General features: G+C 58.9%; 15 protein-coding genes across 25 annotated transcripts in view; 9 read left to right on the top strand and 6 right to left on the bottom strand.

Moving 5' to 3' along the window:
• Positions 1-3,099: 3,099 nt before the first annotated feature.
• On the bottom strand, positions 3,100-7,025 carry PAFAH2 (platelet activating factor acetylhydrolase 2). 2 transcript variants are annotated; one of them, XM_027740255.2, is made up of 10 exons: positions 6,942-7,025; positions 6,640-6,787; positions 6,261-6,357; positions 6,091-6,159; positions 5,860-5,974; positions 4,438-4,551; positions 3,995-4,086; positions 3,726-3,896; positions 3,484-3,632; positions 3,100-3,278 (listed from the first exon to the last, which is right to left on the bottom strand). In XM_027740255.2, exons 1-10 carry the CDS (start codon positions 7,023-7,025, stop codon positions 3,184-3,186), a joined length of 1,134 nt encoding a protein of 377 aa, XP_027596056.2. In that variant the 3' UTR covers positions 3,100-3,183. The 2 variants fall into 2 exon arrangements, with proteins under 2 accessions (XP_027596056.2, XP_039237196.1); XM_039381262.1 differs by lacking the exon at positions 3,100-3,278 and having other exon boundaries at positions 3,305-3,632.
• A 3,289-nt stretch (positions 7,026-10,314) lies between these two features.
• Positions 10,315-17,980, top strand: EXTL1 (exostosin like glycosyltransferase 1). The gene is made up of 12 exons (XM_027740360.2): positions 10,315-10,926; positions 11,124-12,356; positions 15,252-15,345; positions 15,428-15,535; positions 15,938-16,057; positions 16,141-16,273; positions 16,358-16,476; positions 16,735-16,830; positions 16,932-17,018; positions 17,177-17,337; positions 17,412-17,583; positions 17,666-17,980. The coding sequence occupies exons 2-12, from the start codon at positions 11,422-11,424 to the stop codon at positions 17,849-17,851; spliced, it is 2,211 nt and encodes a 736-aa protein (XP_027596161.2). The 5' UTR covers positions 10,315-10,926; positions 11,124-11,421; the 3' UTR covers positions 17,852-17,980.
• Positions 17,981-18,477: 497 nt separating this feature from the next.
• Positions 18,478-20,777, bottom strand: SLC30A2 (solute carrier family 30 member 2). The gene is made up of 8 exons (XM_027740281.2): positions 20,709-20,777; positions 20,336-20,535; positions 19,954-20,100; positions 19,608-19,761; positions 19,360-19,516; positions 18,992-19,097; positions 18,762-18,896; positions 18,478-18,637 (listed from the first exon to the last, which is right to left on the bottom strand). Exons 1-8 carry the CDS (start codon positions 20,756-20,758, stop codon positions 18,492-18,494), a joined length of 1,095 nt encoding a protein of 364 aa, XP_027596082.2. The 5' UTR covers positions 20,759-20,777; the 3' UTR covers positions 18,478-18,491.
• A 1,163-nt stretch (positions 20,778-21,940) lies between these two features.
• Positions 21,941-25,349, bottom strand: TRIM63 (tripartite motif containing 63). The gene is made up of 9 exons (XM_027740237.2): positions 25,176-25,349; positions 24,898-25,064; positions 23,549-23,717; positions 23,165-23,260; positions 22,767-23,000; positions 22,599-22,621; positions 22,301-22,425; positions 22,114-22,191; positions 21,941-22,016 (listed from the first exon to the last, which is right to left on the bottom strand). Exons 1-9 carry the CDS (start codon positions 25,332-25,334, stop codon positions 22,006-22,008), a joined length of 1,062 nt encoding a protein of 353 aa, XP_027596038.1. The 5' UTR covers positions 25,335-25,349; the 3' UTR covers positions 21,941-22,005.
• A 2,872-nt stretch (positions 25,350-28,221) lies between these two features.
• Positions 28,222-36,388, top strand: PDIK1L (PDLIM1 interacting kinase 1 like). Of its 4 annotated transcripts, XM_039381260.1 has the most exons (4): positions 28,241-28,305; positions 29,032-29,858; positions 30,116-30,417; positions 33,158-36,388. In XM_039381260.1, the coding sequence occupies exons 3-4, from the start codon at positions 30,133-30,135 to the stop codon at positions 33,896-33,898; spliced, it is 1,026 nt and encodes a 341-aa protein (XP_039237194.1). In that variant the 5' UTR covers positions 28,241-28,305; positions 29,032-29,858; positions 30,116-30,132; the 3' UTR covers positions 33,899-36,388. The 4 variants fall into 4 exon arrangements, with proteins under 4 accessions (XP_027596046.1, XP_039237194.1, XP_027596045.1 ...); XM_027740245.2 differs by having other exon boundaries at positions 28,222-28,305; positions 29,035-30,417; XM_027740244.2 differs by having other exon boundaries at positions 29,032-30,417.
• Positions 36,389-40,308: 3,920 nt separating this feature from the next.
• On the top strand, positions 40,309-43,290 carry FAM110D (family with sequence similarity 110 member D). 2 transcript variants are annotated; one of them, XM_027740241.2, is made up of 2 exons: positions 40,309-40,463; positions 41,643-43,290. In XM_027740241.2, the coding sequence occupies exon 2, from the start codon at positions 41,755-41,757 to the stop codon at positions 42,796-42,798; it is 1,044 nt and encodes a 347-aa protein (XP_027596042.1). In that variant the 5' UTR covers positions 40,309-40,463; positions 41,643-41,754; the 3' UTR covers positions 42,799-43,290. The 2 variants fall into 2 exon arrangements, with proteins under 2 accessions (XP_027596042.1, XP_027596041.1); XM_027740240.2 differs by lacking the exon at positions 40,309-40,463 and adding an exon at positions 40,648-40,734.
• A 288-nt stretch (positions 43,291-43,578) lies between these two features.
• Positions 43,579-44,608, bottom strand: CUNH1orf232 (chromosome unknown C1orf232 homolog). Its single transcript, XM_027740248.2, has 4 exons — positions 44,442-44,608; positions 44,256-44,342; positions 44,076-44,173; positions 43,579-43,841 (listed from the first exon to the last, which is right to left on the bottom strand). Exons 1-4 carry the CDS (start codon positions 44,526-44,528, stop codon positions 43,583-43,585), a joined length of 531 nt encoding a protein of 176 aa, XP_027596049.1. The 5' UTR covers positions 44,529-44,608; the 3' UTR covers positions 43,579-43,582.
• A 770-nt stretch (positions 44,609-45,378) lies between these two features.
• Positions 45,379-46,702, top strand: ZNF593 (zinc finger protein 593). Its single transcript, XM_027740250.2, has 3 exons — positions 45,379-45,597; positions 46,061-46,123; positions 46,235-46,702. The coding sequence occupies exons 1-3, from the start codon at positions 45,401-45,403 to the stop codon at positions 46,374-46,376; spliced, it is 402 nt and encodes a 133-aa protein (XP_027596051.1). The 5' UTR covers positions 45,379-45,400; the 3' UTR covers positions 46,377-46,702.
• A 2,768-nt stretch (positions 46,703-49,470) lies between these two features.
• CNKSR1 (connector enhancer of kinase suppressor of Ras 1) lies at positions 49,471-55,670 on the top strand. The gene is given in 20 exon segments (XM_039381259.1): positions 49,471-49,522; positions 49,839-49,996; positions 50,459-50,686; positions 50,688-50,717; positions 50,719-50,811; positions 50,993-51,034; positions 51,118-51,429; positions 51,432-51,548; positions 51,933-52,001; positions 52,381-52,500; positions 52,662-52,747; positions 53,243-53,394; positions 53,397-53,647; positions 53,920-53,950; positions 54,061-54,233; positions 54,337-54,410; positions 54,898-54,969; positions 55,070-55,143; positions 55,416-55,540; positions 55,542-55,670. Coding segments are annotated over 20 exon segments (2,388 nt in total).
• Positions 55,671-57,602: 1,932 nt separating this feature from the next.
• Positions 57,603-70,185, top strand: CEP85 (centrosomal protein 85). 4 transcript variants are annotated; one of them, XM_027740230.2, is made up of 14 exons: positions 57,603-57,625; positions 59,289-59,360; positions 59,941-60,093; positions 62,148-62,866; positions 63,515-63,648; positions 64,087-64,204; positions 64,573-64,758; positions 65,124-65,276; positions 65,366-65,520; positions 66,027-66,147; positions 66,582-66,632; positions 66,719-66,826; positions 67,420-67,648; positions 67,913-70,185. In XM_027740230.2, exons 2-14 carry the CDS (start codon positions 59,297-59,299, stop codon positions 68,074-68,076), a joined length of 2,355 nt encoding a protein of 784 aa, XP_027596031.1. In that variant the 5' UTR covers positions 57,603-57,625; positions 59,289-59,296; the 3' UTR covers positions 68,077-70,185. The 4 variants fall into 4 exon arrangements, with proteins under 4 accessions (XP_027596031.1, XP_039237190.1, XP_039237189.1 ...); XM_039381256.1 differs by lacking the exon at positions 57,603-57,625 and adding an exon at positions 57,668-57,891; XM_039381255.1 differs by lacking the exon at positions 57,603-57,625 and adding an exon at positions 57,668-58,029.
• Positions 70,186-70,397: 212 nt separating this feature from the next.
• On the top strand, positions 70,398-72,446 carry SH3BGRL3 (SH3 domain binding glutamate rich protein like 3). The gene is given in 4 exon segments (XM_027740249.2): positions 70,398-70,577; positions 70,580-70,672; positions 70,997-71,164; positions 71,522-72,446. Coding segments are annotated over 4 exon segments (435 nt in total). The 5' UTR covers positions 70,398-70,469; the 3' UTR covers positions 71,588-72,446.
• A 2-nt stretch (positions 72,447-72,448) lies between these two features.
• UBXN11 (UBX domain protein 11) lies at positions 72,449-83,938 on the bottom strand. 3 transcript variants are annotated; one of them, XM_027740234.2, is made up of 13 exons: positions 83,914-83,938; positions 82,939-83,030; positions 82,587-82,708; positions 81,793-81,847; positions 80,699-80,775; positions 80,101-80,215; positions 78,612-78,829; positions 78,231-78,308; positions 77,245-77,365; positions 76,039-76,142; positions 75,734-75,807; positions 74,878-75,024; positions 72,449-74,153 (listed from the first exon to the last, which is right to left on the bottom strand). In XM_027740234.2, exons 2-13 carry the CDS (start codon positions 82,943-82,945, stop codon positions 73,937-73,939), a joined length of 1,335 nt encoding a protein of 444 aa, XP_027596035.1. In that variant the 5' UTR covers positions 82,946-83,030; positions 83,914-83,938; the 3' UTR covers positions 72,449-73,936. The 3 variants fall into 3 exon arrangements, with proteins under 3 accessions (XP_027596035.1, XP_027596036.1, XP_039237191.1); XM_027740235.2 differs by having other exon boundaries at positions 75,740-75,807; XM_039381257.1 differs by lacking the exon at positions 83,914-83,938 and having other exon boundaries at positions 82,939-83,046.
• Positions 83,939-88,768: 4,830 nt separating this feature from the next.
• On the bottom strand, positions 88,769-96,513 carry CRYBG2 (crystallin beta-gamma domain containing 2). Its single transcript, XM_027740226.2, has 19 exons — positions 94,522-96,513; positions 93,966-94,013; positions 93,764-93,882; positions 93,328-93,484; positions 93,113-93,252; positions 92,907-93,033; positions 92,568-92,603; positions 92,363-92,490; positions 92,059-92,185; positions 91,635-91,777; positions 91,427-91,553; positions 91,276-91,308; positions 91,047-91,159; positions 90,753-90,882; positions 90,423-90,562; positions 90,207-90,330; positions 89,564-89,722; positions 89,026-89,185; positions 88,769-88,904 (listed from the first exon to the last, which is right to left on the bottom strand). Exons 1-19 carry the CDS (start codon positions 96,511-96,513, stop codon positions 88,816-88,818), a joined length of 4,092 nt encoding a protein of 1,363 aa, XP_027596027.2. The 3' UTR covers positions 88,769-88,815.
• Positions 96,514-105,631: 9,118 nt separating this feature from the next.
• On the top strand, positions 105,632-117,272 carry LIN28A (lin-28 homolog A). Its single transcript, XM_027740322.1, has 4 exons — positions 105,632-105,770; positions 106,584-106,762; positions 115,771-115,955; positions 116,997-117,272. The coding sequence occupies exons 1-4, from the start codon at positions 105,740-105,742 to the stop codon at positions 117,208-117,210; spliced, it is 609 nt and encodes a 202-aa protein (XP_027596123.1). The 5' UTR covers positions 105,632-105,739; the 3' UTR covers positions 117,211-117,272.
• Positions 117,273-121,489: 4,217 nt separating this feature from the next.
• The window catches only part of DHDDS (dehydrodolichyl diphosphate synthase subunit), an 11,596-nt gene continuing 11,189 nt past the window's right edge, over positions 121,490-121,896 (top strand). Inside the window, exon 1 of the mRNA XM_027740256.2 lies at positions 121,490-121,573. The gene's annotated coding sequence lies outside the window, so the exon portion shown is untranslated. The remainder of the gene's footprint in view (positions 121,574-121,896) is intronic.

The raw sequence follows: 121,896 nt of genomic DNA, 5'->3' as shown, positions 1-121,896 counted from the left end.
AGCTGGTGCTGGAGAGGTGCAGTGGCAGATCAGATCCTGGGATAGCCCTTAACTCCTGCTTTTTTTGCCAGAAAACCTCCCAGTGTGGCACAGGCAAGCCTGGAGCAGCCTGGGACACCCCAAAGAGTGGAGGGCTGTCCCCTCTGGTCGCTGGCCCGGGCAAGTGGCAGGGACTGATGGTCAGTCTCTGCCTGTGGCCAGCCTGGGAAGCACCAACAGAGCTGTCCCAGCCCCTTCCTTCCCAACCTCTCAGGGCCAGCAGAGCAATCCCAGCAAGCTGGGACTAGGGGATGTGCCGGTTGTGGCCGGGGTAGAGTTGATTTCCTCCACAGTAGCTGGCCTGGGGCTGTGTTTGGGTTTGTGCTGAACACAGGGTTGATAACTCAGGGATGTTTTGTTGTTGTTGAGCAGCTCTTGAACAACATCAAGGCCTTTTCTGCTCCTCGTATTACCCCCAGTGATCAGGCTGGGGGTGCACGGGAAGTTTGGAGGGGACACAGGTGGGACAGCTGACCCTGACTGACCCCAGGGATATCCCAGCCCATACAGCCCATCCTCAGTGTATAAAGCAGGAGGAAAGAGGAGGCAGGGGGGACACTGGCAGCGATGGCATTTGCCTTCCCAAGTCACCCTTAGGCAGTGGCTGAACCCCTGCCTGCCCATGGGAAGTGGGGAACGAATTCCTGGTTTTCCTTTGCTTGCACACACACAGCTTTAGCTTTCCCTATTAAACTGTCTTTATCTCAACCCACGAGTTTCCTCACTGCTCCCATTCTCTCCCCCATCCCCACTGGAAGGGTGGGAGCAAGTGGCTGCGTGGGGCTTGGATGCCAGCTGGGATTAAACCACGTCAGGGAAAACACCTTCCTGGTGTGCTCTGCTGGGATTTGTGCCACATCTTTCACACACATAATGGAGATCTGGAGCAAAGCACTGCTTGGGAGGGAGCCTGGCTGAAGAGATGGCTTCAGGCTGGATTTTAAAGCAGATGCAATAAGTCAGTGAATTAGGAAAACGCCTGGAGAGAGGGCTCCTGCACCATCACATCCCACAGAGAGCAGAGAGAGGCCGATAGAGCAGAGGGAGGAGGGTGTCTGCCCTGCCCAAGTGACCCCAGGGATTTTTCGAACTCTTTCTGGCAGGATTTTCCTCCAGAGGCACAAAAATAATTGGGAAAGTGGTTCTGTTTGGCTCTGGAGTGGGGGGCAAAGGGATGAAGGGCCAGGCAGAAGGATATCTGCCTGCTTCCCTGCTCCCCCAGCCCCCCGGGTACTGGGGATGGGAATGAGCAGCTTCCCATGAACCGAAGGGTTAATGGATGTCAGACACCCTCCGAGAAGAGTCTGTTTCTGCCACCCCCTTCTGAAAGCCTTTACATAAGAGTCTTGCAGAATTTATAGCCTGTCTCAGCTGTGCCACCACTGGGCTGCTCCCCTGTGGCTGCCAGAGCAGATCCCCGGCCCTGCTAATTCCGGAGGAAAATGGGATTTGATTTCTGCACCAGTCACTGTCTCTCACTGTTAAAAGGGGACCTGACGGGCTCTGTCCTTCCCCCCCGGGCTCAGCCACACGATTCCTCACACACATCGACCTTGAATGTCCCCCACCCACCCCCAGCATCACAGCAGAGGATTGTCTCCATGGGCTGTCACACCCCAGCCTGAACCCAGGGCTGGAAACAGTGTAAAACATTTTAAAATAAATGTCTGGAAGCCTTAAAAGCAGCAGGGCCTTGTGGTCCAGTTCACATCAGTCCTTTGTGTGTCACTGGGGAAAGGAGGAGACACTGAGTGATGTCCTCCCTGCTGCTGCACGGTGCTGTGCCTTCCCCTGAGGCCATCCTGGATCATCCTGGAGCATCTTCAGCCCCAGGGCTTGCCCTTGGCTGAGAGTGGCTGTGACACAAACAACCCAGGCACCAGAGGAGTGAAATTCTGCTTTTCCGTTCCCTTTCTTCCCCTGGAAAAGGGCTTTGCTGGTACCCGCGTCACCAGGAGAGGATCAGCACCACCCGTCTCCTCCAGCCTCTCCTCCTTCCTTCCCCCAGGAAATCCTGCCTCCGTGTAGCCCCAGGCGCTGTCTGTGCAGCTTCTCTCCGGGATGGCAGGGGATGGAGCAGAGCCGGAGCCGCCGCCGTCCCCCCCGGGTGTGTCCCAGCTGGAATCCCGCGCCGCGGCGGGGACAATGCGAAAGCAGATGGTGTGTCAGGAGCCGGGATGCTCCCGGCAGCTGCCGAGCCGGCGTGTCCAGGATCCCTGCTGCCTCTCCCACCTCAGTGCCAGCCAGGACCCTGGGGAGGGGCTCCGAAGGGGTAAATCCGTGCGGCTCCACCAGCTTCAGCCCTTCCTCGGGCTGGAAGTGTCACTTTTCATGCTGCACAGCCAGGCTGGGTTGTTTTCCTTCCATCCCTGAGGCCAATCCCAGTCCCCATTTCACATCCCTGTCCTGCTGAGGTGTTCAGAGGCACCTCCTTCCAGCCAGCTTGCTCTTTCTTTTTCCCCCCCTCCAGATTCTCCTCTTTCTTTCCCCCTCCAGATTTTAGGCATGAAGGCAGCCATCTGGCCAGCTTTCCAGGACTATGAAAGGATTTTCCTTACTTCTGTGCTTGGAGCCCTGATGCTGCATCTCTCCATTCTTTTGGCTGTGGCTGAACTACCCCCAACCCACAGCAAACAACTCCCCTCCCTGCTCCTGCCAGATGTGCCCCAGCTGCAGCAGATCCAGTGAGGGATCACTGCCCACCCACCCCATGTGCAGGAAGGATCTCACCTCGTGCCCAGGTGAGGCCCTGGCACAGGTTGCCCAGAGAAGCTGTGGCTGCCCCTGGAATCCCTGGAAGTGTCCAAGACCAGGTTGGACAGGGCTTGGAGCAACCTGGGCTAGTGGAAGGTGTCCCTGCCCATGGCAGGGGGTGGAATGAGGTGATCCTTAAGATCCCTTCCAACCCAAACCAGTCTGTGACTCTACGACAGCCAACCCAGTCTTTATCCCTGTGGATTTTATTCCCTTTGCCCCACAGCCCTCACTGCAGGCACATGAGCAGGGAGGGCTCCCCTGGCATGTTCCATGACATCCTGTGAGCACAGTCCCCAGCTCCTGCTCTCTCCATGGGCCCTCCTGCCCTTCCTGGGTCCTGCACGGATCGTTCTGGGTGAGAAGGAGCGAGCTCTGACCTCGGAGCAGCTACAGGTTGGACCGGCAGAACGGTGCTTCTGGAACAACCGAGTCTCCCACGCCTTCCAGGAGGTCATCCCACTGATCAAACTCCTCTTCCAGGTCTGCACAGGGCACAGATGGTTGGGAGGTTACTACAGCCTCATCAGCCCGACTCCAGGGGTCACAGAGGAGCAGCCACTCAACCCCTTTGCTGTGGGAAGCACCGATCCCAAGCCCAGCGAGGCAGTGGCCACCCCGCAGCCCCCCACAAGCTGGGGAGCTCTCCTGCCCTCCCCAGCCCCTGAGCAACCTGCCCTCCACCCGTACTGAGGTGCCTCTGCAGGAAGGCCAGAGCTGCCTGGCTGGTGATGGCCAGAGCCTTGTTGGGGTCGAGGGTCCCCCTCGCGCCGAAGATGCGGCTGATGAGCTTCCCGGGGAGAAAGGCAAAGTCAGTCTGGCTCTCGTGCACGGTTCCCCTGGACAGGGAAGGGATGTGCTTCAGTGGGAGCTGGGGAGAGGTTCTCCTGCTGGCACACAGCCCGTAGGTGCTCCCTCCAGCCCCAGCTCACAGGACGGTGATAATCTTCGTCTGGCTGTTCCTGGAGCTCAACCTCTTCATTTTGGCAACGCTTTCTGGAGTCTGGAACTTCTCGGTGTTGATGAAGAGCACGGGCTTGGACACCTCTGGGTACAGCACGTTCTCCAGGGGGAACATCCAGGCGTCGAGAGCCACCGCGCACCTGCAGCAGGATGGACACCCAGCACGGCTTCCCTTCCCACCGGGATGAGCCACGTGTCCCTGGAGCTTCTGCAGCTCCTCATCCCTGCCGTGGCTTACCTGAAGCTGGGCTCTTTCACCAAGGCCAGCACCGCTGTCACCCCACCAAAGGAGTGCCCCATGACGGCCACTTTGGCCAGATCAACGTTGCCCTGCGAAAAGGAGAAGGCTGTGCCCAAACCTCGCTGCAGGAGGTCCCTAATTAGGGAAGAAAAAGCCAAGGGAGGATCAGCAAAGTCCCGCTGAGAGGGGGGAAAATGTTGTGTCTCATTTCCACTGCTGGTGTGACAGGACCTGGCTTCCCAGCATCCACGGGGGAGGGAAGGGGAAGAGAGGCTCCAGGAACCCGAGAGGTGGAAAGCTGTGGCTCTGCACGGACCCTGCCTTTCCCAGGAGGAAAAGTCTCAGGCAGCAAGGACTGATCCTGCCCCCAAAGGAAACCTGGACCCCCCGTCCCCACCCGACCTCCCAGCAGGTCCTTCAGCACAGACAGACCCAGGTACCTTGAGCACGGAGAGATCCAAGTCCTGGTGAAGGATGTTCAGGACGGATTTTCCGCCGGCGATGTCCTCGAAGAGCCGGAGCGCTCGCACACACTCCTCTGCTCTCTGATGAACCTGGCAGCCAGAGCCACCCCTCCCCTGGTTAGCCCAGCTCCTCCAACCCCCAAATTTGGGGTCAGATCCTCCCCTCAGTGCCCACCCACGCTTGTCCCTCCAGTGCTTGGACCCGACAGGGCTTTCCCTGAATTACAGCAAACGTGAAAGCAAGTGAGAGGCTGCAGCTCCCACAGGGATGCAGTGGATTTATTGGAGTGGTTTCCTTTTGTTGTTTGCTTTTAATTTGCTTAATCTGATAGCAGAGACGGCTGGAGATGAGCAAAAGCCTCTGCTCTGGGGAGGAAGAAGGGAAGGGAGAACCCAGGATCCTCCTCAGCTGCCCCCTGGCCGAGCCTGCTGAAGCCACCCACCAGTCCAAACCTCTGTGGGGAGCTCAGACCCCCCCACCTCAGCCCAGCTGCCAGGGGCAAATCTGGGCATCCCCCTAAAGCCCAGCTCAGGGGCTCCACCCAGGAGCAGCTCAAATGCCCAAACAACTCAAGGAGAGGACGCCCTGACCTGGGGCCACTTTGGGACCCTGTCCTCTTCCTCTCCTAAGGACACCAGCACTGTTGGCTGTGCACATTTAAGGTGACAAGTGACAAAAAAACTCCAGTGAAAAGCTCTCTCCTGCTCCCTCTAACACAGATGCCACAACGGAGGTCGACCTGGCAACTATTTCCTTCTGTTTATCATTTATTTCTCACTCACCCTCAACATTTACGCTCACAGGTTCATCTTAATAAGAAAACTGTTTCCCTTGTCTGTGCAATGGGCCGTGAGACAGAGCACACACAAAAATAACAGGCTGGGAGGTGATTTACGGCTGCCAAAAGCACCTCCAACCACCGCGGTTCCTAGAGAGTTTTTCTACGACTAATCTTCACTCGCTGTTGTCTTTTTAAACGAGGCAGAAACAAACAGAGGGGGGGAACTTGGCTCAGCAGGAAACCTTCCTGCTCCCCAGCAAGCAGCTGTCCGGGATAATCCCGGAGAGACAAAAATCCAAGCGTGAACAAACCCAGCAGCCGGTGCGGAGCTGGGCTGGGCACAGAGCCCGGCTCTCCCCGGGGCACAGGGGACATTATCCAGGGACATGGCAAAGCCCAGCCTGGCTCCTGCCAGGGTCAGCTGGAGCCGGACAGACAGACCCCATGAATGCAGAGAGAAAGAGGTTGAACAGATTTTTCTCATCTCCAAGGAGAAAGCTCAGCCCTGGCATCACAGTGATACGGGATTGGGAAGGGCATGAGATGAAGACCCCAGAGATGCAGGAGGGATTTCACACCTCCCCATTGCCCACCCTGAATCCCCTCACCCTGGTACCTGCTTGTTTCTGAAATAAAACTCCTTCTGCCCCTGGGGCACCTGTTGGAAGGGGATCCACTCCTCTCTCCCAGCCTCTGCAGTGCAGAAATAGGTGGTGGCAGCAGAGTGGTCCCTGCAGTGGTGGGAGGGAAGGTGGCCATGTCATGGGGGTACCAGCAACTCCCCAGAGCACAATATCCCCCTAGCCCTGGCACAGTAGCCGAATTTGGTGGGGACCAGGGCACTCACCTGTGCTCCAGTGCTGCCACCACAAAGCCCCAGGATGCCAGTTCTGTGCAGACAGAGGAGTACAGGGTCCTGCAAGGGAGACCAGGAGAGTCAGGGCAGGTCTGAGCAGGGCCAAGGGCAGCCCTGGACACTCAAATCCCCATCCCATCCCTGCTCAAGACTCATCCTACCGAAAGGCTCTCAGGCCGTGGGAGAAGATGATCAGGGGGTACCCACTGCTGCAGGGTTTGAAAGGCCCATTCCAGCTCACTGGAACTCTGCAGGAGCCTGTGGGGAGGAGAAACCCCCAGGAAAGGGGGGACACGGGCAGGAGAAACACCCAGAAAATGGGGGACACAGGCAGTGGGGTGTTGTTGCTGCAGCAGGTCCCTGCTCAGCTCCAGCCCTGCCTGTAGCATCCAGCCAAGCACAGGGGATGGGCTTGAGCTCTGCTCAGGGAGTGGATCCCTAAGGAACCCATATCAGGGAGTGGATCCCTAAGGAACCCATATCAGGGAGTGGGTCCCTAAGGAACAGGGAGCACCCAGGGCAGGGAATGACCCCCCTCACCGATGGTGATGCTGAGCAGGGCTGAGCACCAGCGGCGCCGGAGGGTGAAGTCGGCCAGCCCGGAGCAGTACTCGGAGCGTGGGATCCAGAGCGGCTCCGTGGCCCCTGCCTGGAGCAGGCAAGGGTAGAAGAGGCGGAGGAAGAGGCCCTGGGGGAGAGAGGGGAAAGGGGGACACACTGGGGACAGCACAGAGCGTGGTGGCCGTGTCCTCAGCGAAACCAGCTGGCTGTAGCCACGCATGGAAGCCTGTCCCCGTTCCCATCCCCATCCCTGTCCCCATCTCCACCCCTGTCCCCCGTACCTGCCGCGTGTGGCCCACCATGACATCCGTGCAGCCCACGTGGTGAGGTCCCTTCCCCCGGGGCAGTGCCAGCATCCCCCCCATGCCGCCACGGCCGAGCCTGGGCAGAGACATGGGGTCAGGGTCTGTCCCCTCCCAGGGGGACCCCGACTCGCTCCCTCCTCCTTCCCTCAGCCCTCTCCATTGCCCAGAGCCTGGGCAGCCCCCCAGCACCGTGCCAGCAAAACCTGCTGGCAGCAAGTGAAGAATGAGGCTCCCAATTTCCCTCCTCTCCTCGAATTCCCACGGGCACAGCCTCTCCGGGCTGCTTAGGGATGAAACCCCCCAGTTCCTCTCCCAGGGGCTGCCAGAGCAGGACGGTGGGGCAGACCCTGCCCCAAGCCCACCCTGCTGAGGGTCCCCGTCCCCAGTCGGGGACAGCAGGGCTGGAGGAGGCAGAGCTGGGGTGACACCGAGGTCAGTGCAGGGGTGACACCCATGGGAGCCACTGGGCATCCCGAGAGGACGGGGCTCTGCACTCCCCCCCGCCCTCCCCAGTGCAGAACTACAGCTTCCAGCAGCGCCCGGGGCTGGGGAACCACAACTCCCAGCATAGTCCTGGCCAAGGACCACAGCTCCCAGTATGCGCTGGGTCCTCGGACTACAGCTCCCAGTATGCGCAGCTGAACTACAGATCCCAGTGCTTCCCAGTGCCCTTCTCCCAGAACCCTTCCTGCAGCTCCCAGTGCTCCCCCCAGCGCCCCCAGTTACCATCGCAGCTCCCAGTAGTTCCCCAGCGGCCAGTGCCCTCTAGCTTCCAGTGTCCCCCAGCTCCCAGTGCTTCCTGCAGCTTCCAGTGTCCCCCAGCTCCACCCCAACTCCCAGTGCTTCCTGCAGCTTCCAGTGTCCCCCAGCTCCACCCCGGCTCCCAGTGCCCTCACCCCCGCAGCTCCCAGTGCTCCCCAAGAGCTCCCAGCGCCCCTAACCCGAGCTCCCTCTGCAGCTCCCAGCGCCCCTCCCAAGCCCTCAGGGCTCCCCCAGCTCCAAGTTTCCTTCTGTGCCCCCCCCTCCCAATTCCCAGCAACAACTCCTCCAGCCCCCAGTATCCTCCAGCCCCCCTTTCCCAGTCCCTCCCCGCACTCACCAGTACAGCGGGTCACAGCTCCCACCACGCCCCAGTGAACTCTGCACTACAGCTCCCAGTGCCCCCGTGCACGTGGACTACAGCTCCCAGTGACAGGAGTCCCCTCCCAGTGCTCTCAGTGCAAAATCACAGCTCCCAGTACCATACAGGACACAGCCCCCAGTGCCACCAGTGCAAAACCACAGCTCCCAGTGCTCTCAGTGCAAAATCACAGCTCCCAGTACCAGACAGGACAGAGCCCCCAGTGCCACCAGTGCAAAACCACAGCTCCCAGTGCTCTCAGTGCAAAATCACAGCTCTCAGTGCCTCCAGTTCCAGGGCACAATCCCAGTCCCCCATCACAGGCACAGCCCCTCCGTGGGGAGCTGGAGAGGGCCATGCCCGTGGGCAGCACCCCAGTCCCAGGGCTGCCATGTCCCTGTCTGCACCCAGCCGGGTTCCTGCCCCCAGGATTGCCCCTGTGTCCTCCCCAGAGCCCAGAGGTGTTCTGGGGCTCCCACTGCCCATCCCCGTGTTCCTGTCCTTCTCTTAATCCGCTTTCTGGAGCTAAAGCGGCCCCAGGGCCCCATTAATCCCCTCTGCGGCCAGGGATTAATTCCCTCTGGGCCTAGCGGGCCAGGCCAGCAAATAAATATCCTAAGATTTGGTAAAAAATATCCCTACCAAGGTCCCACACACAGTCCCACTCCAGGCTCCCCATCCCGGTCCCCTGCACGCCTGGGGAAACTGGGGCGCGGGCTGGGAGCTGGATGGGGCCCTGGGCACTGTCACTGTGTGTGTCCCCTGGGTCCCACCTGGCTGCTGGGGCAGGGAGAGGGGACCCCAGCCCGTTCCCCCCAGCACAGCCCCCTCAGAGGCCGATCCAGCCACAGGCTGAGGCTGGCCGGGTCGTTACACCCATGGATGGGATCCAGAGCTCCGTCGCGTCCCAGCTTGCCCGGCCGGCGGGGAGGGCGGCTGGAGCGGCCGGGAATGCCAGGACAGGGTGGGAAAGGCGAGCCCCGACGTGCCCCTGCTGCCCGCCCCAGCCCACGCCTGGCTTCCCGAAATGGGGCTCAGCCCCCTGGCAGCACCCCCCCATTGCCCTGGGAGAGGGTCCTGGGTGGAGGTGGTGGGCGTTGAGTGGGTTGCTCAGGACCATCTTGCTCTTGCCTCCAGTCGAGCCCAGCAGGACTGTGGGGGTCCCACCAGTGAATCCTTGGGGTCTCTGTGATGTGGGTGTCACTGGGGACCCCCACACTGGGCTCACACAGTGTTCACAAGGACTTTCTTCAAAGGGATTAACTCAGCCCATGGCCCCCGCTCGGCTCCTCTTCCAGTCACCCCACCAGGAGTTCCCCCTCTGATTTGGGGGGGTCAGGCCAGGCTGGGACCCCCATCTCTGCCCCCTAAGAAGGTGAACCCCACAGTCCACCCCCAGCGTTGTGCCATGGGTGCTGGGCGTGGCTGGGTTGGGGGCTGGCAGTGAGGATGCAGAGGGACTCATCCCTCCTGCCCCTGCCTGGGGGTCACCTGGGTGTGTCACTGCAACCTGGGGGTGTCATCGGAACGGCGGGGGTCGGCGGAACCCGGGGGTGCCCTTGGAGTCCCGGGGTATTCTTGGAGACGGGGATTGCTGGAGCCTGGGGGTGACATCGAAACCCTGAGGTGTCACTGGTGGAGGTGGCCCCAGCTGTGTTCCTGCCCCTGCTCCCCCTCGTGACCCCATTGCTGCCCTACAACCGCCCCGTCCCTTTGGGGGTCCCCCGGGGGGCTCCGGGGGCAGAGAGACCAGCGGGAGGGGCCGCTCCCCTCGGGGGTCTCACCGGCCCCGGGTGACACGGGGACACGGGTCGTGGGTCGGTCCCCGCGGGGGTGACACTGCGGGGGGGGGGGGAGGCACAAGGACCCTGCGGACCCCCCCGGGGCACCCCCCGGCGCGCGCGGGGATCCCCGTCCCACGTGGGCGCGGCCAATGGGAACGCGCGGGCGGGGCGTGGCTCTCCAGACCACGCCCACCTGGCCGAAACGGCAGCCAATGGAAGGCGGGTGGGCGTGCCCGAGTGCGGCGATGTGGGCGGGGCGAGGGCGCGGGGAAACAGATGCGGGCGGGGGGGGGGCACGTGGAGCGCGGGGGTGACGATGGACCACCGGGACCGGCCGGGAAACGGGGCCGGGAACTGACCGCGGAGGGACGGACAGCCCGCGACACAGACAGGCGGACAGGGGACAGCCAGCCCGGAGGGGGACAGGGGACAGCCAGCCCAGAGGGGGACAAACGGACAGGGGACGGTCAGCGCCGGGGGGAGGAAGGGGGACAGCCAGACCGCGGCGGGACAGACAGACTGACAGGGCACAACCAGCCTCGGGGGGAACGGGGACAGCCAGACGGACAGGGGGAAGCCAGCCTCGGGTGGGGACAGACAGACTGACAGGGCACAGCCAGCCCCGGGGATAGAAAGGGGACAACCATCCCAAAGCATGACAGACAGACGAACAGAGGACAGCCAGCCCAGAGCAGAATAGACAGACGTACAGGGGACAGCCAACCCCGGGACGGGGGACAGTAGGACAGGCAGCCACGAGGGGTGCAGGCAGCCGGGGTCTTGCACAGGCAGCCTGTTGGACACGGGGACAGAGAGGGACAGACGGACAAGGTGACAAGGGGGCGCACACCCCCGGCCCTCCCGGCCCCGGGGCTGCGCGGAGCCTCCCGCGGCAGCTCCTCCGTGCGACCGCGCACCGGGAGCCCGGCGGGGCGGCACGGCGGCCGCTCCGCCGCCTTCCCCGGCCAGGGATGCAGCCCGGAGCCGCGGGCAGCCGGGGATCGGGACTGCGGGGCACGGCGGCCCGACACCCACCCGCGGCTGCGTGTCCCCGAAGGTAACGGGGGGACCGAGCGGGGAAGGAGCAGTTGGAGATAGGGGGGCTCCGGTGGCAGCGGGAGGGTTTATTCCCAGGTTTTTATTCCCAGGGGGTTGGGGAGGGGGGGGTCCTGCCGCAGGGATGTGTGGGGCTGCTTGCGGCGACACGGTTGGCGGCGACAGGACGGTGACGGCGCGACCTCTCCCCTTCTCCAGGGATTTGAAGCTGAGCCAAGCGATGGAAATGTCATTGTCGCGGCACGGGAGCCCGGAGAAGTGAGCGGCCGGGACACCTCTGCTCCGCGGCTGGAGAGCCGGACGGTCCCGAAAAACCAGCACAGCCCTGGGCAGAGGGGGCAGCAAGTGGGGTTTGTCACAGACTGCAAGGGCACAGGACAACACCTGGGGGCCGGGAGCTGTCCCACCACCCACCTGGGGTTTGGGACATCGGCCTTTCCACCGGACTCTGGCACCCCTCTGAGCCCGATGAGGAGCCGGGGCTGTGTGTGAACCTATGCAGACCAGGAAGAAATACATTTTCCTGACTTTCCTTGCCTCTTGGCTCCTGCTTTTCTTCTTTGGAGGAGACCAACTGCGCCGTCTCTCTTTCTTTTCTGGGAGGAAAGCCGAAGCCCGGAGGAACTGGCCCCGCTGGACGGATCGGTCCCTCCTCAAAAACTTTGCGGACCCCGAGGAGCTCCAGAGGGATGGGGACCCCTCCCTGCTGTCCCCCCGGGAGCGGCGGGCGGCGTGGCTGAGCGTCTACAAGAGCAGCAGATGCCGGATGGAAACCTGCTTCGACTTCTCCAGGTGCGAGAGGAACGGCTTCAAGGTGTTCACCTACCCCCGGGAGAGGGACCAGCCCACCTCGGAGAGCTACGGCAAAATCCTCGCCTCCATCGAGCGCTCCCGCTACTACACCCCGAAGCCCGAGGAAGCCTGCCTCTTCATCCTCGGCATCGACACGCTGGACCGCGACCACCTCTCGGCTCAGTACGTCCGGGATGTCGATGAGAAAATCCGCGGCTTCCCGCTCTGGAATGGCGGCCGGAACCACCTCATCTTCAACCTCTACTCGGGCACCTGGCCCAACTACACCGGGGACCTGGGCTTCGACATCGGCCAGGCCATCCTGGCCAAGGCCAGCTTTGACACCGAGAACTTCCGGCCCGGCTTTGACGTCTCCATCCCTCTCTTCTCCAAGGACCACCCGCAGCGCGGCGGGGAGAGGGGGTGGTTGTATCAGGACTCGGTCCCCCCGAAAAAGAAGTACTTGCTGGTGTTCAAGGGGAAGCGGTACCTGACCGGCATCGGCTCCGGCACCCGGAACGCGCTGCACCACATCCACAACGGGAAGGACATCATCTCCCTCACCACCTGCAAGCACGGCAAGGACTGGGAGAAGCACAAGGACACGCGCTGCGACAAGGATAACGTCGACTACGAAAAGTGAGTTGGAGATGGGGCGTGAAATGTGGGTCTGGGGGGAGTGGGACACCCCACAAATGTTCCTGTCTCTCTGTGTGCCTGCCTGTGGCGGCCGGACCTCCAGGGAGGGAGGTTTTGGGCTCTCCCAGAAATAGATGAGGGTTTCATGCCCCAGTGGGGAGTGAGGCACTGAGCGCTCAGGGCTTTCCCTGCATTAAAGTTGGAGTAATCTGGTGAGAGCGGCTCTTATCTGCAATCGCTGCCACCGCCTCTAATACGATTTCCCTTTTCCCCAACACTGATGAATGACGCTTTTCTTCTCCCCCCCTCCCGCCCTCCCTCAACATAAACGTTTCTCTTGGAGATGAGCCCGAAACATCCCCCCTCACTGGCTCTGCTAAAAATCCCACAAAACTGCTGGGTCTGTGGGCACGCCAGTGTGGCGGTGCTGGTGGGTGGGGGTCCCCCTGCATCCTCCATCACAAATGGACGTGGTGGCAGCAGCGTGTGATGGAAAAAGTGGGGGGACAAAGTTTTGTGAGTTTGGGGGGGTTCCACACTGCAAGGACACATGGCAGCTCCTCATCTCCCTGTCCTGCTACTTGGGACCCATCACCAGCTGCCCAGTCTAGGGCTGGTAAACACAGACCCCATCCCGCTGGCAATGGGCAGGTCCCCATCCCATTGCCTGGGGACACGTCACAGCCACCCTGTCAGAGAGCAGATGGGGAGAGACCATGTTGGGCATCATCCTCAAAGCGTCTTAGGAGGTGCTGGGAGGTAAAAGTGGAGCTGGGGTGCTGGCACTGGGATTAGCTGCTGCCCCAGGATGGCTCATGCACTGCGTGGCCCCGTCTGGAGGGTGCCACCAGCCCAGCAGGGTCAGCCCTTGCAGCAAGGTCTTTTTGGGATGGGGCATTGCAGGGTGATGGGGCTGATGGGACAGGGGGCCCAAGGTCAGCCCTGCTCCATGCTGAGGGGCAGTGGGATGAGGAATCCCCCCGTCTGCCCACCCAGGTAATCCCCTAATGCTGTTTGCAAATACAGGGAGATTTACACCTCTCCCAGGATGGCTTTAGGCAGCGGATAGATGGGGAACACGTGGCACAGGGCAGCGTGCTCTTGTGTGACCCCGAGCCTCCACCACCCTGCTCATCCCTGTGGGACACTGGGCAAAAAGCCATCGGCGTCTCCATCGCGCCGGGCCAGCTCTGCCCAACCTCTCGTGGGGATTGATGCCCTCCTGCCCTGGGAGATGTTCCCAGACTTGGACAGGGGACAAGCCAGCAGGGAGGGGACGCACCACAGTTGGCAAAGCGAGACCCCAGCTACCCCATCCACGCAGTGTGTTGGGGACATCGGGTGCTGTCACAGTGGAGGCAGCACGGGGAGCAGAGGAAGGCCTTGCTGGGGGTTCCATCATCCTCCTCGAGCCCGGTGTGCGGGGGGGGGGGGTAGGGATGCCAGAAACAAACTGGTTTTGTGCTGGGATAAAGGGTGGCTTGTGGCAGCACTGCGGGCAAGCTCTGCTGCCGGCTGCCCCGGGTTTGGAGCAATCCAAGCGGGTTGGGAAAGGCTCTCTGGAGCCGCCGGTCCCCGGTGGCACCGTGCCTGGCCGGAGCCACGGAGGGGCCTGGCGAAGGGAGCGCGGCGGGCGCCCGTCCCGGCTCCTAACAAAACAAGGAAGCCCTGACGGCTGTGATTGCCCGGAAACCGCAGCAGCGTCAGGAGCGAAGTATTTCCATCGGGAGGTTTTGGCCCCGCAGCCCGGCCGGCGCCAGCCTCCCCACGACACTGCTGGAGAGGGGAGGCTGCCCCCCGGGGTGTGTCCCGCTGCCCACCCAGCCCCGGCAGTGGGAATGGTTCCCCCGAGGTCCTGGGGGTCGTGGCTGGGTCTGGGGTCTCCGAGGAGTGGGTGGCAGCAGTGTCTGGCCCCGGGGATGTGGCTGTCACTGCTGTGGTTTCGTGGGGGGGTCTGGGTGCTGTTTGAGCCGCCGTCACCCCTCCTGTGGGGTGTTGGGTGTCAATGAGTCAGGGTGCACTAACGAGGCTTTTGGCATCTGGGACAGTTTGACCAGAGGTGGGTTTTATTGTAAAACGTTGTGCCTTGGCATTGGGGCTGATTTCCCACATCCCAGAGTGCCGGGATGCCCCAGGGTGCTCCAGCACTGTGAGGGGACACATCCTCAACTCCCAGGCTGGCACCGGCACCACGTTCCCACTGCAGGGAGACCCTTCCTCCTGGGGACCAGCACTCTTCAAGGAGCTCTTTGGTCTCCCACGCCCGCAGCTGGACCACGCACATCCCCCCCAGCCCATCCAGGACCTGGCTGCTCCGTCCCTCCCTCCCCGCAGGCAGGAACAGACGGGGTCTGTCCCGACCTAGAGTCAATATTGGATTTTCCGGCGCGGTCGCAGGGACCCGGCAGCGGACGTGCCTCTCCCCACCACCGCACAGAAGGGGCTTTCATAGCCCCACGGGCAAGCCTGACCTGAGGGGGCCACGCCGGCTACACCCTCTGGCCCCTCCGAACGCTGCCAGGGCAGGCAGGGCTGGTCCTGCCCGGCAAGTCCGGGCACGGCAGAGGAGTCGCCGCAGTTTCGGGCTTGGGGGTTCGGGTGGTGGCTTTGCCTGGGGTTTCATTACCAGAGGGTGGGGGAGCAGGGTCATGCCTTTGAAGGCACCGGGGTCCTATCCTGATCCCCCACCTGTTAAGGGTGGCACATCACCCAGGGCAAGTCTGCTCCATCAGCCCCGTGGGGCCGGAGATATTCAGAGCCAAAATCAGCCCCAGTCAGTCCTAACGCTGCCCTGGGCTGGTCACACACACCCTCCAGGTGCAAGTGAGACCCCCAGAAGGCTCATGGATTGGGACTGGGGGTCATTCCTGACTCCCACCCCACCTCCCATCCCAGGTTCGACTACCAGGAGCTGCTGCACAACTCCACCTTCTGCATCGTGCCCCGGGGCAGGCGCTTGGGCTCCTTCCGCTTCCTGGAGGCTCTGCAGGTACAGGGTGGGCAGGGGGACAGGGGACCCCCTTCTTGGGGTCCAAGGGGCTCTGTCCCAGCCCTGTGGGGTCCCACCACAGGCCGCCTGCATCCCCGTGCTGCTGAGTGACGGCTGGGAGCTGCCCTTCGCCGAGGCCATCGACTGGGGCAAAGCTGCTGTCGTGGGCAGTGAGAGGCTCCTGCTGCAGGTACCGTGGCTGGATCCTGCCCCAAAAGGGCACAGGGGACCCCAAATCTTAATTTCAGTGGTGGTGGAGCCCTCAGCCAAGTCCAGGGGTGAAACCTCTGTGGCCAAGTCTGGCAGCTCTCATGTAGATGGATGCAGGAGAGTCTCATCCAGCTTGGAATGGGGGTCCCATTCCATCTGCAGCCCTGGGGCATTGTTCATCTTGGGGGGTGACCAAGACCCATCCCGGACTCAAACCCTTGGAGGTCCTGGGCCACATCCTGCTCCAGAGAGAGGAGATGCAGCACCACAGTGGAGTGGTGGCACAGCATCCTTGCCTGGGGTCAGGGGGAGCCCTGCTGGGGGGCTGGGTGGTGCTGAGAGGAGAAACCAGGGAGAAACCAGCTCCCCCCTGCCTTCACAGATCCCTTCTGCCATTCGCTGCATCCACCCGGAGCGTGTGCTGGCTTTCCAGCAGCAGACCCAGTTCCTGTGGGATGCATACTTCTCCTCTGTGGACAAGATCGTGCACACCACGCTGGAGGTGAGGCCCCCACCCCAAACTTCCCCTCGTAGCTCCCGGGGTCACAACCAGGGTGCTGGGAGCATCACTCCGGCCTCTGGCAGATCATCAAGGACCGTCTGTCTCCGCACCGTTCCCGCTCCCGCTTCCTCTGGAACACGCTGCCCGGGGGGCTCCTGGTCCTGCCCGACTTCTCCACCCACCCCGGGGATTTTCCCTTCTACTACCTGCAGCACGGTAGGACCCCACCTGTCCCCTGCTGAGCACGGCAAACTCAGTGCATGCCACAACATCTTGTCTTCTCTCACACCCTTTTTTCAGGCTCCAGCCCCTCCGAGAAGTTTACAGCTTTCATCCGGGTCATCTCACAAGGGGGTCCCCTCTCCCAGCCCATCCTCAGGCTCATCCAAGCTGTCTCTGGATCCCAATATTGTGCCCAGGTGGGAAGAGCTGAGCCCTGCGCTACCTGGTGCAGCTCCCAGGGATCCAGCAGGAGGGATGGGGCAGGGTCCCATGGGTTGGGAAGCAAATGGATGGGTTTAGGGGTCGGAGGGGGTGGCTGATGTTACCCTTGGGTGGGCAGAGCTGTATCCCCAGCCCCCCGGGGTGGAGGTGGGGCCACCTGGGGGTTTATCCTGGTCCAAACTGCCACGAGGTGGTTTTGGGATGAGCAGACACACCTGTCCTCCCCCCTGCAGATCCTGGTGCTGTGGAGCTGCGAGAAACCACCACCACCGAGCGGGAAATGGCCCCAGACCACTGTGCCTCTAACCATCATCCAGGGCAGGAGGAAGGTGAGAGGAGCTGGGACGTAAGGCAGGGAGCCAGAACGGGGGCAGGGAGCTGGGACTCCCACCCCATGGCACAGCCCAACCTGCCTTTGCCCCCTTCATAGCCCAGCGACCGCTTCTTCCCCTACACGGCCATCCAGACGGACGCAGTGCTGAGCCTGGATGAGCACACCAGCCTCTCAACCAGCGAGGTGAGGCCGTGGGCACCACGGTCCCTGGTCCTTCAGATGCTCACGGGGCTGGCGGGAGCAGTGCCTGCTGTCCCCATGTCCCCATACCCTCTGGGAGAAGGCAGGGGTGGCGGTGGGTGACCCACAGTGGGTGACACCGTCCCCCCACCCCGTGCCAGGTGGACTTTGCCTTCGCGGTGTGGCGCAGCTTCCCCGAGCGTATCGTGGGCTTCCCCGCCCTGAGCCACTTCTGGGACCCCGAGCAGGGGCGCTGGGGCTACACCTCCAAATGGACCAACGAGCTCTCCATCGTCCTCACCGCCGCCGCCTTCTACCACAGGTACCCGCCCGGGGAGGGGCTGATGGGCCGGGGAATTGGGCCACATCCTGCCCCCCACCTCGCCCCCTCCCCAGGTACTACCACAGCCTCTTCACTGAGTACCTGCCGGCGGGGCTGCGGGAGCTGGTGGACGGCCTGGCCGCCTGCGAGGACATCCTGATGAACGCCCTGGTGGCCGCCGTCACCAAGCTGCCCCCCGTCAAGGTCGCCCAGAGGAAGCAGCACAAGGACACGGTGCCCCAGCAGGTAGGGTACATGGGCGGGGATGTGGGGACCCCCCCGAGCGGGGAGTGCAGCCCCTCACCCCCCGCGCTGTCCTGCTGCCAAGGTGAAGGGCACGGCGGGGGCGGTTGGCAGCCGGCGTTTCTCCCAGCGGCAGGACTGCCTCAACCAGCTGGTGGACTGGTTTGGCTACATGCCCCTGGTGTCCTCCCAGCTGCGCCTCGACCCCGTCCTCTTCAAGGACCAGGTCTCCGTCCTGCGCAAGAAATACCCACGCTTGGAGAAACCCTGAGGGCTGCCAGGCTGCTCTGGGTGCCCTGCTCCCGGTGCACGGAGCCCTCTGGGAGCAGGTGGTTGCTGCTGCTAACGGGGTTTTACTCGTTATTGGGTTTTACCAGTGCAATAAAGGAGGATGGAGAGGCAGAGTCTGTGGCTGTAGAATGCGGGAGCACTGGGAGCACTGGTGTTTGAGTGCACCATTGCTTATGCACTTGGCACCTTGGGAATAACCCGGGCAGCTCCTGGCTGCACATACAGCTCCCCCAGCCCCGCGGGGAGGGCGAGTCCTTCACCTTCCTGAGGGCAAACAGAGGAGTGATAAGAGGCGAGAGCAAGGCCAGTGTGTCCTCCTTCCCCCAGCTGGGATGGGTCCACCCACAGCACCAGGCACTCCAGCACCCCACTGCCTCACAGCGCTCCTTGGAGAAGGGAAAAGGTGTGTTTTAGCTGCCTTGCCCCCCAGCTGAATAGAAATAGGGAATATTAAGGCTGCTGGCTTCCAACAGCTGCTGCCCTCCGGCTTCCACAGCCCTGGGTCTGCCCTTGGTTCCTACAGATACCAGAGATAACACCCTGATACCAGACCCAACACCCCTGTGCTCTGCTTTATTTTCCACACATAAGAAGTTTCCCCTGGGAAGCCAGCAGAGGAGTCAGTCGCGGGGGGGCTGGCATTCCCGGCAGTCCCTCATCTCCTCGGAGTAGCTCTCCACCTGGATGGTGGTGGTGTGGAAGTGGAAGGTGCCCTGCAGCCGGGAGCTGGCCTCCTCCAGCACCTCCTGCGCGCTGGCAGCCGCGTCTGCGGGGAGAGAGGGACGGGCTGTGGGGGTGTGGGTGAACCCCGTCCCCCACCCTGTGTTGGGATGGAAAGGGAAGGGATGTGGGGGTGTGGGTGACCCCTGACCCCCCCTTGGGATACTCACTGATGGCGATGTGCACCGAGAGCAGGGGCTGTGCTGCCGTCAGCGCCCAGATGTGGAGGCTGTGCACGGCCTCCACCCCCCGCACCGCCAGCAGCGTCTCCCGCACCGCGTTGAAATCCATCCCTTTGGGGGTCCCTGGGGAGGGAGAGCCATGGGTGCTGCAGGGAGGGGGACCACGGCACCCATGGGTGACCCCACGGCCCAGACCCCCCCTCCCGGTGGGTCCCCACCTTCCATGAGGACGAGGAGGACGTCGCGCAGGATGGTCAGCGTCGTCCCCAGCACCAGCACGGAGAAGAGGAAGGTGCAGATGGGATCCACGAACTTGTAATTGGGCTGGAGAGGGTGGGAGAGGGTGAGGCCTCCCTGGAAACATCACCTCACCCCAAACCCCCAGCAGCACCAGCAAGCAGGGGACAGTCTCACCCCTATGTGGGGACACAGTCTCACCCCTATGTCTCCGTCAGAGAGAGAGACAGAGACTGTCAGAGACAGAGACCCCTCTGTCTCCGTCTCACCCCTCTGTCTGGCCAGGGCTGGCTGAAGCTGCTGCCTCCATGTCCCCAAGCATCCTCTTTGCCCCCAGTAACACCCAGACCTTGAAGAAGATGATGTAGGACGCGATGAGGACACCAACACTCTGCAGCAGGTCTCCCACGACGTGGACGAAGGCGGCGCGGACGCTGGCACTGGGCTGCTCACCGGCTGCCCCGTGGCTGTGCCCGTGCCCTGTCTGGTGCAGAGCCAACCCCATCCTGCGGGCAGGACAGTGGTAACACCCCCAGGGGCCACCAGACACAGGGAGGGGACACCCAGGGAGGACAGGAGCCAGCTGGCCACACGTACACGATGTTGACGGCCACGGCGCAGGCGGAGGTGATGAGCATGACCCCACCCTCAATGTCGTAGTCACCTGAGAGCAGGCGCTGGGCTGCCAGGTAGACCAGGACCCCCGTGACCACCCAGATGGAGAGCACGGAGAGCAGGGCCCCCAGGATCTCTGTGGAGAGACCCCCCACCCCACATTGTTGCTTTGCCACTGTGCCAAACCTGAGCTCCCTTCCGGGCTCCCCAGCAGCATCGGGGTGTGGGATGGGCACCCAGCACCCTGTCCTTATGGGCAGAGCACCCTGGGATGCTCTGAGTGCTCCCTGGGGTTCCCGGGAGCTGGATGGTGGTGCCACCCTGTTACCTGCCCGGTGCCAGCCGAAGTTCATGGTTTTTGTGGGTGGGCGTGAAGACACCCAGAGTGCAAAGAGGCTGATCATGATGCTGGCAAAGTCTGTCAGGAGGTGAGCTGCGTCCGTCAGGATGGCCAGGCTGTGTGCCAGGTACCCCCCTGCGGAGAGGGGACATCAGTGGGGACATTGGGGTGGCATCCCACCCCGAGGCAGGCACAGGCCAGCTCACCCCATGCCACGGTGGGGGCCCCACTGTGTGTTTTGACCCACTGAAAACCCACAGGGACCCCTGCCTGCACCCACAGCAGGGAATCAGGACAAGAGGGGCTGCGGGCACCCACTCAGGGTGATCTCACAGGGACCAAACCCCCGGACCCCGGACCCACCACTCACCCACGGCTTCCCCCACCATGAAGACGAGGCAGATGCCAGCGGCCAGGTAGAGCTTCCTGCGCGCCCGCTGCTGCTGCCCGGGGTGGCCGTCGGGCCCCCGGGTGTGGCAGTGCTGGCCACGCCGTGTCCCCAGCTCCAGGGCGGGCGCCTGTCCCCGCACCGAGTTGTGCCCGTTCTTTTGCTCAGCCCCCACGTAGGACCTGCCGGGCAAAGGGGTGGTTGGGGACCCGGGGGGCATTTTGGGGAGGGGCTTAGACCCTGAATGCCCCTCCCCTCGCCCCTTCCCTGGCCAGGTGACTCCAGGAGACCCCGCTTTGGAGCTCCACAGGGAAGAGGGACCCAACATCCCCAGCCCCGCCGGGTACCCCCCTACCCGGCTGCGCCCTCGCTCAGGAGGTGCCGTTTCTCCTCGCCGGCTGCCATCCTCCTCCGGGGCGGGGGGCTCGGGGCGGGTGACCCCGGCGTGTGGCCGGCGCTGGTGGCAGCCGGTGGCCTCGGATCGTGTGGAGCGCCGGGATTCGTGTGCAAATCCCGGCTGGAGGAGGGACAGCCAAGCCGGCTGCAAAGCGCCCGCCGCCGCCTTGACCCGGGGTGGGCCCCCTCACCCGGCACCTGGAGGGGGAGATTCCTCTGCGACCCCCCCATAGCACCCCCAAGGAGCTGCACACCAGGGCGTGGATGCAGCCCCCGAGGTGGGGGGGGGGGGATGGAACATCCCCATGTCCCCCCCCCAGAAGGCTCCTGGTGACACCCCTCCCTTGGGGAGCCCTCGGAACGCCCCCAGTTTAGATCCAGCTGCGGAGCAACCATGTGATGGATGGAGCCAGACCCGCCCCCAGCAGCGACTCCTGCCCCCCTGCTCTGGGCGAGCAGCACTAATTGCCCTGGGGCTAATTGCAATTGTGACTCAGCCCGGGGCACTGCTGCGGGCCCTGCCTCAGTTTCCCCTTGGCTCCTGCTGAGCCAGGCTTTTATTTTTTTTCAGGAGAAAAGCATCTATGGTGTATTTTTGCGTTTATGGTGTATTTTTGCATTCAAGGTGTATTTTTGCACTTGTGTGAACTCAGCCAGCAGCAAAACAGCAGCTCGATGCCAAGACCATCCCCATTTTGGGGACTGGCACAGCCTGGAGCATCCTCAGGCCTCTCTGTGCCACATTTCCAACCCCAGGCAAGCACATCTCATCACCAGGAGATAAATCCTGCGGGGTGCTGACCTGTTATATCCCCAGGCAGGAGGCCAGGCCTGCGTGCCAGCGCTGCCAGAGGTGCTAACGAGGCTGGAAATTAAGAGTTGGATTGGAGGTGTCCCTCTGCCACGCCAAGACCTGGCAGGGTCACCAGTGATAGCACCATCCTGGCAAACCCACCCACGAGCCAAGACGGGAGAGGCGAGGAAGAAATAACCACCCGAACCACCAGTTTTTTTTTTCTTTACAAAATACACAAATTTCAAATCCGTGACAATTATATACAAAAAAAACCCCAAGGAAAATTACAAAACGTGCGGAATTGTCCCGTTTGCACCCGTATGGAAAAGTGTCCTGTGCTGGAGCAGGCGCCGGCTCTCCGGGCTGCCGGTCCCTGCGCTGTGTCCCCCCCCAATCCCGAATCCACCGCCGGACATCCTGTGCCCACGGCGTTTCTCCCATGCTGGCAACATCACTGTGGCTACTGGGAAGCTGCCAGGGAAGAGGGTAGGAGGGTCAAGGGGAATCCAAGCCCCCCAAAGCTCCCCCAGGGGTTGAGGGTCCCAGAGGGGTGGGCTTGGCTCCTTACCCATCACTGTCCTCTCGGGCGCTGTGTCCTCCTCCACCTCTTCCTCCTCCCCATCAAAGTATTCCTCGTCTTCCTCTGCTGCAAACAAGCCACCAAATGTCACCAGGAGCCACCAGGAGATGCGATGGGTGTCACTGGGTTGGTGGGAGTTGGTAAAGGGGTGTCAGGGGGTCAGGGGCTGAATTACCGGGGTCGAAGTCCAAGGCACGGACGGCGTCAGTGAGGTGGTCCAGGCTCACGGAGAAGGCATCCATGCTCTCATATCCCTGCTGAATCTTCTCCAGACGACCACCCTTGGAGGCCTCCACGATCCTGGGCAGGGAAAGCATGGATATGTGTGTCCCTGTCCCCTCGCCAAGCTGGAGGACCATGGGATGCCAGGGTGGGGGGATCGGGGCAAACCCCCCACTGGCAAAGCCCCGTGGCCAAATCCTGCCCATCTGTGGGGCTGGGATCACTGGATTTTCCCCAGTTTGAGCACTTACGTTTTGATGAGCTGCTTTGCATTCTGTGTGGAGAGAGACAGAGCAGGAGAAGGAGAAGAAGGAGAAGGAGAAGGAGATGAGTGAAGCCACAAGAGAGCCACCAGGATGTCCTCGACAGTAGGACCCCATGTGGGCACCAGCAGGGAGGGAAAAATCTGGGGGTCTCACCATGAGGAAGGCAGCCCCCCCGGTCTCCTCGGCTGCCTGGATGGCCGTTTCCACCAGCCGGCTTGACTTCTCCAGCTGCTCCTTGTACTGGCAGATGAGGCTCTGGATGAAGGCTGTCTTTTCTCCCTGCTCCTGGGAGATGCGCTGCAGCAGCTCCGACTTCTTCTCCTCCAGCAGCGCTGCCAAGGCGTCGAAGCGAGCGCACAGCTCCCGCTTGGCCGCCTCACTGTTCTCCTGTGGGGAGAGGGGGACAAAAGGATGCCACCTGTGTGTCCCTTCAGCACCAGCAGCACCCGCAGGGCTTCCCTGCTCCGTGGGCTCCAGCTCCCTCCCGGCCATCCCCGGCTGATGTTTCATCCCCGGGTGTTTGGGGGGTTCCTTTTCCCCTCTTCCCTCACCTCGGTGCTCTGGCACGAGTCCTCCAGCTGGGAGATGATGGTCTGGATCCGGTCATTCCCTGCCACCAGCATGGAGATGCAGTTGTTCAGCTCAGTCTGTGGAGGGACAGACACAAACAGCTTTAACTCCTGCAGGGTTGAGGACTTCCCCCATCCCAGCATGGGGACGGGCTGGGCATTGCTTGTCCCCAGCTCTGCTCCCCCACATCCCCCACAAACCACAGCTGCTCTAAATATAGTCTGTCTCCTGGGCGAAGTCACCCGGGGGGCTATTAATACCCTGTGAGCCAATCCCAGTGTTATTTGTGACTGTCCTAGCTCAGCACATCGCCCCAGGACCAGCCGTGTCACCCACAGCCCCCCCTCGCGTCCCCCCCTCGTCACCTTCTGGCCCTGGAAGACGGTTTGCAGAGGGGCAACCTCGCAGTCCTTGTGGGCACCGAAGACTTTGCACATGGAGCAGGTGGGGACCTCGCAGGTGACGCAGTAGATGTTGATCCGCTCGTCCTCGTGCTCCTTGCACATGGGGTGCTCCCCCTTTTTCAGTGGCCTGCTGGAGAGAGCGGCACAGCCACAGTGACATCCCTGTCACGGTGATGTGACCCCGTGGGGGTGATGTCCCCACTGCAGGGGCATCCCTGCCGCGATGATGTCCCGTTGCAGCATCACCCCCACTGCAGCGACACCCCGCTGGTGCTGCGCGGTCACCCCAAAATCAAGTCCTCTGGAAAAAGACCAGATCCTGCCATAATCCCACACTCGCTCCCTTTAGGAGCCACCAAACTCTGTGCCTCGGTAAGCCCCGAGCCCAGTAAGTCCCATTTCAAAGCCCTGTGTCCCTGGGCATGGCAGTGGTTGGCACTGGGGGCGGGGGGGCTCCGGGCTGCGCTCCAGGGACGCTGCACAAGGACCTAAATTTAGCCCAGTGCTGCCCGGATTTATTGTCACCCATCGCGTGACCAGAGTGGGGGCTCCCAGAAACCCCCGGGAGGTCCCAGACGGGGGCTGCAGCCAAATCATCCCGTCTACAGCAAGGAGGGACATGGGGACAAGCCAACCCTCTGAAGCAAAGACAGGGCTGGGCCCCCCGAGCCCCCCCAGCGTCTGCTGACACCTGCCACGTGCCATCGTCCCTGTCCCCATGGCTCTCACACAATATTTACAGCAGTTCAGGGAATTTGGCCAGTGCCACTGCTCTGCCTCGAGAACCTGTGACCCCCCTGTCCCCCCTCCAGCTTCATGTTTGCCCCCCCAAACTGTCCTTCTTCCTCTTATCAGCTTCAGTGCCTGCTGTCATGAGCAGAGCCTGGATTTGTCCCCCACACCTCTTATCTCACAGCCAACACTCCAACAAGAGCATTTCGGGGGTAAACAGGACCTGCTCTACTGTTACCACCCCCCCCAGGGACCCACCATCCCCCTGAGCTGCCCAGAGACACAAACTGCTCTGGACAGGGGAGAGAATTGGACTGGGGGAGAAAGATTCGGGTCAGGGAAGGAAGTTTTAAGTCAGGAGAAGAAGATTTGAGACAGGAGGAAAATTTTGGTCAAGGGGGGAAGATTTGGGTCAGAAGAAGATCTGAATCAGGGACCACTGAGCCAGCAGAAAACCTCCCAATTTCTCAGTCTCCTGTGGTCTCAGGGATGGTGCTGGGGCACGGGAGAGGGGCATCCCTGCATCCCCACATCCCCATATCCCCGTGTCCCAGTCAGCCACGTCCACCTGTGCCTACCTGGAGCACTCCTGCTTGTAGATGTCAATGATGTTCTCCACCAGCAGGTTCCTCTGCAGCCCATAGACCCCGTGACGGTCCAGCAGCACCTCGTGGCGGCACGACGGGCACCGGAACCGGCCCCCCGAAATCAGACTGCCCCGGCTCTGCCAGTACGGATTGGCAGCCTGGGAGGGGGAGATGAACAACATCAGTGTCTCCGACCAGCACCACGACCACCCTGACAACCTCCAGCCCGGGTAGGGGGATGGAACGGGCGCAGGGGACCCTCGTCTCACCTGGAAGACGTCGTTGGCACACTTGCGGCACAGGTTGTGCTGGCAGGGCAGGATCACCACCGGCTTGCTGAACATCTCCAGGCAGATGGGGCAGATGAGCTGCTTCTCCAGGCTCTCCATGGGGCTGCCATCCTGCAGGATGCCTGCTTGGAAATCCATTGCCTTGTCAGCGCGCTCCTCTCACCGCTCTCGGCTGCCGTCACCCCTCGTCCCGCTATTTATAAGTCGCTCCCTGGTCACGCGGATCCAAATCCCGACACGGCGTCGGGTGTCCGAGGAAGCAGCACCTGTCACACGGTGGTGAGCCATAGGGGAGCTGGTGGTGGTAAACAAGATGGGGACAGGCTGTCCAGGAGGCCCTGCCCGCCCGTGCCGTGGACATGCCTCAACCAGAGCAGGGGAGTAAACAGGGCCGGGCTCTGCCCCGGGGCCAAAGGGTTGCACAGCGCGGGGACAGCATGGCCAGATCCATGGCTGCACCCCAAAACAGCATCGAGGTGGGGGCAAGGAGGGGCAAAAAACCAGCCCCATCATTGTTAGGACATTTTGATGGTGCCAGGAATGAGGCAGAGCTGGGTTAGTCGCAGTGGGGGTGGCTTATATAGAGCATCTCTCTTTGCCCACCCTAAAATGTGACCACTTCTGGGGAGAAAACAAGTGCCTCACCAGTGGGTCCCCATGTGCTTGGAGGCGAGAGGCAGCTCCAGGGAGACACAGCCCCCATGCCTGGCATATGCACCAGGGTGTCCCCTCTCTAAGCAAGGATTAGGGATGTCCTCTGTGTCCCCAGATGCAGGGGGGGCTGCTTGGGCTGCTCCCTGTGCTGATGTCATGGCCGTGACCCAACTGGCTCCTCTGCTGGGTTTCAAAACCTGACCCAGAAAAGGGGTCAGCGGGTGAGCACACTCTGAGAACAGCCCCGGCACACAGTGCCCAGCTGGTGTGGCCATAAACAGGGTATCAGGTCAAGAGCCGGTGCCCGGCCACAGGGAGACCTGTCACCTCAGGCAGCTGCACCAGGAGAGGGGTAATTCTATCCCTGTCCCCCATGGGTCACACTGGGGGGGACGAGGTGGGTGCAGGGGTAAGGGGTTGCACAGGTGTAGGAGTACGTGGGTGCCAGGGTACATGGATGGGGATGTGCAGGGATGCTTGGGTGTGGGAGATACATGAGTGCAGAGGGGCACGGGTGGATGGGTGGATGGGTGCATGTGGGCACACAGGTACATGGATGCACAGGCACATAAATACACAGGTACGTGGATGCACAGGTACATGATGAACAGATACATGGATGCACAGGCACATGAGTACATGGATACACAAGTACATGGATACACAGGTACATGGATGCACAGGCACACAAATACATGGATACAGAGGTACATGGACACACAGGTACACAGGTACACAAGTACACAGATACACAAGTACATGGATACACAGGCACAGGGGTGCCCAGGCATATGGATGCACAGGCACACAGGTACATGGATACAGAGGTACATGGATACAGAGGTACATGGATACACAGGTACATGGATACACAGGTACACAGATACATAAGTACATGGATGCACAGGTATATGGATGCACAGGCACAGAGGTACATGGATGCCCAGGCACATGAATACACAGACACATGGATGCACAGGTATATGGATGCACAGGTACATGGATACACAGGTGCATGGATGCACAGGAATAGAGGTACATGGTTACACAGGTACATGAATACACAGGCACACAGGCCCATGGGTACACAAGTGCCCGGGCACATGGTGTCTTGGTACACAGAGCCCGTTCCTCCCCCAGCCTGGCAGCCCCTCAGCTGTTTTGGGTGCTCCTTCCGGACCGGCTCACATGTCCAGCAAGTGACTGTGCTGGGACTGGCCAAGCACATCTTGCAAAACTGTCCCTGTTTTGGCACTTGGGGCCCTTCCAGCGAGACGCTGGCACAGGAGCGGGGCTGGCTGGGCACGGGGGAGGGCAGCAGGGGGGGCAGACACTGGGAGTGGGACACTCAGATGTGCACCCACGACATGCCCCTGTGCAGGGGTGACATTGATTAACTAATTGCTTCTGGACTCGATTAAGGAGATTCACAGGAATGGAGGGGTTGTAATGCCCTAAGCAGCTTTCCAAACCCACAAGGGGCTTGTTGGCCCCTAATTGGCTTGGGGCAGCTTAGGCAGGACCCAGGGCACTAATCACCCCCGGGCTCCTTCCCAATTAACCCTGGAGAGCCCATTGTGGGACTTATCTCCCTCTGCTTGTCTCTGCAGGGCTCCAAGCTGTAGGTGGCCCTGGCTCCTCCCAAAATGGTCCTGCGGTGGCTGAGCAATGGTTGAGGAGACAGCAGGGGCCATGACAGGAGCCCTGTGCCCCCCAGCTCCTGGGCAGGGGGGGCACCTCCAGCCCTGCAGCCTGTGGAGGAAGAGGGGCACAGAAAGGGGCAACAGCTCTTGTGTCACTGTCACACAAAGCCAGACCGCAAACAAGGGCAAGAGAGGCTGTACTGATTTTTTCTGGATGCCAAACAATGAATCACAGAATTCTGGAATGGTTTGGGCTGGAAAGGACCTTAAAGATCACCTCGTTCCACGCCCTGTCATGGGCAGGGACACCTTCCACTAGCCCAGGTTGCTCAGAGCCCAATCCAACCTGGCCTTGGACACTTCCAGGGATGGGGCAGCCACAGCTTCTCTGGGTAACCTGTGCCAGGGCCTCAGTGCCCTCTCAGGGAAGGACTTCTCCCTAATTAATAAAGGGGGGGAATCATATACAAGAATAAAATTATAAATAATTTATCAAATATTTAATAAATATTTCATAAACATAATGATAACACTTCTAATAATAATAATAATATTTAATAAATATAATTAATAAATTAATGGGAGTGGGACGAGCCGGGTGGGGGGCACTAGGACCGCGCGTCCCCTCGCACGCTGGGCCCCGCCCACCTCTTCCCTCTCCCCGCCCCCTCTCCCCGCTAACCAATCGAAGGGGTCGGTGGCGGAGGGATGGGCGTGATCATTGGTGGGCGTGGCGGGCGTGGGCGTGGCCAGCGCTGAGGGGAGGGAGCGCAGCCCTAAGATGGCGGCTGGGCCGCGGCGGCGGCGCTGAGGTAACGCGGCTCCCCCCGGCCCGACCCGGCTCGGGGGCGGCGGGTCCGGGCGGCCCCACATCCCCCGGCGGGGATCACAGCGGGGCGGGATCCGCGCTGCGGGCGCGAGGGGCCCAGTAGCCGCGCTGCGGCGGGCAGGGCCCGGCGGGCCGGCAGCGGTACCCCCGGTGATTCCCCTCACGACCGCAGGTGCGGCCGCCGCGAGCAGGAGGGGGGCACTTACGTTATTTATGCCGTTCATATAATTTATATTATCTACATCAGTTATAATATTTGTATTATTCCATAATTATCGCCGTTAACGAGGCGGGCGGCGCTTCCCGGGCCCTCAGGAGCGAGCGGGAGCGCCGGCCCAGTGTGGCCGCCCCGGGCAGCGGGGGGACACTTATATCATTTATATCACTTCTATCACTTAGTTATTTATATTATTCCACCATTACGGCGCTAACGAGGCGCTTCCCCCCCGCAGGAGCGAGGGCAGGAGGAGCCCCGGGGCTGGGCTCGGTGACAGGGGGGCGTTTGCAGCTTTGAACCCGGGGTGACCGTGTTCGAGTAACTGTGTTTTCCTCGGGGGTTGTTTTGACAAATGTGCATCGCAGAGCTTTGCTGGAAGGTTAAAATATCTGTGTAGCAATTGCCTGAGACTGATGATACCTTTTTTCTCTCTCTTTTTCTTTTTTTTTTTTCCTTTTTTTTTTCTTAAAAAAAAAAAAATGATACCTAAAGCAGTGGAAATACTTGAAAGCTTCCTACTAATAACAGGCTGTTTCAGTGTGGTCGTTATTGCCTGGTTTACTCACATAAAGAGAATTACCTTTATCACTGGCAGTCTTAAAGCTATTTTAGTTCTGATCTATTAGTGTGATTTTATTTATTTATTTTTTGGTTTTGCGTTTTGTTCTGTTTGACCAGTGATCCTTGGCCGGCCAGGCTTTATTTTTTTTTAATTTATTCCTGTCTATAGTCAGTGTCCCGTTTTGGTTTGGTTGTGTGAAGGTGGTGTTGGTGTTTGGTTTGTAATCTTGCAGGGAAGTGTGCAGGGAGGGTCATAAATCTGTAGCAGGGTTTGGTGGCTTTTTTTTTTTTTTCTCTATGTGTGTGTGTGTGTGTCTCTTGTTTTACTTTTAGAGCAATATCTGAACTGGTTTGCTTTGCTCTGTTGAGCAAAAGTGAAAGTTAGATGCTGGGTACAAACTTCTGCAATCAGTTACCCTTTTTAACTTTGTGTAACTGTAGATTCCTCCTGCTGGGGAGACTCGATGAAAAATCAGTTACATTAAAAACATAAATGGGGAGCGATCCAAGTTCCCTCTTTTCTTAGTAAAAGAGCTTAATTATAACAGAAACATTTACTCCCGCAGTCACCTCCATAAAAAGCAGTTAATTAAATCTGTTACTGCCCAACCACGGGCTTCAACTGGAACCTCCTGCTCTCCAGGCTGGATGGGGAGCATGACACCCTCCTGTTATTCCCGCAGATGCTCATGGAAGACACAGAGGGAGAGGAGCAGGAACGTTCACGATAGTCCTGTCTCGGCACGATACCAGTCTAGGTTTGAACTGTTGCCACCTTGAAAACTGGGCTGTATTTGAAATCTTAGTGAAAAAATGATGTAACTCCACTTTTACCTGGTCCGTGGCAACAGCTGCAGGTTTTATGGGGTAGCTTCTGGAACGTTCTAGCAATCCAACCCTGCGTTCATGGCAGGGTCTGGATAGGCTGCCACGCCAAAACCCCCTTACGGGGGGAAAATACAGCCCAGTTCTTGTTCCTAAGTTTTAGTTCTGTGGGTTTTTCCCCCTTCCCCAGAACCTTTGCTCTTGAAGATGGTGAGTAGCCAGCCTAAGTACGATCTAATTCGGGAGGTTGGTCGTGGCAGTTATGGTGTGGTGTACGAAGCAGTCGTCAGGAAGACCTCGGCACGGGTCGCGGTGAAAAAGATCCGGTGCCACGCGCCGGAGAACGTGGAACTGGCTCTGCGGGAGTTCTGGGCACTTAGCAGTATCAAGAGCCAGCATCCCAACGTCATTCACCTGGAGGAGTGCATCTTGCAGAAAGATGGCATGGTGCAGAAGATGTCCCATGGCTCCAGCTCCTCCCTTTATTTACAGGTACACGAAAGCCGAGGGAATGGGGTGGAAGGAATTCATGGCGGTGTGTCAGCTGGGGGGGAAGGAGGTGGGGCAGCCAAGGTGGTGTTTGTGAGGTGTGCTCAGTTAGGAGAGGGTGTTGTTTGCACTGCTGACGCCCCAAAATTAATGTGTATCTTGTGATTTGAAGCCCTGCTGCTCTAAAAGACTCCAGGTTCTGTATTTAATGCAAATCTGCTTTGATAATTTGAGGAAGCCCCACAGGTAAACCCAGGGGAGCTACAGGCTGTGGTGTCCCCTGGCAGCAGGTTAAGGAGCAGACATGCACTGATACCTTGGGACAGAGCTCTGAGGAATTTCATCTCAGGTGTCCTTGGAAGAGGAAGTCACTGTCTTGATTTAGGAAGCCAACACTCAAAATTCTTTCAGAAACAATAAGGCAATTGGTAGCATGTCATGAGCTGTTTGGGTTTTTGGATGAATAACTACTAATCTCTCAGTGGTAAAGGCATGATAAATAAGGGAATAAATATCACTCTGAAAGTGTCCTTTAAGTTTAAAGATGTGTACTTTTGGGGAATAAGTAGCACTAGAAAAACTTTGAAAGATATTCTAATTAATTCCCTTGCCAAGAAGCTGCAGAAATTTGTCTCTCTGGTTTAAAAAGTCAGTAGCCTGCTCAGTGTTTGTGTTATCCCTGGTCAGCTTTTATCACGTCAGTTTTTACTGTCATTCCTGCATGTCTGATGTGGACCTTTTGTTGGTGGAGATCCAGCTGACAGCTCTTCAGTTCCCGCTGTGCCCGGTGCTGTCCGAGCCTGAGAACGAGGATTCTTGGCTCTGTGAACTCCCTGTCCTTGGGAGTTGCCATTGATTTTGCTTTCATGAAGGGATTAGGCTAAAACAACACCGACCAGCTCGGGTGGGAGAAAATAGTGCTTTACCTTCCTGGTTGGTAGTGGAGCTGTGAGGGATTGTGTGGGCAGATGTGCAGGGAGGAGCTTAAAAAACCCCAGGGCAGAACTGCAAGGTGGGAAAGAGCTTCCAGATCGCACAGAGCACTGGTTTGGATCGTGAGGAGGGCGGCACATGGACCTGGCCCGTGCCTGGTGCAAGCTCCACGGATTGTTTTCCTGCTCCAGAGAGAAGAGCAAAGGGCAGAGCGGAGCTGACTGTGACTGGGGTCACTTTGTAACAGCCTGGGCTAAAGTGAGGACAGTCAGCCCTCCCTGGGCTTGGCCCCTCCTGTCCCCGGTGATGTTACAGAGCTGCGTGTGAGGAAGCAGGGGAGGGGGTTTCAGTGTCTCCTGAAGGGCTTTAGGGCAGATGCTTTGTGTCAGCCAAACCAAATCTGTAGGGTGTGAGTCCTGAGCGAGCCTGGTCTCGTGGAGCTTTGCTGCTGTCATGGACAGTGGATTTCGTTGTCTTAACTCTCAGAACAGATGCAAGTGCAGCTTCTGTGACTCCGGGGAGGGCAGAGCTGTGTTGGTGCTCACTTGGCAGAGGAGATGCCCTGCTCTCCTGAGATACCTTAATCTTACTGTTCCTGACTACAAACCCTAAATACGTCACTTTCTAGTTCTAACATGGATTTACTGTCTGGAGTTGGTGTGGGAAGATAGCTATAAATTACTACCAATTTTGCCCTTGGATGGAAAAGGCCACTTTTTTAAAGCACTTCAAAATGCTTCCCTAAATATTAACTCATACCTTAATTTTTGAAAGCCAGTTTGGTTTATTATCCCTTGGTTTACTACTAACGTAAATAATTGCAGGACTTACCTTGCAGAGCCTGCTAAGAGGCACCTCAGAGGAGCTGAAGAGGCAATGTAGCTGTGTAAACAGGATTAGTAAAACTGATTGCTGGTTTTGCTTTGCTTTTTGTATGAAGCAGCTGCTAGACTTGTCTTCTAGAAAATAGCCTGTGGATAATGATGGTGGGAAAGGCACTACATGCTCAGCTGTGCCTGGAGATTAGTGTTCTCCTGAGTTCAGGGATCCTGTGTTAACTTGCTGGAATTCATTAATGTGTAAGGAATGGAGAGCAGGCTTAAAAAAATCTCTCGTGGAAGCAGGAGGTGAATGCAGCTGTGTGGAGTTACTTGTGAGACTTTGTTTATCCATGGAAGCTGTTGGCAAAATGGGTGGGACAGGCTTTGTCGGGGTGGGACACTGTCCAGCTGGGACAGATGGGAGGGCAATGGCCACTGAGTATCTTTGAAAATACTGTTATCAGGGTCGAGCTCTGCTGCTGGGCAGGAGTGTGAGCTTGATATGCTCTGCACGGATGAAAACGAGGAGGCTGGCAAATATATTGTGATTTTTTTTTTTTTTCCTATTACATAAAAATTTTTGCATAAAGTTGTTTTTTTTTTTTTTTCCCCTGTTGCAATGTCTTGCTCTCTGGATTGTTGAGAGGAAGATCAACCAACCATAGAATGGTTTGGGTTTTAAGGAACCTTAAAGCTCATCCTGTTCCACCCCCTGCCATGGACAGGGACACCTTGAGGTGCTTCCACTAGCCCAGGTTGCTCCAAGCCCTGTCCAACCTGGCCTGGGACACTTCCAGGGATTGGGCAGCCACATCTTCTCTGGACAACCTGTGCCAGGGCCTCCCCACCCTCACATGGAGGAATTCCTTCTGTATATCTCACCTAAACTTCCCCCCTTCACGAAGATCCAGGTCTCATGCATTTTTCCATCATATCCTTAAATTCCCACGATCATCAGGTAGTTATGACATTTCCTTTCCTCGTTGCAGCTTGTAGAAACCTCACTAAAAGGAGAGATAGCCTTTGACCCCAAAAGTGCTTATTACCTCTGGTTTGTAATGGATTTCTGTGACGGAGGAGACATGAACGAGTACCTGCTGTCCCGAAAGCCCAACCGTAAGACCAACACCAGTTTCATGCTGCAGCTCAGCAGCGCTCTGGCCTTCCTGCACAAAAACCAGATCATCCACCGCGATCTCAAACCCGACAACATCCTGATCTCCCAGAGCAGGACGGATGCCAGTGACTTGGAGCCTACCCTGAAAGTGGCTGATTTTGGGCTGAGCAAAGTGTGTTCAGCCTCAGGACAGAATCCCGAGGAACCGGTCAACGTAAATAAGTGTTTTCTCTCGACTGCCTGCGGGACCGACTTCTACATGGCCCCTGAGGTGTGGGAAGGACACTACACTGCCAAGGCAGACATCTTCGCCCTGGGAATCATCATCTGGGCCATGCTGGAAAGAATCACCTTCATAGACACGGAAACCAAGAAGGAGCTCCTGGGGAGTTACGTGAAGCAGGGGACAGCCATCGTCCCCGTGGGGGAGGCGCTGCTGGAGAACCCCAAGATGGAGCTGCTCATCCCCGTGAAGAAGAAATCCATGAACGCTCGGATGAAGCAGCTGATCAAGGAGATGCTGGCGGCCAACCCGCAGGACCGCCCGGATGCGTTCGAGCTGGAGCTGAGATTAGTCAACATAGCCTTTAAAGACAGCAGCTGGGACACGTGACCGGCCGCTCCTCGCCCAGCCCACGGTACAGCTTCATGGCAGGGGGAGGAACCGGCCTGAACTCACCTGCAGGGTGTAGTTTTTTCCCCCAATGAATCTCTCTTTGAGTTTCCCGGCAGGAATGTTGAGTTGGCCGTTGCATTGGTGTGTAAAGTACCAGGAGTTGCGGGCCTGTGGGAGACGTGAGGATGTTCCTTTGTGTGTGCACTGGCAGTGGGATGTTGTAAGAGCCAAGACTTGATTTCCAGCAGTGTGTCATGGGGTATTTCAAACATTCCAGTTTCCTATGTCAGTATTAGGAACTCTCATGGAAAAAAAAAAAAAACAACCAAAAGATTTGCATGCTGGTAGTGCAAATCTTCAGGCTTTGTAATGTAATCTGTGTATATATTTATGTATATGAGTGACTGTGAGTGTGTGGCACTTAAATTATTTGCTGTGGGTCTGAATGATTGGGGTCTGCTAGAAAACTGGGGTGAAGAAGGTGCATGAGAAGCATTCCTTCTTCTCCAGGCCTGAATAACTTTATTATTTATTTTTGTTATCTAATGTTATCAAAGACTTGACTTTGTAAACAAAGCAATGCAAGGGGACCAGCAGTTTTTGAAGTGCTGAAGTGGCTGAGCTTGGCACTTAGAGCTTCATGAGCTCATCACCAAGGGAGTCAAATTAAAAATGTACAGTCAGGGGCTGGCATGGTTCACTGATCATTTGATTTTGCTTTCTTCTAGTGATCAAACACTTTATTAATCAATTAATCTGCTCTCTGCTCTTGTGTCCACAATCCAATAGCACCTTGAGGATTTATAACAGCAGAGTACTGTGCCCTTACTTTATGGAAACAGGGATGAGGGAATCCAGCAGCATAATTTTAAGGTTCTTCAAAAGAGGGTGGCAGCACAGTTTTCCCACTAACTGAATCCAGCTAATAATACTGGTTCTGGCCTTTTCCTGTCTGGCACTGCCCCCAGCCCGGTGGGGAAGAGGACACAGAGGTGACTCTTTGTCCTGTAGAACCCACTCGTTCTCAAACAGGGGAGAAAACTCAGTAACAGGTATGTGAAAGGTGGCAGCCTTGGCTGATTATTTTTTTTCTCTCATTATTATTATTATTATTATTATTATTTCCTCCTTTTAAAGAAGTAATATTTATTTAAAAGCACAGATGGTAGGGTGGAAAGCTCTGGAGCAGTTGGAAGCTGCTTATCCCCAGCTCCTGTTGCACAGAAGCAGATTGATACGCTGGGAGAGGTTTCACTGAGGCCACCTGACACTGCAGAGCAGACAGAGGCTCTTTGTAACAGCACAACACTTTGTTCTTTTGGCTGCAGGACTGACCTTTCCCATCCAGTTTGACCTTTTGGAAAAAGCAGAGTCTTAAAACTGCCTTTGAAGCTACAGGAAAGGCCAGTTTTCTTAATAAATTCAATTTAATTTTTTTTTTTCTCTCCCACCCAAATCCTACCTGAAAAGGGCCACAAGCATTTCCTTCTTGGTTCTTGGATACTGTTCCCTTTTAGTGCTGGGAGAGCAGTTTGGTCAGTCAGTGTTTATTCTGCCTGAGTGTGAATAAACAAAATACCATTTTTGTTGTTGTTGTTGTTTTTCTGATTTGACCAGACTTCTGAGACTTTACAGACCACCCGTGGTTCTTACCTGGTGCTGTATGAGCTGCTGGCCATCACCCAGGTGGCCTTAATCCTTATTTCTTGTGATTTGCTTTCCCTTCATCATTTGAGGGAGCGATTCTCAGACAAACACTCTTTGCTTCTGTGCCAACACTGTTTTCCCAGTTCTCACATCTCATCAGGGTCATTGGGTGAGTAAAGCTTGAAGGGGGTTTATAATTCTTCACGTTAAGCTTTGTAAAAATACATGGCAAACTTCCTCCTGTGCTGCCCACCCAAAAGTCAGACTCAAGCAGGTTACGAATCCACTGCAGAATAATTCTGCTCACCTTTGAGGTGCTCTGTAAATCTTCTGATTCCCCTCTGAAGTGTTTCACTGGACATATTTCACTGCCTGCAGTGCAGAAACAAGGGAATGGCACAGGGAATTTTGAGGAGTTGTGTTGTTTTTTTTGACTCCCAAAGCGTTTCTTTGCACTGATTGCCACTTTAAAGGTTGGGGGTACCTGAAATCCCTCTCATGGTGCTTATCCTCGCTGTTGGGTGACACTGGTAGTCCTTGAGGTCTGTGTTCTGTTTTGATTTTTTTGTTGTTGTTGTCTGAGGTCTTTGTTTTTTTAAGGAAAAAAAACAAACAAATAAATCAAATTGTTGTAGCAGCTGCGGAGCCGTTCACCAGCGTGACACAAAGTCAAGATACTTTTCAGCACTTAGAAAAGATTTTTTTTTTTCGTTGTTTTTGGCCACGTTTTTCTTTAAAAACTGTAAAATATATTTTATGGAGAATTTATAATGAGGAAAATTATTGTGTAATTTATTAAGTTCATGACTGTTTTTGAAATAAAATCTGAATTTCGATGAAGCTTTTGAACTTTGTCTGGGGGAATGATTCCAGTCAGCACAAGGTCATCCTCTGTGCTTCATCACAGTCATACCCTGAGTGATCCTGGGCTCGTGGAAGGTGCTGGCTTGGCTGAGGGCTGTGCTGCTCCTGCTGTTCTCACGTGGAATAAAGGTGAGGAAACACCATTCCTTATACATGGCACAAAAGCATAGCAGTCATTTGCATGTTTTAATTAACAGTGCTCTGAACAAAGGGTTCTGCAGACTGGGAGTGGGAACGGTGCAGACTGGAAATGCTGTAAATTGGTTTCTCTTGCCATTTCTTATCCCTGCAACAAACCCAAGCCCGGACATCCCTGTGCCCTGCACCAGTGGATTCCAGTGTATCCTGGTGCCAGAAATGGGCACATTCCCACCTGGCAGGTTGAATCAGTAAGTCAGTGCAGGCCTGGCACAAGAGAGGGGGTTTGGGATTTAGGTTGTTTTTTATTAGGGGGTAAAGACCGTAATTAAAGGAGAAGGTCACACTGATTAGTTGCAAGAGTGGGGATTTTAAATATAGACACAGGTTGAATTCCTTCCCCACCAAATGAAGAAGAATAAACCTTATGTGTATATATATATAAAGTATACATTATATATGTATTTATATAAACTATACTTAAAATATATCTAGTCCATGGAGAGGGTGGGGAGATCTGCAAGGAACTGCCCTGGTGCAGAAATTAGATATAATTAAAGCTCCCTCCTGGCTCCAAAAACCCAACCTCTGCTTTGTTTTCCCTGTTCTGCAGAGCGCAGAGGCCTCGGGCCCCAACCTGCCCATCCCAGTTCCCGGGGCAGGGCTTGGCTGGGCTTTGGGAACTCGCCTGGTTGGCGTTTGGGCTTTGCTTTGGTTTAAGCTGAGCTTTCCTCGGCCCGGGCACAAACCGCGGCGTAAAGGGCGGATGTTGCTTTGTGGGGGAGATAAAGTCCCATCCGGGGAGCTCCGGCCGCTGTCCCGCCCCCTGGAAAGGTGCCCTCCCTTCAGGAAAACAACTTTTTTTTTCTCCTGCCCCCGACATGCTCAGGTGGCCTTTGGACTGCGGGTGGCACAAACGAGCCGGTGGTTTGTGTGGCTTTTCCCTTTGCTCCACCCATACCCTGCGAATCCCTCCGTGGGGTACGGATCCCTAACGTGGTTTGAATCCCTGCTGGTGGTTTGTGCGGTGAAAGGAAGGAGTTGGCCCACAGAGAACAAGTTTGGAGCATTTAAACGCCAACTTTGACCAGTTTGGAGCACTTAAACCCCACCTTTAACAGGCAGTGCTGGCAGGGCTGTTGGGCTTCCCTTTCGGTCTGGGGCAATTTCTGCTCTTTAACCTTATAAAGGCAGAGGGATGTAAATGCCATAAACCATTCAGAGTGCCTGAGGAGTGTTGGGAAGGTGGGAATACAAGGCTGAGCTGCTGCAAAGTGCTGTTTAGGAGCTCTGGAAGCGTTTTTGGGGAGCCTGAAACCACATTTTTAGGGTCATGGAGATGTCAAGTGACCTGAGGATGAGCAGGGGCACCACCATTTTATCACTGCAAGAGGAGCCACAGCCCAGGCCATGTTCCTGTTAAACCCCTTTGTTCCCAGAGGAATTTCCAGGTTATTTGGGTGCCTGAAGCAGCAGATAATTGCCTAAGGGCTGCAATCCCTAAGGAGCAGCCAGAGGGTCTGGGCTGAGCCGTGGGGCTGAGCTGGCAGGTCCATGGGGCAGCTTCCATCCCAGACTCCTTTGTGCTCTCCTGGTGGGAACTGCAGCTGCTCAGAGGCCTCTTTACTCTCAGATTTGAGACAAAAACGGATGCAACCCAAAAACCTTTGCAGCAGGTGGAGGGCTCAGCCCAGATGTTCAACTCTTACCCTTTCCTGATCTCTTTCCTGGCTGTCCTTGTGGTCCCAGCACTGACCAGCCATCACCCACTGTGGGTTTTGGAGCCCTGCTGGGGGTTATGAACATCCACAGGAGCCTCCATGGCCTCTCCTGGGCCCTCTTCAGTTCCAACTTGCAGCGACATGTGGATGTCTGCCTCGGATTAGGTGCTGGTTTCAGATTTATTTGTGCCCATTTGAACCCTGGATATTTTTAAACCTGCCTAACAAGCCTTCCACTCCTGCCCTCTCCTGAAGAAAAGCTGCACCCTGAGCCCTCTCTGGCTCATTCCCAGCTTCCCTGGGCTGTGCTCCAGGGGGTGGCATTTGCATGGACCTGGGGCCAGAGGGACTTTTGTGGGTTGTGAAAGGGAACCGGCAAGTAGAGACAGATGGCTGGGTTACCAGGTGCTGCATTCCTGGCTGCACCTGGGCATGCTGAAAAGTGATTTTTTTTTAATTGTTTTTAAAAGGAAAAATGCATCTGAAAAGGACTGAATGGGTCACAGTGGCTTCTGGTCCCCTGGAACCATTGGAGCAGTGCTGGGAGCAGGGCTGGTTGATCAGGAGTGGGACACTGTGGAAGGAGGATCTGTGCTCTGAGACTCGTGGCCTCTGAGGACTTTCTCAGCCTTCTCTCACCCACTGCAAGGGCTGGAAGTTTCCATACCTGGCCCCAGCTGTGGCTGAAGGGCCAGGAAGGGCCCCTCAAATCATCCCTTTTTGTCTTCCAAAGGGAATCAGCTTTGTCCAAGCATTACAGTTCAACAGCAAGTGCCTGGCAGGTGGTCCAGGGAGTCAGAGAGGAGGGTGATCACTCTGGGGAAGGCATTTGGTCAGAGCATCCCATAGAAACACGTTACATCTGCCAGAGGAAGGTGATTTCAAGGCTGCTCTTACTCACTTGTGGCTTTACCAGAACAGCTGCCGGGATTCCACCTTGGAAAATAAAACACTTCCTAATAAACAGTGATTCACGTTGCCTGGAGTTAAAATTAAGGTCCTGTTGGCTGCCCCTCTCCCACATGGGAATCCGGGGGCAGATCCCAGGGGTGCCATGAGTTTCTCCATCTCTTACCCTGATCCTATTCCCTGCCTTCCACTGGATTTGCTCCTGTGCAGCCTCATCCTGCACACAGAGCTCTAGTTCTGCCTGCATTGCTCCTCTCCAGGTTTATTAGAATAAAATAGGTGGTTTGTCCCTTCCTTGCTTTCACTGGGAATTTTTTCCGGTGCCTACAGAGCTTGCACAAGCCCTGGCCCCTCTCATCCTGCTCAGCTTCCATCTGAGCCTCCGTTTTCGTCAGCACAGGAGTCCTGGCCCCAGCCCCTTCCTGGCACTGGGAGGTGCTGGATGCAGCCCCAGTTCCCGGCACTGGCTCCGGAGCAGCAGCTCCTCAGGAAGGAACTGGGGTGGGGACAGCAGTGCTGGGGGACAGGTCCCCGCTCATCCAGGGGGTCCCGGACTGAATGCCATGACTTTGTCCCTGCTGGAGCCTCCCCGGTCCCTGCGATCAGCCCAGGCCGGGCTGTGCCCCAGCGCTCCATCCACACTGGCTGCCAGAGGGATGGGGGAGCTGAGGGATCCCTAGGGAGAACTGGAGGCTTCTCTGACCCCACTCCGAGGGGCTGGGAGCCCAGCTCGAGATGCAGCACATCCTTCCCCCCTCCTGCTCCGATGCCACGTTCGCAGCCCCCCAGGCAGGAGCCGGGGATGGAGGGGGCCGGGGCTGTCCCTGTGGGAGCGCTCGGCCCTGGGGAAGGGAAGAGGGCAGTGGTAAAAATAACCCCTGGGCCAGCTCCAGCCCATTGTGGCTTCCTGCGATTTACAGCCCTTCCCGGGGGGAAGAGGCAGGAACCGGCCAGCTCGGGGCTGGATTTGACCCTTTCATCACCACCGGAGAAGGTGCCAGGAGGACCTTTCCTCCCTCTTTCTCCGTCGCCGTCCAGGGCAGGATCCTGGGGAGGGGACTGTGGTGGGCTCCTTCTCCTGAGCTGCCCCAGCATCTTGGAATGGGTGTAGGAGAAGCTGCTGGAGTGGACATGGTTTCCCTGTCCCCTTCCTGACGCCCCGCGGGCGGGGGGGACAGAGAGACTCGGTGCTGCCTGGGAGGAGTCAGAGATCGCCGCCGCAGATCCCGAAATCCCGGCCAGGTTCCCGTAAGGAGGTGGAAGGAGGAGGGGAGCTGGCAGAGGTGAGCTGGAGGTGCAGGAAGAGGAGGGTTAGTGCTGGGCAGGGGCAGGGCTGTGGAGGGGGGTCGCGCTGGCAGGGTGGGCTCAGGGTGGGCTCCTTCCGACAGGGGTTGGGCTGGCAGGGGTTAATAGGGTGGCTCTTCCTCTTCCTCATCCCCTATACGAGGCTCCTGCCGGGTGTGGGCTCAGTTTGCTGCGGGAGCCAGAGGGGCAGGAGTCGAATGAGACCAGAGCATCCCATCCCTGCATCCCATCCCTGCATCAGGGGCTCAGGTGAGCAAGAGCATCCCCCACCTGCTGAATCCCAATGGCTGGCACAGGTCCTGGCCACGGGGCTGGGCTGGGGACTATGTGGGAACACTGGCACAGGCAGTCACAGCCTGGGCTCACTGGCTCTGCTGGGGGGTGACAGGACCCTCTGCTGGGGACACCTTCCCACGGCTGCCAGGGGAGCCTGGGGAGCTCATCCCTTGGGAGCACAGGGCCAGACACACCACATGCCTCAGTTTCCCCACCTGTACAGTGGGGTGGATGCGGCGTGGAACCCGTGGGCTGTGTGTGGAGGAGCGTGGCAGGGGGTTCCTGGGCCCTGTGGCCCTGCTGTCACCTGGGAAGGCCCTGGGTCAGCTGGTGATGGCTCTTCAGGGCCATTCAGGCCTTTTGTGCTCATTGAAACCCTCTGCTTTGGGCATTTACAGCCTCAGGCTCCTCTGGACTCCTTCCCCAGCACCCTCCACCTCTGGATGCACACATGGGTGCTCGGGTGCAGCCGAGCAAGGCCTGGAGCACCCCAGGGCTAAGGAAACCCCCCTGGCTCCCTGCCAGGGGAGCACAGCTCGGGGACCCCAAAACCCCCCCCAGCCCCTGCCCTGCTGCCCCCACACGCGGGGCAGCTCACCAGCTCTCCTGAGCAGGGCTTTGTTCTGCCGCCCCTGCTCTCGGAAAGGCGAGGCAGTGGCCGGCTCCGGTATTTTTTCCTGTTGGAAGCCGCTCCTGGGATGCGAGTGAAGCCGGCGGATGTTCGGCGCTTCTCTCTTCCTGCCCGTGGGCTGGTCCTGCCTGGGCTGGCAGGACTCGCTGCCTGCCTGGGATTGAGGGGACCCCCGGCTCTGCCTCACCCCCATCCTCCTCCTCACTGCTGCAGCCTCGAGGCTAACCCTGACTCTCCTCTCTCCTCCCAGGGTGGAATCCAGGAGCCAAGTGAAGCTTCCAGAGCCTCCCCAGCTGCAGCACCGAAGCTCCCACAACCACTCGGGGGGCAAACAGAGCGACCAGCAGTGACATTTCTGGGCGATGGTGCCCTTGGGCAGTCCCACTCTTGCCGTCTGCGCCTCCAGCAACCTGCGCCTCGTGGCCCCCGGCCGTGGCTCCCCCCTGGCCTGGCTGAACCGGGGTCCCGAGTGCCCGGGGGAGCCGGGGGGCAGCGGGGGCCGGAGACCCAGCGCCGTGGAGCGGCTGGAGGCCGACAAGGCCAAATACGTCAAGTCCCAGCAGGTCATCAGCCGGCGGCAGGAGCCGGCGCTGCGGGGCTCGCCCCGGCTGTCCCCGCTCGGCCGGCGCCTCCTCGCCCGCCAGCAGTGCAATGAGCTGTGCCAGGGCTCGGAGCTGGGCCGGGAGGGGCCCAGGAAGCTGCCGTGCCCCCCGTCCCCCGTGTCGCGCCGCAGCGGCAGCAGGCGCCTGCTGAGACCCGACTCCCTCATCATCTACCGGCAGAAACGGGATTGCCTGGGCGGGGACAAGGAGAACGCCAAGGGCTCCGGGCTGGTGCGACGCCTCTTCCAGGGACCCCTCAGGGACAAGCCCCCCAGCTCCCCGCCAGCCAGGGGGCTGGGCGAGGGACCACCACCCCCGCAGAGCCCCGAGACCCCCATGCTGTGGGCGCCTGTGGAGAAGGAGGAGGCGAGGACACCGGGTGCCAACAGCAGCAGCAGCAGCGGCAGCGGTGGCACCTTCCCCGTGCCCGGCAGCCCCCCGGCAGAGCCCCCGCAGCCCCCCGGGAAGCAGGCGCTGGCCCTGCGTGTGTCGCTGCCGCTCTCGGAGAAGGAGCGGTTCTTCAACTACTGCGGGCTGGACCGGGCGCTGGTGGAGCTGCTGGGGCGGGAGCGGTTCGGGCCGGCGGGCTGGGACAGCGGCTCGGCTCGGCTCCTCGGCTCCTGCGAGTCGGAGCCCGGGCAGGCCTCGGGGGGCAGCGAGGGGGGCGCGGGGCCGGGCGAGGAGGAGCCGGAGGATGCCCGGCTGGGCTCTGCCGTCTCGGTGGTGGAGCGCAACGCCCGTGTCATCAAGTGGCTCTACGGCTGCCAGAGGGCCTGGGCGGCCGCCAAGGAGTCCACGGTCTAAGCAGAGACAGCCCGGCCGGGATGAGGACACCCACTGTGGCTCCTGCTGGCTGGACGTATCCCCTCGCCCTTGCTGGATGTGGCCAAAGGGCTGGTGGCATCCACAGTCCTGGTGTGCTGGGAGTGCTGCAGGCTGGGAAGGCCACCAGGACTACCCCAGACCCCAGGCTGAGCGTGGTGGGGGCACCTGAGGGGCAGGTGGGGAAGGGGCTCCCCTGGGTGAGTCTCTCCGTGGCCTCAGGGCTGGAGGGCTGCCATTCTCCTGCTGTCCCCCATCTTCTCCATCCTCCTCGTGCCCCCAGCCCAGGGTGGTGGGATGGTCCTGCAGCCCCCACTGACCACCCACACCCTGCTCCAACTGCAGGCTGGGGATGTGGGCAGAGCCCAAGCCCCTCATCGCAGGCAGTGCACACACCACACCCCCTCCTCCCCAGAAGAGGGGCTGGTGGGGCCAGAACAGCACTCAATAAAGCTGTTTGGGGTTTTTTTTCTAGCCTGGCAGTGTGTGTGGTTTGTGTGGGTAGATGCTCTGGGGTGGGGGGAGAGGGGCAGTTCCCCCTGCCCACCGTGGGGGTTGTGCTGCTCCAGGGGCAACGGGGCTGCTGTGGAGGGGATGAGGGCAAGGAAAGCACTTGGCAGAGCTTGGAAAAAGGGCACCTCGGGGTCTTTAGTGCACACATGACACCCAAACCCACTGCAGAGCCCTCGGGTGCAGGCAGGGGGCTGCCCAGTAGCAGTGGGGGGGCCACAAATACTGCTGGAGAGTCTGGCTGGTGCATCCTCCTCTAGTTGCCCTTGGGGGCATTTTTATTCCGGATTTCAGCCAGTTTGCCGGCCAGGAAGCCCCAGTGGAAGGCCCCTTCCTCCGGCTCCCGCAGGTCACTGCCGTCCTCGCCTGGGGGCTCCCCGGGGCTCTCATCTGGCTCCGGGGGGGGCACCCCCTTGTCTGGCCCTGCCGCCTGCTGCCACTTGGTAGCAAAGAGATCCCAAAATCCGGGTGCCTTCTCAGATTGGGGCAGCTCGGGTGGCTCAGCAGCCAGTGGGCTGGGGAGAGAGTGAGGACAGGGACATCGGTGTGGGGACCCTTCTCATCAGGTCCCACAAGGGCCAGAACTGTGACCCCCAAGCCTCTCATGTCCCCCTCCATGCCGGCTCTCCCCCAGGGTATAGGGCAGGGAAGGGGGATGCAGGTGATGGGATGGGGGGATGAAGGGGCTGGGCAGTTCCCAGGGGCTTGATCCGGGTTTTGGGTTCCCCCCCAGTCAGTTTCCAACTCACTGGTCTGCGCAGGGCTCTGGGCTGAGCAGCTGGTGCTCGTCCTCGCGGGTGAAGAGGGACGAGAGTGTCCGCCAGCTCCGGGCACCCACCCCCTGCACCTGCGGGGGAGGCAGCACTGGGCTCACCCGGGACCCCCGGGTCCCAGCAACACACCCCCCCTTCTGCCAGCCCCCTCCTCACCTTCCTTGCCAGCTGGGACACGGGGCTGGGCCCCTCCTCCATCAGCGCGGGGGTCTCGGCCGTCTCCATCAGCTCGGGGGGGTCCCCCTGCAACGAAGCCCCCGGGTGAGCACAGGGGTGCGGGCAGGGGGGTCGGTCACCCCACTTCGGGGGGTCCCGGGCTCGGTGGGGACCCTCCCACCTCACCTCGTCCTGCAGCGCCCCGTCCGCCCGGGGCCCCCCGAGGGTCTGCAGCACTTTGGCCTTGTAGAGCCGCCAGAAGCCCTGGGCCATGGTGAGGGGCTCGGCGGGGCCGGAGCCGGCGGAGTCGCGGGCGGTGGGGCGGGGGGGGGGGAACCGAGTGGCGATCCGGTGGCTTCATTAAAGTTTCAGCGGCCACTTCCAATGCACAAAAGGAATCTGAGCCCGCGCGGAGCCGGGGGCAGTGCGGGGGCGCCTGCTCCGGTCACCCCCAAACCCTCCCCTCCACCCCCGCGCCCCAGCGCCCCCAGTGCCCCTCGCCCACAGGAGACCCCCAGGGCTGGGACATCCCCCTCCCACGGCGCAGAGCAGACGCCGGAGCTCCGCGCTCCCCCCGCAGCGTGTCCCTATTTATAATTGATCACGGAGGAAACACGATCAGCGCCGGGAACGCGGCGCGCTGAGCCCTGCCCGGCTCATCACAGCGGTGACCGGGGCAGCGCGGGGCCCGCGGGGGGACACGGGGACAGCCCGGGGAGGGGCCACCGGGGGTTGGGGGGGTTGGGGGACACGGCTATGCCCGGGGACCGTCACCGGGCCCGGGGGGCTTCAGGCCAAGGCTGAGCCGGGGAAGGCGTGGCCGAGGGCGTGGCCTGCTGCTGATAGGCGTGGCTTACCACATAGTGGGCGCGGTCTATAGACCGGGTCAAGCCTTGTGGGAGGAGCCTGTCGCTTAGTGGGCGGAGCGTTCCTGCCTGGAGGCGGGATCTGCGCTTTGTGGGCGGAGCTTATGACTGGGGGCGGGGGTTATCTGCTCGGGGGCGGTGCCTGTCGCTTCATGGGCGTGGTCTGCCGCTTGGTGGGCGGTGCTTATAGGTTTGTGGGCGGGGCGTAGAGCCGGGCGGGCGGGGCCCGCAGCCTCCCGCGCCTGCGCAGTGCCGGCCCGGCCCGGCGTGGTGCCCGCCATGTCCCCGCGGAACGGCCGCCGCACCGGCGCCCACCGGGCGCACTCGCTCGCCCGGCAGCTCAAGACGAAGCGGCGCCGCCGCGACCTGGACGAGATCCACGCGGACATGAAGCCCGAGAACGCGGCGCGGCTGCTGCGCCAGGAGGTCGACCCCGACCTGCCGGGCTGCGCCCAGTTCTACTGCCTGCACTGCGCGTGCGTGCGGGGGGGACGCGGGGGGGCTCGGACCCTGGGATGGGGGGTGTCCTGGTCTTGGGGGTCCCACTCCCCTGCGAGGGGGTAGCCCTGGTTCTGGGGACTTCATGGCTCCTGGGGTCCGGGGGAGTCCCAGACCCGTGGAATGGGGTTGCTCTGGTTCTGGAGGGGTTCTTGGGATGCTCCTGGAGAGGGAGGGCGTGTTCTGGTCCGGGAAGGGGGTCTTGGCCCCTGGGATGGGGTTGCCCTGGTCCTGGGGGATCCATGGCTTCTGGGGTGGGCGGTGTCCTGCCCCCGGGGGGTTCTTGGCTTGGGAAAGCTTGTCCCAGTCTCAGGGTGAACCCCAGCCCGTGGGGGACTGGCCCCAGGCTTGTGGGGGGACCCCGGCCCTTCAGTAGGGCTCTCCCCAGCCTTACTCCCATCTCGGGGTCCTCTCTGACCCCCATCCTCTGGTCCCCCCCAGGCGCTACTTCGTGGACCTCAACAGCATGAAGGAGCACTTCAGGTCCAAGGTGCACAAGAAGAGGTGAGGAGGGGCCCAGCCCCGCCATCCCTCGGGGTGGTGGTGTCAGTTCTGGGCTGGTCCTGCCCTGAGGAGCGGGGTGGGAGCCTTCACACCCCCCTGTGCCTCCCCCAGGCTGAAGCAGCTGCGGGAGACTCCGTACACGCAGGAGGAGGCCGAGCGTGCCGCGGGGATGGGCTCCTACATCCCCCCAAAGAAGGTGGAGGTGCAGACCCAGCCCCTGGAGGAGGCCACCGAGATGGAGACGTCCAGCTGAGCCCAGGGGATGAGGGACTGAGATCTGGCGGCTCTGTAAAGGCATCTTTGTCCTCAGCTTTGTGAGAAAAACACGTCCCAGCACAGCCTGCCAGGAAAAACCACCCTGCTCCTCCTGCAGCCCCGGGACTAACGAGGAGAAGGAGCCAAGGAGACCCTGGGTGCCCTCACCATGCGTCCTCCTTCTCCAAGAAGGGACAAGCAGTTTGTCCTGGCAGGACTGTATGCTCCTCTCGTTGCTTTTGGAGAGATTTTGGGTGTCTGTCCTTGGGTCAGAGGTTATTACAGTGATTCACCCATTAAAATATGCCAACTAAGAGCCTGGAAGCATTGAGAGCTCTCTGGATATGAGGGGGACAGTCCCCCCGAGGGGTGTGGGGGCACCTCTCGGTGTTGTGCTCTCCCCCATCACCCAGAGGAGTCCATGCCAGCCCAGAAGAACAGCCTCATCCCAGTGCTCCTGCCCGGGCAGGGTGGTGAAACTCCCTCTGCCCTCCTGGCAGGGGTTTCCCAGGCAGCTTTTTTTGGGGTAGTATGTGCTTGAGTGACCTCCTCAAGCATCAGCGAGCAGCTGGTTTGGGCCTTGAGAGGGGAGTGCTGGTGTCCCCTTGGCAGGGACACTTTGAGGCTCCTGTCCCCAAAAACCAACCGGTGATTTCATGGTCCTGGAGGGCTGGGGCTGCACGATCACCCTCCCTGCCACCCTCCCTGCCTCGTGTCTGCCAGACTGATGCTGCTGGTGACCCTGAGGGGACACTGTGTGACAGTGCCACCACCCGCTGCCGCCGCTGTGAATTCCTACGGAGCAGCTGACCCCAATTCATCCCTCCTGCCGTGCTGGGGCCTGGGAATGAGCTGGGCATGGGGCTCCGGGCTGGAGCAGCAGGAAGGCAGAGCGACAACGCAGCTGTGCTGGGTAGGGAAGGGTTTATTTCCATGCAGCCTGCCCGGATTTGTCCCCGACCCTGGGGGGGATGGAGAGCTGCAGCTCTGCGTGGGGTCGGGAGAGGGGGGGTCGGGAAGGCTGCAGCCGCCATTCCAGCGGGATGTGCCTGCCCAGGGGACACGTCACCGACCCCGTGGCCCCACGTCCCCCCTGCCCCGTTACCTAATGGTGCTCGGTGCTGGCCTCATTCCTGGCACATTCCCACGGGGACAGAGGGGGTCTGTGGCTGCCAGCAGGGTACAAGGGGCCCCTCTGCTTCAGTGGGAGATGGAGATGGACGCAGCTCCCGGCTCCACCATCTGTCTGTCTGCCCGTTCAGCCTCCAGTCTCATGGCTGGATCCCGGTGTCTCGCAGCGGTTCGGGAAGGGGCTCATCCGGCAGCTCTGGAGCTGGAGGCGGCTTTTCCAGTCTCCATCCCGGCTCCAAAAGCGGGGACAGACAGGGACAGGCACGTGTCCCCCCTCCCCAGGGCACCATCGCGTGCCCAGGCGTGGCGGGAAGGGCTGGATGTGGCGCAGGTCGGCCGGAAAGTCGCCGCAGCTCCGCTCAGATGGGGGATGGCGGGTGGAGGGGGACCCCGACACCCCCCTGGGGACTGTCCCCACGGCCCCGCCAGCCCCCTCCTCACGGCGCCGGGGGGGCCTTGGCGGGGTCAGCCATTCTGCGGGCGCTGTAGAGGGACAGGCAGAGCCCGGCAGCCGCCAGCAGCAGGGCCAGGGGGGTCAGCAGCCGCCCCCCCGGCTCGGCCCCCCGTCCTGCCGCCAGCTGCATCTGTAGGGGGACAGAGGAGAGGAGAGGGGAGTGCTGGGGCACCCCAAATCCCAAACCCCGTGGGAACAGGGGGCTTGGGCCCATGCCCTGAATGTCTCCATCGCGCCTGGTGGTGTACAGGGGGAGGGGGCAGCTTTGTCCCCCCCTGGGGTTTCCAGGATGGCTTTTGGAGTGCTCTGAGCAGCACTTGAGGGACTCCACTGGCAGCACCCTCACTGCTAACAGGGAGCTGGGATGGAGCCGGGAATGGCTCCCGTGGCCAGCAGGCCTGGTGGGCGACACGGGCACCATCCCAGGGGTCCCCACGGGCTGCCCCCAACCCTGCTGGCCCCCTTACCTGGAGCAGACGGAAGTACCCCGGGGTCAGGCGCTTGGGGCGGATGATCATGGCGTGGTGGGGAGCAGCAGGATCAGGCCCCGTGGGGCGGCGGCGGGGCTGGGACCCCCCAACACGGGGACCCCTGCCCTGAGCACGGCGAGGGGTCCGTGCCTGCGTCCTGCCCGCCGGCCCCCTTGGGAAGGGCGGCACCGGGCGAGCACAGAGCCGCTGTCAGCCGCGATCAGCGCCCGCTGCTCCCCCGAGCGCACACGCAGGGCGGGGGAGTTTGGGAGCCCAGGCGCTGGCGGGGGGGCCGGAGCCAGCCCAGGTCACGTCTGGGGGGGCTGAAGAGCCAGGCTCAGCCATGGGGCTCTGCAGGCCTGTATGGGGGCTGCCCCTTGCCTCAATCCCCCTCCCTCGCAAAGGCAGGGGTGTGAATGTGCCTTGGGCGGGGGGTGACGCCCCAAAAACTTCCCGTCCCTCATCTCTTCTCGCTGGGAGAGCGTCATTCCTTGGATCCCGTTGAGGGTGGTGTGGGGGTCTGGTCATCATCACCATTTAGGCTGAGACCAGGCAAACTTGTTGCATGGAGAGGGCTCTCCCACGAGCCAGGTGTCACCCCCTGGGGTCACCCGGCCAGGGACCAGTGGGGACACCGGTGGGGAGGGGGCTGAGCAGGGGCTCCCTTAGGCTCTTCTGGGGGGGAGTGTCTGTGTGGCCAAACAGGGCAGCTGGGGTGACTAGTGTCACGAGTGCTGTTGGGCCTCAGCCTTCACTGCACACAGCGGTTTTGGGGGGGGTAAAACACACCGTGTGCCATTTCCAGGAGGGTTCCAGCAGCCCCATTTTCCGGGGGGGGGGGTTCCAGCGGCCGTGCGTCACCGTCCCCATCCCGCCGTGACTCACCTGGGGCGCGCCGTGGGGCCTCGCCCCGTGGGATGGCGCTGGGCAGGTGAGCGGCACTCGGGCGCTCCAATGGGGCTCCCGCTCCCGGCACAGGTGGGAGCCGCTCCCAGCTCCCGCTCCCGGCTCCCGCCGCCCGTTCCGGCCCCGCCGCCATGGAGCCCGTGGGCTCCTGGGGCCCCGCAGAGGTGACCGCCTGGCTCCGAGGTGAGACCCACCCCCCACGCCTGCCCCTCCCAACCCAGGGGACACCCCACTGCTGGCTCTGGGGTGAGGTGTCCCCAGATTGGTGACATGTGGGTGGGTTGGTGTGGCTGGGGGAGGTGGCAGCGCTTCTCATCCCTCATCTCTTCTTGAGAGGGGGCATTTTCCATGGATCTTGCTGTGGATGGGGTGGGGGTCTGGCCGTGCCCACCGTTTAGGCTGGGACTGGGTGAACTCACTGCATGAAGAGGGCCGTGCCATCAGCCAGGTGTCACGCCCTGGGGTCACCCAGACGGTGGGGGATGCTGGTCTGTGGCAGGGCTGGATGCAGCGGTGCAGGGGTACCCCTTCGAGGCCTGGGAGCTGGCAGGGCCTGACCTGCTGGGGCTGGATGTGGAGGCACTGGAGGCACTGGGTGTGTGGCCCCTGGGGCACCAGGAGCTGCTGCTGGAGGCTGTGGAGCAGCTCCGTGAGCTGGTGAGTGCAGGGACCCCCAGGGGCTGTGGGGAAACCAGGGAGGAAGGGGGGATTTGGGGGCACCCTGAGCTGGGTGGAAGGGAAGACATGGGGTCACCTTGCACTGGGTGAAGGTGGGGACACCCTGGACTCATTGGAGAGGAGATGTGGAGGGACCCTGGGCTGGGTAAAGGGGAGGACATGGGGGCATCTTGGACTGGAGAAGGAGGATGTGGGGTCACCCTGGGCTGGGTGGAAAGGGGAACATGGGGGCACCATGGAATGAAGAGGGAGAATGTGGGGTCACCCTGGGCTGCGTGAAGGTGGGGACACTGGGGCACCTTGAACTCGGTGGTGGAGGGATGTGGGGGCACTCTGTGCTGGTTGGAGCTGGGAATCAGGGCTGGGTGAAGGTGGGAATGTGGAGGCACCTCTGAGATCCCCACTGCCCCCCCCATCCCCTGGCATCCATGTCCCCCCCAGGACGCAGGGCTGGCGAGCACCAGCCTGCGGACCCTGACAGAGAGGCTGCAGGAGCTGGCACAGGGCATCCAGAGCCTGGTGCTGGGGGGGCTGTCGGCAGGGGATGCCCCCCGGCCGCCCTCCCTCACCCTCCTGGCCCGAGTCATCGACCTGGTCGGGGCTGCCAAGGGACTCTTCTCCTGGCTCAACAGGTCCGGGGCAGGTGAGGGCCCCCCTGGGTGCTGGGTGACCCCCACAACCAGGGGCTGAGCTCTGTGTCCCCCTCCAGGTACCTCTTCTCCACCCTCAACGACTTCTCGGCCAGCCAGGACATCGTCCTGCTGTGTGCCCAGCTGGGAGAGACGCTGCAGGCGGTGGGTGACAGGCAGTGTCGGGGTTGGGGAGCCAGCTGGCAGCTCTCCTGTCCCCCCAGAGCTCTGCCGGGCTGGAGGTGGGGTGAGAGGGGATGTGGTGCAAGGGGGGGTTCCCCACGGGGTCCCCCCAGCTGGGATGGAGCCATCCCTTCCCGCTCATCCCCACATCTTGTCCCCCCAGGATTGTCCCGTGGCTGAGAGGGACAGGCAGATCCTGCGGATCGTAAGTGTTGTGGGTGAGGAGGGGGTGGCAGGCATGGGGGGGGTCTGCCAGGGCCCATCTGAGCCCCCTGCTGTCACCCACAGTGCCAGCACATCGTGGGCATCTGCGAGAGCATCGTGGGCTGCAGCCCCCCAGCGCTGCTGGACCGCAGGGCTGTGCTGCAGCAGGTGGGGCTGGCGCTGCCCCCCGGCCCAAGGGGCAGCCCCCCGAGGTCCCCCAGCACCCCATCGCTACCCCCAGGCCTGTGGCAGAGCCCACCAACATCCCCTGACTCGCCAACACTGCCCCTCAGCCCATGGGGGAGCCCCCCAGTGTCCCCTGACACCTCGGTGCCACCCTCTGACCCCCTGACACTCATCACCACCCCGCTGGTGAGTCCCCACCACCCCAGTGCCCCCCACTGCCTCTGGACCCCCCCAGATCCCTGCTCAAACCCCCTTCCTGTCCCACTCAGGGCTTTGAGATCACCTCCACCAGCTCCTGCCTGCACTTCGTGTCTGCCACCACCTCGGAGGTGAGCGAGGGGCTGCCCCTCCCTGTCTGTCACCCCCCCAAGTGCCACCCTGTCCCTTTTAGCACCTGCCATGGGGAATTCCCCCAGTCCATGGGGTCCTCTTAGGGCCCTAATCCACATCCCAACCCAGAGCTGGGGGGGGCTGCCTGCAGCTGAGACTGTGCAACTCATCTCATGAGTGAGCACAGCCTGGGCACGGGGGGAGCCCCCTCTGCACCCCGATCCCACCTGGGCAGCTCCGGCCGCTGCCGCGAAAGGTCGGGTTAATGGTTAATCCCTCCCCGGTTCTCCCCATCCGGGAGAGATCCTGAGTGTGGATTAGCTTGGGGAGAGGGGGTGGGAACCCAGGACGGGGCACCCCACTCCCACCCTGCCTCTGCCCAGGCCCTGGCTGCCCACGGGGGGCACATCCTGCCCGGGGACGAGATCGTGCAGGTCAATGAGCAGGTCGTGGTGAGTCGGAGGGGACGGGGCTGGTTTTTGGCAGGGAAGTCATGGACAGGGAGCTGCAAGGCCGGAAGGGCTGGGGGAATATGGGGAGTGCAGCTGGGAGGATTTTGGGTGCACACAGGACATGCAGCCGGGAGGATTTTAGGGGGACATGGGACCTGTGACTGGGAGGACTTTAGGGGGAGTGTAGCTGAGAGGGCTTGGGGGATATAGGGGTTGAGATCTGCAAAAAGCAGGACCCATGGCTGGGAATGGTCTGAGGGACACAGGAGCCACCGCTGGGGGGTTGGGGGATGTGGGATCTGTGTCTGGGGAGGGTTTGGGGGATGCAGCAGCCATGGGGCCAGGGCCGTGTGCCACAGCTCATCATGGGGCTGTGCAGGTGGGTTGGACACGCATCAACCTGGAGAAGAAGCTGCTGGAGAAAGCAAACGAGGTGACACTGGTGCTGAAGAAGATCCCCCTTGACCTGCATGGCTCACCCCCCTCTCCCAGACAGCAAGTGAGTGATCCCGGTGCTCCCAGTTCATCCCAAGTACCTTACTGGGATGTGCTGGGAACCAGGCAGAGACACTCAGAGCCAGGCATCTCCCATCCCACTGGTGATCCCTAAAGCTCTGGGGTCCATGGTGGGTGGGGCTGTCCCTGACACTCCATCCACAGCTCCCGGGAGCATTTTTGGATGCTGCGGATTCCCCCGGCACCAGGAGTGGCGAGTGCCCAGGCAGCCCCGTGTCCCTGACCTCCAGGTGAGCCCCATCCCGACACCCCAACACCCCCAATCCAGCCAGCAAGGAGCTGTTTGGATGCCCCCAAGGCCCCTTCCCAGCTCTTTTTTGGGGGTGGAGAAGTCCCAGCGGCGCAGCGGCTGCCTGCGAGCGGCCGGGGGAGCTGCCCAGTAGCCTTAAGGAACGGAAAAAAAAGTGGGTTGTGTTTGTAATTCATTCACTTGGTAACGTTTTAGTGGGGTTGAAACTATATTTAGACATGACCCTTCTCCTCTCCCGGAATGGAAAGGCGTGCGGGGAGCCAACGGCAGCGCGGGCAGGAGCCACCGGCCGGGCTCCCACCCTGCCGGGGACCACGGAGGTCTGGCGGAGCTGGTGCTGAGCCCCCACCACCGCGTCCCCTCCAGCCCCACTCCTCGCGCGGGGAGAACCGCGGGTGCCCCACCCAGAGGCCGATAGTGGGATCCCCGCAGACGTCAAAGAGGTTTGTGGCTCAGGAATCCCGTTTTCCCCCAGCGTTGGTGCCGACTTGGACTCCGGGCCGGACTCAGCGCCGGATCCCGTCACTGACGAAGAGGAGGAAGAGGACGAGCAGGACCTGAGGCTGCCCAGGGCGGCCGTGGAGGAGCTGCCGGGACTGTCAGGACGGGGTAGGACGGGAGAAGAGGCGGGGACAGAGAGATCTCCCCCCAGGACAGGAGGCTGCAGCCCCGCTCGCTGTTCGCAGGCGCTGCAGGGGAGGAGTGGGAGAGTGGCACCCCCTTGGACACCCCCTTGGACAACCCCCTGGGCACCCCACCGGACATCCCAAACTCTCCGGGCATCTCTGCTGCCACCAGACCCCGCAGCACAGAGCTGAGCCCCACGGCAGCCCCCACCACGGGGGCTGGGGGTGCAGAGCCCTGCCAGCTCCCTCGGGAGGTGAGAGCTGGGGGGGACACTGGGAGGGTGTCAGAGTGGGGGGGTGACACGGGACTTTGTGTCCTGCCTGTGGTGGGAGTCAAAACGCCTGTGCCAGGATGGGTTCCCCTCCAAGCTCCCCTCTGGGCTCGCTGCTGTGTGTGTGCAAGTTGGGGGTCCCTAAGGGGGTCCCTGAGGGCTGTGTGTGCTGCTGGGGGGGCTCAGCTAACGCTGCCCTGCCCTCACCCCCCCTTATGTCATCCCTAAATGCTCATCTCCATCTCCCCATCCAGGGCAGCCCCCAGACAGGACGCAGACCAAAAGGTGAGCAGGACCCTGCCAGGCTGGGGTGAAGGGGGCTGGGGGCTCCCCCTGGGAGGGGGGCTCTGCTCCCCCTGCCCTGCCTTGACACCCCCCCGGTGCCGTGGTGGCAGGAGTGGCGACCAGGCTGAGCCGCCGGCGGGTCTCGTGCCGGGACCTGGGCCGGGTGGACTGCGATGGGTGGCTCCTCAAGAAGAAGGACCACGTGGGCTTCATGGCCCAGAAGTGGAAGCGGTGCTGGTTCGTGCTGAAGGGCCACACGCTCTACTGGTACAACCACCCCAACGTGAGTGGGGGCCACCGGGTGCCCTCGTACCCCCCCCTCCCACCTGGGCAGCTGGGATTTCCCAGGGTGGTGGTGTTGGACACACTGTCCCCATTCCTCACAGGATGAGAAGGCTGCAGGACTCATCAACGTGGCCACCTATGACCTGGAGAGCACGAGGGAGCAGAAGAAAAAATAGTGAGTGGGGTCTGTCTCACCTCCCAGCTGGTGGTGGGAGGGGGGGGATGCTGGGCACGTGCTGATGAATCCTGCTGGGTACCACCTGCATGTCCCCATGGGGCTTGTGGGATCCTCTCAGAGCTTCAGAGGTCCCCATGGATCGGCTGGTGTCCCCATGGGCCTCGTGGGGTCCCAGTAGGGTTGATGGGGTCCTTGCAGGGCTGTGGGGTCCCCACAGGGTTGGTGGGGTCCCCATGGGCCTGCCGGGGTCCCTGTGGGGCTGGTGGGGCCTCCAAGGGGCTGGTGGAGTCCCCAAAGGGTTTGCAATATTCTCTCTGCACTGAGCAAGACGTGCACTGTGCTCCTGGTATTACCTGGGATGAGGCCGAGGACATCTCCCAGGGCAGGGAGAAGCCCAGACCCCTGGGCTGGATTGGAATGGGGAGGCTGGAGGGGGCTTGTGGCTGGTTCTGTGTCACCGCAGCAGCCACCTGCTTGTCCTCAGTGTGTTCCAGCTGTGCCACCAGAAGTACAAGCCCTTTGTCTTTGCTGCCGAAACCTTGGCTGACCTGAGCATGTGAGTAACACACCCACTGGTGCTGGTCAGTGCCAGTCCTGCCACTCCTGGGCTGGCCAGGACCCTCCTCTGCCTGTCTGTCTGTCCTTTCCCTCCCCAGGTGGGTCAGTCGGCTCATAACAGCCAAAACAAAGTACACACTCGCCCACCAGTCAGTCCCAGACAAGGAGGAAGGTAATGAGCCCTTCTCTGGGGTGGGAGGTGGGGTCAGTGGGAGATGGGGACCCTGAGGGGACCTGGGGGTGGGGTCAGTGGGACATGGGGACCCTGGGGGGACCTGGAGGTCCTGGTGGGGCAGCTGTGCCTGGTGCCACATCCCCTGTGTTGGGAGTACTGGGAGCTTTGCCTGTGATTTGTGGGAATGTGAAAAACCTCCCCCTGAGAGGGGTTCGGGATGATGCTCAGCCCTGAGGGGGGAATCTTCCCACTCCCACTGCTCTCCCCAGACTGCTACAGCGAGACAGAGGCTGAGGACCCCGATGATGAGTCCCCCAGGCACGGATGTGACTCGGTGAGTGGCCCTGGGGGACATCCTGGGCAGGGGACAGAGGTTCCTCATCTCACCTCCTGCCTCATCTCTCCCCCAGCCGAGGAAGAGGCTGCAGAACCCCTCGGACAAAGCCCAGCTCTCCCCGGCCAGTGGCGAGTCCAGCAGCCCCCAGGGCAGCCCCCGGCCCTGCTCCCCCATGGGTAGGTGTTGAGGGTGGCATCTGTCACACTGTCACCTCGTGTGCACCCTTTAATCACAGTCAGGGCCTCCGTTTTCTCTGTGTGTGTGCTGGGGGGTAACTCGAGTTGGGGTGTGTTGAAGAGTGAGCCATCTCGGGGTGAAGGAAGCCTACAGGAAAGATGGAGAGGGGTTTTTTAAAAGGGCATGGAGTGACAGGGCAAGGGGGAAACTAGAAAGAGTAGGTTCAGATTGGATATTAAGAGGAAATTCTTCGCTGTGAGGGTGGGGAGGCCCTGGCACAGGTTGCCCAGAGAAGCTGTGGCTGCCCCATCCCTGGAAGTGTCCAAGGCCAGGTTGGAGCAACATGGGACAGTGGAAGGTGTCCCTGCCGTGCTAAGGGGTTGGAACTGGGTGAACTTTCAGATCCCTTCCAACCCAAACCTTTCCACGATTCTGCACTCCCCCCTCCCACTCACACGCAGGGGGGAGCCCCGTGGGGTTTGGGGGCTCCCCTCCTGCTCCAGTGCCCCCCTCCCCTCCCTCAGACCCCGCCGGGGAGGACCTGGAGAGCCTGATGCGGTGCCTGAGTCAGGGCGGGGTGTCCCTCATCGGGCAGCGGCGGTTCCTGACGCAGGAGCAGTGCCGAAAATCCTTCCTGCGGCGCAACAAGAACCCGCACATCAACGAGAGGGTGCACGCCGTGCGGGCGCTGCAGAGCACGCTCAAGGTGGGACCCCCCCCCCATCCCCGCGATTTCCACTCCCCAAACCCCCCTTGCCCGCGGGTGGCCGCCCCAAAAACCTCCCCCTTGTGCCGGGCAGGCGAAGCTGGTGGAGCTGGAGGCGCTGGAGCAGCTGCTGGGAGAGGCTTCGCTCACCTCGGACACCTTCAGGCGCTGGAAGGAGGAGCACCAGGAGCTGTACCAGGAGCTGCGGGAGGGGTGGGCAGGGCGGCAGCGCCAGGGCCACGACGGGGGGCTCGGGGGCGAGCAGGACCCCCCTGGAGAGGCGGCTGGACCTTGACATCCCACCAGGACCTGGCGTGGGTCGGTGCTGGCAGAGCTCGGGGGGCAGAGGACATTTTTGGAAGGCTCATCGCTCAGAGACGGTGGCTCCTGCTGCATCCTCCTCCCTCCCCGGGGTGAGGGCGTCGCTGTGACGAGTCTTTTACTTTTTCCCAAGGACACTTTTGAGTCTTACTTTTCCCAAGGACATTTTGGTTTGGCAGAGGGAAGGGGGGGGGGAGCTGTTCCTGGAGGGACGTGCCCTCCGCTGTGGTGCTGTGCCAAGGTGGGGGGCTCTTGTGATGTAAATAAATCGTGTTGACAGGTGCTGGTCGTGCCGTGTGTTTTTTTTTTTTTTTTTTTTTTTTTTCTCGGCGCTGAAGCCGTAAAATCGTGGAATTGTTTAAGTCGGAAATGGGATCATGGCATCCAGCTGAACAGCACCACTAAACCACGTCCTCAGCTGCCACATCCACGTGTTTTTTGAACACTCCCAGGGATGGTGACTCCACCACTGCCCTGGGAAGCGGTGACAACCCCTTTCCATGGGGGAATTTTCCCAATATCCAACACGAACCGCCCCTGGCGCAGCTTGAGGCCATTCCCCCTCATCCTGTCCCTTGTCCCCTGCCAGCAGAGTCCCTGCCTGGCTCCCCGCTCCTGTCAGGGGGTCGCAGAGAGCCCGAAGCCCCCCCTCGTCCCGCTTTTCCTCAGGCTGAGCCCCCCCGGCTCCCTCAGCCCCCGCCCTACGGGTGCCGCCCGCGGACACTCTTCCCCCGCCCGCACCCGCCGCTCCCTCCGCGGCTCTGCGGGGGTGGGCGGGGACAGCATTCGGGGCGAGCCAATGAGAGGCGGGAAGGGGAGGGGCCGGCGCGCTGGATTGGCTGCGGCCCGTGAGGAGGCCCCGCCCCGTCCCCTATGCCACGCCCCCCTCCCCGGGCGGGCGGGGGTAACGGTCGCGGCGCGCGGCGCGGCGGAGGCAGGTGAGGGAGCGGGAATGGGACACCGGGAATCGCTGCCGGGATACCGACACCGGGACACCGCTCCCCGGCTGCTCAGGGACTGACCCACCGCCTCCCCCGGCCTTTCGAGAGCTGGCCCTTCAGGGGCTGTCCACCTCCACGCCGGGACCTCCAGCCCCTTAGGGACCGGGCCCTCAGGGAGAGACCCCCCTCCGCCCTCAGGGACCGACCCCTCGCAGCCCTTCAAGGACCGGCTCCCTATGGACTGACCCCCCCTGCCCCTCAGGGTCTGACCCCCCCTCGCCCTCTCAGGGACCGGACCCCCAGGGACCCACCTCTTCAAGCCCTCAGGACCCGGCTCCTCATGGCCTGACCCCTCCTGCCCCCCAGGGTCTCACCCCTCAGGCTCAGCCTGTGCCTTCCAGGTGGGGTCCGGTGTCCCTCGCCCCGCCCCAGGTCACCCACCTTCCCCTCTCTCCCCCCTCCACCCCCATCACTGTTCTCCCCATCCTCTTCCCCACCCCGGGGTCACATCAGTCCGTGTACCTGCCCTCCCCTTCCGTGTGGTTTCTCTCCCTCTCCCCGACCCACCACTCCCTTCCCACCTCCTGTACCCGCTGCTGGAAGGGAGGGGTTGTGGGATGGTGGGGGTCCTCTCCAAGGAGGTCTGCATGTGGTTTTTGGGAGGGTGGTGCTGAGTGAGGTGGGAATGCTCTGATTGTTTGGATTTGTTTATTATTCCAAGAGCCCCTGCTTGAATTTCCCTGTTAGAACTGTCTGACTGTAGTGCTGGAGACTGAGATTTAAACTGGGGAATTTCAGAAATACATCCAATTTACTAATTTCTACCTAAATGTACCTAAATTATGATAAGCACTACATTTACCTAGAAGTGTTTTATTTCTTCTCTGAGTGGAATGCTGCTTCTGGTTCGTTATCCTGTTACATTCCCAGTGTCCCTCCTATGTTGTAAAATCTGTATGTGTGTGTTTTCTAAGAATTAATGGCTTCTTTGAGCTCTTTGAATCAGTTTAGCAAGAATCGGTAAGAGCTGCCAATTGAGGGTTTAGTCTGGGTGGAGAGAGGCCTTGAATTTCCACAGTGTAGCCTGGGAGCTGTAAATTGCACTTGTGTTATCAGAGACGGGAAATTCACTGTCTGAAGTACTCAGAGAAATAGATAAATTAACCCAAAGCTCTGGATAGATAAAAATTGCCATGCATGGAACAGCAAGGCTGATTTTTGAAGGACTTTATTCCTCGTGTAGTTGCTCAGTGACCTCTACAGAGGGCAGAAATGATCTGGTGGAGACTTAAGACTTTTAAAGATAAATTTGTAGTCTCTGTAGACAGAGTCAGTGTGTAGGTACCGTGGTGACTGCTGCTCTATAAATACCTGCCATGAGGATAACACATGCACCAGTTGAAAGGTGCTGCTGAGCTGCTACGTGGAGAATGGTGCAAACAAGAATTATCCTCATTTTTCAGGCATAAAGAAAAAAACAACCTCTTTTAAGTTAAGTATTGCCTCTGTTGCTGCAGGGACAACAGATATTTTTGGCAGGAGATGCTAATTAAATACAAAATACCGTGTTACTCTGATGTGTGTGTACCCTTTGCTTGGTTACTGGGAACAGGGTTTGGGTTATACTGACTTAAAATGTGATTTATATTTATTTATCCAGTTCACAGGATGGATAAGATGGCTGCTCCTGGGAAAGATGCAGACCTGAGGCTCCAGCAGAACAATCCATTGGGTAAGGACAGTCCTTTCTCTAAAGCCCTGCTGCTGTCGGATCCTGTTTCAGCTTCTCTGAGCAGACACGTGGCCCTGAGAAGATTCTTTACCAGAAGCTTTTTGTTCAGAGAAGTCTTATTCCTGCAAAAGTACACTAGGGCAGAGAATCATCTGATAATTAATTTCTCTCTTAAGCAATAGCTGATGAATCTGGGAGAGTTCTTAATAGTTAATGCAAAAAATGCATCTTTAATTTAGCCAGTTCTGCTGTGCTGCTGCTGCTCTTTTTAGTCTGAGTACCAGAGCATCAGCTAGGTGTGATATCATCAGACTCATCAATGGGAATATAATTTACTACTTTTGCATTCTGACTTCCATAACAAGATTGATTTTCAGTCTCCTGTTGATATCATTTGACTTCCCTGGTCTTGCTGCCATTTCCTTTTGCAAAAGAGATTTATTTAGCAGTAACACAGGGAGCGAAGCAAGGAGCGGTTTGGGGTTTGGAAGTGCTGGTAATTAGATATGGCTCGATGGTATTAAAAGGTTTTTCAGTCTGTTGGCTGAAGCGTAAATATCCCTTTTTTTAATCTCTCCAGGTCCCAGCACTAGTCAGAAGAGCAAGTTCTTGGAGACTGACTGGAAAACACCCACGTTGTCCGTGAAGTCCCAGAGCCGCGTCAGTCGCTGTCCGAGCGTGGCCGACAGTGGGGATGGGGGCATTGGGACCTCCTGCTCGGACAGCACGGAAGGTGACGGTCCCCATGGGCTCCCAGAGTGTCAGACTTGGAGAGCAGAACCTCTAATGATGTTTGGAGGCTGTTTCAAATCCAGTGCCTTGGATATACTGCCTGGAATATAAGCAAGTGATGAAGGCACTGTGTGTTTCTCTGAGCTAGTTTGCTTATCATCTACCTCCAGTGGTTTTAACTGACTAAGAGCCACCTTGGGGATTTGCTGGTTCATATTGACCAACAAGTGATTTATCAGCAAGTCTGTTGTGTGATTTTATTTATTTTTTTTTAAAGAAATAATTTATAATAATTTATTCTTTGTGCAGAATTGTTTGTCTCTTCAGTGTTAGCCATGTGCTTCTCACTGAAGAACTCAGAGCCTGGCCCTCAGCTGAGGCACATTCTGTGAAATTGCTCGTCCCAGCAATCCTTTCCACCTGTATTTTCATCTTTATTGATTCTCCTTTCAGCAGTCAGGAAGTTTGTGGTGTGCTTTAAAACACTTCACACATCTGTTTCAGGAAGCTGCATTGAGCCTTTGGAATGAGCTGTAGGTCTTAATCATGTGTGGGTAAATTGAAGGCTTTGGAAAGTCTGGCTGTTGGAAATATTGCTGGAAATATTACATGAGCACATGTTTGTGTCCATCAAGCTTCTCTCAGGGTAATAAAACACCCAGTTGCAGGTGAGGGCAGGAGAAGTGATAATTTCCCTTCAGGAAGTGACCCGTGTGAGCACTGGTGTTGTCACAGCCTTGTTTGTAAGAGCCAGGGCTGACCTGCAGCCCTGGCCACTGGCTGAGGCACTCTGAGCTCAGTACATTAGTCAGAAATGTTGTTGTGATGACCCTCAGCACACTCAAGGAATCCATTGCAGCACCTGCACGTGGCATCTTGGTCAGGGAACTCGAGTTCCAGACAGTGACACCGGGGGATAAATTTAGGGGCTGTAAAGGGAAATGGTACTGTCTCTTCTTTTGCCAAGGTGAACATGCTTGTGACTGTCCAGTAGCACAGTGTTCTCTGGAGGTCCCAGGGCACAGCCAAGCAGCGGCAAAGAGATCTTCTCCCCCTCACTGCTCACTTCTGATGAAAGGATCTAGTGCCTTTTTTGGGATAGTTTTCCTGCAGTGCGATGATGGTCTTTGCAGAATCTGATTTAGGTCATATTTGAATTGTAATGTTCATTCCTTATGTAGCAATGCTTGGAGGGTGCAAACAGGTGGAAGGGTGACTTGCAGTCCTGATGTTGCGTTGAAGGAACGTCACGTGGGGATGGGCCTTTGGCCAAAGCCACGAGGAAAACAAGTTTGTGCACCTGGGAGAACCCTGGAATTCCTGCGATACAGAACGTATCGGGACAAGGAGTGGGAAGGGGCACTTGACTGTTTGCCTTTCTAAGCTCTTGCTGTATTGAAATCTGAGAGTTGCTAAGAATAACCCCTGTGTGTGCAGCCAGGTTTGGTGCCCCTCTGGCAGGACGGGCTCGCGGGGTGCGTGCGCTGAGCTCTGCCTCACTTCCTGTGGCAATAAGGTGAGAGCCATTGCTCCAGGCTCTTTTGCTGCGGCGTCCTGGAGGAGCTGGAAGGTCAGAGCCTCGGGTTCAGCTATGTTTGAGGCTCACCATGGGCTCAGGGAAGGCTCCTGTTAGCTCTGGTTATGGTTTGGAGTCGCAGTGGGACGGGCAGAGCAGAATCACCGTCTCAGTGTTCGACTGAGTAAGTTTCACCCTTTTTATTTGATATGAAGGACTTGATTTCTAAACCTATAGGAAGATAACCTGACTGATTTAAGATTATGCTAGAGAAGCTTAAAAACGAGGAATAAACGTGAACTGGATTAAACCTGGATTCTCCCTGCGGTTTATGGTGGTAGGAAAATGTCATCAGGTTCCTGAAACATGTAGAGAGGGGGAACATAGGTGTGCTTGAGGCTTGCTGCTGCTGATTAGGAGGATATGTTGAGGGGGAAAGGAACTGGTTTTCAAGTTATTTTGGAAAGTTCACTGCAGGAGTGTATTTTCAGGATCGTAATCAGAATATCATTCTTTTTTTTTTTTTTTTTCTCCCCTAGATTCTTGCAATTCCAGTAACGGTTCCTCATTCCACCCCATCAAAACCCAGGTGACCATTCCAACAGCCCACGTTATGCCTTCCACGCTGGGTGCCTCACCCTCCAAGCTGTGCTCTGCAGGAGACCAGGGCTGTTCCCAGCACATTTCAAAGGCTGCTGTGCCAGGATCTGCCTCTGAACACTCAGGGCTCACGAGGAACGGGGATTTTAACGCTGGGAAGTCGTCTCAGGTGCCACCCAGGGATCTCCTGCGGCTCTATGGGGCTTCAGGGGAAAATGGCTTTGAGCAACCCTGGCCTCCTGCTGCTGATCCCATGAGAGCAGAAGACCCTTGGAAGTTTGACACTCCTGCCATGGAGCGCACCCTGAACCAGTCTCTCTTTCTGGACAGTTTGTGTGCTGACCCTCAGCACAGGTTCCAGAAGCTCAGTCCAAACCCCGAGGCAGGGAAGGACCATTTTAAGGTGCTGCCAGAGAGCAAACAAGGGGCAGGGCCCAACGGAGTCTGCGAGCCCCGGGACGGGACGTGGCCGAGCGGGAGCAGAGCGATGCCAACGGGACTCCAGGCCAACAATTTCTTCTCAAAACCTGTAGTGGCTCCTCCATCCCGAGCGTGGGTGCCAGAAGGATGCACCCTCCATCCACACAAGGGGGTCTGTGAGCTCAATGCTTGGAAACAGCAGCTGGACAAAGTGCGACTGCAGGTGGAGCAGATGCAGGTAGGGAGCTGCTTGTGTGGCTGTAGCAGTTTGAAACCCTTTAGTCAGGAATCCTTGTGCTAGAGTTAGGAAGCAAAGGGGAAAATGTCTCCTGCTTCTCCCTGTGTGACACTGAAAGACTCCTAATGATCTGTTTTTACAGCATGTGGTGTCACAGGTGTCGTTTGACACACTCCATATGTAGAGCAGCTCTGGATTATGTTACAGTTCTGCACCTGAGTCCAGACCAAGAGGTAGAATACCCTGTCTGCTAGAAACTGCAGAGAAAAAATGCCAAGAGGTTCTAAATAGATTCTAGAATAATTTTATTCTGTATCTAGGGTTAAGAAAAACTTTTTTTTTTTTTTTAAAGATGCACAAAACTAACTGCAGCTTATTAGGTGGAAACAGTTTGTTTACCACCTCCCACCAGCTGTACCCTAATGGAGACAAATTGTTTCCAGTGAGCTAGCACAGTGATCTAAAATTATTTGTTAATCTCCAGTTGTGCTTGGGCAAAGTTACTTGTTCTTGGACATCAACAGAGACCGAAATAGCCATGTCCTGGCATGCAGATGAGCACACAGTGTGCAAAATAGCTCCAGCAATGTTGCAATTACCTCTGTGGGGCACAAACCTTCTCCCTCCTTGTTTTGTTTCCTCCTGCAGTTACAAAATGGAGGCACCTGCCCCCATTCCTCGATGTACTCTCCATCACTGCCTCCACCTGATCCAGCCCAGTGGATCAATATCCTGAACTCCAATGAAAACCTACTCAAGGAGAAAGAGCTCCTCATTGACAGGTGAGGGTGTTTGACTCCAGTACATTTCCTTTTGGAAAGGAAGGGTTTGGAAAGTACCAAGGAAAGCTCATTTCTCAGAGTCCCTTTTACCCAGTTGAGCTTTTTTTATTGCAAAGAATGACCCTTGAGAACAGCCTGAGCTCCCTTCCTCTTGGAGTTAGGATGATGTTCCTGAAGGGTTCAGCTAAATTAATTTTGGTTATGGTTTTCTGTGTTTTATAAGGGGTCTGTTCATTTCACTCATAAGTTCCACAGCCAAGCTGCAGCCTCCAAAACATGCAAGGGTTGTGTGCTTTATAAAATCATTGTTGGGGGAAGGTTTCCAAGGGTTCTTTCTCCTCTGCTTGTCACTGTGTGGAGCAGTGGTGTTGTGGTGGCACTGTTCATGTTGCATGGCTGCTCTCTTCTGTGTGTTTGAGAACAGGGGTTTTTTTACAGACAGAGGCAGCACATATCCCAGTTGGAGCAGAAGGTCCGGGAAAGTGAGCTGCAGGTTCACAGTGCCCTGCTGGGCTGTCCAGCATCCTATGGAGATGTCTACATGCTTAGAATGCAGGTAATGGGGTACAACAGGTGTCAGCAAGAAACATGTATTGAATCTGATGGCCCTCCCTCTTCTCCTTAAGTGTTTGCTGAGCAGGAGTCAAATTATACTTTGTGTGGGGTCCTGATTACTGATCAGCTCTGGGATCCTCAGTGACCCTTGAGATTTCCAGCCCTGAAGGATGACAGCTTGTTTAGAAGCTGTGCTAGTGATGCAAACACCTGGCAGCACTGACAAGTGCTATTTTGGACACTGCAGTGGGTGAGATGGGCTGAGTGGTGTTTGGGAGTTGGGTGGGACGAGGACACAGCTCTGGGACAGCACAGCTGCCGAGTGCCAGTTTGTAACCAACCAAATTCGGGGGCTGTCTCTGCCTGCAGGAGCTGCAGAGGGAGAACACGTTCCTTCGAGCACAGTTCACAGAGAAGACTGAGTCCCTCAGTAAGGAGAACATTGAACTGGAGAGGAAGCTGGCTGCTGCAGAGGTGGATGTGAAGCTGGCCCGGGAGTCGCTGAAGGAAGCTGTGCAGAAACATGCAGAGGAGTTAAAGAAACAGGAAGAAAGGGTATGATCCCTTTGCTCTAGAGATGGGAAGGTGTGGTTTCTTAGAGTAGCTAAAAGTCAGTGTAGTGCTGAGATGGAACTTTTCTGTGGCAGCCTGTAACTGCAGGTATTTTCTGATCTCCTTGTAGAGTACTTTGGTTTGTAAGCAAAAGCCCTTTCTCCTGCAGGTAGAAACATTTCAGTACCTCCTCTTTTAACCAGAAGAGTGTGTCTTTAGCTAAATGAGCAGAAATGCTGCTGAGTTAAGGTGATCTTGTATTTTGGTGTTGAGTTCTGTGCAAAAAAGCTAAATGAGTGGCCTTACAGAAGACTGAAGAATAGATGAGAAATTATATAAACTAAACCTGTCTATAACTATCCCTGCAGGTAAAGGGAAGAGACAAACACATTAGTAACCTTAAAAAGAAATGCCAGAAGGAATCTGAACAGAGCAGAGAGAGACAGCAGAGAATTGAGACCCTGGAACGATACCTGGCTGATCTGCCCACCCTTGAGGAGCACCAGAAACAGAGTCAGAAGGTAAAACTTTCTCTGAGTTGTGAAGATGGCTCTTTACATTCTTTCTCAGGTGACTTTTCTACAGCTGCAGTTACTCCCCTTTGTTGCAGCTGAAGGATTCTGAACTGAAGAGCACTGCTCTGCAGGAAACAGTGCTGGCACTGGAAACAGAGCTTGGAGACATCCAGGCTGCTCTGAGGGAGCAAGAGATGCAGCTGGAAACCCAAAAACACAAGGAGATGGAGCTTCTTTCCACTGTGCGCAGGTAAGAGTGAGGAGGATTAGAATAAGCTTCATCTTGGCACTGCAGTAATTGCTGCACAAGGACAGTGATGCTTCAGCACAGCCACTGTCCCACCTGTCAGAAGCAGGTCACTGTGGATTTGTGATGATTTTTGAGTGCTGGCCAAAACACCGTGTTCAGATCCTGCCTTCCAGCAGTGGAGAGTGGGAGCAGAACCACGTGGCTGAAAAAGGAGGCCCCTGTTTTGTCAGCTGGGTTGGTTTGTGTCCTCAGCTGGGTTTGTTGTTGCTCTCATCTGTAGCTCCTTGCAAAATGGACCTACTCGTGTGTCTGCAAATGGGCCAATGTCACAGGTGGGGCTGTGTCCAGGGGCAAGGACTCCTTCCAGCACAGCCCTGGCAGTTTGTGAGCTGGGATGCAAATAGTTCAACACTGACATCTGATATGAAAATAATTTCCCTCCTTGAAGTGAGGGAATCACCTTAAACAAAGCTGTTTTTTTCCCCATGGTGTTTTGCTAACTTCAGCTTGCAGGATAAGCTGCAGCAGTGTGTAAAGAATGCAGAGAGAGGACCCACTGCCCAGGATGGGGAGAGAAAGAAAATGGAACATGACTCTCTGAAGAAAGAATGTGACTGCCTCAAGAAGGTAAGGGGCTGCCCCAGTCAGGAATCACACATTTTTCCTTCCACTGAGTCACACCAGGCACTCAAATGAAATCAGGGACTTCTGCAGTCACAACTACACTGAAGCAGCAGTTCCTGGAATTCAGCCTGTGGGGTTCTAAAAGCTGTTGTTGGTGTGAAAACCACACAGTCCTACAGCAACGCTGGGGAGAAGTTGCAGAATGCAGAAGAGGGGAGAGGAAAACCACAAGAATATAACGTCTCTGGTCTGTTTGTAGCTGATAGATCTAATGGTGCCTTTTATCAGGGAATCTAAGTCCACTCCTAACAGCAGCAGTGATTAAAGCAGTAAATGGACAGGAAAGAGAGAGGGGGTGCTGTCCTGCTGAAGGAGAAATCCTGGTGGTACTCCTGGCTCTGTGTGGCCAGTTCTGATACCTCTGCTTTTGATTCCAGATCGTGGACAAAAAGCAGAAGAAGATGGAGCAGTTATCCTTGCAAGTAAAGGTGAGAGGTGACTGGGGAGGGACCTAGAACTGGAGAATCTGCTGTGAAATGAGTTAGACTTACTGTGTTCCCATGGTCTCTTCCAGAACCTGGAAGAACAGGTGGCTCAGGAAGAGGGGACAAGCCAAGCTCTGAAAGAGGAGGCGATGAGAAGGGAAAACGCACTGCAGCAGCTCCGGGCTGCTGTGAAAGAGGTCAGGGAGTGCTTGGAGTGCCTGAACAAGGCACTGAATGAACAGAGGATTGTCTTCCAGCCAGGCCCTGAATTTGGAGTCAGCAGCACAACATCTGCTTCCTGCTGGTCCATTGTCCTGTCAGGACTCTGAAAGGAGCTCTCCTCTGCTCAAATGCAGGAGGAAAAAGGCAGTTTCTGCCTCGGGAACTTGAGCTGGGTCTCTGGATGTGGTGGAGGAGGCCGAGCTTGCCACCTGGGGGCAGCAGGGCTGCGAACTGGGCTGCTCTCAAGCCTTAAGGAAGCCAAGCACAACGGCAGCCCTGGAGGGAAGGGATGGCCAGTGTTGGGGTGCACAACCTCCCGGAAGCTTATTTTGCTGCATCATGGCTCAGCAGGGACGGTGCAGTGTCCCAGGGTGCTTCCTGTCTGAGCCAGGAGAGCCAAATTCTCACCCCATGTGGGACTGACGCTCATCTGGTGACAGTCTGGAGGGCTGGATGTAAACCAGTTCCTGCCCTCAGTGCTCCCATCATGGAGCAGCTGCGTTAAGATGCTTTGAGTGTGGTAGTTCTGTCCCAAGTGCCCACTAACCTGCCGTGTCCGTGTGTCCAGCTCTCTGTGCAGAACCAGGATCTGATCGAGAAGAACCTGACGCTCCAGGAGCGGCTCCGCCAGGCCGAGCTGACAGCCCAGCCCCTGCCCACTGACACAGCCCGCCTCACCCAGGAGCTGCATGGGGAGCTGGCCATCTGTCTGCAGGATTTACAGTCTGTCTACAGCATTGTCACTCAGAGGGCTCAGGGCAAGGACCCCAACCTCTCCCTGCTCCTGGGCATTCACTGTAAGTAGAGAGTGATGGCAGAGCAAACCCCGTTCCCGTGCTGTGGCACAGTTAAATAACTCAGATATAGCATGGAATTGTCTTTCTGGGCTTTCTGAACCCTCCCTCTGTGGTTAGCTCACTCTGAAGGTGCATGCTGTTATAACTGAATGTTAAGTAGAACCTCCTTTGCAAATGTGCATTGGTTTTTCTGGCTGACTTGCAAATGTGTGTGATCCTTGGTCAGAATTGCATGTGAGGAAACTCCCTTCTCTGACTCCACAGCTGTGCAACACCCTGTGAAGGAGAAGGAAGACTTGCTGAGCCCTGATGGACTTGCAAAGAAAGTGGTGGAGGTAAAGCAGCTTCACAAAGAGGTGGAGGAGTTAAGGACTGCGATATCTGACAGATATGCTCAGGATATGGGAGACAACTGCATCACCCAGTAAAGAGCACTCCCCAAAGTAAGACAGGACATGAAGACTTGAAACCCTCAGGAGCCTTGAGCTCCTACAACCCTAAACCTATTCAGCACTTTACCATCCCTCTGCTCGGGTACCAGAGATGTGACTTATCTGATCTGTGAGGGATCAGGGGGTTTGTTGCCAGAAGTGTTCAGCTGCTGACTGGAATCATTCAGGGCTTTGGTGTCGGGCTTTGCAGTAGCTTTGATCTTGTGGAATGTGTTTTATGCTGTGTTTGCTGGAGCTGGTGTGGTCTCTGACGCTGGGAGATTGAATTCTGACTTGCCTCCCAGGCATGTCAAATGCTGAACATGCAAATGTGACAGTTAAAATCATCACTAAAAGGAAATGTATGCCCTGGTATTTCTGATAACTTCCCTGTGCAGGTCCTGTGTGACTTGTGAGACCAGAGGATTCTTGGAGTGTTCAGAGGATACCTGGATTTTGTAGGCAGGCAGGTGTGCCAGGTATACTGCTGGTATTTACACTGAGGTGCTACTGGCTTGGATTTATGGAGCAGGACCTGCTTTCCTCAGGTAAATGCAACCAGAGTCTTTCAGTAGCCAGCATGAGTTGGAAATTAAAGCAACACTAAAAGACTCTGGAAACGCTCCCCCTGGGCACTGTTACCCCATTAGCCTTAAGCCTTTTGTCCCCCCCAAAATAGCACTGGGAGCTGAGTGTGATTCAGACTGTAGAGGAAATGGATTGATGCTGAAGTGCCTTAATGTGCTGGAGAAACCCTCTGCCCTCACTGTGCTTTGTGCCTAATGCATCTGCTGGCAGGTGAGGAGCTGCTGCTCCTTCTCACAGCCTTTTAGAGCCATCCCAAACAATCCTGGGGAGCCCTGAATGTCTGTGGCCCCTGCCAGAGCTTCCAAGAGCCTCTGTGCCCCTGGGGACACACCTCTGGCTTGGCTCTCTGCTGCTTGACTGGGAGAAAGCCATACTGGTCCTAATGTGGGGGGATGACACAGAGAGCTCTTCCTGCAAGGCAGTGGCCACTCGAGCTTTGTTGTAGCCCTGCTCCTCTGCAAGTAATGGGATTCCTACATAAATCAGTGAGGGATAAGTTTCACTGCACCACAACCCCCCTAAACCATAGTGACAACTTTACAGTACCGAGCCCTGGCTTGTGACAGTGCTGTGGTGCTGAGGGTGGAACTTTGTTCGTTTTCAGCTTGAGTTAAGAGCAAGGTACTAAGCTGTAACAGGGAAAAATCCTCCTGAAACTTGTGCTGTTGGGTTGTTCTTGGTTCACATTGGGGCTGCGAGCCCTGGGTGTGGCAGAAATGCTTTTTTGTTATTCCTTTGTGTTAAATTTTAAGACCAAATCTGTTTTGTTTTTAGTGTTTGGCCACCACGGGTGATGGTGGCAATGAAATTGGTTGGTTTGTCCTGAGCTGCTCTCCCTGTGTCTGGTGTGTTAGGTGTCTGGCTGTGTCTGTCCCCAGGCTGCTGGTGCCATGTACTGAGGGAGCACATTTCCAAGGCTATTCCTTGAAGCCATTTGTCCTGTCTGCCGGGAGCTTTGCTGTCTCCTGCAGGTTCTCAGGGTGCTGTTGAGCACCATCCCCTTTGCTTTGGGGTGCAAGATCCAGTTCCCAGGTGCTGTGTGAGGACATGTTTGCTCAGCAAACATTTGCTCAGCTCTGCCCCTGCAGAGCTGGTTGTGAGATGAGATTGTGGCTGAAACCACCTCGGCTGATGCTTTTGGAGCATCACCGTTGGCCATGTGCCTGCAGTTGGGCTGCCCTGGTCGTGTGTTCCCCTCCATGGGGATGTGTCCCCTCATCATCCTCCTCCTGCACAGCTGAGCTCATTTGGCTAAGAGGGTGATCCCAAGTGCCCTTTGCTGCTGGTGCACAGGAAATCTTGGACCCTTCACTACTGAACACCCCAGGCCAGGGGGGGCAGGATGGCGTTCCCTCCCTGTCCCACCTTCCTGCCCCATCCCCTTGTCCCGCGCGTGTCCCCCCCTCCAGTTCCCCACTGCCCGGTCCCGTTGGGCTCAGTGTGTTTGTACCAGCCTGTGTCTTGTTGCTTGTTTGTACCGAATATTTTGATTATAAAATAAAGCTGCTCTCACCCACCCGTGCGAGGCTGTGCAGCGTGGGGAAAGGGGAGCTCACCGGGGCCGGTACCCGATGCCTGGTAGGGGCGGTGGCTCCCCAGGGCCAGTGCCCGGGCCGGTACCCGGTAGGGGCGGTGGCGGTGAGTTCTCATTCCCGGTTCCCGGTGCCGGTGGGGGCGGTGGCGGTGAGTTCTCATTCCCGTTCCCGGTGCCGGTGGGGGCGGTGGCGGTGAGTTCTCATTCCCGTTCCCGGTTCCCGGTGCCGGTGTGGGCGGTGGCTCCCCGCCGGCCCCGCAGAGCCCGCATGCCCGTGCCCGCCGGCCCCATTGGCCCCCGCAGTCACATGCCGGGCGGTGGCGGGGCCGCCCGCTCCGCCTTCCCTCGGTCCCTCCCGCCCAGCCGAGCCCAGCCGAGCCTCCCTCCGCCGGGCTGAGCGCAGGGAGCGGCCGCGATCGCACCATGAGCACCCTCAAGGTCTACAGCACCTCGGTGACCGGCTCCCGGGAGGTGAGCGGCGGCGGGGCCCCCGGGCTGCCGCGGGCAGGGGTGGGTGCAGCGGGGCCCCTCTTCCCGGGGGTGGGCGTCTCTTCCGTGGAGCTGTGAAGCGTGTCCCCCCCCCGGCCCTATCCCAGGGGTCCCCTCCCTTGCTCTCGCCGCAGCGGCCCCTTCATCCCCCAAACCCATCCCTCCCTGCTGGACGTCCCCCCCGTGGCCAGGTGGGGTCTGCACCGTGAGCGCTGTGCTGAGCGTGGCTGGCGCGCTGGGGTGTGCGCCCACCCTCCGGGCCCTTTTCCACCTCCCCTTAACCTGCCTTTCCCACCCGGGCTCCAGATCAAATCCCAACAGAGCGAAGTAACCAGAATCCTCGATGGGAAAAACATCAAGTACGAGCTGGTGGATATCTCCCAGGACAACGCTCTCCGAGAGGAGATGAGGGCAAAGGCAGGCAACCCCAAAGCCATCCCACCCCAGATCGTCAACGGAGACCAGTACTGTGGGGTGAGGCTCCCGCTGCGTGCTGGGGATCAGCACCCTGAGGTTGGGTGGTGGGTGACAGTCCTGTCCCCTTGGTTTTGCTACAAAGGGTGTCAAGACACCCTGGCAGTTATTTCTCGTGAGGTGCACAGAGAAGGTGCTGTCAGGATTCACGGCCATTTGGAGTGCCATGCCTTGGGGGAAAAAGGGGACGCGGGCAGGGGTCTTTGGGTGACCGTGGGCTGTGCTGTGTGGCGCTGTCCCTGCTTTGCTCTGTCATCCTTGGCACAACCAACTGGTCCCTGTGCTGTGAACCAGTTTGTGCCACGTTCTCAGGGGACCCTCTTGCCTTGAGAGCAACCGTGTGACTTTTCCCTGCAGGATTACGAGCTCTTTGTGGAAGCAGTGGAGCAAAACACTCTGCAGGAGTTCCTGAAGCTGGCCTGAGCCCCGGCTCCTCTCCCTTCCTGGACTCTACCTGCATTCCTGAGCACCCTCATCTCCGACCACCTTCACTTCCAGGTTGTCAGCGCTGTCCTGGCACCGCGACCTGTATTCCCGGCACTGGGAAACAAACCCATGACCAAAACTCATTGCAGCTGCCTCCGATTCCCTCCTGCCTAACCCCGACATCATCTCAGAGGGATCCAAAGAAAGTCTGACGCTCGCTGCGCATGGCCTGTGAGCAGAGCCGGGCCTGGCTCACCGCAGCTTCCAGTGCCTCTGTAAACAGCAAAGCCTCTGGGGCGTGTGAAGTGCAGGGCGGCCATCAGCCCCCTCCTCTGCCTCGGGAGGGAAGGGCTTAGGGCTGCATGTTACTTCCCACTTCTCCTCATTGCTGTTAAAATTGTAAATTCCGCTGCCTCACTTCCTTTTTTTTTTTTCTTTCCCTTTTTTCCCCTGTTTTCATCTCGACTGTAGACATTATGGCAACTAAGTAAATTTTTTTTGTTTGTCTTAATTTAATGCAAAAATACTGCACAGAGTTGGGGTCTGACCACCCACCGTGGAGGAGCTGGGGGCGAAGGCTGGGATCTGTGGCATCTGTGCTGCCTGGGGGGATGGATGGGGCTGGAAGGGAGATCTGTGCTGTTCTGGCCACCCTCCACCATGACCAGGGCTCCCTCGTGAGCATTAATGGCTCAGGGCTGCCCCAGACCAGCTGATGCTCCAGCTGTCTGCTCTTTGCTCTTTGAGTTGGCTTTTTTGCAATCCTGGACCAAGTGCATTTTGTTTTCCTGCCAAAAAGCAAGTTTATAACCAGTGTTGTCTTCCGAGATGCTATTAAATGTTACTGTACCTTTCACGTTGGTGCTCCTGCGTTCCTTTTAAATCTGGTTTTATTTTGGCTACAGGTTAAACATCACCCTACGTAATGATTCTGAGTCATTTCCAGCTCTGGGGAGCCAAGTCGGTTGTACTCGCTGCTGCAGCCTGACACAAAGATCTTAACACCTTAGATTGCTGCTGCTAATCAAAGGCTCACAGGACTTGTCTGAATGTCCCACGGCGTGGTAGTGACAGGTTCCTCACTCGAACATTCCTCTCCTCTGCGTGGTGAGAGCAACAGCCCGAGGCAGGGACAGCTTCAGCCAGACACGTGAGCAAAAAACAACCCCCTGGCACAAAGATTACCTGGCTGGTTATAGACCAGCAGACAGAGAAGCAGAGGAAAAGGCTGCCCCTGGATCTACTACAGGTGGAAAAAGGAGGAAGCTGAGTGAGAGCTGTGTGGGTTGAGTCACTGGTCACGGGAAGCTGGTGGAAGCAGCTGGTTTGCTTCCTGCATTTGAGCTGTGCAGGGTCCAGGTCCAGCACAGGGGTCTGGGAAGAGCTCCGGGCACTCTGAGCTTCCGCAGTAACTGTGCCTTTGGAATCTAAAGGAAGTGGAAGCTGCAACAGGAATAAAGGGTTTCATTGGGAGCCTTTAATGAGGGCTGGGTCTGCTGAGAGGGAACCTGCCAGAAGGCGCTGCCTCAAATGAGTGGGAGTGTTGTCAGCTGGGAGTCAAGTGGGAGCTTGTCACAGCTGGAATGGGAAGAATGTGCTGGGAAGGGAAAAAGGGCCTGCAAAGTGCAGCCCCAGCCCACGGAGAAGGAGGAAGATGCTTTATTCAGGGCTCCGTGGAGAAGCCACGGAGGGATTATGCTCTTCTCCAATGACACGGTGTCCTGTTGCAGCATCCAGCTCGAGCAGGAGGAGGGAGGGAGGGCGGGTAAGTGCAGGCAGGCTGGAGCCTGGGCCCTGCTGGAGCTGGGGGCTGTCCAAGGGAAGGAGTTGTGCACGTACAGGAAGCCCAGTTGCAGGATCTCCCGGCTGAGTCGAGTCTGGCTCAGTCCCAGCACTGCAATGGCTCAAGGCCTTCAGGTTTAGCTTCACCAGGGACTGTAGAACTGAGCCTGTTCCCCCCCTGGTGTCAGTGCAGTTGAAATCTGTGGGGACCAGCTGTGTGGGGAAAGCAAACTGCCCCAGCTGTGTGTGTGTCCTCCTGCTATAGAGTCCCAGAGCCCAGTACCAGCGTGAAGCTGGTAGGCTCCCCTGGGCAGGGATCAGCCTGTGTAACTCCACACAAATGAGGAACCAGGCCTGGACCCCAGGTGTGAGCTGATGGAAGTGTCCCTGGGTTGGGAGCCCACCTGTCTTGGGGAATAGCACTCACTGCAAGGCAGCAGGAGTGGGCCTGGCACCCTCTGCCACAAGGAGAGGCCAAACCACTGCTCCAGGCTTCTCTCCATCTCAGGTAATGGCACAAGGAAACTAAATCTGGAAAGAAAACCTCTTCCCAGCCAGGGAAGGTTATAACAGGTGAGAGGCAGCTCCTTCTTGCAGAGCTTGGGATGAGGAGCTGTTACGGTGTTTGCAGCCCTGTCCCTCTTGCTGGGAGGGGTCTCTTCTCCTCAGCAGCAAGGAGGCATTGGGGATCAGCCCACATTCCTGCAGGCTCCTGGAGTTGTCTGTGTACAGCCTCTGGGGAAAGGTGCTGATGATCTCATACGAGTCGGAGTCTCCACCCCTAGGAAAGAACAGCACAATCTTTCCTACTCACAGGGTCCCCCAAGGTTTTGCTGAGATGCTCTGGCTGATCCAGCTGTGGTTATGCAAGAGCAGAAAAAAGGGCTCCCAGCCCTCTGTAGCCAGCCAGGCACGGAGCAGCTGTTCCAGCTGCACAGCTGCAGGGGGAAGGAGGCTCGTGCATCCCGACAGCACTGAGCTCATCCTGGGCTCAGACCAAGGCCAGGGCCCTGGCTTGCAACAGCAGTGGGAAGAGGGGAGGGCAAAAGGGGCCCTCAGCCATCTGGAACTGTTCCTGAAGGGCTCAGTGAGCCCTCGGGCAGCGTTAAAAGGGTTGGGATATTGAGATGGCAGAGCAAAGAAGGTGTTGATCCAGCAGCTTGGCTTCCAGGCTGCACCAGCACCTTGGGAATGGTGGCACTAGTCATGGGAGTGCTGCTGAGCAAAGGCGGTGATGACCTGGGTCTGATGGCAATTTTGGGAGGGCAGAAGAGGTTTATCTCTGCTGCTGCATGGCAAAGGTGGGTATGAAACACTCTGAGCTATGTGGGACCCCAGCAGTGCTGCCTGGAGAGCATCTAGTGAGGGAGCTAAAGGGGCAGAGGGCTGAGCTGTGACCCAGCTCAGGCTGATGTTTGAAGATCCAGGGCCTTCAGCAGCCACCAGGGGCCCTTCCCTGGGGCCCTACAGAGCCAGGCAAGGACAGGAGGAGGTGCTGTGCACACCTGATGCGGGCGAGGTGCTGGCGCAGGTCCCCGATGGTGTCGGTGAAGAGCATCCTCACAACGTGCGTGTGCTCCCCGCTCTCACACCTGACACGGAGAGTGCAGACTCCAGGGGCAGGAGCTTCTGCCTCTTCAGCCATCTTCACCCTGGTTAGAAAACCCTGTCAGCCAAGGAGTGAGCTCCACTCAGTGGGCAGAACCTCCAGGATGTGCTGGTGAGGTCCAAACAGGGGAGAGGGAATGTTCTAGAGATGAACGAGGCCCCACCTGATTTCAGGCAAACAAACCAACCTGCTGCCCAAACTGCTGCTTTGCTTTCCCTGCCTGAAGGTGCCTTGAAGAGGGTTGTTGACCTTTTTTAACTTTTCCATTTTAAATCAGGGCTGTCTGGTAAGTGCTTTGCCCTACTTCTCTGATTAAAAATAATCTGCTTGGGTTTTTTTTCATTAGCTATTTGGGTCTTGGCTTGCCAGAAGACTGAGTGGAAAAGTGCTGTTAGTGAGACCTCCCACTTGGGCATCAGTTTCTTGGAGGGATTCCCCCATTTAACCTGACTGCAGACAGCTTTTTCAGTGGTTTTGAACTCTTAGGCCTTGGCTTGTTGGGGAAACTATTTCAAAGAAATAAGTGACATTTTGAACAACAGAAACTTTTTGTTAGAGGTGCAGGTTTGCCATGAGAAATTCAGTGGTCTTCCCAAATGACCAAACTTGGCCTTTTTTTCTAATTGTTTCTAAGGTCTAAAAGGGGAAAGTCCATTTACTTCCTCAGCTGAACCCCCTGAAATGGGGGGGTGATGCAGTGATGAAATAGGAGGAGGAGGAGATCCTGACAGGGCAGGGGTTGGGGGCTGTACCTGTACCTCTCCAGGGTAGCCAGCCTGGGTGTCTCCACCAAGGTCTCTTTGCTGCTCTGCACCCCATCAGAGCCCTGAAACCAAACCAGGTGAGTGTCACCACTGCCCAGAGAGCAGCCGGTGCCAGGACGGCCCAGAGGCAGGTGCCAAAGTGCCACGTGTGTTCTGGTGGAGCCTCTCTGGGAGGAGGAGATCACGTGGAACTGAGGGAGGCCCAGGGAGGGGGTGCTGGTGCTGTGCAGGGTGCTGAGCCCAAGGAATCACTGCTGCCCCTCTCCTGTGGGTGGCTGGGGGTCCTCTCGTACCTGCTGTGCTGCTCCAGTTGAGCCCTGGACACCAACCACTCCTCCTCCATGTTCCAGGGGCTTGGGAAGCTCGTTGGGAAACTGCTCCAAGGAGGCTTTGGGACCTGCCAGAGCAGAGGGGAGATATGTCCATGTGTGACCTTCTTGACAGACATTTTGACCCCAGAATAGGCTGATTTGGTGAAAGGAGAGCGCGCAGCAGCCGACAGGGAGAGCTCTCACCACCCCCAGCGAGGCTGAGACTTGCTCTCGGGTTCCTCCCTTCAAGTTTGTCCCACTTTCTGGCCCACTAAATGTCTGATTGTCAACATCAACAGTGAGAACTGCACAGCCTGTTCAGCACAGCTGGGATGCACAGTGGGTAGAAACCTGGATAGCTCTGCTGTGAAAACCTGAAACTATCACCATTTTTTACAGTCTTGGACGTTTCACCTTGTATTTGTTGGTGTCTACTTCTTTTTGTTTGGAAAATTATTTTTTTTGTTACTACTTAGATAAAAGGAATATTTAGCAGAGCTTCTGTTTGGGAATAGCCTTGAGATGGATGAGCAAGCAGTTCAGCTGTAGGTAACCAGGCAGCTGTTGCTGATGGGAGATGCACATATTGGGTCATTTAGTGATGCACACCCAAACCCACTGAGACTGACTGAGTCTGACTTCCCAACCCTGACAGGTATTGCTTAGGCAGACTGTGAGAGTCTAGAAGCAAAATGAGGTATCTGTGGCCTGACCTTATGTCCCATATTCTGTTATGAAAGTCTGAAGAGAAACTGTCCCATATTCAGTACAGTTACGGTTGATGTGGCTTGAAGATATCTGCATTTATGGAATGAGGCTATAGGAGAGCAGAGTTTTTTTTTGCCAGCAAATCCCTCCCTCAGCCTTTGATGGTGGTAAAGGTGAAGGTAGAAGGAGCTTGGCCTTTTGGAAGCGTGCAGGGCAGATATGTTTTGGAAACCTGCTGAATTTCTGGTAATTTATTACTCATCACATCTCTTTCTTTAGGAGATGAATGATGAGAGGACACTGTGTGTGCTGCCTGGCTCCCAGCTCCTGAAGCAGCACCAGGCCCTGAACCACAAGTGTTGCCTTCCTTGCTGAGACAACCCCCAACACCCCTCCTTCCTGCTGCACTGCCCTGGTAAGGTTTAAAAGTTCTCCCCTTTGAAAATTAGCTGCATTTTTGAGGCAGGCTTAAGATTTTACCTGGGATCTCAGTGGTTTCCTGCACTTGGTTTGATTCTGAATGACCAACTATTTGGCCATGGCCAGGAAAACTCCTTGGAAGGTCCCTCTCCTCAAATACCACGTCCCTTCTGTCAGTGACCTGTTGAATTAAGTCCAACTGCCATAAGCAAATCTGACTGTTGCACAAGCTTCTCTTGCTGCATCAGAGCACGATAAACCACAGCAATGACACCCAACAATCATAAACCCCAAACAAAACCAACGATGCACAGGTTAAAAGGAACCTCAGCCCCAAGAGCTTTGCACAATCCTCCTTCCATGTGACTTTCTAACTTCCACAGCTCCCAGCTCACTCCAGCTGGACTGACCTTGTCTTGCCCCTGCAGCTGTGCCCTGGTTTCTTCGTGGCAGTGGGTAGGTCCAGCCTCTGGCTGTTCCTTCTTATATTTCAGATGCACTCAAAGCTCTAGATTCGAGTCCTCTGAGGCTTTCTGCCTGCAAATGTGGCCTTGGCTCTTTGCCATTTCTAAGAAATCAAAAAGCAGGGCCCAAAAGAACCTCAGGTGGCCAAAACCATTTAAGGTGTGCAAAATAAACTCTCGTGACATCCTCTTTGAGAGACACTTGTTCAATCTGGCTTTAAAAGCTTTTCCAGGGGAACCATTTGAGAACTTTTTTTTTTTCCCTTTGGGTGACACAGCTCTTCAGATGCTGCACGTGCTACTTCTCTTACAGAGCCTGCTGTGCTCTTAGAAGCCTTGTTCCAAGCCAAGATTCACTGAGGCAGAGAAACCCTTCAGTGCTGACGCAGAAACACTCACTCACTTCCTCTAACGGCTGTAGCAGGTGTGCTCCCCACTACCCTTTCCCTCAGACACATCTGCACAGCATCACAAACCTCAAACTCAATCCAGCAGAGTGATGAAAGAAACCTGAACAGTTTTCTTGGGAAGCAAGAGAGCAGTTTCTCCCCAAAAAGCTGGTGAAAAGGGTTTGGCACTCACCTGCAAAGGGACGCCATCGGGGTAGCGCTGCTGCAGCTCCGAAGGGAAATACCCATCCATGATGTCCTGCAGGCATTGCTGAAACAACATGAGAGCTCATGGCCACACCACAGACTTTCTGTTTAGCTCAGGACTGATCTTTCTGCTGGGCCGCTCCTATTTGTGGTGTTATGGCCGTGCAGAGAAGTCGGAGGCACAGAATCTCACCTCTGAAAATTACTGCACAGAGACATACAAGCCTTTCAAGGCACTGTGGGAACGTGAGGTGAGGAGCTGGGCTCCTTTTTAGGACTGAGATGAGCTCAAAAGCCTTATTGCCTTTCCTGGGGCTTAGTGAAGGATGGCAGGGTGGCTCTAATTCCCTTCCAGACCTTTCCATACCTGTGTGGATGGGTCCTGGTAGGGCCGGAAGGCTCCGTTGCACAAGACGATCCCATTTTGGTACAGGGTGAGAGGGATGGGTTCTGGCTGCTTCAGCCGAGCCCCCTGGAGTGTGTGCTTGATTTGAGGACTGCCTTCTCCAGCCAGCAGGTTCAAATATTTAACGTTCTCCAAGATTAAATCAAAATCAATCTGGTATTTGGAAACAACTGCTTCACCTGTGGCAGAGGGATCGGAGTTACAGGGGGAAAGGGGTGGCAGCAGAGCAGTTTTATCTGTCTGAATCTGAGGTGTGTTTTGAGCCCTGACATTTTCACATGTTTGCAGAGTGTGGTGCAACACTTGTGCTGTGGTGCAGCGCTGCCAGGTCCACCCGGGTGTGGGCTAAACCACAAGGGCAGGGCAGAGGGTGCAAACTCACAGGGCTCCACGCTCAACCCCTTGCCCTGTTCATCGCTTCAGAAGTGTTGTGTTGTCCCTGCACAGTGCACAGGGAGGAATTTCACTAGTTGGATTAGCTAGATTGGATCAATGGATCAGGGCAGAGGTGCTGAAGAGGTGTCAGTGTAAACACAGGCAGCTGCCTGCATCAGCAGGTTGGGCAGGGACGCTGTGAGGACGTTTGTCTGGGTGCTTGAAGGTGGCAGGGTGAAGCAGTGAAAAGGTTGTGATGGGGCAGAGGAATGAAATCAGAAGAGGAAATGAAAGAAAAGATGTAGATTGAGCTAAAGCCCTTTGTATTGTTGTTCTGCTTTTTTATGATTTGCTAAAGGAGGATGGGGAAATGCCCTTAAAAAGGGTCAGTGAGCTGATATCAAAACTATTTCTACTGATTTCCATCTGTCCATCCCCTCCTGTATCTAAGGGTGGGGAGGTCTAGTTAGCTAATATTTGCCTGGTGGTTAGGAGGCAGCATTGCCTCTACAGCCCAAATATTCTTCCTTTTTTTCCTCTGTTACCACTTCCTAAGAAGCCATTGCTAAACATGCTTGGACCCCACACAGCAGAGTCAGGTCTCAATTAAACTGCTCACGTGGTAGTTGGGAGGAAAGGCAAACAATACTCCCTGGTGGAGCCAGACAATGTGGGTATGTTACTACAACTGCTGTGTACACAAAGCACCTGATTCCGCTTTCCACCCACTTTACGTCAATATTATTAAAGCAATGAAGCTTCAAACAGTGCAGGGTATGTGAATTCTGCAGGAAACAGCTGCTGTGAGGTCCTCCCAAAGGGCTGAGCCATCAGGTTCTCTCCTGAAGAGCTTACAAAATATAGATGTATAAAATTAAACCTCCTGCCTGGCTTAGCTCCTGCTAGGTCACTCCATGTCCCCGTCCTTGGGAGGGATTGATGTGAAGATCTCGGCACGGGATCACAAATTCTGAAGGCCCAGATCCTGGGTCTTTGGTGCTTACCTGCTCCACCTTCTCTAAGCAGGCAGTGGGAGCTGGGATAGCTGCTTCAGCCAGGGGTGCTGGTGTTTTACCTGGCTTCCAGAGGCTCCTTGGTAGCAGCTCCCCTTCATCCCCGAGAGATTCTGTGTCTTCCAGCTGATCCTGTGTCTCTCCAACCCAAATCAGACCGTAGTCATTCAGAAACCGCTGAGAGGGGAAAGTACAAGAGCAGAGCTTCAGAAAACTAGAAGTGGTAGCCTGAGTGTGGTCAGTTGTGACTGCGAGAAGCAGAAAGGGAGGTAAAAGAGGTTTGTCTTGGGGGCTCCTTGGCCCAGACAGGCAGACTCACTGGCAGGGCAGTAGTAGCAGCTCCACTAGTAATAGGCAAAAGGGAGGAGGAAAGCATTTGTAGTGACAGTGTAATCTCTCAAGACTGTAGGAGCCACAAGGAATATTTCTACAGTCCTGGAAATCAAAATGACGAGGTTTGCAGGAGGCACAGATGTCTCTGTGTTTAAAAAGCCTCCTCCTGCCCTGTTGCTGACATCCAACCTGCTCTCTCTTTCCAGACTGAGGTGAAGAATTGTGATGACCAAAGTGGCAGCTCAGAAAAGGCCAAGCAGCCTGGGACTGCAGCACTCTCAAAGTGAAGGTGCAGATGGCTGAGGGCAAGTGAGGCTGGTGTCTCACCTCCATCTCGCAGACCTGGGTCTGCAGCTGAAGGCACCTCCCTTCCAGCTCTTCCAGGGTGGATGAGTCAGGAGCACCTGAAAAAGAAGAGCTGATGTTTCTGTGCACAGCCTTAAAGAAGAGCTGTAGATCAAACCTGTCACACAGCACAGACCCCCAGCAGCACCCTGCCTGCACTGTGAGTGACCTCAAGCGTGACACAGGAGCTGAACATGAGCTTTGAGTGCTGGACTGACAATTCAGCCTGCAGTGGTTTGACAAGGATGCTGACAGACCAGGAGATAGCTGTGAATGACACTGGCCAAGTTTTACAGTGCAGGAAGCTGATGTGAGTGGTGCTGTTGGCAATTATGCAATGAAAACTGCTTGGCTTCCTCAGCCCATTAAAAAAAAATGAGCAGGTGTCCACTAAAGCTGGGTCCAGAAATCTTGGCTGAGTGGCAGCACAACGCATGGTGAGGCACAAACCACACATGATTGTGGTTTGACAGGCACAGTCGTGTTTTTTCACTCAGGAAATGGAGAATTTACCACAGCTTTGCATTAACAAGGTAGTGCAGCCATTGCAGAAAACGTGTGTGGGCTCAGCTGGAGAGCTGCTGGATTCTGAGGAATTGAATAGGGGAAAAGACCTTTGGTGACTCACTTAAAGCTGGGTTCAATTTAGAGTTAGGCTGCCTTGCAGGACAAGTGAGCCTGGACCTGTTGGAGACTCCAAGCAGATTTTTGGTTTCTCTCAGCTGTAGCTGTTTTCCTGCCTGTTTGAACTCTGCAGTGTTTACCGATTTTTTGGGTGTTTTTTTTTCTCCTGGCCATCCTCTGGTGTCTGGGTGGTTGGTTTACACTCATGGAAACTTAGTAACCCACAGAAAATAGGCCAGGAAATGATGATTTGCGCTGCACCAGAAAAAGCCGAGTAACAGATGCGAGTTAAAGTGCAGATCTGCTTTAGGAAATGGCACCAGCGTGGCTGGTACCTCTCACCAAAGAGGCTCCTGGGCTTGGGAGCCAAGGACAGCTCAGGGAGAAGCTCTGTCGAAGCACCAGGAGCTCTGTTGCCCTCCCAGAGGTGCCAGAGGTCGATCAAGTTTTACCTTCCCCTTCCTGAAGAGTCTTTATCTTCTCCTCGAGTTCAGCAATCCTCCTGTCCTGCAGGGACAGAACAAATAATGACCTCACTTAGTTCCTGGGCCTCAGGGCCTCGAGGCACAGTTGGCACAATTAGTCCTGGGTGAGTCTGGTGCAGGTACTCCCACCCCACTCAGAGACAGGCAAAACAAGGGTCAGAAGGGCTGAATCACCTCACAAACACCTTATTTAGGCTCAAGTGAGGGGTGGGATAAATACAGAACTCCAGAAATAGGTGACCTATCTCTCAGTTCTCCATCTGCACGAGAGCTGTGGGCACACACAGGCTCCTGTGCTTCCTGCTGAGGGGCTGATCTGGAGACTAAAGCAGCATCTCTGCAGCCACTTCTTCAAAAATGAAACAAAACAGGGTATTTATTCTAAGCTTTTAAAGGGTATTTATTAAAGGGTATCTATTCCATTCAGTAATGCAGAGAGGTCTGCTCTGGGATGACTCTGCTGTGGGAGCAGCTGCTGTTTCAGAAAACAAAAGGAAGAGGTAAAAATAAAAGGTCTGAAGCCAAAGAGCTGCTGATATTAGTGCCAGGGTGCTGGGAGTCACTGCTATAATCCCCTCTCCCACCCCAAGGCCTGATCCAATTGCTCTGTTGCTTTGCAAAGGCTCATTTGGGTAATTAACAGAGCAAGCCACAGATTAACTTCTTTTAGCCCAAACAAGGTCTGAGCAGGTGGAACTGCTGTGGCTTCAACCATCAAAGCAGGACACAGAGCAGGCTCAGCCAGGGGGGCTGATTTTTACCTTCAGCTGGATTTCTTGTGCTTGTTTCTCTATTTTTTGTTCCAACAGAGAGATTTTTTGCGTCAGGGAGGGCGTGAGCTCCACCGTGGGGGACACGAGCTCCGTGTCGGTGTGAGCTGCACCTGGAGGCACAAATACCTGTTACCTCTCTGAAATGGGGGGCACACAGGGGGCCCCACACCAGAATTCCTGCTCTGCCACAGCAGGGAGGACGAGGATATTTTTGGGGGGTAAGGGGGTGGCTGTGTCACCAACAGCACGTTGTGTAGGCGAGAGGGGGACCACAGAAATTAGGTCTGGCCTGGGGTGTCACTGAGAAACTCAGAACCCCCTAATAACTGAGGGACTTTACCCTCCATGTTCCTTTTCAGTGTTGTCCCCTGGAGCAGGAGGGGAGGCTGCCTTCCACTGGATTCCTGGTCCTAGGAGACACCCTGGCATCTTCTGAGAAGGAGCACGGAGAGCATGGAAGGAAGAAAAACAGGTCAGTGTTTGGATACAACTTCTCCAAAAGCAGGGAAAGAAATATCAGGCTTGTGCTGAAGGGAAAGCAGGTGGCCTGGGCATTCAATCCCATGAGTATTCCCAAATTCCTGAGCGTGTGTGGGCACTTGATATGAGACAGGAAGATGGGAAGGTACAATCAGGAACAGCAAACTTTACTGGGAGTGAAACGTGAGGGTTTGCTCTGAAACCTGGTGGGGAGGATGTGACCTAAAGTGGAACTGGAAAAATAGGTGACGTCTTGTTGTGCTCTAGGGCTGGTTGAGGATGTGGAAGCCTGTTGGTTCTTATCTGATTTTGGACAGTTGTAGGAGAGAGAGAGAGCAGAGAGAGAGCTACAGTCACTGCAAAATGTGTAGGGTGGTAAGAACTGCCTCACCTGTGAAGGCAATGAACTTAGACAGCTCTGCCCTTTCAGTAAAAATAAGAGGGGATAATACATAAAAACAAAGCACAGGCTCATTAACTTTGGGGGGGTTTGCTTGATGGGTGATTTTTTAAAAATATAATTGAAAAAACTGTCTAAAAAAGCCTAAACTGTACATTTTTCTCATCACCCCAGCCCGTACACCGGGGCAGGGTGGGCTGTTTGAGGGATCGTGGGCGAAAAGGGGCTCAAAAGAACGGGGGTCACCAGGTACCTCCTGGGGGAGGTGACTTTGGGGGGGGGAGGGTGAACTTGGGGGGGCCCGAGGGGGGTGGCAGCGCCGGGGGCACACGGGGTGTGCTGGGGCAGAGCTCCGTGTGTTAGGGGGACCCTCGGGGGGGATCCCCGAACCTCGGCGGGGGTTCCCCGCGCTCCCCCGGACCCCCAAGCACTCACCCACCCGCCGCCATCTTGTTTACAGGCTGTTGCCACGGCGACGAGGGCCCCGCTGCGATTGGCTCGGCGCTGGTCACGTGGTGGGCGATGCATCCCCGGGGACCACAAGTCCCAGCATGCACCGCGCGGCGCCCCCGGCACGCGGGCACCTGGAATGGGACTGGGAATGGGACCGGGATGAGCTGGGGAGTGGGTCCTGCTTCCCTCCCTTGCCTCCCTCTGCGCATCCTCTGTTTCAGCTCATAGACATCGGCCCGTCCTGAGGCACCTCCCGCTGTGCAGCTCCTCCTGATTCCCTCGCCTGTTGCTTTGGTCTCGCTCTTCTCACCTGGGCACTTTTTGTTTTGCCTCACTGATGCCCTGAACTCCGTCCAGAGCTTGCTGCTGTCCCCGGAGCCTACCCTGTGTGTCCCCCACCCCACCTGCTGCCACTGAGCCAGCTGAAGCCTAGCCAGTTTTACCCCCTTTTATGGGGTGCTCATAGAATCACAGAACTGGTTTTGGAAGGGACCTCAAAGCCCACCTTGTTCCACCCCCTTGCCATGGGCAAGGACACCTTCCACCAGACCAGGCTGCTCCGAGCCCTGTCCAAGCTGGCCTTGAACACTTCCCAGGGATGTTGGCTGTGCACAGAGAGACTTTCAGTTTGAAACTTCAACAAAGTGCAAAAATGAGCTAAATTTGTTGAAGCTTTGCTGCGGAGGAGCCCTCAGCTCTGGGCGGAAGCTGACAGCGAGCTCTTCGTGAAGCGCTTCACCAGCACAAACCCAGACAGCAGGTGTATGTGCTTGGCACATTTCAGTAACTTTATTCATTTCAAACCACCTTAAAATAACCAGATCCCTTTTTTGTCTCCTGGTGCTGCAGTCGAGTCGCTGAGGGAGCCCAGAGATCTGCTGTGAGGAGGTGGATATTGGGGGGCAGAAGGAAGCATTTCCCTGATCCCTTACCTGGATCAGACTACCCTGGGTGTGTCACTGAAATTCAGAGGGACACCTTGGCCTCAGCTTCACATTGGGGGAAGGAGGTTTGTGACATGGTTCAAACACTGGCTGTGACTTGCAAACCCTCCCAGTGATCCAGGGAGGGTTTTAGCCACTCTTCAGTCCTTTGTGGGTGTGAGGACAGAGAGCCCCCAGGCAGATGCAGAGCTCAGCCTGAGGGGTTTCATGCTGGGGGTGGTGTTTGGGGATGTGGCAGAGCCAGGGGCTGCAGACAGTGGCCAGGACATCCCTTGGAGCTGGCTGTGTGGCTGTGCCAGGGAAGAGGGAGCAGGAGCTGCTCTCGTGGCAGAGGATGTGGGTGAAAAGCTCCAGGGACTCGAGGCCAAAAGGGTGGAGATCCCCCACGCCGTGTCTGGCACCTTCTTCCTCCCAGCACCGTCAACAGACGCGACTTCCCCAAATTGAGTTGAGCAGCCTTTTGGAGAAGGGGGTTGTGATTGGTGAGACGGAGCCAGCGCTGTGCTTAAAGCCTCGGGGCAGAGGAGGAAGTGTCAGGCACACGGAGAGAGCCCCGCGAGCCCCGACCATGCGGCCCCTGCAGCACGTCCGCCCGCTCCTCCTGCTCGCCCTGTTCGCCCTCTGCATGGTAAGGTCGGGGCTCTGGTAGCCCAGCCGGCTCTGGTAGCCCAGCCAGCTCTGTCCCATGGGTGGGGGGCAGCCCTGGGTTCAACCAGTGAGGTAATTTCTGCTTTCAGCTGGGAACATCAGCGTTTAATTTTCTATCTGACTCTAAACCGCCGTGATGGACTGGGAGCTTTGCGCTGTGGTCTGGAAGGTCTAAAATACTTCCATATGTTGATTTTTTTTTAAAGCATTTCTTTAACTTGAGAGTATCATCCACATCCATAACCTTCACCCTGAGCTCTCCAGCCTCTCCTTTGCGTGCTGGCCCCGTGCCTGGTGTGGGGATGCTAAATGTGGCTTGCTGGAGATGCCGGGCATGGCCGTGGGGGGTTCTGGGTGGGCACATGTCTGTGGTTTCCTCTTGCCTCTCCCTACTGGAGGTTGTTTTCCTTCCCCCTGGGAGGCTCTGAGTGCCGTACTGCTGGATGTCACGGCTCTCCTGGGTGGGGAGTGTTGCATGGGAGGGAAGGTCATGATGCTTTTGGGGGGTACAATGCTGTTTGGAGCAGCTTTTGGGATGATTATTTTTGCCCCTACAATGTGTTGGTAACGGGGGCAGATCTGTCTGTGCTTATTTCACTCATGAACTTCCATGCAGCTGCGACCTGCTGTTGGCTCCACAGGGTGCATTTACATTTCGGGATTCCCTCTCTGTGGCTGGGTGAACCAGCCAAAAACCCTCAGAGGTGTTGGGGCCCCATCCCTGACCCTTTCCCAGCTCTGGAAGGACCCTGAGGAGGGTTGTGAGGCAGCGTGGGGACTGTGTGTTTCACAGTGGGAAACAGCATCCCTTTTCCAGCAGCAGGGCAGTGTTAGAGACGGAAGGAAAGTGCCCTGAAATCACCATCCCAGCTGTGTTGTATTTCACACACACAGGCTGCAACCTCCCTGCTTGCAACAGCCCGGGGGTCCTTCTTCCCCCTACCCCTCTCCTCCAGCACGGGTGTTTCCCATCTCTGCTCCCACACCCCAACCTCTTCCGCTCAGGGCACGTGTCCTGCCACCTTCTTGCCACTTCCTCGCAGCAGAAAGAGGGGCAGAGGCCACTCCCTGGCTCCTGCTTCCCCCCTAATTTTTCAAAACCCCCTTCTAGAGCCAGGACAACGATTCGAGGGAGAGCTCGCTTCCCACCCTGTGCTGGGAAAACCCAAAAGCCAAGAGTCTGAGTGTGAAGGAGAACCTGCTGTGGGACAGGAGGACGTTTGTCCTGCCTGGCACGGGGCAGTGTGGGCTCTGGGGTGCCCCAGACTCCTTTTGCCCCGAGGGCAGTCGAGTGAGGCTTTCAACCCCTCGCTGCTGTTTGGAAGGGATGTCTGACACTCGTTTTCTTTCCCAGTCCCTCTGCCAGGCGCAGGGTGAGAAGCAGCCTGCAAAAGATCCTCTGCCTGCCAACGTAACGACCAGCTCCAGCCTGAGCCCCCCCTGCGGGAGCCCCCCGCTCCTCTCCCTCGCTCTGGGGGTGGCCGCAGCCTTCCTCCTGCATCTGCGCTGACCGGGAGGGGGTCACCGTGCACCTCCCCGGATCCCCCAAGAGGACGCCCAAGAAGACCCCCTCCAAGGATGGCATCCCCCGCACCGGCAGCACCGCGGCATCGCTCCCATCCATCCCTGCCGCTCTCCGCTCCCCTCGTCCCGGAGTGAGACCCCCCGGCCCGGGAGCGGAGCAATAAACGTGCTGGTGTCGAGACCTCCGCCTTGGGGCGGGTGGGTACCGGGGTGGGGGGGCTTGGTGGGTGGGGGGTGCAACACCGGCGCCTCACCGGGGGGGCTTCAACCCGCGGTTGCCAGGCCTGAGCCGAGATGGGGAGCCGGGGGAGCACGGCCCGGACCCCCCGAGGGTCCCCCGGGGGTCCCCCCGGAGCTTTCCCGGGACCGCCCGAGGGTCCCCCCGGGACCGACCCCGGAACGGGCGCGGCGCGGGCACAGCGCCCCCTGCCGGCCGGGCGGAGCATCCCCCCCGGCGCGTCCTGGCCAATCCCAGGGCAGGGCTCGCGTTCCCCACCAATCCGGGGCTGCCAGGCTCCCGCTGTCAGCCAATCGCGGCGCGGTGGGGGGTATATAAGAGTGGGCAAGGAGAGGTTTCCGTCCTTGTCGGTCGCGGTTCGGGAGGAGCTGCTGCATGTTGGGGGCCCCGCAGTATAACGGGCTTTCGCTTCCTTCAGCTTTCGCTCCGCTGGGCTGACCTGAACCTGCGGGTTGCTGGTCGTGTGGCTGCCTGTCCTCCTGCCCAAACGGATCTCGGGCCAGCTAGGGGCACGTTTCAGCGTAAAAGATGGATGCTTGATGGTGGCTGTCGCTGAAAGCTGCAGCAGCCACCAGCCCAGGGGAGACTTCTGATGTGCAGCCCCTGGGACCTGTCTGTCACCGCGGGACAGCCTGGGGTGATAAGTGATCGCTGTCCCCGTGCAGTGACCCCCCAAACTGGGGAGCCCAAGTTGGGCTCGACCTGCTCAGCTGGCCCATGCCAGCAGCCGTGTCCTCTCCCCAGCCATGAGGGCAGAGGTGCTTGTTCTGTGGATTTGTCCCTCTGGCTCTGAGTCACATCCCCGGGGAGCTCCTGCTCTCACCCAGGTGGACAAGACCTCTGTCCCAGGGACATGGAAGATGAGCCATAATCCAGCCCTGCACCACAGACAGCAAACACTGCTGGCTCTGAGCTCACCCTGGGGTATGGACACCCCCAAGCCCACAGGCTGGGTTTCTCCCTGAGTCGGAACTCTTGGGGTACCACAGCCTCCAGTGCTCCCAGGGCACAGCTTGACCAGCGCTTTCCATCTCAAAACCCATGGCCACGGAGCTGCCCACGGGCACTAGAGGGCACTGGGATCCCATCCTGGGAGCAGGATTAGGCCCGGGGCTGGGGGGGGGGCAAGGTGCTGGGATGGGGAGGCAGCTGCCAGGCTGTGGACAGTGCAAGGACAAGGAGAAAGACACCAACCACCCAGGCAGAGCTGGCCCAGATGAGAAGGGCTGTATCTTACACACGTACATAAATACAGTTCAGGGGGGCGGTGTTGGTGGGGAGGGGGCTCTGCCACTCTCTGGAGGGTCCCACACTGGTCATGTCCATGGAGTCCTTCATGAACCGCACACAGGGCTCCCCGGGAGGGAGACAGGGTGGTTCCCCCCCACGATGGAGGGTTGGTGGGCGTCCTTCACACCAGCAGCCGAGGCAGAGGGGTGTTTGGGGTGCGGCGTGCACGGGGTCTGAGGCCTCCTGCCCTGCTGTGGGTGTCCCTGTCCTGTCCTGTGGCACTTCTGCAGGCCCAGCCCCTCATAGCACCTCTATGTCCCAGATCTGCGTGGGTCTCTCCTCGGCCATGTCCCAGACAATGGCGTGGTCCCGGTCGTAGGTTCGGCCGCCTGCAGAGTGAGGGGGAGGTTTCAGGGGGGCAAACCACATTCCTCATGGTGGTAAAGGGATGGGTGCCCCATTTTGGGCATCCCTGTGAAAGAACCCCCTGTGCCAGCGCCAAGGCCTCACCCTTTACGTCGAGGACCATGTCCTCGAACATCTGGCTGTGGATCCGTCCCTGAGAATCCACGCTCCAGGTCTGACGTGGCATCCGGGTCTCCGACCACAGCACAGCCTTTGCACCCTTCCCAGCTGGGCCGATGACCTGCAGGCTCATGTTGGGGGCCACCTAAAAAGGGTGGTGGTGGCCGGGTCAGCCCATTCCCTCCATCACCTCCACCAGCAAAAAGGAGCAGAGCCCAGAGGGGTGTCCCTGCAAATGCTGCTGGTTCTGGGGTGGGATGTGGGATGAGCAGGAAAACCCCTCAGTGAGAAGTAGGGATGGTGAGGATGACAAAACCTCTGCAGGGAAGGCAGAGACACCTTCATGTCTCCAGAGGACATTGGGGAGGAGAATCACCCCATCTTTGGAGGCAAGGTTGAGGTCAGACAATTAGAAAAGCTGCTGTAAACCCTAAAAGATGGCTGTGGGGTGGGGAGTACCCCAAAGAGAGTCCTGCCAGGGGCTCCCCCGCTCCCTTCCGTGGCTCTGGCTGTCACACCTGACCTGGTTTTTGATCAGCCCATCCTCGTAGTACCAGACAGAGCTGCTCTGCTCCCTCAGGCTGGAGACCACCACCCGCCCCGCCTTCATGTCCTCCACGTCGTCAGGGACCGCGAGGTAGAGCTCCAGCTCCCTGCTCCTGATGCGGAAATAGATCCGTCTCTGCAAAGAGAGAAACCTTTCTTTTTGCACCCAGAAAGTCCTGCTGCCTGCACCTGAGGGACCTCACCTGGCCGGGGCCTTGGGAAGGGAGGATCCTGGACTCCACTGTCCTCCCCCCAGGAGATCCTCGCCCCTCCCCAGGGCGATGGCTGTGACCGTGACCTGTCCCTCGTAGCTGGTGCAGGCAGGGCTCACCACCCCGAGATGCCATGGATTTTACAAGGCAGTTGCCCACAGGGAGTGTTTCGCCACCAAGGCAGCCACTCCCAGGGAGGGGGACAAGCATCTGAGGTGGCAGCGCCGGGCTGGTGGCACCTTTCACGTGTCAGAGCTGTCAGCTCCATGCCGCTGCTCTCCAGGCTCCCCCAGCCTGCCTGGAGCAGGCTGGCAGCTCTTCAGCTCCATGTGAGCCGCCTGCCCTCGAGTTTTGGGGTTCACCTTGCCATGTGCCAGCGCCCTGTCCCCTCCCAAAGGTGACACTCACCTGGCGGATGGGGTAGAGGGACCCCACGTGCTGCAGCCCACTGTAGGTCAGCCAGTTGGTGATCTCAGTGCAGTCCAGCAGCCACTGCCGCCCTCGGAAGTCACCGTGCTCGCACAGCACCCAGCTGTGGGGACAGGATGGGACAGGACAGGTCACCCCAGGGGGGCAGGGGACACCCACTGGGTGCTGGGGGAGCGGGACCGGGGGCTCACTTACATCCCGCCTTTGACGCGCACAGACAGCACGTGGTTGTTGAAACCCTCCGCCTGGAGACTCCGCACTTCGGAGTTCAGCTCGATCTCCTTCCCCTCGAAACACTCCAGCCCGTGCAGGAAGATGGAGGGCTCCGAGAAAAACTGTGGGATGGTGGGGAGAGATGGGGTGGGAAGGGGGAAGATGGGAAGAGCGAGCACCCCATGGGGGCAGGAGGGCTCCAGGGATGGAGAGCCAGGACAGGGGATGCCTGTGGGAGGGGAAAAGGGTCCTGGGGGGTTTATGCTGTGGGGAAGGGAAAGGAGAAGGGAAAAGGGAAGGGCTGTTACTCACCAGTGGAACCTTCCTCAAGGAGTGGATGGTGGTGGAGCAGAGGCAGCCCATGGCACTGAGCGTGGGGTACTCACCCTCAGACAGCACGTGCTGCTCCCCCGCGAAGTCCTGCCCGTCAAACAGGATCCAGCTGGCAGGGAAGAGTGTGCCCAGGCTGACACGGCCATTGTGGTGGGCATCCATCCCTCCTGTGACCCCCCAGCACTCCCATCCCGCCCACCCTCTGGGGAAGCGGCTGGGGTGATGTCCCTGTTCCCATCCCAGTGGCAGCAGCAAGGCCCTGGGACACCCCACCTGCCCCCACGGACTCTGCAGGAGCGTGGGATGAAGGCGTCGGGCAGGGCTCCCTGGTCCTCCTCGAAGGCAACATGATCCCCCGAGAAGTCAGGCTCCGAGAAGAGCAGGATCTGGGAAGGGGGAGCAGAGGGGCTTGTTGAGGGGGTGCAAAGCATCACCACCACCCCAGAGGGGACCACACCCCCCAAAGGGGGGCACATCCCCCTCCCCATCCGCCGCTCCTGACCTTGGAGACGAAATGGAGGTTGTGTTCCCTGACCTGGAAGCAGACAGAGCGGGGCTGGTGGGTGTCCAGCCTGGGCCCCCGCACCAGCCCTGCGTGTGGCAGCAGCGGGGGTGCCGTGGGGGCCGGGGGTGTCCCACTCCAGTGCTCCCACCTGCAGGATGGGCTGTGCCGAGGCGATGCGGCAGTCGGTGGCACCCCAGTCCTCGCAGTTGCGGTACACCCCCTTCTCCAGGATGTACTGCTCGCCCGAGTAGTTGGTGCCCCCGTAGGCCACCCACCTGCCGGGAAAAGGTGAGTGCTGGCTTGTCCCCACCCTGCCCTGTCCCCTCAGCCCCTCTGTGCCCCGTCCCTGCACTCACACGCCGCTCAGCACGTGGATGGACTGGGTGACGGTGCCGTAGCCGGCCAGCTGCGTGTCGGGGAGCGCCTCGCTCAGCTCCACACTCGGGCCCTCCTCGAAGTCCATGGCCTCAAAGAGGACCAGTGCTGGGTCAGAGAAGTCCTGCAGGGAGAAGAAGCCCCCCCCAGGCCCCTCGGTCTGTCAGGGGAAGGGGCTGTGGGCCGGGCACACACACAGCCAGGGTCCTGCCTGGCCTCAGGGACCCCAGGGAGGGTGGGAGCAGCTCCCAAACCTCTGAGTTTGTGGGATCTCAGGCCATGCCCAGCTGCCTGATGCAGGTAAGAAAGGCTCCCTTTTGGGAAATGAGGGTGGGATGGGGATGCCTGGCTCTCCTTGCCCACACTGGGTCCATTCCCAAGTGATGCCACCATCCCTGCCCTCACCGTCCGTATCAGCCGAAGGGACACCAACTCCTTGCTGTAGCCACCCCACTGCCTCCAGTCCTGGTATTCCCCTTCCTCCAGCAGGTACTGGTGTCCACGGAAGCCTTCCTTCTCGTAGCCAACCCAGCTGTGGCACAGGCAGACACAAGCAGTGAGGTTTCCAGAGGATTTCCAACTCTCCCAAGTGACTCACAGCCATCCCACAGCCCTGGGCAGCTCCTCCAAGCCCTTTTCCAGGGGTGGCCATCACCTTCCCAGCCTGCTCGAGCCAGGCTGCCAGCCCTGCTCACCCCGTGCCACTCACCAGCCACCCAGGACACGCAGGGAGCCCACGGTGGGCAGCCCTGGCTCGGGAAGGCGCTTCAGGTCGTAGATGTCTCGGCTGATGGTGAAGCTGCAGCCCTGGAACCCCGCAGACTCATAGATCAGCACCTGGGGACACAGTGGTGTGAGAATGGTCCCATGGATGTCCCAGCCCTTGTCTCCCCAGGCACTGGCCCAGCACTCACCTGTGGCTCTCCGGGTCTCTCCACAACAGGGCAGCCCTGGAAGGAGAAGAAGCCCCAGTGAGGCTGCAGTGGCAGGAGGGGACATTGCAGGGACATGTGCTTTCCCCCATTAAAGCCCGAGCTGGTTTTTGGGTCATTTTCATTCAAGAAGCTCTTTTGGAACTTTCCTTCACCCCTAACCCTCAGGAGCTCTTTCCAGAGCCACACTTGGCACATTTTCCTCACTGAGCTCTCACTGATGTGAACCGGGAATTGCCGGGACATGCTCTCACCTGTCATGCCCAGGGCTGGATACATCCCTGGCACCCAAAGAACCACGGGCCAGCAACCAACACTCACCAGCCTGATGGGGTGCATGGAGCAGATGGATGGGTCCTTTGCTCCCCAAGCCTTTAAATTGGGGTACCCGCCTGGCTCCAAAACGTAGGGGTCATCGTCGAAGAACGGCTTGGAGTAAACCAGCCACCTGGGGAAGAGGGGGAAGGCATCACACCCGCTCACCCAGCACCCACCCGGCACCCACCCAGCCCCACAGAGCCACTCACAGCCCCGAGTGGACGATGATGGAGGCAGCAGCAAGCGCCTGCCCCCGCGTGCGGGTGTCCTCGGCCGAGTCAGTGAACTTCAGCCGGGCGCCTTCGCCGTTCTCCTCCGCGAACAGGCTGATCTCGGGGGTGCGGTAATCCTGGGGGCAGAGGGGTGTCACAGGGGCCCAGCATCCCTTGCTCGGAGGCTCTTGGGGGGAGGTCCCTGCACTCACCCTCACCACCCTCTTGAAGGAGCCGATGCGGAAGGGGCGGCTGCCCCGGGGCTGCCCGTTCTCCCCGTAGGCCGTCCAGGGGTTGTCGATCTCCACGTCCCCCTCGGCCAACACGCACTTGCGCCCGTGGAACCGCGGCTTCTCGTACATCACCCACCTGGGAGCGGGGTGGGAGTGGAGAGGGGGGGAAAACCCTGCTTTACCCACAGCCCTGTGGCCACCGGGAGGGAGCCTCGGGGCAGAGTGTGGGTGGGGACGTCCTGCCACCGCCGCGGTGCTGGATCGCAGCCGCGGTAATTAGCACCGGCAGGACGGTCACTCCTGAACCCCAGGCTGGGACCTGGCCGACATCCCCGGCACAGGGAGCGCACAAGTCCCAGCCCAGCCCTCCCTCTGTATCCTCTCGGTGTGTCCTCGCCCTGCTGCTGTCCCCTACCCGCCTCGGATGACACGGATGGAGATGGTGTGTGAGAGCTCCCAGGATGTGGCGTCGGGGATGTCGCCCCAGATCTCCCGTTTCTGTCCCGCAAAGCCGGCGTCGGAGTAGAGGATGATCTGGGAAGGGGTGACACAGAGGAGAAGTGCCATGCCATGCCCCGTTCAGCCAGCCCAGCCCGGCCCCACCGCCCTCCCTGTACCTTGCCAGGTCTTGTGTTGATCTTCTCAAAGCCCTCCTTGTCCTCCTGCTGTGAAGACCCCAGGGGACAGGCATGTGAGGAGCGTGGAGGGACATGGGCTGCACCAGCCATCTCCCTGCAGCCCGAGGAAGCCGGAGCCGCAGCCTCGCGTCTGGCGTCTGCCAAACCCTCCCACCGCCCCGAGCAGCCACACCTCGAGCATTCCTGCACTGCTGGGGATCAGCCTCCTGCCTGCCCTGGACCCTCCTGTCACCCTCCCGGGACCCTCCCAGCAGCCATGGTGGCACCCTCCCATCGCTTGACCTCATAGCCTCCTGTCATTTGTGATGATATCCTCCCTTCACCCATCTGCTAATCCTCCCATTTCCCATCCCGGAATCCTCCCACCACCTTTCCCATCACCCATCCCAGCACTCAGTACCCATGGCCTCTCTGATGGGAAGCCATATGTTGGGAGCAGGGAAGGATGCTCCAGGGTTCAGCCCCCATGACCTTCCCCATGTGCCCAGGAGGGCAGAGTATCCCCCCCGGGCACTGTGTTGTGGGATTCTCTCACCAGGACATCGTCGGGACACAGGGCCATGGTGCTCTCTGGCTCTTCAGTGACAGGAGGGATGGAGCCAGAACTCAGGGCTTCCAGCATGGCCATCTCAGGGCTGGAGTGGCCACCAGGGCCCAGTCCATTGTGGTCCCCAAGTGCGGACGGGCCCGTGGCCCCGTCCCTGTCAGGCAGCTCGAGCAGGGCGGTGCTGGGGGACACGAAGCGGCTGTAGAGCACACTGTTGTCCAGGCGTGAGTAGGGCTTGCCCTCATCAGCTCCAGCTGCCCGGTGCTCCAAAAAGTGGGAGAGCAGCGCCATGCCCTTGAGGACATTCCCTCGGAAGAGCACGCTCTGCTCAGCCGAGCCCCCAGACATCAGTTTGGCTTTTTCATCTGCTCCCACCCCTCCCAGCATCCCCAGGAAGGAGCCCCCCTCCACCCAGCCATCGCCAGCCACCCTGTCCCTGGGCAGCCCATGGAGGGTCCTGGCCGGTGCCCGTTCCTCGGGTGTCAGGTAGGGGTTCTCAATCTCCTCCTCTTCCTTGGGGGTCTCCTCCGGCCGCCCCGCCGGGCCCCGCGCCAGCAGCTCCCGCAGGGCCTGGGGCAGGGACACGGGGGCTCGGGGGTCCACACGGTCCTCGTGGATGGGGGGCAGAGCTGCACAGCGGCCCAGCGCCGACGGCCGGGGCTGCCGGGGGGCCTTGGGGGACTTCCTCATCTCCGAGGGCTCCATGTTGCGGAGCGTGTCCACGAAGATCTCCATGTCCACCAGCAGCTCGGGGTCCTCCTCGGTCATGTCCGGGGGGCTCTCAGCTGGGGGATCAGGGGCTGGGGGCTCGGTGGGGGGCTCTGGGGTGTTCTCAGGCTCTTGGGCTGTGCTCTGGGGGTCTCGCATCGTGTCATCCCCATCCAGCTCAGTCTCAGCCTTTGTTGGTGCTGGTGTTTGGGATGAAGGCTCTGGACCATCGCTCACCTCCGAGGAGGGGCTTTTAGGGTCGCAGTCAGCTCCCGGGGGGCTCTCTGTCCTCGGTGGCGTGGCTGGAATGGTGCCATCCACGTCTGCCACGCTTCCCTCTCTTGCACCAGCCGGATCAGCCTGGCCACCGGCGTCAGCCGAGGGACACTGCGGGGAGCTGGTTATACTGGTTTGTGGGTCCCCAGGCCTGTCGCCGTCTCCCGGGGTTGCGTTCACCGGCGTGGCTTCGGCTTGCGGCGAGTCCTTCTCCCCAGGGCATACCTCAGCCGGCAGCCCGGTGGCCTCTGCGGTGCCCGGCGAGCTCTCGCCGCCCTCTGCAGCCCCAGCGGAGCCACTGCCGTCCTGCCTGGGACTCTCCCGCTGTGGCGGGGCCGTCGTGGCACCGGCAGCGTCGTGTGTCCCATTTGGGGTTTCCCGTGGCTCGGCCCCCGCTGTGTCCCTGCCCGTCCGCAGCACCGTGACCTGCCTGGCCCGGGGCAGGGCGGGGACGCAGCCGGGCTTGGCCGCGCACGGGACACCGGGACCGTCCCCGGGTCCCCCCGCGGGTCCCCCCGTGGGGCGGGTGGGCAGGAGGGTGCCGTGCACGTAGCTCTCCCTGTGCACGGGCACCTCGCGGGGGGACCCCACCGCAGAGGGGGTGACATCACCGCCAGCCCCCGCCTTCCCCCTCTCGTCCTGCCGCCGGGGCTTCTGCGCCGGGGAATACACTTGGGAGAAGATGGGGCCGTGCGCGGTGAAGTCCTTGAGGAGGTTGACAGAGGACGAGTGTTCCCGGTGGGTCACGGTGGCGGGGCTGGACCCCGTCTTCTCCACGATCTCCCTCTCCCAGGCCTGCAGCAGGAGGGACACGCGGGAGGGACTCCCCTCCCGGCCCCGGGAGCTCCCTGTGCTCTCCAGCCGCCGCGACACCAGCGAGACCTTCTGGAAGCGGGACCTGCCCTCGGGCCCCGGAGCACCGGCCGCCTGCTTCATGCTCAGCTCCGCGCTGGAGACGAAGCCCCTGCTCTTGGTGTGCCGGAACGGTGGATCCATGCGGGGGGGCTGGAGAGGGAATGCCGTGGCCCTGTAACACCCCGCACTGCCGGGCTCAGCCCCCGCGGCTGCCACGCCGGGGCTGGTGGAGCTGCAGGGACAGAAGGAGACCCTGGGAGAGCTGAGCAGAACCACCCCGCGGGGACCAGCCCTGGACCCCAAACCGGACCCTCGAACCCCATAGACCTCCCTCTGATCCTTTAGGACACTTTGGGGGGGGTCCCATGAGCACATTTGGGGCATCTTGGGGTGCTCAGGTCACCCATCCTGGCATGTGCAGGGCACTGTGTGTCCCTCTGCCTGCCCGTGCCAACGCTGCTGTGTCCAGGAGGGATGGTGGGAGCTCTGCTCTGTGTCACGGTGGGCTCTGGCAGAGCCCGGCACGGCGCAGGTGAGTGTGCAGGATGCAGCCAGGCCGGGCCATGCCCCGAGCTGTGCCGTGCCCCAAGCTGAGGGATGAGTCAGGCGGGCAGCAGGGCTGCGCCGAGTCAGCAAATGCAGCAAACAAACAAGCCCAAAAAACAACAGGGAAGCCGCTCCGTGGGGCAAAGGGCCTGGCTGGGATCGAGAGCAGGGATGGAGCAGCCGCAGGATTCTCAGGCAGAGGTGGAGACCTGAGCAGCATCATCCCTTGGCCTTTCCCTGTGGCTGTGTGGCCAAGGTGAGATGGCTCCACCAGCAGCCCCATCGGCACGAGGAAACGAGCTGGGATGACCACCCAGCCCTCACCCACTGATCCAGGCTGGTCCCCGGCACCCAGCTCCACACCCTGGTATGGGTGCTGCAGGGTGGGCATTGCTGTGGTCCCTGGGGCGCAGGGCAGGGGACAGGGACACCTGTGCCACCTCAGCTCAGGAGGATGCTGGTGGAGGCTTCGCTGTGGCTGCGTCCCTGACCCAGAAGGGTTTTATTGCTGGGTTTGGGATTGGGAAGCAGCTGACACAGCAGGTGCTGGGGAGGGAGCTGGAAGTGCATCCACATCCCAGCATCTCCCAATTAGGAGCTGTTGGGTGTCACCACCCAGCTACAGGGACAGTGGCAGGGATGAGGCTTTGGGGTCAACCCAAGGACAGGCTGCAATTGAGGTCCCCATCTGGGAATGGGGACACCTCCCTGCACAGCTCCAGGGCAGGTTTCCGTGGGGGACACCTCTGGAGAGGGCCTTATCCTGCACCAGCTGGATGGGATCCATCCAATGGTGGCAGGTTGGGCTTTCCCAGTCCCTAAGGGGATTGGAGGGCTGGGAGCAGGCAGGGAAGTGCTGGGTGCAGGCAGCTGCCTGCCCCTTCTGCCAGCCCGCCACGCGCCCTCCAAATCCTGCTCTCCCCGGCCTGGCAGGTCTTTCCAGTACAGATAGGAAGAGTTTGTGTCATTTTTCCGGAAGGTGATGAGACCTTGTCTGGGACAGCCAGCACCGCTCGAGGCTGGGACCAGCCTGGGTGGGGCCACATATCTGTGTGGGCAAAGCCACAGCTGGATCCCCAGGACCACAGCTGGATCCCCAGGGTCATGGCATTCACCAGTGGAAGAGGGATTGGGTGTACTGGCAGTGGAGAGGAACATCTGCCATGCCCGTGGCCCCAGGATGGCACCGGGACAGCAACACCGTCTCTGTGCAGCACCAGGGTGCTGGGGGAAGGCAGGAGCTGCTGACTCAGCATCCTGCCTCTCACCTGGAGCTGGATTTCCAAAGATTTCCAGGTCTGTCTTTCCCAAGAACTCCAGGTCTGTCATTCCCATCCCAGCCCTGCACCTGGTGCCACCCTGGGCCACTCAATGTCCCACGGGCCCTGGGAAAGGAGGTCACCCAGAGCCCTGCTCTGCCCCAGCACCCCATTTTCTGCTAAAATAATTCCTACTGCAGTAATGGGTCATGAGGGACATGAGGACAGGAGGGCAGAAGGACATGAGGACAAGACCCTGTGGTTTCCCAGCTGCTCCTGCCGGCCATCCCTGCCCGCCCGGACATGCCACACTGGATCCAGTGGTGTTGCCACACCGGGGCACCTGGCACAGCTAATTAATCCCCCCTGGCCAAGCCAAGCCAACCTGCTGAGCTCGTTTACTGCCTCCTGTCATCCCAAAGGGTCTCCCAGCACCCATCCCAGGTCTCCCAGCACCCAAGTCAAAGGCACGAGGTGCCGTTTAATATTCAGAAGAGACGGGGGGGCTGAGGGCGGCAGCTGCTGCTGCCTTTGAGCCGGTGACCGTGGATTAAGCCGAGCCTCCGGCCACGTTGGGCTGAGCCCTGTCACCGCGGGGTGAGAGCGGACCTGCCGCCTTCAGGAGAATCAGGGATACGGGTTGGGTGGCTGCTGCACGGGCTGAGGTTCACGGGGAGGGCAGGGAACCACCGTCTCCCCTCGCTGCCCCTGCCTCCCCCAGCTGAGCCGTGTCACGGGCAGCCATGTGCCACACGGAGGAGGGGGACAGAGGTGACAGGGGAGCCCCGCTGTCCCCTCAGCCCAGGTCGTGAGGTCACCAGAGGCGGAGGAGCCCCAGCTCACTCCGTTGCCTCCTGGAACGCACTTTGGTGGCAGGAGCAGGATTACAACCCCGGCAGCCCCCCATAGTCAGGGACTAAAGGTGAGAGGAGCCGAGCTGGGCTCAGCCCCCACCTCCCGGCCCCATCCCTCCTCCCTGGCCAGTGGTAATCCCGGCAGGGGAGGAGGGACCCATCCCAGCGCCTGCCAAACCGGGGCACAGGTCCAAGGACCGGAGCAGCCCTTGCGGTTGGCAGCGGGACGGGAGAACCGGTGCCCTCCTCTCCGAGAAGCGCGGAACCCCCCTCCCTGCCAGCACCCACGCAAATGGGGCCAGCCCAGGCAGCGCCTTTGCCCGGGGGCCCCCCACCCCGCAGCCCCCTGTACCTGCCGACCGAGGGTCCCGCCGTGGCAAGCGGGGTGCTGTGCCGTGCCGTGCCGTGCCGAGCGGGATCGGGTGCTGCTCCCTGCACACCCCACAGCTGGGCGGACCGGCAGAGTCACCCTGAGCACCCAGCCCTGAGCACCCAGCCCTGGCGCAGCGGAGGTTTGGCATTCCTCAGGTGCTGACAGCCGGGGAGCCGGTCAGGCTGGTTCCCAGCACCCAGCTCCTCTGTTTCCTCCGACTCAGCAGCGCCGGGAGGGAGCACAGCCAGCCTGGGTGGCTCTGGGCCCCCCGGACCTCTGTCCCGCCACCCACTTCGGCGAGGGCGATGGTCCCTCAGAGGGGACCTCAGTGACCAGCTTTGTCACTGCATCTCCAGCCATCACGGTGGCCCCACCATCGCTCGGGCCATGGGGCTGGCAGGGTCCCAACACACTGTGGTGAGGGGCTGGGGCTCCTCAGGGCTGTGATTGCACCCGGATCAATCGTGGGGGTCCCACGTGGAGCCCCCAGCACCGCAGGACGTTCCTGGGAGGCTCCTAATGCAGGGAGGTCTCCCAGGTCTCAGGGAGCTGGGGCTCTCGAGGGACTTCACACTGGCTTGGGGGTGGCACGGAGGTCACAGTAGCCCTGGGCCACCACAGGAGACCTGACCCCGGGGCGCAGAGCCCTGTCCCGGCAGGGCTCGGAGCGCAGCAGAGCCGACACCCGCCCTGCATCCTCTCCCTGCCCTCCCTCTCCTCCCCAGCCCCGCGGGAGCCCGCTGCGGTGCCAGCCTCACCCCGGGGCCACCACTCCCGGCTGCCGGCCCAGCCCAGGAGCCTCCCTGGCCACCGCCAGCCCGGCGCAGGTGGCCACAGTTCAGCTCCGGTTGGGTCGCCCGGGGCCACCCAGCTCCGGGTGCCACCGCTCACGTGCTGGGGACACTGAGGCGGAGCCGACCTCGCTCCACCGGGTTTTGGCAGAGCCCTGGGCCCCCTCCAGTGCCCTTCGTGGGGACCCCAAGAGTGGCTGAGCACCCGTGAGGGGACTGGCTGCCCATCCTCGTGGCTCCAGCACATGAGCAGGATCAGGCCCCTGCATCCCTCCGTGTGGGATCCCGTGAGGAGCAGCAAGGGGGGGTCCCGGCGGCCCCAGGACGGGCTGCGGTGTGTTAGTGTGTTTGTTACTGTGTGTGCATATGTGTATTTAGCATGTATAAGCGTGTGTAAGCATGTGTACGTGCCAAACCAGCCGAGCCAGCTGACTGCGGGGAGCGGGATCTCCCTTCCACGTCCCTTTGCACCACCGGGGAGGGTTTAGTCAGCGCCGGGGAGGGTCCTCCCCGCAGCAAACCAGTTCCCCAGGCACTGGGGCAACTGGAGGGACACTGGGGCGAGCCTGGGCTTTGAGTCACTGTGTGCAAAGGGAGGGACACGGTCCGGGGCACGCTGAGCGGGGCGGGGGACGGGCTCAGCCGCAACGCCCGGAGCGGGGAAAACAGGGCCAGGGGGAGCCCCAGAGCACCAGGGGGCTGCAGGGGGGTTCTGCTGTCACCCTCCCTCCAGACAGGGGGAAATGAGAAGGTAGCAGTGGGAGGGAGAAGGGGAAGGAGGAGAAGGAGGAGGAGGAGGAAAAGGAAAAGGAAACCCCCACAGGCTGTGTCACCTGCAGGCAGAGCCCCCTCCCCCGGGTGAACGTGGGTGCCTGTACCCCATTCCCAGGGGACAAGCACCCCAAAGGTGCAGCTGTGGCCACACCTGCAACGAGTTTCCAGCTCTGGGGAGGGGCTGAGCCAGGGCCGTGCTGGTCTTTAGAGGTGATGACTGTGGATGTACCAGCCAGCTCGGCTGCACTGGGCTTTGGGGGGTGCTTGGTGTGTCCCAAGCACCCCAAGAAGGAGGAAAACCAGCGGTGAGAGGAGGAAGAGGCAGGACAGGCCAGTGCTTTGGGAGGTAAGAACCAGCGACGGGAGCAGAGGCTCCTGCTGTGCCTCCCCCTCCCCAGATCCCTCACAGCAATTTTCTCCCCCACTGCCTGGTTTGCTGTCGGGGGGAGCAAGGTCTGAACTGGGGTGGGGGGACTGAGGGGGCGAGGGGAGGCTTGCAAGCCCTGGTCTGTGGGGATCTGCTGCCTTAGGGGAATATCTTTCAGCTATCGATTCCCCTTTATCAGGGAGCAGGAATATGTATGGGCTGAAATCCTGATCAATCCCCGCTCTGCAGCCGATCAATCAGCTGCTGCCGAGGGCTTTTACAGAAGGGAGCTGCCGAATTTGGGCACGACCCATCGCTCCAGGCCAGGGGACAGGATTTTCCCTACCCACCTTTTTCCTATGGAAAGGCAGGAAGCTGGGGGAAGCCTGGCACCAGGCAGCACCCCACAGGGCACCCCTCAGGCATGCTCCTCACCCTTCCCTTGCCAGGGTTAGTGCCCTGGTGAGTCCCATTTGGGATGGCAGCAGGATGTTCCATCCCAACTGTGGGGAGCCCAGTGCCCCAAACCCAGAGCTGTGGGGCACCCACCGACCCCCTGCAGCCAGAAAGGAGCCCCAGGGGAGTATTTCTGAGGTGTGGGAAAGGTGGTGCCTGGTTAGAGCATCCTTGGGAACACACTTGTGTCAGTGTGCCCCATCCCTGTGATCCCAGTGCTGGGAGGTGTCAGAGCATCCCTCAATCCCAGCCGGGCTTGTTAGAGGCACAGGGAGAGCAGGGGAGCACAGGGGGCCACTGAGGGGAAGGAGCAGCACCGTGGCCTCCATTATTGATTGCTTTGTAGCCAAAGGTCAGCAGCGAGCGTGGAAGGATGGGGAGGAGGGAGGTGGGTGGCACTGGGATGCGAGGGGCTCTCTGCCAGCACTGGGGCTGTGCCAGTGGGGTGGAGTGCTTGGCATGGGTTCCCATTGTACAGGCACTCACTGGTCACAGATACCCCCTTGTGCCTCAGTTTCCCCACCAGCAGATAGGATGGCAGGGCTGGGTGGTTGTCACCAGGGTGGGTGGGGAAGGAGGCACTGGGGGCTGTGAGGAAGAGTCTGTGCCCACAGGAGGGAGGTGGAGTTGGGCTCAGAGGGGGTTAGAGCAGGTCTGTGTGTCTCTGTGCAGCCAGGAAAGCTGTGCCTGTGGGATGGGCAGGGAGAGGGATCAGTTTTCCCTGGCAGGGGCTCGGAGGCTTTTCAGCTGGTTGGGGTCTTCCCAATGGGCGAGTGGTGACAGTGACCGTGCTGGGAGATGGTGCTGAAGCCTCAGCCCCGTAACATCATTTTCCATGGCCCTTCAGTCCCCCAGGACACCTGGTGGGGTTTGCAGCACCATGAGGACACCAATCCCCATCTCTGCCAAAGCTGTGACCCACGTGCTGGGGCTTTGCACATCCCTGGGGCCTCATCCTGCCGGGCTCAGGGCTGGATGGAGCCGGGCAGCCCCCGGGCAGCTCCGTGGTGCCGGACCATGGGCAGCACCACCAGCACTGGGCTCCACAGAGCTCTGCCCTCGCCCCGGCCGTGCCGAGGGGGAAGATTTACAGGCTGTCAGAGCCGGGGCCAGAGGTCAGCAGGGGTCAGAAAGTCCATTTCAGTGAGGTCACTGTCCACTTCTTTCAATCTAATGAAGCCATTATTTGTGAAAGCGGCCGCTTTGCTGGCTATTCCCTTGAAGCCGAGCAGGGCACAGCGACCGGCTCTGAAAGAACAGGAAGGAGTCCCCTTCCCTTTCGCATTTGCCATTCAACAGGCCCCCAAAACAAATACACCACACACAGAAATATGACGCAGGGATGTGTCACCGGCACTGGGGGAGATGAGGTTGGGATGTAAAGGGACGCTGCCTGGAAGTGCCACGATCGGGGATGTGGCTGTGTCACACGGGTGGAAAGTCACTGAGGATGGGCAGAAATTGGGGTAAGCTGAGGAAGTTGCTGCTGCAACTGCTGTAGTTAAATAGTTACAGGAAGATGCCTCTGGGGCTGCTGATCCACCAGGAAGGGGCTGGAGGGGGAAGCTGGTGCAGGGTAGTGGATTATTTTCTGAGGGATTGGTTTTGGAGAAAGCAAGGGCTCATTCCTCACCATGTCTTTCTCCCATACCCTTACACCTCTGCATGAGAGTGAAACATGCAGGAAACTGGCTGTGCCTTCCCCAAACCCCGGGAGAAAGGGGGAAAATGGGGAAGGAGCTGGGATTGAAGGAGGGATGAGCTGAGAAGGATGGAGCCACATGGAGGGGCCTCTGGTGGATCTTGGGTTATTTTTTTCTCTCTTGTCCCAGTTATCCCACAAGTGAGAGGAAAACAAGAATAAACACGGGCTGTGGACCCGGCCCTTGCTGCCAGGAGAGGGGGCCAGATGCATCCTGGTTCCACAGGAGACACTGGGAAGGACCACGATCCCGGATCCCCACCAGGGACAGCTGTGGGTGCTGGCAGGTAGAGGGGGAATGTGAATGTGAGCAAGTGTGGACAGGCATCGTGGTTTCCCTCATGCCAAGACTGTCACCAGCCTTGTCCCCTCCACCAGCCTTGTCCCAGGCAGGGAGCTCTGCAGGCTGCCAGGGTCTGGTTGGGGGGGGGAGAGGAGTGGGAATCCCAAAGGAAGCACTGGCCAGACTCTGTTCTCCTGCTGCTGCAGACGACGGGCTGCTTGTTGGCTTTGAGGGCTCAACTGAAGACTGATGTTAAGAATAAGAACAGTGGAATCTCCTCCTCAGCCTGGTCTATCCCTGCTAAAATCGGCGTAAAATGAGATGGCACCTGTGAGTGTCAGGGGTGGGTGGGTCACGGCATCCCCCACTCCACCTGTGTCCCGTGGGATGCTGATTCACCTCTGCTGCGGGAGCTGGCAGAGCCCTGACCGGCTGGAAAAATCCCCAAAGAGAAAAAGCGTCTTAGTCCAGCGCCTCCTCCTCCTTTGCTGTCTCGCCAGACCTGCGGGTGGGAGTCCAGCTCGGCTCTGCGGGAAAGGGGCAACCCGGAGCCCCCGAGTGTGCAGGGCAAGAGGAGGAGGAGAGGAGGAGGAAGAGGATGGACAGGAGGAGGAGGAGGAGGAGGAAGGAAGGACAGGGGCAGGAGGAGGAGGAAGGCCGCCGCCAGGACCCTGGACAGGGCCTCCCGGTTCAGCACCACGGCCAGCGCCGGCGGCCCCGCGGGCTGCGGAGCCTTCGCGCGGGGATTCCCCACGCGGGATTTTACCGGCAACACCCGCCCGGCGCGGGGGTCCCCCCCCCAGGTGACACCACCGCGGTCCCCGCCGTGCCCAGTGACCGCACAGTGACCACCCCCCCATACCCCGCGCGATGACACCACGCGTGGCGAGTCCCGCGTGGGGCGGCCGCGGTGGGCGCAAACACCCCCCCCTCTCCCCAGCCACACTTCCCCCTGGAGGAGGGGGCACCGTGGGCTCAGCCCGGTGCGGGGGGACCCCCGGGCACAGCCCCGGGAGGGGCTGCGGGCGGCGCTGTGCCCCCGCGGCCGGGGCATTGTCCGCCGCCGGAAATGCAGCCGCTGGTCACTCGCCCTTTGTCCCCGCCCGGCCCGGGGGGCGACGGGACCCCCCGCCCCCGGCAGCGCCTCGGCACCGCTCCCCGCCGCCTGGTTCCGCCGGTGCCGCCGGGACGGGGGTCGCGCATCCCCTGAGGGGTCGCGCGGTGCCCGGGGGGTTACACGGCCCTGGGGGTGCGCGACCCACTCGCGGGACACGGGATGGGGCTGGGGGTGCAGGAAGACCCCACTGTCCTAGAAAACGGCCCCCCAGCCGGCCCTGGGGCATCAGCCCGTCCCGGTGCCGATTCCCCCCGTCCCACCGTGTCGCGGCTCGCAGGTGGCTCCACTCGTGGGGAGGGGGCGCGGGGAAACGACGTGGAAACTCCCCCCAGTCCTCGGTGGTCCCACCTTCTGTCCATCCCGCCCCCCCAAGAGTCACCTCTTCCCTTGACAGGTGGCCTCGCCCCTAAGTGCCCTAAGTGGGGGGGTTCAGCCCCCCCCCTCCAAATCCCTCCCGGAATGTGTCGCTATTACCGAGGGGGGGTTAATTAGGATCACGTGGGGACAGGATGGCGGAGCAGGGCCCGGCGCCCCCCGGCCCCGCGGGTGGGTCCTGGGGCGGAGGGGGGGGGCGGGGGCTGCCATTGTCTGCGAGAATTTGGGAGCCTTTGAAAAAACCCTCCCGCTCCCTCCCACCCCTATTGTTGGAGTGAAGATGGAGTCAAACCTCTCTCGGCTCCCTCCCGGCGGGGTCTAAGCTGGGGTTTTTTGTTGGTTTTTTTTTTTTTCCTCCTTTTTTTTTTTTCCTTTTTTTTTGGCTGGGCTGATACCCTCAAAGCTGGCCGAGGAGGAGGAGGGAGGAGGCGGTAACAGCCACAACTCGGAATTTGCAAGCGAGTGTCGGGATGGGGTCTGTTTCCAACCAGCAGTTTGCAGGTTAAGTTATATTATTGTCGGAGCCCGCCTCGGCTCCGTGATTATTAATAACGACGGCAGAGCCCGGCTGGGGGGCGCAGGGACCCCCCCGACCCCGGCCCACCCAGCCCCGCTGCGCCCCAGCAGCGCGGCCGGGCCCGGCGCGGCCCCTCTCCCCCGCGCAGCACCGGGGGGCTCGCAGGGGGGGATATATCATTTTTTTTTTCATCCCCCCTCCAGCCCCAGGATGAGCCCAGAAGTTTGGGGCCGGAGGTGGCTGCTGGGGGTGTTTGGGAGCGGGGGAGGCCCGTGCAGCAGGGGGATGCTGGCGGTAGGGAAGAGTTTCTCCAGCGTGGCTTGCTGAGGGCAGGGGGGTTGCGGGTTGATATTTTGAGGGAGTTTTATCCCTTTTTTATACTTTTTTTTTTTCATCTTTTGAGTTTTTTGTTTTTGTTTTTTTTTTTAATTGGCTTTTTGAGGGGGTTTTTGCGGGGTAGGATTTTTTTTTTCGTTTTTAACGTTTTTGAGGGGAAAACGGATTTAGGGCCCCCAGCCCACGCACCGCCTGAGTCGTGCTGGCAGGAGCTGCCTTCACTTCCCCCTGCTCCTGGGGTGATCCCCACGCACACGTGGAAGCAGAGCTCACCACTCTGTTGGGGGTTTTTTTCTGGAGGGGAGTTGGAATTTTTTTCGCCTTTTCCAGCCTGGGGAAGCCGAGCAGGATGTGAGGCTCCTGCTGCGGGCTTGCCCGGCTGGATGCGGGGTGGCTGGGCCGGGGGGGACCCTCGGCTCCCCCAGCCCCGCGGCTCAGCGGCTCCGTGGGTCTCTCGCCAGGTGCGAAGCCGGGCGAGGAGCCGGCTGGAGACTCGCCCAAGCCCGAGAACGAATCCCAGCCACTGCACGGCTCCGGCATCTGTAAGTGGTTCAACGTCCGCATGGGCTTCGGCTTCCTCTCCATGACCGCCAAGGGCGGCGCGACCCTGGACTCTCCCGTCGATGTCTTCGTGCACCAGGTACGGGGCCGGAACCCGCGTGGGGAGGGAAGGGGGTGCAGCCCCCAGCACCCTCCGGAGGATGCGAGGCGGGATGGGGACCCCCCCGCCGCACCCACGCGAGGCCGGGGATCCCCTGTCCCAGCCCGGGGTCCAGCCGTGGTCGCCCGGGGCGGGTTTCCCCGGAGCCAAGCGGGTGGAAGGGCAGGCACGGCCGCAGCCCGGGGCTCGTCCTCGGGGACCGACCCTGTAAGCTGATCCCGAGCGATTTAATTTTCCCATCGTTGTTCCCTGAGGAGCCCCTCGGGGCCGGATCCAGGGGAGCAGGTGCCCGCGGGGCCGGGCGGGACGTGCCGGAGCGGGGACGCTGCTCGCCCCGTGGAGGGACACGGGGAAGAGGCGGTTTCCCCGCGGTACCCGCTCCCAGGGATGCGGGACTGCGCTTTCCCCCGCTGGAGCTCATCCCCGGGAGGGGGGAACCTCTGCCCGCGCCTCTTGTCCCGCTCGCGGGTGGCACAAAGGCGTGCGGGGCCGGGTGTGTGTCCCTTTGGATCCTGTATGACAGTGACAGTCTCGTGTCCGGGTTTGACCCCGCTGAGCGGGGAAGACCCACGCGTGTCGGTGACCCTGCGCCGAGGGAAGTCGTGGATTCGGGGCTGCAGCTGCTTGAACCCCCCGCCCCGGCTCCCGGGGGAGGATCTGCCGGGAGACCCCGCGCAGGGGCTGGGGAAAGGGTTTGGAGATGGTGCCCAAACCGGGGCCAGCACTGGGAGGGAGATGTGGGGCTCAGCACCGGCTCGTGTGGACGGGGGTCTGTGGGGTGAGCGTGCCCCCTGAGTGTGGACAACAACTGCCGTGGGGCTGGGGAGCAGAGTGAGAACGAGCGAAGGGGGCTCGGGTGTTTTTGGAGCAAACAGGGGTGGGTGTGGAGGAGCATGATGGTGCTGGCTCCAGGGAGCCCCTGGAGCAGCTGCCTTCAAAGACTGCTGCTTTCCGTGGGCCCAAATCCCCCCAAGCTGGGTATATCCTGCGATCTGGGGGTGCAGGATTGAGCCTCCGGGCTGCAACAAGCTCCTAGTGATCTCTCACCCCCTACCCACGAGTGGATGCTCCAGGGCAGGGCTATGGTGACTTGGCAAGCAAATGATGACCAGGGGAGATGCAAATCCTTCCTCCCTCAGCTGTGGTGTGGGCCAAGTGCCTTCTTAGGAGTTACTATCCCAGGCCAGGACACAGATGGTTTTGGAGTAGAGGGCTCCAAATCGGCCAGGGAAAACCAGATCCTGGTGCTCTCCAGAGAGCAAATGGGTCTTTGCATCTCAATGTAGCACAGCGGGACCCAGTGCCCCTGGGGAGAAGCCTCCCGCCCTTCTCCTGGGGGTTTATTGCCCCCAGGCAGTCTGGTTTCCTGATTGCTTTTGCTCACATTCCTGCAGGAAAAGAGAATTAACTGGGGTGTCTCTGTCGGGAGCATCCCACTGCCCGGGGAGAGCTGCAGCCTCCCGGTGCCCCCCGTTTTCCAGGGCTGGGGGAACCGTGGGGTCCCATGTGCAGGGTTTGCAGCATTTGGGAAACACAAGGAATACTGGGAAAAAGCGGGTTATTTTGAGTAGTAAAGGGTGTGGGGGGTTCCCCTGCTGCAGTGAAGGGCAGGGTGGTCCCAGCGTGGGGTTTTGCACCAGCAGAATCGGGGCAGCTTTGGGCTGATGGAGAATCTTTCCCCTCTGTGCTGGGCTTTGCCTCCTGCCCCACTTCGCTGGTGGCACGAAGTTGCTGCTCTCCTGCAGTGAATCAGCCAGAGCTGATGCCGGCGGCTCTCCCACTGCCGAGCATCCCTGGCTCAGCCCTGGTTCCTTCTTGCAGAGGGATCAAACTCAGGCTCCCACCGCAGCCTCGCTGATTTTGGGTGGCTCTCGGGGAATCGGGCCCTTCTGCCGATGCTCTCCCCATCCCGCATCCGGGCGATTCCCGGGAGCCGGCGTCCACTCCCTGGGGAGGGAGTCAGGACTGGGAGGGCAAAAGCCAAGATCAGCCAGAGGGGACAGCACTCAGGGCTCGGAGTGCCCTGCCCAGCACCCACTGCCCGCTCCACACAGGGTACCCCAAACCGGCCTCTGGGGCTTAGCACCCCAGAGCCCCCAAATCCCCGAGCCTTCCCCTCTTCATTTACATATGTGAATGATGACCCACAGGAAGTAATTGTGGGAGAAAGAAGGGAATTGGCCTCTTTAGATCTATTAAATCACTTTATTACAGGAACCAGGTCTGAATGGCCCCTCTCTGCAGGGAGCGCGTCTCCATCTCCCTCTGCCTTTATCTGATCACAAAGAGATTAAAATCTCGGCAGGACAGGAGACTAACAGGGCTCCTCGGGGCTGCCTTTCCCTCGCATTGTGAGCTAAAAATGAGGCATTTGGGTTCAAATGCCTCCCCTGGACACTGGAGATGGATTCATTTGGGGGCTGTGAGGACACAGAGGGGATAAAGCACAGAGGAGCAGAGCAGGTCGTCCCAGAGAGGTGAAGGGCTGAGCAGCACCCGTGAAGGGGTTGGGGGTCTTGAGGTGGCAGAAATTTGGCTGGTGATGGTGAAGACCCTAAAGCTGCAGTGGTCCCCTCGGGATGCAGCTCCTGGGCTTTGGGCATCCCTTAAAGGAGTCTGGGGCTGCCAGGGAAGGCAGCCTGGAAAGAGGGAGAGGAGAAAATTGGGGCACCCTGTGGCCCCAAGGCTTGCTGCTGCTCGTTGGAGCTGGAGGAGTGAACACAGACCAGCAGGGCTGGGATTTTGGGATGGGGCCCAGCTGAGAGGAGAAGGGGCTGTCCAACCCCTGGGAATCACTGCTCTCCATAGCTTGGCTCCCTGTCTCCAAGTGTTTCTCTAAGCCAGCAGGTCTAAATCCTTGATAAAGGCAGTCAGGTGGGTTTTTCGTTTCTCCTTATGATTTTAGCAAGAAGAGCTGCTGGGCACTGCTGGGACCCCGTGGCTGCTGTGGCTGCAGGGTGTTTGGTTGCTGGTGTCTCTCTGGTCCTGTGCGTCCTTGCTGTGCCCATGGTTAGACCTGCTGGGGTGTGGCACTACTGCCCTGCCCGAGTGCCCAGGGCAGCGTGGAACTAGTTGGGCACATCCCAGCACGGGAGAGACTTCAGTCCCCCTGTGATCCCTTGGGTGCTGCCGACCCGGGAGCCCCGTGGGGGTCAGGGTGGGTGGAGGGGCTCCATCTCCACTCAGCTGGGCAGGGGTGGGATGGAGGGGGATGGCAGCTCCTTGGACGTGGATTTTGGCCGAGCTGACCTGAGCTGTCACCCACCTGTGCTCCTGCCATCTGCCTGCATGTGGCCACGATAACAATAATAATAATAATAATCCACGTGAGCATGACGTGAGGTCCTAAAAAAAAAAAAAAAGCACGTGTTTGGAGGGAGCTCCATCCCTGACTGTGCAGGAGAGCAAAGGCAGGGGAGCAAGGGGCAGCCTCTCTGTCAGGGAGCAGGGGCCAGCCTTCCCTTGGGGTCCCCTGTTGGGGCAGGATCTGACCAGAAGGGTTTGGTTTCTGCAGAGCTGGAGGGGGGGCAGCAAAGGAAAGGGGGAATCTTTGAGTCAGGGTTGGACCTGTGATGCTCACAGAGGCACGGGACACGGGCAGGATCTCATTTTTCCTGCTTTCTCGTGTGCATCACACCCGTGTTTGCTCTGCGGGACCAGGGTCACCCACAGAGCTGGGTGGGCACCAGGGTTACACACGTCCCTCGGGAAGAGAACATGGAATCACAGAGCAGTTTGGGTTGGAAGGGACCTTTAAAGGTCATTTAGTCCAACCCCCCTGCAATAAGGAGGGAAGCCCCCCCCTCCAGAGATCCCCAGGGGTAGAAATGCTCGTTGGAATCTCTGCTTCTGAAGGGGGAGAGGGATAGGAGCAATTTCTTTTTTTTTTTTTTTATTTTGTGGTTTGGTTTTTTTTTTAAATAACCGCTGGAATAGAATTGTATTGCACCGCTCGTGCGCCGAATTCTGAGGGAAATAGCGAAAGAGAGCTGCTTTATTCCACCCCTGAAACTCCCTCAAGACGCTCACACACACACAAAAAAAAAAAAAAAGCCTCCTGTCTCTGTCTAAAGATTAACTGATGGCCGCAGGCACATCCCTTCCCCCAGCTCCCCCTCCCTGCCCCAGGGAGAGAAAACACCCTGGAATGGTTTCTTAGATAATATGGCCCAAATGAATGGGATTGCTCCCGGGATGGAGTGGGGAGGGCTGGGATGGAGCTGCTGCCCTGGCGAGCCTCTGTCCCTGCCGCTCCCAGGTCCAGCTCCGACGTTTCCTTTTCCCTATTTCCTTGCACCTAAGAATCAGCGGGATTGCAGCCGAAATCACCGCTGGAAGATGTGCCGCTGCTCCCGGCCGCGTTCCTGCTTTAGTATGGGAGCACAAAATTAATACGCAGCCCCTGATCCCAATTAGCTGCCCCTGTGAAGCGCAGGAGGGTTTTGGTGGGGAAAAATACAGCCAGAGGAGCTAAAAGGATTTAGGACAGGAAACTGATGGATTAAACTCTGTGGTAGATGCTCTTTTTTTCTTTTTTTTTCCTCAAAATTGGTACTTAGAGTTAAATTTTACTGGGTTATGGTGGAGAATTAAGAGCAAACATAGTTACTTTGGCAGGAAAATGGCTTTATTTTGATTTTACTTGAACTGGGGGAAAAAAGAAAACAGGGATATTGCACCAAGGAGGCACTGGAAAGATCTGCTAATGTTAAATCCCCCGTGCTCCTCCCGAGGGCTCTCACACCCAACTCCCTCTTGATCTCTGCACCAACTCCTGGAGCTGAGGCAGGACCCCCATTCCCAAGCAGCATCCACTGGCTGCTCCCACGGGGGTCTGAGCTGCAGGAAGGGACTGGGATGATTCCTGCTCTGAGCCCCCTACGTGTGCGAGCCCAAAACCAGCCCCTGGAGCTTCTGGCACCGGGAAAAGATTTGCTGTGTGATGTGGAGACAAGGAAAGGCTTTGCTCAGGGATGGATCCAGGCGCAGGCTGGGAAGGCAAAGGGACATTTCCCTGCTGGCCTTGTGGCCAGTGGTGGGGAGCTGAGCTGGCCCTGCTGTCCCAGGGCTTGAATCACTACTCCATGTGGGCCAAAACCTGCTCTGGGGGCTGTTTGCCATCGAGCTGTGCCATGCAGAGGTCACCACCAACGCGGTACCCACAGTGATGGGGCACAGGCCTCCTGGGGGCTCAGCAATCCCTGGGCCGTTTTTCCTGACCCTCCTCTGCAGAGTGAGGTGTCTCAGCTCACTGAGGCACTGCAGTGGGGTTGGGCTCCCCCAAAATGCTCTGGGCCGGGCCCAGACGTGCCCTTGGCACAGCCACTCTTATCCCAGCATCCCAGCCCGGCTTGTTTTCCAAAGGGTCTCAGTTTAAACGTTGCTGGAGGGCCGAGGTGCAGCGGCCGCTCCGCCCCAGGCCCCGCGGGACACAAAGATGGTTTGATTGAGTGGCCGGGGCTGGCTGGGAATAAACGTCCCCTTGTGTCACTGTGGGGAGGCCGCAGGGACAATGGTGACCCCGGGGCCGGCCGAGCCCCTCCGGAGCCCGGCGGGGTGGGGGTGAACCAGAGCCCGGCAGTTTGGGGGGCAGCGGCTGGATTTGGGGTGCTCTGTGGCGTCACCCCTTCCACAGGGATCTGGGATCCGTGATGAGGGATTTGTTGGGTGGAGGAAGAGGAGGGGTGAAGGCACCCACGTGCAGGGGGGGTGTGGGGGACACCCAGTGCCGTGGAGGGCGGGGGTGGGCAGCGCTCTCGGCCGCTCACGTGCTGCGTCTTTGTCTGCCGTAAATCAGCTACCGGGGTGCGGGATGGGAGGAAAAGGGTGGGTGGAAAAGCATCCTTGGATGCTTTGGGTGGATCCTGGGGTGGAAAAGCACGCTGTGATGCCTGGCGAAGGGGTGCCTTGGCGGGGGGAGTGGCACTGGTGGAAGGTGCTCCAGCTCTGCTTCTGTTCCTTGTCCTGCTGGTTAATCCCAGGCCCTAATGATGACAAGGACATCCTTGCACCAGGCTGTGCTTTAAAACAGTTGGGATGGCACTGCTTTGTGATCCCGAGCCCAGGGTGACCCTATACCCCCCCTACCAAAACCATATCCCCAAGACTGACCCCCCAGCTCCTCCAAGGGACCCGGGCCCCAAACCCTGGCACCCAATGGGTGAGCCCCAGTTCTCCCGCAGCGGGTGAGCTGGACGCAGGGTTGGTGTGTGGAGGGGCTGGAGGGGGTCAGAGGGGCCGCGGCCATGCCGGCCACCCTTCCTCCCCCCGCCGAGGCCTGGAACTCCTGGAATTTGGGCAGCGGGAGCGCGGCCGCCGCCGGCCCTTTGTTCTCGCTGGCCGGTGGCTCCCGGCCCTGGCCCTCCCCTGCGCTCCCCCTCATCCCCAGCATCCCCGGCTCGCTCCAATCCCCCCCTTCCTCTCTTTATTTTTTGGGGGGGGGGTGTGGGTGTGTGGAGGCCTGGGAAGGCTCCGGCTTTGTGTGTGGTGTGGGACAGGGGCTCTGGGCCCCTTCCTTTCAGATGCAGGAGGTATGCAGCTAATTCAATGGGCTGCAGTTTGATTACCTATCTGATAACAGAGGAATGCCAGCAATGTGTGTGTTTTGGGAAGGGGGCAGGGGGGATGCGCAGGGACCACCAGCCACTCTGCAGCTCACATCAAAAGGCTGCAGCAGGGGGGGGGAGCTGGGGCGCCCCAGCCTCTGTCCCCCCCCCTCCCCTGGGGAGAGGGCGTTTCCTTTGGCCTTTTGGCAGAGGGGGCTGGGGGGGTGGTTGTCATCCTCGCCCGCTCCCGGAAAATAAATCGCTTCCCCCGTCATGTTGCAGCAGCTTCTGCCCCAGCCCTCCTCTTCCTCGGAATAGCTGGGGATCCACAGGGGTGGATCCTGGCACCGGGGCGATGGTGCCCAAGGTGTGGGCTCAGCTGGGGGGGCCCAGCCCTGTGCACCAAGGTCCCCCCTGCCACGGCTCAGCTTTGTCCCAGAGCGCCTGGGAGTTTTCATCCCTGCAGTGTAAACACAGCTGGGCCAGCTGGGGCTGTAAACACCCCGAAAGCAGCCACAGGAGGTGGCTGGTCTTGTCCCCCGGCCTCCAGGGAATGATGCTCAGCCCCCCCCTGGTTCCCAAAACCCCGTGGCTGCTGCTGGATTGGGGCAAATTCCCCATCTGTGGTAGCTCCTGTTGCCCAAACCACTTAACATGCCGGGGACAGGACAGGACAGGACAGGGCAGGGTGGGTGACTGACCCCAAGGTGCTGAGGCATCTCCTCTGATGTGCTGGTCGAGGCTTTGGGCACTGAGCTCCTGCTGGGGGGATGCTCAGCACTGGAGGGGAGCTGGGTTGGGGTTGGGGAGCAGTGGTTGGGTGCCCCTGTGAGCGTGGCAGGGGCTTTGCCAGTGGTAGGTGGTGCTGGAACTGCCCTGGGTGGGCAGAGGTGGCCATGAGACCCTGTCATGTCCTTGTTGTCATTGGGGACCTCATGGCTTAGGGTATGATTCTCCCTTTTGGGAGCAGGAGCAGGTCAGAGAGCAAAGGGCAATCCCATCTGGCCTGCTCTGGATCCCATACCAGCAGGCAAGGGTGACTTGGCCCAGCCTATGGGGTTTGTCCCATGAAGAATCGGTCCACCAGGCACAGAAAAGGGGGGAAACAGCAGAAAAAAGGGTCTCAAGGGTTGTTCCTCGAGCTCTGCTGCGTTACCACTTCCCCCACAGGCCCATGGACATCCTGCAAGAACCCCCCAAGAAAAATTCAATCCTAAAACCCAACAACTCGGTTCCTTCCCTCTCTGCTTTTACATGGGGTGCTCCCCCGTGGGTCCTGGTGAGATTTGGGGTGCAGATGGGAACAGACCGTGCCTGCCTGTCCCGGGCAGCGCTCACACAGAGGCTCCGTGTGGGAAGAATGGGCGAGCACGGCCCCACGTGACGGGAACTCTCCGGGCCATGAATGGGGGGAGATGCTCCATTCATAAATGCAGGGTCCTGCCGCAGCCGCGCAGGCGTTTGGCGCCGGCTCTGCTGGGAATCCCCAGCCCGCTGGAGCTGCTCCTCCCTCCGCCAGCAAATCCCCTTAACTCTTTTGGTCGTGGTCGTTTGGGCTCCTGCTGCCTGACGGAGTTGAGGGAATGCCGTGCTGGAATTGCTGCCCGGGATTGCTGCCTGAGTGGCCCTCAGGCAGAGCTGGCAGTGATGCTCATGGCACAGGGGGTTAAGAGTTGTCGCCCGCATTGCCCAGCTTGGCTCCTTAGGGATTTGTTCTGCTAAAATGGACAGAGCTCTTGAAAGTGGAGAGGATTTTCCTATCATCCCACAACCCCCTCCCTAGCCTGGGTCTTTCTGACTTGCATTGTGATGACCACTGTGGTGATCCTGGGAGGGATAAGAGGGGGTCCTGGGAATGGTGGGAGAAGCTCCCAGCAGTTGTAATCCCGGGCCAAATGGCTGCTTAATTAATTATTGGAGGTGATTAAATGGCTTGAACTGAGGTGAGCTGCAGTGAGGGGGCTGGCAGTGCCAGCTTCCAGCCTCCTGGCTTTACTGTGGGTCCTGCCATGACCATGCTTGTGCGAAGCCTCGAGATCCTTTTGTATTTTTAAAATGATGTTTTGGAGGTGCAGGAGCAGCTCTTGCTTCCCAGCACGGGGCTGGGTGGGAGAAGGGAGTTGTTTTACAGCGCTGACAGCCAATATTTTGTTGAAATTTGTGTCTGAGCTGTCTCTGCTGGCCCTTAAACCAGTGAGCCCCACTCAGCCGGGTGTCTGAGCTCACTGAATGCTCTGTGTTATCAAACAGGGCTCCAGACATTTTAGGGAGATGAAGGTGCCTGGTTGAGCTTGATCCTCAGTGTCTGTCCCCTCACAAGTGACAGGCACAGGGGAATGTTGGCAGCTCTTGTGCCACAGGAGGTGTTTGCTGGGCTGGGACTTGTCGTGTGCCCAGTGGACACCCCCAGCTTTGTGCTGACCCCCATCCTTCCCCTCCCAGAGCAAGCTCCACATGGAGGGTTTCCGCAGCCTGAAGGAGGGCGAGGCTGTCGAGTTCACCTTCAAGAAGTCATCCAAAGGTTTGGAGTCCATCCGGGTGACCGGCCCGGGGGGCGTCTTCTGCATCGGCAGCGAGAGGAGGCCCAAGGGCAAGAGCCTCCAGAAACGCAGATCCAAAGGAGACCGGTAAGGGCTGATCCAGGGCTGAGCCCGGGCAGGATCAGGAGCTGCCTGGGTACCCTGGGGATGGGCACGAGTCCGGTGGGGTGGGCAGCGACCCTTCCTCTGGGAAAGCAGCTTCCTTTGGTAGTTAATGAGTGGCAGATGCAGCTCGGTGGGGAAAGGGCAGGGAAGCAGCAGGGAAGGGCAGAGGTCAGGGACACCCCAGGCGGCCGCTCCCCTCGGCTCAGGGAGCCGTGCTGGGCAGGGGTAATTTTCTCCAAGAGCAACCCTTCCTTGTGGGAAGGAAATAGCCGGACGTCCTGGCAGCATCTCCCACGGTGAGGCTGCGAGCCCTGGGGCGAGTTTCTGGCCAACTCTTCATCTCCCCCTCTCCTCTCTCATCCTCTCCATCTCGGCTTCCTGGAGATGCCTCATCCCAGTTTTCCCAGTGGATGCTGTCTGCCCCACTCCGCTGTTCTCATAAACTAATCAGAAAGGAACTGGGAAGGAAAAGGAAAGAGGAAAGGGTTGTGGCCATCCTACAAGGATGCAGGATGTGAAATGGACACAATGTAGTTCCCTCTGCCCACACGCCTCTGGTGTGAAGGTGGCACCCGTGGGATGGGGGCTGGAAGGTACAGCCTGGCGAGAAGCCACCTTTTGGGTTGTCCCTACACTGATGGCCATGGTCCCTGCAAGTTCTGAGGGCTGTGTAACCCTGGGAGTGGGGTCTGGAGACACAGGAGCCAGAATCCTGATGGAGCCAGAGGGGTGGAAGCCCCCGATGTACCGATTTTTGTCCCCCGTGTGCGGTTCTGGTGCAGGGGTTTGCTGCCATCTCCTGGGTACCAGCAGCACCACTGAGCCCAAACTGGCCCTGCTGGAGCTGAGGCTCTGCAGGGACAAACCCCAGGGCCACCATCGGCCCCAAAGAGCCGAGCCCACATCCCTGCAGCAGCCGGGCTGTTTAAAGCCCAGCTCTGGCTGTGAAGCCAGATCGGTCCCGGGCACGGCCACGGCACATCCCACCTCATTTCTCCTCCTGGAATCTCTCCCCTCACACAGATGCTACAACTGCGGCGGGCTGGACCACCACGCCAAGGAGTGCAAGCTCCCACCACAGCCCAAGAAGTGCCACTTCTGCCAGAGCATCAGCCACATGGTCGCCAACTGCCCCGCGAAAGCACAGCAGTCCCCCAGCTCCCAGGGGAAACCTGCCTACTTCCGAGAGGAGGAGGACATGCACAGCTCGGCCCTCCTCCCTGAGACCCGGGAATGATGGTGGGTGGCAGGGAGAGGGGGGATTCCACCGGGATGAAAAGGCTTTGGCAAGGCAAGGGGCAGCTGTGGGGGCTCAGAGGAGGGAGGGCAGGGTGAAGGACTGGGGAGGGCAGACAGCAGGGACCCGGTGTCCCTGCACAGACATTTTCCCCCTGTTCCCAGGCTGGGAAAAGCCCTACTTTAATCAGGATGGCTTGTTTCAAAAATAGGGGAAGGCATCACCCAACATACCCCTTCCAGCTAAAAAAACCTGAACATATTTGATCCATCTTTATTCTTTTCCTAAATTAGGCCAGGCAGCAGGGTCTCAGGGAGGAGGAGCAGAGGAGCCACATCACAGGGAGGAGCTCATGGCTCCTTGTTCTCCTGAGCTTCAAACAGGCTCTGGCACAGCTTGGATGAGCTGCAGGGAACCCACTCCTGCTCCTGCCCTGCCCCAGGGAGGGAGGCTGAGGGGAAAGGCTGGCTGTGGAGTGCCAGGGAGATGCCCATGGGCCGGTCCCATGGGTCCCTCTGCTCCTCGTGGCTTCTCACTCCCAGGGCAGTGTGAGGATTTGCAGTTTTTCCATGGTTGCTCAATTGCTGACACCAGCAGAGCCCAGATTTGGGCTCAGCCCGGGAGGAAATGGATCATCCCTCAGGGTCAGACCAACACCACCTGCTCATGGGCTGTGAGCTGCGGACAGGGGGAGACCAAGTCAAAAGAAAACCACTTGTTTTTCCCCCAGTCCCTCCCAAGTGCCAGCCCAGAGAGCATAAGGTGTTTCATGCAGCCAGCTCTTCCCCTCTAAGGCTTCTCCCTGCCTCTGGAACACGGAGCTGGGGAGTGGGAGGGCTTCATGGAACAGGAACACTCTTTGTTAAGCCTTGGGCACCGGACACGGGGCAGGACCAGATCCCGGGAATGTTGCTGGCAGCATTTCCTTTGGAAAACCCATGTACACATCCCACCCAGGGCTCACATAGATCCAGCCATGGCCTGCTCCAGACACCAGACTGGATCTTCCCACGGGCTCTGGATCAAACCCACACAGGAAAAACACACACCTCTGCTCCTCCTGCCCATCCCACACTCCAAAAACCGACGGCTCCTGAGCCTCCCCAGGGACAGAGGACAAGGGTGTCCCCGGGTTAGTGGCTGCTGTCCCCCCTCCCCATGGCCCCCCCCAAGTCTTGCCTTTATTTATTGGCCCTGGTGGACACCCCTTCTCCCAGGGCAGCCCCCCCAGGCCGTGCCAAAGCCAAGGCCAAGTGAAACCTGCACTAGGACGTGCGTGAATGACGTATCTTTGGGTTTGTTTGTCGTCTTTTGTTTTGGGTTTGTTCTTTTCTTTTTTTTTTTTTTTTTTTTTTAATATAAATATTCTGGTTTTGTATTTTTTTGTATTTTAATCTTTAAGAAAAGAAAAGGAAAAAGAAGAAAAAAAAAAAAGAGAGAGAAAAAGGACATAATTCCTGCAACTTATTCTCAGGTATTCGAGCAATCTCAGGGATAAAATGCCTCTGTAGCCCAGTGCTGGACAGAGAGGAGGGGTTTTTTTCTAACAGCACAAAGAAGTGATGAAGTTTGTATTGGAAGTGTAGATCTACCTCACTGCATGTTTGCTAGGTGGGCTGACGTGTTGTCGAGCTTTTCAGTTGTGTTTTTTGGTATGTTTGGGATTTGTTTTCTTTTTAACTGTATTTTAATAGTCTCTCTCCCTTTCCCATGCACTGATGGAGGAATTTGGGTTTGCAGATCTGTGTGTGAGGATGGAGAAGCCAGGCAGTGCCATGGGGCAGGGAACAGCTGCTAGAGCCCATGTCGGCTCCCCAGCTCCAGAGTTTTTCCCAGCCTGGTGGCTTTTGAGGACTGTCCTCTGTTTCTCTCTCCTGTTTATGCTCATACACCCCCTCCCCACCATCCCAATGGGAACACTGCAGCCCACCCTGTGCCTGAGCCCTCCTGTTGCCCACGGGCTGGGGTGTCACACAGGCTCCCAGCAGGCTGGTGCCGTGTGGTTGGGGGTTGGAAAGCCAGAATGGTGGGCCCAGCCTAATTCAGGGGGTCCCAGCCCCATTCAGGGGAACATGGCAAGAGCAGACAGTGGCCAGTAGGGTGTTGGGAGACTGAGGGTTATCCTCAATCCCTCAATCCCCTGCCTTGAGCTGAGGGCTGGCTGGCTGTGACCCTCTGGGACAAGGGACTTGGTTCCAAGTCCAAGGGAGGTGAAACTGCTCCGTATTTTACTCCCTTCCCGGCTTCCCTCAAATGCTGACTCACCATGGCTGGGGGAAACTCTGGATGCCAGTTTTTGGGGCATTAACACTCCACTTTGCAGCCTTCCCAGGGAGGGCATCTCGCCGTGCCGGTGTCGGGCCGTGGGCGCAGTTTCTGCTGGTTTTTAGTAGCAATAGGTTTAGATGTAGAGCAGGGTTGGGTCAGGTGGGGAGCACTGACTCCATCCTCAAGGTTTGGGGTCACCAGGGGGACTTGCTGAGGCTGCTGGAGCCCGGTGACCCCCGGCACGTGGGCATTGAGGGGGATGGAGAGCGGCTCCCCAGCTGCTCCCTGCCTTGCTCCGGTAGTTTTATGGTGAGGTGGTGGTCTCTTCTTGGGAGGGGTGGGGGGAAAGGACTTTTAGTTCCTGGCTAGCAACGAGATCTATACAGAACTACTTCAGGAAAACAGCTTTAGTCTGACGGGGTAAATGCAATAGAGCGTTGGCGGGGGGCTCTTGGCCTCCCCTCGGCACCTCAGCTGTGCCAGGGAAACTGCTGCCCCCCTAATTCCTGTATCTGTCCTCAAGAATCCTGTAGGACCTTCCCCCCCCCCTCCTTCCTGCTCCCACTTTAATGGTCTGGTGATTTTTTCTGCTAGATGTCTAGTGTGTGTGTGTGTAAATACCTCTGTAAATCTTTCCATTTTCTCTCAGTATTCTCCTTGATTATTGTTTACAAAAATAAGAGGGAAAAAAAAATTAAAAAAAAAAAATAGCCAAATGATCTAATAGGTTATGGACCAGGGAGATGGGATCTGCTCTCCCACATAGAGCTGCCAGGTATGAGCTCTGTAACCATCCCTGTCCTGGGCTAAAGCAAATAGAGGATCACTCAGGTTTCCCCCGGGGCCAGAGCGGTGCCGGGATCCAAGAAAACAGGGATTTTTTAATCTGCAAAGGGGAAGCCACACTGGAGAAAGATGGGATTGATTCTCATCATCATCATCTCCTTGCGTTTGCCATTGTGGTTCTTCCCGTTATCTTTGACAATAATTAACTGAATTGCTGCATCATCACCCACCCTTGCCCATGCTGGGCACTATGCATGAGGGGATGGGGCAACGCTCAGGGTCCTGCTGTGACACGGGAGTGTTTGAATGTATGAGGAATAAAATAAAGATATCCCTCAGGAGGGGGGTGTCTTGCCCTGGGGCGAAAAGCCTCGAGTCCCCCAAAAGTTGTCCACGAGGAGACGGAAGAATGTAACCCATGTTTACTGCTAGCAACCAAAGTTTGTGTCAAACCCGTGAAGTTTTATGGAGTTGGGTGGGAGGGAGGGGATGAATCGGGGTGGCTGTGTGTGTGTGAGGCTCAGGGTGACCCCTGAGTAACTCACACTTTTCCAAAGAGATTCCCTGCTGGAGTCTCTACAGTGAGATTCCCCCGGTTCCTGTTGCCACAGGTTGCCCCCCTCCACCCTGTTCATTTTATTTTGTTCATTTATTTTTTTTTGTACCAACTGTGTAAAATGTTGTCTGGGGAAAAAAAATAAAAATAATAAAGACCATGGGCAATGGCTGCTGGTGATGCTGTGTGTGTGGTTACTCTTGTTTTTCTCCCCTGGGGTTGAGGAGCCCAGACCCCAAAACGGGTGTCAGGGCAGGGAACTGGGGTATCTGAAAAACCAACACAGCCCTGCCACGGGATCACAGACTGGTTTGGGTTGGGAAGGACTTTGAAGGTCACCTTGTCCCACCCCCTGCCATAGGCAGGGACACCTTCCACTAGCCCAGGTTGCTCCAGCCTGGCCTTGGACACTTCCAGGGATGTGGCAGCCACAGCTTCTCTGGGCAAGCTGTGCCAGAGCCTCCCCACCCTCACAGGGAGGAATTCCTTCCCAATATCCCACCGAGCCCCGCCCTCTGGCAGTGGGAAGCCATTCCCAGTGTCCCGTCCCTCCCCAGCTCCCTCGGAGCCCCTCAGGCTCTGGAAGACTCTCCCCCCCCCGCCATGGCGGCCTCCCCTCACAGCCCGCGCGCATGCGCACGGCCCCGCCCCGCCCGGGGCGCCACCTGTGACGTAAGCGGAAGGGCACGTCACGCTCCGGCCGAGGCTGAGGGGGCACCGGCGGGGCAGGGACCGGGAACGGGACCGGGAGAGGTACCGGGAATGCGGGGGGAAACAGGGAGGTAACGGACACCGCGGGAGGACAGGGAGGGGGCCGGGGCAGGTACCAGGCACCGAGGGGGAACCGGACATCGGGGAGAACTGGGAGGGGGCCGGGGTAGGTGCCGAGACCAGGAGGGGGCCGGGGCGTTACCAGGACACCGAGAGGAGACCGAGGGAGGTACCGGGCACTGGAAGGGAACCGGGCGTCAGGGGGGACACCGGGAGGGGACCGGGGGAGGTAGCAGGCACCAGGAGGGAACCGGGGAGGGTACCGGTACCGGGCAGGAGCTGGGCACCGGCGGGATACCGAGAGG

Source organism: Pipra filicauda, unplaced genomic scaffold, assembly GCF_003945595.2.
Source record: "Pipra filicauda isolate LSUMZ 115617 unplaced genomic scaffold, ASM394559v2 scaffold219_size1829416_pilon, whole genome shotgun sequence".
Classification (NCBI taxonomy): Eukaryota; Metazoa; Chordata; class Aves; order Passeriformes; family Pipridae; genus Pipra; species Pipra filicauda.
This window is presented reverse-complemented; position numbering and strand designations above follow the sequence as displayed.

Coding starts and splice junctions, on each gene's coding strand:
- SLC30A2 (XM_027740281.2), bottom strand. CDS start 20,758: ATGGCAGCCGGCGAGGAGAAACGGCACCTCCTGAGCGAGGGCGCAGCC. Junction 19,762..19,953: donor CTTCGGCTGGCACCGGGCAG/GTAACAGGGTGG, acceptor GTCTCTCCACAG/AGATCCTGGGGGCCCTGCTC. Junction 18,638..18,761: donor CTCGGTGCACATCGCCATCA/GTGAGTATCCCA, acceptor CTCTCCCCGCAG/ACGCGGCTGCCAGCGCGCAG.
- PAFAH2 (XM_039381262.1), bottom strand. CDS start 7,025: ATGGGGGGGATGCTGGCACTGCCCCGGGGGAAGGGACCTCACCACGTG. Junction 4,552..5,859: donor TTTATTTCAGAAACAAGCAG/GTACCAGGGTGA, acceptor TCTGGCTGCCAG/GTTCATCAGAGAGCAGAGGA. Junction 3,633..3,725: donor ACGAAGATTATCACCGTCCT/GTGAGCTGGGGC, acceptor TTCCCTGTCCAG/GGGAACCGTGCACGAGAGCC.
- LIN28A (XM_027740322.1), top strand. CDS start 105,740: ATGGGGTCTGTTTCCAACCAGCAGTTTGCAG. Junction 105,771..106,583: donor TTCCAACCAGCAGTTTGCAG/GTTAAGTTATAT, acceptor GTCTCTCGCCAG/GTGCGAAGCCGGGCGAGGAG. Junction 106,763..115,770: donor TCGATGTCTTCGTGCACCAG/GTACGGGGCCGG, acceptor TTCCCCTCCCAG/AGCAAGCTCCACATGGAGGG.
- CUNH1orf232 (XM_027740248.2), bottom strand. CDS start 44,528: ATGGCCCAGGGCTTCTGGCGGCTCTACAAGGCCAAAGTGCTGCAGACC. Junction 44,174..44,255: donor TGTCCCAGCTGGCAAGGAAG/GTGAGGAGGGGG, acceptor CCTCCCCCGCAG/GTGCAGGGGGTGGGTGCCCG. Junction 43,842..44,075: donor CCAGAGCCCTGCGCAGACCA/GTGAGTTGGAAA, acceptor CTCTCTCCCCAG/CCCACTGGCTGCTGAGCCAC.
- FAM110D (XM_027740241.2), top strand. CDS start 41,755: ATGGTGCCCTTGGGCAGTCCCACTCTTGCCGTCTGCGCCTCCAGCAAC.
- EXTL1 (XM_027740360.2), top strand. CDS start 11,422: ATGCAGACCAGGAAGAAATACATTTTCCTGACTTTCCTTGCCTCTTGG. Junction 15,536..15,937: donor GTGAGAGGCTCCTGCTGCAG/GTACCGTGGCTG, acceptor CTGCCTTCACAG/ATCCCTTCTGCCATTCGCTG. Junction 17,584..17,665: donor AGGACACGGTGCCCCAGCAG/GTAGGGTACATG, acceptor CCTGCTGCCAAG/GTGAAGGGCACGGCGGGGGC.
- UBXN11 (XM_027740234.2), bottom strand. Junction 78,830..80,100: donor AAGGAGCCTCTGGAAGCCAG/GTAAAACACCAG, acceptor CCTCTGCCACAG/GTGAAGCAGTTGTTTCCAAA. Junction 75,025..75,733: donor GCTACCCTGGAGAGGTACAG/GTACAGCCCCCA, acceptor TTTTCTAACCAG/GGTGAAGATGGCTGAAGAGG.
- TRIM63 (XM_027740237.2), bottom strand. CDS start 25,334: ATGGATTTCCAAGCAGGCATCCTGCAGGATGGCAGCCCCATGGAGAGC. Junction 25,065..25,175: donor GTGCCAACGACGTCTTCCAG/GTGAGACGAGGG, acceptor TCCCCCTCCCAG/GCTGCCAATCCGTACTGGCA. Junction 23,261..23,548: donor CCGTCTTCCAGGGCCAGAAG/GTGACGAGGGGG, acceptor GTCCCTCCACAG/ACTGAGCTGAACAACTGCAT.
- CEP85 (XM_039381254.1), top strand. CDS start 58,458: ATGTACCTAAATTATGATAAGCACTACATTTACCTAGAAGTGTTTTAT. Junction 63,649..64,086: donor AAAGAGCTCCTCATTGACAG/GTGAGGGTGTTT, acceptor GTTTTTTTACAG/ACAGAGGCAGCACATATCCC. Junction 66,633..66,718: donor AGTTATCCTTGCAAGTAAAG/GTGAGAGGTGAC, acceptor GGTCTCTTCCAG/AACCTGGAAGAACAGGTGGC.
- ZNF593 (XM_027740250.2), top strand. CDS start 45,401: ATGTCCCCGCGGAACGGCCGCCGCACCGGCGCCCACCGGGCGCACTCG. Junction 45,598..46,060: donor TTCTACTGCCTGCACTGCGC/GTGCGTGCGGGG, acceptor GGTCCCCCCCAG/GCGCTACTTCGTGGACCTCA. Junction 46,124..46,234: donor TCCAAGGTGCACAAGAAGAG/GTGAGGAGGGGC, acceptor TGCCTCCCCCAG/GCTGAAGCAGCTGCGGGAGA.
- CRYBG2 (XM_027740226.2), bottom strand. CDS start 96,513: ATGGATCCACCGTTCCGGCACACCAAGAGCAGGGGCTTCGTCTCCAGC. Junction 93,253..93,327: donor CCTTCAAGAGGGTGGTGAGG/GTGAGTGCAGGG, acceptor CTCTGCCCCCAG/GATTACCGCACCCCCGAGAT. Junction 90,563..90,752: donor CCTTGAGGAAGGTTCCACTG/GTGAGTAACAGC, acceptor ACCATCCCACAG/TTTTTCTCGGAGCCCTCCAT.
- PDIK1L (XM_027740245.2), top strand. CDS start 30,133: ATGGTGAGTAGCCAGCCTAAGTACGATCTAATTCGGGAGGTTGGTCGT. Junction 30,418..33,157: donor GCTCCTCCCTTTATTTACAG/GTACACGAAAGC, acceptor TCCTCGTTGCAG/CTTGTAGAAACCTCACTAAA.